The sequence below is a fragment of the Plectropomus leopardus genome, chromosome 11 (genome assembly GCF_008729295.1).
Source record: "Plectropomus leopardus isolate mb chromosome 11, YSFRI_Pleo_2.0, whole genome shotgun sequence".
NCBI lineage: Eukaryota > Metazoa > Chordata > Actinopteri > Perciformes > Serranidae > Plectropomus > Plectropomus leopardus.
Window position 1 is genome coordinate 30,511,463 of NC_056473.1, and position 144,179 is coordinate 30,655,641.

Below are 144,179 nucleotides of genomic sequence, written 5' to 3' on the forward strand. Positions count from 1 at the left end.
CATCTTAATCAGAGTGCGACAAAGTGGTGATCAATCACGAGGATGACGATGTAGCAGCGAGTTGCAGAGCCGGAGAGGCCCTGACCTCAGCTGCACTGCAGATAGAGCAGAGAGGCTGGCTGGCCAGTCCCGGCCCCTCAGAGACTCTCTTTCTTCACTTTTATTCTTTTCTCTCTCCCTCCGTTCCTCCTTCCTGCCTGCATTGTGTCCTCCTCTCCTCCTCTATCTCTCTACATCTCCCTCTTTCCATTCTGATTACTCTCTGCAGCTTCATCCCTCTGCCCCCTCCTCCCTCCTTCCCTTTCTCCCTATATTTCTGTCTGGTACCCACCATCTGTCATCCGTTGTCTTCCTCTGTCACCAACACCCCCCTCTCCCACTCATTTTCACTCTCGCAATCCAATTCAAGGAGCTTTATTGGCATCATAAGATGAATTTTACTGTCTCTCTGACTCCGTTTCTGGTACATTTGTCTTCCTCTCACTAATTCCCCACTTTTAATGCCACTCCACAAAACTCTGCTGCGTCCTGTAAAGGCTGCACAAGTCATGGTCAACGTACAGTGAGTCCAGTACTCGGTATCACATCAATATTGAAGTCAAGGCCAAATATTCTTTATTACGTTGCTCATGAACAAGCAGGGTGAAACTGAAAGGCTGTTTTACAGGCATGGGGGATACATGAGTGTAAAGCCAGCCTAGTAAAGCGACTAAAAAGTAGTCCTATAGTTTGAGACTGCCTTTAAAGTGACTTTTATGCGCATAGTGACACCATGTGGAGATGCTCTGCAACAGATTCATCAGTATTTGTTGCCTATATTGCAGGAATGCAACTGAGTTGTTGTTCTTTTTTTTGTTTTTGTTTGCTCTTACACCTTTAAATTTTTAAAGCAGTGGTTCCCAACTGGTCCAACACCTGGGTCCAGATTTCTCCTTACACATTAGTTCAAGGTCTGCAAATGGTCTTAAAAAACAATTAAATAAAGCATATTGCAAAAATAAGGTGCAACTGGATAAACCCAGGGGTGTTTCAAGCTTTCAAGGACCATAGGGGCTTAGCCTGGACCTCCGTAGGAATAAAAACGCCTTCAAAAAAAAAAAAAAAAAAAAAAAGCAAACATGTTTGGAAGGCATGTTTTCTTTTAAAAAAAATTGCAATTATTTTTTTCTTTTCAATTTTTTGCATTTTTCCCTTTAAAATTTGGCTTAATTTTCAAAACAACATTTAACTTTTTTTCATTAAAGTTGCTTTATTTTATTTTATTTTTTAAACATTTTGGTGATCTTTAAATTTTTTGGATGATTTTCTTTTCCTCTGAAATCTTTTGGCATTTTTTCCCTTGAAAATGTTTGGCTGTTTTTAAAGAAAACACACCTTCCAAACCACAGGCATGCCAAAAATAAAAACAGCCAAAATGACACCATTTATCACAGCCAGAAACTTATAAAAACAGAAATGATCATTGAATTTTCAATTTCTGACAGTCCTTCAACACGTCATGTGGGAGGAACATTTCATGCAAGTCACTCAGGGAGGCTCAAGGAAAAATATTTGTAGCTTTAAAAAAAAACAAAAACAAAAAACAACCAAACAAACCACCAGATGGGAGCCATAAAGGATCAGTGTGTAAGATTTATGAGGATATGTTGGCAGAAATGAAATCTATATATATATAATATATATATAATAAGTATGTTTTCTTCAGTATATAATCACCTGAAAATAACAATTGTTGTGTTTTTGTTACCTTTGACTGACTCATTTTTATCTACATATTGGAGATTGACATGTTGTGCGGCCATATTTCTACAGTAGCCCAGAACTGTCAAAGCAAATATTGGCTTGAAATACAGCCGTTTGCATTTTGGCGTTTTCACGTTGGCCACCGTAATACAAAGCCCAGCTGCAATGAGCAGCGCCGGAGTTGCACTGTTTGTGACATGAATGTGCTTTAGTCAGTGTTTCTAGCAGTTTACATCAGCGAATCTATTTTTTTTGAAGAGACTGCAAACTTTGTGGATAATTTGGCTTGAAAACCTTCTGAACATCTAGATCATAAGAGCAATCTGAGCAAAAGGGTGACTTCACATTAGCATGTGTTGAAGTAGCCTCCCACAACGAATGCCAAAGTGTGTCAGAAATACATGTATTTTTAAGCTGAAACTGGAATATTTGGTTTTTGATCAGCTTAAATCACTAGTTCTATTTGTTTTGGAAAGGAGGAGACCTCTCAGGATAATTCAGCTCATGATGAAAACCTCCTGAATCCGCAGAAGGTGAGGACACATTAACTTATGAGAGAAAAGGGGTGATCACGATGTGAGTGAGCAGCCCGTCCCCAACATGCCAAACTGCATCGGAGATTTACTGTTTTGAAAAGTAAAACTGCTTTATTTGGTGTTTATAGCAGTTTAAATCATCTGTTTTTTTTTGTTTTGGCCTCTCAAGACCTCTGTGGATAATTCGTCTGCCAATAAAAACCTCCTCAGTAGTGAAGACTGAAGGAATTCTCGCCGTAAGATGTTTAAGATAGTCGCAATCGCCACCAAAATCCCTCTAAATTTTAAACACTTTTAAATAACTTTAAAAAAGATCCAATTCTGAACCAAAGCAGATTGTAACCACTTAAAAGATGCTGAAAATGAAAACACAAGTTTATATTGTGTGATGCGTGTCTAAACGTTGGGTTGAGTCCTCTGTATATGATGCTTTTAGACCTTTTATATAGTGTAGTGGCTTTACTCTGTATAGAAATTACAGAAACTGATCCATCTGCATGTCTGCTGTCAATTAACTGGCTTGACTGATCCCAAAAAAAGGGGCCCATGGACACCAGGGGACCTCGAGAGTGCCCCAGTAGGACCCCACCACATAAAGGAATCATAAAAAATAAACTATAATCTATAATTTTCATGTTATTATAGCTCCGTGCCATTCATATTTTGCTCAGATGTTTTCAGATAGAACTGTGCTTAACATCACGCAGTCTTTCAGATGTTGTAATTTGAGGCACTATCACATCAAATGAGGGCCAGAAAGCAGTCATGCTGCTCTCTAACCTGAAGTTAACAGTTAGCTGCCTAAGTGCCACCCAGACTTTCTCTAGTACTTTTCCGAGAGGCAGTCAGCACTTTGTCAGGGGGACTTCTCTCTGTATCCAGGAAGTGACGGGGAGGACTTGATGGGGTCGAAACAAGCCGAGGGAGGTCGTCCCGTCTCTACAAAAGAAGTTTTGGGTGGAAGAAGAGCCCCATCATGCAAGCACGAGACAGACAGGAACACACAGGAAGTTAAAGGGTTGGGCCTTCAAATTAAGAGCACACAAGGTGGAAAAGTAGGAAAACAAATCTGTGAACCATATGAGATATCAGCTGGCAAATGCCTCCATTTATTTCTTATATTATTTTTATTGTCTTTCATTTATTCTTATATTTTCTTAACACTTTATTCATTGAGTACTTTAACTGCCTTTATCACTTTTGCTCCTTTTATTTACTCTATTCTTGTTGACCTTTTGTATACGCATTTTGTTCTTGACCTTTTGTTTGACTGTTCTTGACCTTTCTCTGTTTGGTATGTTTGGTATGATGTTTATTTGATTATTCCCTGTGTTCCTTCCTATGTTTTGTCTGTCAAAGCCCTTTGTAAACAATTGTTTTTAAATATGCTATATAAATATTATTATTATTATTATTATTATTATTATTATTACATTCAACATTTGGAAAAGTCATATAGGTGAATATTCTGATGATAATTACTTTTTACCAACTCCTGTGTTCAATTTGAGTCTTGTGTTGTGTTTGAGTCCAAGTCCAACTCTGAGTCACTAATGAAGAGTCCAAGTCAAATCCGTGTCAACATTACCCGAGTCTGAGTCCTGAGTCATGCATCTTCAAAGACCTGATATAATGTACATCTCAGAGGGAGACTGATTAAAATTGCACTCTTTATAATCATCTTCAATTATATGAACATCATAACATTAAAATAATTAAAACCATAATGCCCTGTTAGGGACCTCAGGGTCTATTTTTGGATAACTGATTGTGGTAAAGATGTGTATTATTTTTTCAGGTGTTATTTTGTTTGACTGTTTGTTTGTTTGTTTGTTTGTTTGAAGCAATCTTTCTTACCGCTGTATAGATATAACAATTTTTGTAGTGTGTTTTAAAAAATCACTTCATTTATTGATGTGAGTGATTATTCATGATAATAAAAAAAATAAATAAATCATTTTACTTTTTATTTAAAAAAAAGTCTGTTTTGGAATGGACGGAAAACAACAAACAATAAGTAAGTAATAAGCAAGTACGCTAGTTATATATTTTGTAATTATATGATTAAATATTTTTTAATGATATTTACAGAGCAATAACATATAAAACATGATAAAATATATAGATCAACAATAAGATACATGAGATAAGATATCAAAAGTAAAAATAATTACCAAATGATTTAAAAAATCAAAATCAAAATCAAAATCACTATTTAAAATAAAATTGCAGACAAGAGGTGCACAGATAAAAAGACGATTTAAAATCAAGTTTAAACGAAATTTGTAGTCATTAGTCATCAGATACTTTCAGACAGAACTAATATTCTCAAAAGTCACTTAAACTTCTACAAAAGTCATTTTCTGGTGAGACATCTCTATTTTTACTCAAATGTGGCTTTGAGATACTACATCCACCACCGGTAATCACATTTAACGCTGCAAAGATTTCTCATCTAGCGTTTTATTTTGAAAACGCTCACCGGAACACCTGTGTTGCGTTATGTCTGTTGTCGCTCCTCGCGAGCTGTGGGAAGGTGGTCCTGGGCGAAAAACACCGTCCAGAAAAGCAACCGACGGGGCAAGTTTATGTGTTTTTGTACAGTCCCTTCATCTCCAAAACAAACCCGTAAACTGCTTAGTTGACCCAAAAATGTCGCTAACAGATGAAGTGACGTTTTTGACTTGTTGGTCCTCCGGAGGAAAGTTGGGAAAGTACGAGGTGAAAATGGAGAGCCCAGCTGAGTGAGAGTGGGGTGAGGAGGCTGGATTTGGCAAAGTTGGGAGTCCTGCCCTGCTGCTAGCAGGCTAGTTAGCATGCTCAGACTCTGCGCTATCTCGGATAAGTAAGTCACCTTTTACATTTGTAATGTTGAAGTTATTTGTGAACGTTTTTACAGACTGTCTTAGTGCTCACTATTGTTGCTTAAAATAACGGTGAAATTAGTTTTGGGCTAAAGAAAAAACACTGACATGAGTGGGGCCTTGTCATTTTTTATTTTAACTTAACTTTAATGCAGTTGTCCATTAAATTTCTACTGTAAATGCAGCTTTGACTTATGGTTTCAAGTACTTTGAACTTTCAGTTTTGTCTTCTTATAGCTGTAAAAGTAAAGTAAGTTGATAAATATTTTGTACTGACAACTTTAAACAAGCATAATTCCAACATTTGATGCTCGGGATATAAGTGACCATCTGTGTTAGTGAAGCTATTTCTTACAATGGCAAAGCCCTGTTTTCTTTCTTGGCCATGATTAAACATGTCTGGATAGCTGTAATCATATCTTGGCTGCAACTTTCACAATATGGCCCCATCACGCAACTTCTTATACAGAAATGGTGTGTGACTTTTGTGCTAAAATTATCAGTGTGTTTATGTGCTTGGCCCTAATTGAAATCTGCTCCTGTCTACTCATGCCCATGTGTGAACCTAACCACAACACTCAAGATTTCATTTTGTGTTTCTGCATTTCAGAGCTTCCCTGCGCTGCTCTCCAGCCTGCGATTCTCCAGGGGAGCTGCTTTATCTGTGGCAAGACCGCTGCTGACATTGCAGCTTCCCCCCATGGATGGGAGCATAGTTGATGATCTTATTTTCTGTGGAAGTTGTGACTGAATCTTTCTGCATTTCTCCTAAAGGCAGCAGCACTTAAACTCCTTTTTTTTTCAAGAACTTCTCCCCCCGCTTCCCTTTGCCCCGATCGATCATTTTGGCCCACAAGTATCCATAGAGCTGCACTCAGTTTTCTCTCAAACATTCAACGTATTACCACATCTGAGATGGGGCCCTGGTAGGTTCTTAAAGGGGCTTGAGGTACCCCCTGCCTGCCGACTGTGCAGCCTGTGTGTGCAAGTGTGAGACCCACTGGCACAGGCCTATAAAAGAATACTTTCACAAAAAGACAACCAGTGATACAGCAATTGCTGATGGAGCCGAGATGCACAACGTGTTTGCCCAGAATATATTCATGAACTCTCTGACTTTTTAAACTGGACTTAAGTGGATGTATCGGGTGTATTCATGAACTGTGACTGCTGATGCCAGCTCATTGGGACCGGAGTGGGTGTAATCGGCTTTATTCATGAACCCTTTGTCTGAGTCTGGGTACGGCCTGGATGTTGGATGCCCTGCGTGTGTTGAATCGGCTGTTGCGGTGATGAGGCAGGGCTCCTGGTGGCCTGTGTGGCTGGCTGGGCAGGGGCCCAAGGTGATGTGATGGGGTGCAGGAACAGTAAGGTCCTCCCTGAGCCTCCAGGGGATGTTCAGTTGGACCTGGTCAAAAAGGTCAGTAGGACAACGCTGTTAATTTTGCTATTAGTAAAAGCAGCAGTGCTACGATTACTGCTAAGTACACCATTACCAGTGTTAGTATTGTTAACACTAACTTTAAGGGATAGTCCAGGTTTTATTAGGTTTCGGATTCTAAGTTTCAGACTTTATGAGATATTTATCTATAGTCAGTGCGTTGAATACAGTAGATGGCGGTCAATGCACTCTCTGTTTTCAGAGACAGACAGGGCTACCACCCCAGAAACTCCGTTATGCATTGCTGTGGACGAGGGTAGACAGCAAAATATGTTTTAGCCACTTGAAATGCTTACCAAAAGAAATCATATCAGTCAGTGGACTTTGGATATTGAATATGTTTATTGCTTTACCTTGCTGTCAGTTGTGTATTCCCACCAAGGAAAAAAATATATTTCCCTTGATGCCCAGGTATCTACTGTATGTAATACACTGACTATAGAGATGTATGTATGTAAAAAAAACTATCCTTTCTTATAGAGCTGTGATTATTTTTTTATAATTGATCATTCTATAGATCATTTTTTACTGACAGATGAATCGTAGTGTCTAAATGTCAGAAAAAAATGTCAGTGATAAACAGTAAAACAAGGTACAGCAGTTATATGTTTGAGAAGCTGGAACTTGAAAGTGATTGGCTTCTTTGTTTAGTAAATGACTTAAACAAATTATTGAAAATCAAAACTTTTGATGACTAATTTTCTATAGATCACTGAAGCCCCTATGTGTAAAATTTAGAGTGATTATAACACCTATCAAAGTATTATTATTTTTTATTGTCAGTGTCTCCATGCCTGATACATGACCCAAATGCCAATAAAATTTTAGATTGATAAATTCTAGGGATACACGGTATTGGATTTTTTGCCGATATCTGATTTGCTGATATATAACGCCTCATTTGGCCAATAACTGATATCGATATATCCACTTTTTTCCCCACCTAATTTTAGCGGTCATTATCAATATCAACCTCAAAAATTCAGTTTTGGTCAGGCTATCCTAACGATACATCAGCTATACAAATCTATATGCCAGTGGCTTTAGATAGGACAGTTAATTTAATCTTTCTGCCTTTCTCTGCAGAAAATCAATCAACGTTTGTTCTTCTTCTCTGGTTTGCATCTGTGAAGAACTGTGTTTCCGTATTTTTCAGGTTGATCCTCCCCCACCTCCTCAGACTGATATCTATAAGCACTTCATACGAGGGGATGGCACCAGGAGCAAGATGGGTGGGGCCGGTGGAGGTGGAGGTGACAAGGCTGGCTCCACCTCCCCTAATCCGGCCCTGGCCCATGCTGCCACTCCCACTGCCTCCGCCCCGCCCCCTAAGGACCCATCCGATCTGTCGGACCCTCAGCGGAAGAAGGTGGCAAAATATCGAGCAAAGTTTGACCCCCGGGTCACGGCCAAGTACGACATCAAAGCTCTGATAGGTCGTGGGAGTTTTAGCAGGGTTGTTCGCGTGGAACACAAGAGCACGCGACAGCCGTACGCCATCAAGATGATCGAGACCCGCTACCGGGAGGGCAGGGAGGTGTGCGAGTCAGAGCTGTGTGTTCTGCGACGAGTCCGTCACACCAATATAATCCAGCTGATGGAGGTCTTTGAGACTGCAGAACGCGTCTACATGGTGATGGAGCTGGCCACTGGAGGAGAGCTCTTTGACCGCATCATTGCTCGTGGCTCCTTCACAGAGCGGGACGCCACGCGGGTGCTGCAGATGGTGCTTGATGGCGTTAAGTATCTCCACACTCTGGGGATCACTCACAGAGACCTGAAGCCGGAGAACTTGCTGTACTACCACCCCGGAGCCGACTCCAAGATCATCATCACTGACTTTGGCTTGGCCAGTAGCAGGAAGAAAGGAGACGAGTGTCTGATGAAGACGACCTGCGGCACGCCAGAGTACATCGCCCCTGAGATCCTGGTGAGGAAGCCCTATACAAACGCTGTAGATATGTGGGCACTGGGGGTGATATCGTACATCCTGCTGAGCGGAACCATGCCCTTCGAGGACGACAACCGCATGAGGCTCTACCGGCAGATCCTCAAGGGGAAGTACAGCTTCTCTGGAGAGGTGAGGACTCACATCTGTCACACACTTTCTCCCTCAGACACACACACACACACACACACACTCTCCATCAGACTTAACCCATATTTGGAATACTTGACTTCAGACTTCAGACTTCTTAGAAGTTCAGCTTTTCTCATAAGGTGACATCACTTAACACACACACATTTTCACACACACAACTTCACACTTTACACACCTTTACTTCACATTTACATGATGGTAGGAAAAGTTGAATTATTGTATTAGTTGGACTAAAACTGGACTTTGAAAGTACATGTAAACATGTTAATTTTGACTAAAATTATGCTAAGTTAATTTTTCTAGAAGTCAGATTAACACACCTAGATAATGTGATTTGGAATTGAGCTAATCTGTAATGTATACGTCTCAGTCAAACCTAAACTGGCCTTGGCGTTTGGTGCATGGTTCATAGTCTTTGTGCTTATACCCCGAAATGAAACAGTATAAATTCGTAGAAGAAAGCCTGGAAAAACAAAAGAAAAAGAAGATGGGAAGGTACCAAGTTAAAAGTGTAGGGTATGTATGAAATGTACAGCCCGAAAAGTTATCCATGTTTTCACTGTTCAACACACAACCCGTATAGCACTAATCAATCAAACAAACTGTAACACAAAGTGCTTCTTACAGTAAAACCAGAACTCCCCACCTCAGATGTGGTAAATAGAAATATAGAAATAAACGAATAAGGAAACAAATAAATAAAGATATAAAGTAATAATAGTAATAATTAAAGATAAATAAGTGAAATAAATAAGAGGTAAATGACAATAAGTAAAATAATAAATATTTTCAAAGTGATAAAAGGATAAAGGAAGTAGCAAAAAACAGACGTAAATGTATAAATAGTAGATAAAGTTCAATTCAAAGTCAGACTAAAAAGGAAGGTCTTGCTGACTTGTTTGATATGTGACGCAATAGGTCAACATGAAAAGGGTCCAGTCACAACGAGCTGAAAGGGGGCATATTGCACCTATAGTGGTGGAGTTGGACATATTTGAGTCAATAAATCGATTCTCTCGATGCTTGTACACTTGGACAATGACAGTAAATGGCCTAATCGAGCTTTAACTGCAGGGCGACTCAACTGTGCGTGTAAACGTACGGACTAATCATCTCACAGCTCACGTCTCTCTCATGTACCCGTTACCTTTTACCTAGCCTTACTCCCTCTCATGTCCTCTCTAAGTCAATATGCCCTCCCTCGAAGTGTGTATGTGTGCACAATAATTTATGCTCTATCTGTGTATCTAGTTGGAAGAATGCTGAGTCGTCCGTTTCTTTGTTTCATAGCGTGGGATGTTTATGTTGCCAGTGAGCTTTACAAAAGGGGCCCTTGGTTAATGTTTGCCCCACATACAGCCACTCCAGCGCAAATAATAGCTGAGTAGTTTTGTAATATTTAGTGAGGAGGAGAGGTTGAATCATCTCAGTTTTCTTGGAACTTGTCCAAATCTGAACTTCTCAAGTGTCTGACAGGTAAGGTAAGGTCAGGTTTGACACTTTTAATAATTGAAATCACAGAAGAAGGGAGTCTGTATTTTAGCTGAGGTTTGCAGATAGTAAAGCAGAGCCTCTGGGTGAGAAGTAAAAGACCCCTCCAGTGGAATCAATCATTATGCATTCTTAGGATGATATCGAGGTTATTGACTTGATATTGTGGTCTTAGTTGTCACAGAAAAGACTCTTAAGTTTTAAAAGAGGAAGATTTCTCATGAGAGCAATGACAGAGCAGTCTTTATTCTCTTTTAACATGAGTACAAACTAAAAATTGTTATTTCTGTAAAGATTATTCCTGGCATTTCTGTTTGAAAAATGACAGGGGGGAGAAGGCAGAAGGATGGCTTGATGTGAGATTTGGGAGCTGATGTTCAGCTCGCAACTTTGCAGCTTACAAGGACACACAAATCCAGATTCAAGTAATAAGCCGAGCTATTGTGCCATGAAATGCCACTTAAACCTGCAATAACTGATTTTTTTGGACACTGGGGGGCAGCAGACACAAACCGTCACTGACATATTAAAACTTTTCATTTTATTTGTCAAATTGGTTGACTATTTACACATACAGATGATTTGAAGCAACATCAGCATTTGTATGGAGTCGTCTGGCCACTGACCTCTGAGGGACCGAAATATTTGGCTTTTCAAATATTTGTTAATAAGGCAGGTATTCAACTGAGGGATTTGGAATATTCTTCTTTTTTTCCAGAGGATGAATGTCATTTCAATTTCAATGTTTGTGAGAAAAAATTAATAAATACAATTTAAATGATAGATTTTTTTTGAGTTAGTGTGCTCTGCTTCTTTTTCACAGGGCTTTCTCGGGTAATAATGAGTAGTTTATAGTTTTATAATAATGTCACAAAAAGTGCATAGAAATGTCACATAATATTTTCTTTAAAAATCAGCAGTAAAATACATACAAAATAAAGCCACTTAAATCTGTATGCCCTTTCTTAAAGTGAAAATAAAAAACATTCAATCCCAAGTGCTTGAAAAATCATCTGACATCCGTCCCCCTTTTTGCACTACCCCCCTACAGTCCCTAAGTTATATGAAGATATAATTATATTGAAATAGTCCTAAACAGATTTTCCTTTTTTTAAAAATGATATTTAAAAAAAAACAACAAATATCATCTAGTAATGGCAAAGACCAGAGTGAACAGAGAATTTATGCTCTTTAAAATTTGCCTCAAAGTCCTGGAAAATTATTAATAAAAACGTGTATAAACCTTTACTGCGACGCTTTACAGTGGCTCTGAACACAACTCGGACATTCATAACTGAAGACTATCACTATATACAACATTATGGCACAATGCATGGCAGCAGAGGGGCCTGTGACCTGTTGCTAAAGAAAATCGTGTCCTAAGGGTAAATGGGAGGTGGAGCTGCGGTAGGACAGACTTGAATGCACTTTCCTCGGGGGACTTTATAGCTGCAATAAATAATGTTCACATTTACAGCTGCAGTCCAGGAACTATCACAGCCAGGACATTGTTGTAGGTGGAGTACAAATGTATGTCTGAGGGCTTATATATGTGTCATGTATCTTTAACCAGCACTGGTAATTTACCTGCTGTGTGTAGAAGGGGGTTAGTTGTCTACGGGGAGACTGAAAACACAGCTGGTTGCCAAGCAGGACATCATGTACAAACCGTGTGTGTGCGTGTAGAAAGGCATGCAGCGTTGATATTCCCATTCCTGTCTAAGCAGGGGGTAGAGTTTGACTCACTACCAGTCACTCTTACTAAGTTGATCCCGGAAAAGAGAACGGTTTGCTTTAAAGGACATTTTACATAACATTAGATCTTTTGGAAACATGAACTCTTGAAGCAAAACATATACTATTCAAATCGCCACCCCACACCCATTATTGAGTCTGAATATATCAAAAGACCAAGAAGACTCGTTATCACATTGAGTCGAATAATCTAAACGTCTAACTTGGTCAAATGACTGAGCTTTTTCTGGAGAGTACAGTTCTCACTAAACACTCTCCTCTCATATCACTATGCTGTCCTCTTGTGTCCAGTGAACAAAACTGCACTGATTCCAAACAAACTAACATCTGAATATTTGTGTGTCACTGTGAAGAATGACGGATGTTCAGGGTTTGACACTAGACGACTGTTTTAACTGTCATCCACTGAAGGTAAAAAGTTTCTCTGCACTTAACTTGAATCAGAGTTAAATCAGAGATGTGTACTTGCAAACGTGTTTTTGTGACAGTAGTCTGGAAGCCAGTCATGTTCCTCTGTGCAACTTACTAAGAAACATTAAACCTCCAGTACACTTACACTGAGAATGGATTTTTCATCGAAATAGAAAACTAGAAAATAAGCTTCTGAAATGAGCAATATCTGCATTTTTTTTTGTATAAATGAAAACCACAGCCAATACTTTATTTTTTAAATGACTTGGAGGGCATCTTTAAAGATATACTATAAAGGATTTCCCTAAACATATAGACCTGCACAGAAGTGATCCCGCTCAATAATCACTTATGACTCTCAAGAAATGTGCGGCTGTGTGTTTTTGTGCAGAATCTGCCCTCTGCCTTTACGTTTATGAGCGTTTACCACCACATAACAAGAATAAGCTCTGTGGTAAACAAAGGTCTATGATACTTACATTTTTTGTTCATTAAGATAATCTTCTCAAATGAACACCACTTTCAGGATTTTTGAAGCCTAAATGCAATCGCCAGAAGTAAAAAGCTGATGTTAGGTTATAAATGAAGTACACTACAGTCACCTCTACAAGGCTGTAAAACCTGTAGTGTCATTTAGCCACTTGCGAGCAACCACGCATTTAAAGACACATAAAAGCTTAAAAGTTTGCAAATGGGGTATTAATTGTCATATTTTACCCATTGACCTTGAGACGAGGGAACCAGAGGTATTGAAATGCTAATTCATTTCTGGGTTTTCTCTAGAATATGACACGACTGCTGATGTTGTCACTGTTCCCACATCCGGTCAAGGAAAACCTGCTATTTTTTGGTTCCAGTTTGGATTTAACTTTTAGGTTCCAAACCAATTTATTTTTGTTTGAAATGCTGCAAACAGTTTAAAATTGGGTACAGGAATCAGAAAGGAACCTGTGGTGGAAAAAGGATATGAGAGGACCACTGGTTTAGACTGTTTAGAGTACTGGGGTACCAGTGTTCACTGTACCCAGTTTGTGGATTACCATGTTGTCTCACATCTGTCTGTCCTCTGCAGCCGTGGCCCAGCGTGTCCAACCTGGCCAAAGACTTTGTGGAGCGGATTCTTACGGTGGACCCCAGCGAGCGGCTCACAGCTGGCCAGGCCCTCAAGCACCCCTGGATCGTCAGCATGGCCGCCTCCTCCTCCATGAAGAACCTACAGCGCTGTATATCTCAGAACCTCCTGAAGCGGGCGTCCTCACGCTGCCACAGCACCAAGTCGGCGCAGTCCACTCGCTCCAGCCGCTCCACCAAATCCAACAAAGCACGGCGGGTGCGAGAGAAGGAGCTGCGGGAGCTGAACCGGCGCTATCAGCAGCAGTACAATGGATGAAACAGGGAGCATGACCGCGAGCGACTGTAACGGACCTTTTTCTTTTGGGGGAAACAGCACTACAATGAACTTTTACAATAACCAGCGCCATTCAAAGTTGCTGCCAGTGTTAGAGGCCAAAATGGCTTCAAAATCGATTTAAAAAAAAAAGGGCAATGACGTGACTAAACCCAGCAAAGGTAGAACTAAGGTTGAAATGTAAGTGCTGAGAATTCGTCTGGCGGCGTGCTCCTGATGAGCACAGAGAAGGACACACCAGTAAAGTTTTGAACTCCCAAGGGTTACATCATCTCTCCATCCATTCCTCCACCTTTTCTCCGGCGGGATGGTGCCTTCCACTCTTTGCTTTTGTTCTTTCAATCCCTGTGTCTCTACATATTTATTTATTATTGTTGACATGATTATTAGTCTCCATTCAAATGGTCACTGGATAATGACCTTCCACGAGGATCTGTTGAACAGAGTTCTGGGTACTGAAGTTTCTAGGAAGAAAGGGATACTTTTAGAAGAGGGGAGGGGAAAACAAATTCCCCTCACTCATTCCTGATTTAAAATTGCTGTGAATTTATTATTGTACTAATTGTACAGACCTTGTCTTAAGATGTGGGTGATGCGAGCACATTGCAACAAAACCACACCCTTGAAGGTCAAAATGAAGGCGTATTTTTTAGTAGTCACTTCTAAGCTTATCTAATCTTGCCATTATTGCTCTGTTTATATCATTGTTCTGAAGCTGTCAAAAGATTGTGAAGCTGTTTTGTGTTAAATCTTCAATGTATTGCATTAGATAATAGGCCACACAGCCCCGCTCCCAGTGATTTTTATACATCAGTACATTCAGTCATGAAGCACCTGCCTTCGTGTTGAAGAGCAGTATTCAAATTATTCACTGTTTTATTAAGAGGATGTGGCCGTATAGGGTGTTGTGTTTTACAGTTTGTCTGTTACAGTGAGAGTGGCTCATGAAGTTCAGGATCTATGTTGCAGGTTGCACCAGCTCCTTGTAAGTAATGCATACTAAGTGGCAATTAACACACATCTAGATTAAAGCATGTTGCACAAAGATTGAATAGCAAACAAATCTGCAACTAGTGAAAACATGCATAACAATGAAAATAAAGAAAAAAGGCCTTAATTTGTAATAAACATCTTAAATAAATCTTTAAAAGTCATAAAAATGCTTAGACAGGGTAAATAGGATTTTATCAATATTTTTTTCTGATGTTGCATTGTGAAATCTCAGAATAATTGGTAACAACTATTTTTTAAATAATTTACCAAATGCCTGTTGCAAATGTCACACAGATCAGAGTAAAAAATTGTCATGTTTCCTTTTTGTCAATTTTGCTTGTAAAATTGGTCTTAAATTTTATTCTAATTGGCATTTAAAAAAAAGTCTTATTTATTTAACCTTTATTTAACCAGGTTGGTCAGGTTTAACCAGGTTGGTTGAGATTAAGAATCTCTTTTTCAAGGGAGGGATTTTTGTCGAAATCAGTTAAATATTCAGCCCCGAAAAAATCTTCTGGATAACATTAAGCTTCTGGCAATCTTTTCTCCAACATTCAGTCATGTTTCCACTGTTTTCTTCCTGCAACAAGTCGCCTCTCATGAGACTTCCTTTAGCGTGACTTGGACACCAGACTTACTGGAACAAGAGAAAGGTACGGGAGAATGTTTAATTTCTCTGTCGGGCGCTCTCTGTTATGTTGTAAGACGTTCATAACACTCTGAGCCTGTTGAGCCTGTGTAACTTAGTAATGGATTTACAAACAGCTGGTGCAACCCAAACCTAGTTGCAGAGAACAGTCGCTCATAGACAGAAAAAAACACCGTCCTAAACTTGTTTACTACACTTGTGACCAAAATGAAGGAAACCACTGAAGATGATGAGGGGCGTGTAGAGGAGAATCAAAGGACCGTTATTATGTATGAGTAGAAAATATGTTTTACAGAACAAGCACATGCAATCTTATGTATATGTTTTGTTTACTCTGGAGAGGCTACCATTGTCTGAAAGTGCACTTAAATCAGAATAAATTACAAAAGCTTTACGAGAGACAAACTATTTTTAAAAATCCATAACACTAATAGAAAAGAAACAAAAGATTGCAGCTCTCATGTTCTGCACACTCTGTTGTCGGCATCCTTACATAACAAGGTTTTGTGAATCCTGTGTTAGTCAGAGTCTTTAATATCATAATAATCTGAAATGAGACTGAATTTTGGATTTTTTTGACACATTGTGGTATGAAAGGGTTAAATGATTTCAAATGATTTATCCTCAACTTTGGTAAAAATGGCGATATTTGATGATTAAATATTTTCCAAAAGTAGCACAACTTTTCTGATGAATAGGTGAGGATTGTTTGCCTTTTTTCCCCTCCTTTTTCTGGCAAAGCACTTATGTTAAAATTGAATTGCAATCTTCTCTTCATTGGACCTTTTTACTGCGTCTTTATGTCTTTTGTTCCTTCTGAACGCCCTCAGAGTAAATCAGTTGCTACAGTGTGGTCTTCTTTAAAGGAGTATTTTGCTGTGATCTACCCCAGACTTATAAATTGTGTTGCTGTTGTGAACTTTTTAACACATACTGGAAACCTAACCGAGCCATGTCAGCTGACCTCAGTTTTTTTCCTTTCTTTTTTTTGTTCTTTGCTTGTTCTAGGATGCTCTGTCGTATTTCCTTTGCCCTTGATGTAAATCAGATTTGAAATCTTATATTCTTTTGTCCCACTGCTGTTATCTGCCCTGATGTCTCACCTCTTGGTGGGACTAACTTGTTTATAAAAGACTGTAAATGAGGCTGATGTTGGGACTGGTTTTGGTACACTCAGATCTTCACTCTGGCTGCATTTTAAGAGATTTTTCACCTTAAATGTGTCCTTTTTTAATATCAAATTCACTTTCTGTATGCTTGAAAAGATGCATCTCAAAACAAAGATTTTGGGTGAGGTATCACTCAAAGGTCATACCTTCTGCACCATACAGTATCATGAGGTGTCCTAAATTCTGGTAGCTACTTCATCGACTACTCCTACAGCAGAGATACTCAGCTTACTTTGCCTGGGGGCCACTTTTGCACAGTGACAGCAGGCTAGGGGCCAGTCGCTGTAGTCAGCATATATGTTTCTAGGATTTTAGAAAGTTTCTCAGATTTTAGGATGTTTCTACGATTTTGTGATATTTCTAGTATTTTGGGACGTTTCTAGGATTTCAGGACATTCCTAGGATTTTAGGACATTTGTAGTATTTTTAAGATGTTTCTAGTATTTTTAGGATGTTTCTAGGATCTAAGGACATTTCTAGGATTTCAGGACATTTCTCGGATTTTAGGGTGTTTCTTGAAGTAATGGACATTCCTAGGTTCAGGACGTGTTTTGGATTTAGGGGCTTAACTGTCGTGGGGTGCGGAGGATCCTTCACTGGCGCTTTTTCTGATAAGCAAGCTAAGTTTTGATGCTGTTTTATGAACTCAGTGTGCATAAGGCGTCAAAGTACAAAAACAACTGCCAGTATTAATCACTTTATTTTTATTGTGAATTAGAAAATGGTTGGGGGCCACCTGGCATCCTCTTGGGGGGGCAGATTTGGCTCACGGGCTGTAGGTTGAGTATCGCTGTACTAGAGCATAGCATCTATGTGAAATAGACATTTTTAACCTGTTCCAAAATATCAGCTTTAATACTCACAGTCAGAGTAATAATTTGGATTCAAAGGGATTCCTGTGGTTGAATTAGTCAACAACATTGCTGAGTGCCTATTATGCACCACGATCAATAAATAACCAAATCAGTTCATTAGCAGAATGTCAGCACATTTGTAAAAGTGTTTCCTTTCATGTTTTTATATATCTGTGTGATTTTATATAAATGCTGTTGTCCTAAATGAAGTAGCCAACTCATCACTGTTATCTGAAAGCAGTTTTTTTGTTATTATGTGTCTAAATGAATGATAACACTTTGATTCTTCTATTATTAACTTTTTTATTTTTTTAAACGGTGAGTTGTATGTGCCAATAAAACACTCGAACCTGACTTGCTGGATTGCAAATGGCTTTTGACACGGTTACATGTGACGCTGACACTGCTGACTCTTGTTTGTGATTGGTCCAACAGGTCACAAGAGTTTATGTGTAAGTTAGTCAGAGCGCAAAACAAGAAATTGGTATTTCTTCAAATTTGACACAAACATCCTCTTAGACTGTGTGATGAACTGATTAAATACTTGTTGTCATGGGTCAGGGTCATGGTGACCCTGTACGTCTCGTTCTTGTGAGCACGATATTTTAAGAACAGCTCGAGGGAAATTTTTCAAATTTGGCACAAACGTTCACTTACACTCAAAGCTGAACCGATTAGGTTTTGGTGGTCAGAGGTCAAGATCATTGCGACCCTGTCCGTCACATTCTTGTGAATGCAATATCTCATGAAGGACTTGAGAGAGTTTCATCAAATTTGCACAGTCGTCCAACTGGACTTAGGAATCAACTGATTCAAATTTGGTGGTCGAAGATCAAATGTCAAGGTCACTGTGACCTCACAAGACATGCTTTTGGCCATAACCATGAAAAAACTTCACACAAATGTCTAATACAACATAATACTAAAGTAAAAAGATCAAAGATCAACTTCACTGTGACATCCTGATGCTCTGTGAAAACGCTTTCCGGCTTTTAATCAATAAATCAGGAACAAAAGAAGAAACATTTGGTCCGAGACTGAATTGGCGACACTGACCCTGTGTGCCCATCTTGAGACTGTGCTGATGACAGAGTTCTTCAGAAGATGTGTGTGTGTGTGTGTGTGTGTGTGTGTGTATGTTTTTCACAGAAAATAAACCACTGGAGTAAGGATGAACAATATTGAAATTTTTGCCAGCATCCGATATGATAATGTATAACAACTCGTTTGGCCGATAATGGATGCTAATATTGATATATATCCACTTTTTTCCCCACCTGTTTTTAGTGATCAAGTTTCTTCTGTAGTGGAATTGACATCATATTATGCATAGACTTACTGTGATGGCCCACCAGCAGATGGAGACATAAAATACAATGCTTTTCAATGTATGTATATTCATTAATTGTAATACTTTAACTTGGGGTTGATGTTTTGTGCGTGTTCAATTTGTCAATAAGAAATAAATAAATAAATAAATAAATAAATAAATAAATAGTTTATCTGATTCTGGATATTCCATTTTAAAGCCAATATCTGCCGGTACCGATGACATGCAGATATTATCATGCGTCCCTACACTGGAGACAGTACAATGGCCATTTACATGTCTAAATACTTCAAACTTTAAAGTTGAAGTTGGAGTACTACAAGCTGCAGAGCAGCTGTGCAATACTGCCATGGTTTAATAATAATAAAAAGACAGCAGCACTGAGTACATCAGTTTATTTGGTTTACATTTTACATTATAATAGGTAAATTAACTTAATTAATTTGTGTATGCCTACTATATGTCCATCTTATTTACAGCCCTGTTTCCTGGCTGTAAACAGCGCCTACTGCTGGAAAACCCGCAAAGTGACCGGGACGGCTGGACTCGAGAGGCAGCTCGAGGCCCGGTGGGTTGCCAGGTTTGATGTAAAGCGTCACACACTATAATCAAATACATCTGTAAAAAAGGATGGGAAAGCAATCACACTAACGTGAGTTACAGCTTAAGGTCATACGAAAACATTACATGAAAACAAACATCTTTTAATTTTGTACATTATCTGATATGAAGCGACGAGCTGGCTTTGCCCGGCGGTTTAGGAGGATGAGTTAACCAAACCTGGCATCCCTGCATAACCAGACGTCAGTGGTCTGCGGCTGTAGCGTTTGGTGAGTTTGCTGCTAGCTTTTGTTCGGTGGACAATAAACTACCTAACGAGTAGCTATCAGCTCAGTAATACACGGACAGTGATAAATACAGAAAGATAACTGTGCTGTGAGAGACGTTGTTCATCTCGGTGAGTAATATCAACACACAAACCACCAGCAGATATACTGTAAATTACTACTAAGCTAGCTAGCTAGCGCTGTACATGTGAGAGGCTGCTGGAGCTAAAAGACCTATTAGCATGTCTTTTTGTTTACAACGCCTATTTCAGATGACTAAGTGTGGCTTTTGCGACATTAACATGTGCTGTTGTGTTTTTTAAAATAACGTCCAGTACTTCCGATGTGATGTTTGTCCTCTTTTTAAGATATTTAGCCCTATCCTCCAGCATGTGTCTGCTGCTATTTGCTTTGTTTATGCACATAAAGTCGTCACTTATGTTTGGAGACATGGCTTTGGTCATTTTGGCTTAGTTAGCTAATTAGCTAACGTGTTTTAGAAATGTTGTGTCGCACAGCAAAGCAGCTATTTGTTACTGTATCTCATGGCCCTATCGACGCTGATTTTGTGCCAAACGTAAATCCTAGTTACGCTAACACTGGGTCTTTTATGCGCTTACTTAAGTAAACTAAAGGCGTTTAAACGTGTGTGTATTTTGTAGTGTGTCTAGTGTGCTTAGGGAGTTAACCACGAACACTACATAGAACAAAATAAAGTCTGTTTCATTAATAACACACTGGGAGTTAAATCTGTTGTATGTCCTGCAACCCAGGCACCCTTTATGTCAGTGATACTCACATCTGACCACCAATAGCTTTCTAATTCATGATAATAATAAAGTGATTCGCACTGGGATTATTTTGTATTTTTAAGTATACATTGTGTGACAGAGTGCATAAAACAGCATCAAAATAGAGCTTGTTGTTGTAGGACCTCGGACCTCGGACCGAGGTCCTACAACCCCCTAAAGTCCTAGAAATGTCCTAAAATCTTAGAAAGAAATCTTCGTAAAACTAAGAAACTTGCTACAATCATAGAAACATCTTAAAATTGTCCTAAAATCCCAGAAATGTCTTAAACTCCGAGAAACATCATAGCATCATGCTAAAATCCTGGAAATGTCCTGAAATCCAAGAAATATCCTAAAATCGTTGACAGTTTCTGAAATCCTTGAAATTTTCTAAATCCCTGGAAACATCCTAAAATCTTAGAAATGTCCCAAACCTTAGAGACATTCAAAAATCCTAGAAACATCCTTCAGTCCTAGAAATGTCTGAAAGTCCTTGAAATGTCTGAAAAATAGAAACGTGTTTGGGACTGCTGCGACGGGCCTCCTGTCATTTTGCAAAGGTGGCCCGCAGGCAAAGTAAGTTGACCATCCCCGTTTTATTAAATATACACTGTAGACTGATTCATACATGTTTTGATGATCAAAACAGCTGCTGTTCATTTCCAGTAGTCTGTCTTTCTAATATTTATTTTCCAGTTTTGGTATCATTGTGTTTGTAGGAGAGATGGTCCATGACAAAACTGGTGCAATTTACACCAAATTTCTGCCTAAAGTAAAAATGTACGACGGGACCGTTCTGCTATAATCTAAATAACCATTTCACTCCTTCAGATTGCTCACAGCGCTGTGGATCCCTCCTCTTCCCCCTGATTGTGGTTGGGGGGGCTTTCCTAGCTACTAATCTATATTTGCCTGGAGGTTTGATGCCATTTTTGTGGTTTAGTGTTATGTTGACTCAGGTAGCCCCAGCCTGTCTTTTATAGCCCTACCCTAACCAGTGGGGCTATTTTTAAAGCCCTAGGTCTAAACCAATAGTAGTTAGCTGTATTGTTGTCTCAGACAGGCGGGGATCCTGCCCCGAGCAGGAACTGGTGGTGATCGAGCCCCCTCCTCTCAGACCAGACCGTCCAGGGGCTTTAATTACATCCTCTAAACGTCTGTCACTTGTGTAGGCCCATATCTACAGAGTTTATCTACTGAATCATTGAGTTTGCGCTGGGATAGCCATGTGACTGAGGAGACACATAAAACAACAGTTAAGAGCAGGAATCGAACTAGTTTTGGTAATTTGTGTGGTCTTGTGTTTCCCTCACAACATTTGACTTGAGCTTGTGTAATACTGAGAAAGAAAAATTGTCAGAGATACGTCATTTAAAAAACCACATTTAGTGTGTTAAATTCAGACAAATTAAATAATTTCACCCCTCTGTGCTCAAGAACTTATTCATATTATGAGCAACTTGGTGCTAAAAGTTAGGAGACAACTGTCGAACATTGGCTGTGATTTTTCACATAAAAAGCAAAAAGGAAACATTTCACAGAATACCACAGATTTTCCTTCTGGATCATAGAAACGCATTTCAAGATTATTACATTATTGACTCATCAAGGTCAGTAAAAATTGTTGGTCATGTCCATATATTGTACAATATATATAATATTATAATATTGTAATATCATCCTTGTGTTTATATTTGTGTTTGATTACTTAAGAATATCACCAACATTTTAGCTAGCATGATGCCAAAAATTTTTTTTCTGAATAAAACATTCAGGATATTTTAATATTTCTTTCCACATTCCAATATCTGAATATTTTTAAGAATTAAAAGTTAATTGGTCCCTGAAAGAATGTATTGGCAAAGGGTTGGGAATCATTAGAGTTACGATACAATATTATTGCAATTTTAAATGTTTTGCAATATGTGTAGTATTGCGACAACATATATTGCAATGTGTTGTGATTTATTACCCTTTAACAACTTTAAATTAAGAAAAAAATCATCAGCATTTGTTTTTATATAATAAAATAAAGTTTTTAGTCTGTTCATTTCACTTCATTTTTATTGCAGTAAAATGTAACTATCAGACAGAAAAAGCAATTGAATTTAATATTCTCGTAGGCTACCAAATTTACCCTGGTTTAATAATTTGCATAATTAAATATTGCTATTTGGTATCTGTGTATTGAAACAATATTGCGAGACTATCAGTCTTTTCACCCACCTCTAATACTTGCATTATTATGCTAATATATTATCATATCAGTGGCATAAAATAGTCTTAAAATGACAATTATATCATTTATGGCCATAATTTCTGTGACAATACATTGTCCACAAAAAGTAGGTATTATAGTAGGCCCAATCGCAGTTGAGAACTAAAAAAAAATCTGCAGATTCTGTTTTGGTATGAGTATGAGTAATGTTTTGCTGGTGTTACTTAAGTCTCCATAGAGGACACGAAGACATCAACAGGAGAACCAGATGGCTTAGATTATAGGCATGTGATTCGATAGTTAAAAGCCAGTTTAGATATCACCACAAGTATAGGTATATATGGACCGACAATCTGGGCTTGTTTTCACTACTTTGCCATGTAAATCGAATTGTTTTTGCTCCTCTTTTTGTGGCAGTTGTACCATTCAGCATTCATACTGTTAGCACAAATATAATACTTGATGTGGTTGTTTTCACCCTTTGATGGGAGTGTTTGATTTGCAGTGACAGTGACAATAGATTCATGCCTGCTAGGATAAAATAGACAAAGTATTCACACGCACATTGCGCACTGCACATGTGCACACTCAGCTCTGGAACATGTTGCACACGTGCTCTGTGCAGCAGTAAAGCTAAACAGTCGGAGCAGCTGGTCCATGGAGCGCTAACAGTAATTATGAATGCTAATAGATGAAATAAGGATGGGTTTGGTGCTTAAATGTAAAGAAAATAAAAAATAAAAACTAGAAGTCCATCTTCTGTGTCCCTCTGGTGCAAGGAAGGAGGCTCTGCAGGAAGGGAGGTCGTCTTATGTAATCTGGGCTGGACAGTCAGTCAGCGCGGAGCTGGTTCTCATGAACTCTGGTGTTGAGCTTGGCAAATGGCTGTGTGTGTGTGTGTGTGTGTTGGAGAGTCATATATCACACAGCTTCAGGTCAGTTGAGGCTGCCTGGCTGAGTCGTTTTGTGCTGTGTATCTGTGGAAAGTTCTTTGTGGAGTTAAGGACGGCATTAATTGCAATGTGAAGATGTGTTTTTGATGAGTTTGTTTTAAAGCACCTCAAACAGGGTTCCCGTGGTTATAAAAAACCTGGAAAATCATGGGATTTCACAAACTGTTTTTTACAGGCCTGGAAAAGTCATGGAATTAGTTAAAAGCATTGAAAGTTTTGGAAAAGTCAGATTTTTTTGTGTTTAATGAAAGTGATTTTACAGTAACCATTTGTGGATAACTTTCCACATAATGTAATGGCAAATTTATTTTCTGTAAGTCAGTTGTTGTCACAACATAGCTCTAATATTTTTTGACTTAGAGGTGCATTAATCCATTAATCATTTAAGCATCGACATGGCGATGTGTAGCAGTCGCATCAAAGGATGTACAGTGTCATCAAGTAAGGCCAATTAAGTCACACTACTAATTTGCTGCTTGATACAAATGGAAACTCATGTAGTTTTCTCATTTTCCATGACTTTTACCGGCACAGTACATGTGATGTACTGTTGCAGCGCTGTTATGGAAAGCGAGACTCTGTGTGTGTGTGTGTGTGTGTGTGTGTGTGTGTGTGTGTGTGTGTGTGTGTGTGTGTGTGTGTGTGTGTGTGTGTGTATAGAAAAGTACCATAGGTGGGCTGGCAAGTGCCATAGACACAGTGAAGTGCATGCTCTTCTTAAATGGAAATTTTTATTATTTTTCCTTGAAAAGTTATGGAAAAGTTTTGAAATGCCATCCATGAAAATGTGTGGGATCCCTGCTTGTAGTTATCAGCTATGTGTTGAGTCTCTTCACTGGATCTGCTGCCTCTGTATAACTAGGCAGTGCCATCCTCGCAGGTGAGATAAAGTTTTATCTGAGAGTACGTGCTCTATCTAACAACAGGGTTGTGCCCAGAGGGCAGCACAAACTCTCCCCTGAGTGGCTAAATGTGGGAGGAGTGGTCAATACCACATTCAACATCTCTTTGCAGTGCACCCAACACCTCCCTTCCTTCCCCTGGCACAGCCGAGGAAATGCTTTTTTCTCTAAACACTGAGGATAGAAATGGGAAAACAGCCTGTGTAAGGGTTTTTGTTTTTAACCCTGGTGTTGAGAGGATAAAAAATAATCTAATTTGTTATCTCTGCAAATATGATGTTTTTGACTTGATTTGGCTTGTCAGCCAGCAACAGAATTCCAAAACATTTGGACAGATTTTCAACACATTTTGATGGACAGATAAGACCTGAGGCCAAGGAACGACTGAGAGGAGTTTGGTTGATAATAATTAAGCCTGACTGATATATCAGGGCTGGTATCATATCTGCATCGCATAAAAGCTGAAAGATAAGCAAAAAGAAATTGCAGAGCAGTGCAGCAATACATGTTTATAGGCTATATACTATATATAGCCTATAAACATGTATTGCTCAAGGTTGTTTGGTCTCTGTTTCTTTGTGTTGACCGGGCAGAAGCGGTCATAAGTGGAGCATTTTAACCAGGTTTTTAAGTTATATGATGTCTGGATCTTAAGTTATCAGCAAAACAAGCCGAGCAAATGCCAGCCAACTCTGATAAAGCCTCGGATAAACGCTGTGGATAATTCTTCCGTGTTAAAAACCTCCTGAACATTTGGATCTTAAGAAAAACAAACTGAGCAGATGTAAGGCGCTGAGTTAGTTCCCCCTTCACAACAAATTGATTGGCATTGGAGAAACATTGATTTTTAACATGAAACTGCTTTATAAAGTGTGTCTACCAGTTTCAATCACCTTGTTGTCTGTTTTGGAAAAGAAGGGACCTCTGCGGATAATTCAGCTCCCAGTAAAAACCTGAATAATGAACACCAAAGAAATCCTAACCAGGAAAAACTGACTGCAATGACCTCCTGTCTAGTAGTGTAAAATTGCATATTGTACATTTATATTATTTTTGTACATTTGTGTCTTTTACTTCTGTTTATTAGAATTATTTCAACTCTATTGTTAAAGATAATCATAGTGTTATATTTACAGTGACATATTTTCTAATAAAGGTTTATCATTCAAGTATTAAATATCCTGCCCCAGACATGTCTTCATAACTCAAATTTGAAGATCAATTGCGCAAAAAAAAAAAAAAATGTTATTTGAGGGTTTTATGTAAAAACAAACACGACATGACTTACGGTTATCTTATTTTCATTATTCTTAAGTATTGATTTTGGGGTTGTGGCCTCAAAACAGCAGTATTTTCTGGCTCCAATCTGAATCTTGGATTTCAGCCATCAGATGTAGATTGTTTTGCAGCCACAGCTGTGACAGTAATGGAGAATTGATTCCATATGCTGAGAGTATGTGTTTGCACGGTCACAAAATCAATTTGCAATTAATCTAAAGTGATAGGAATCCATGTTTGTCGGTGTAACAGCATTTCGTTCATTGCAGGTAGATGTTTTAAAAAAAATATATTGCACTTGCTCGACACTCGTACTTACATTTAAATGTCAACAAGCTCTGTCCTGACTTCTAAAGACTCATTTTGGCGTTTTTCTCATTCTCTTCTAGATAACAGGAAAGACTGCAGCTGAACTTTAAATTAATACCAGCATCTTCCTCCATCACTGCTCCCACCCTCCTCCCATCCATCCACTGCTCTTACTGGTTGACTCCTCCACTTCTCAACATGGCGACTATGTTCCTACTCTGGCTGTGCCACTGACCTCCACCCTGGACTACCACCATGGAGAGAAAACGCAGAAAGAAATTAATCTAGCTGCTCAGGCCATTTGCAGTATGGACTCATTTTTGGAGCTCTGGACCTGAAATGCTCTGCTCTGACCCCTAACGCCAAACCAGGTTTTAGCTGCTCATTTTTCATCTGAAACGGCACATCTGCTGCTGGAGTTTCAAAGAGCCTGGTCGCATCTATGGTTTGTGCTACTTCACCACTCAAAATGCTCCTGCTTCCTGTGTGGGCGTCCATGCTTTTGGGGCTGCTGATGGGCTTCCTGCCAGTGGTGGGGATGGAGCCAACGGGAGGGGCCAAATCTCAGTCCGACCATGCCCCAAACACAGAGCCCCTTCCTGCATCATCTGGCTCCAACTGCTCCCAGTTAACCCTCAAACTGGAATTTTCCTCCCAGGTGGTGGAGCATGGTAAGGAGAAATTGTTCAAAGGGGCGGATGTGCTTTTAAATGTGTCTTTATAAGCTGCATAAATGTTCCCACCAGATTTTCTCAATTATTTTTAAATTCTGAAAGTACCCAAAGTTACTGGAAAGCTTCAATATTGAGTATTTACATTTCAGTTACAATGCATAATTGAATTGGCCCTTCCTTAAAACAGGAAAGCCTTGTCCTCATTGTGATCCCAAGAATCAAGGAGATTCTAAAAACTTTAGAGTTTTTAAGCTTGTTTCATCTACTATATGGCAGTGTTGAAGGTTTTAATGTTTCTTCACTTTGTAACAGTCTAACTGAAAAATTTAGACCATGATGTGAAACGCTTCGACATTAAACCAAACACCACAGCGATCCCCTGTACTGAATTTTGCGAGGTGTCCCATTTGACTCTGCAGCATGCTAATGAGAGATCATGATAAAATGCAACAAAAGTCATCAGCAATGTAAAGTGATAATGTTGCAGGTTCGTAATGTGTCTTTATCCACTGAGTATTTTTCCATAGGCTTTTGAAAATGTCTCCTTGTGTGTTGCTAATGCTCTCTTCAGCAGGCAGCAGCATGGAGAGCTTGGACCTGTGGGTCCCATTGAATGTTATATATTAGCAAATCTTCCCTCTTGTCTGTTCTTTAAAATATTCTCCTCTCGCCTCTCTGTCTCCTCAGAATACATCGTAGCATTTACGGGGTATTTCTCTGCCAAAGCTCGCAGCCTGTACATCAGCAGCGCCCTGCGGAACGCTGGGGACGGAGCGCTGGAGTGGCACATCGTTCCCAGGGAAAACCCAGCCTCCGACTTCCCCAGCGACTTTGAGCTGGTCCACATCCGTCAAGCTTCGCCCAGCCGCCTGACAACCTTAGAGGACCACCCTTACATCAAGAGGGTGACGCCGCAGCGCAAAGTGTTCCGCATGCTCAAATACATTCCCTGTGAGTCTGACATATGACGTTATTGTGTAGGAAAAAGGATCAAAGTGTCTTTAAGGTTGGCACATCTTCCCAAGAAATAGAAAACTCTGGATGGGATACAGAAAGCTGTTTGTCTGCTACAGTTAACAGAATGTCTCTTTGTTTGTAGAGTCAGAGGATGCATTTCTCTCTCCACTGTGTTTGTGGTGCAGAAAAGGATTGTGTATCTTAGTGTGAAGGGCACGGCAACTAGGGGGTTGTTGATGCAGGATAGGGTGTGTGTGCATGGTGTTGGGGGATGGGGGGAACAGAGAACGTCTGTTTGCTCACCCTGGGAGGGAGTAGGTGAGTCAGTGTGGCGGGGCTTGCCTGGACAGGGGGCGGCACGCCCTGCGCCTGGCACTGGATGAAAGACTTCAGTGTGCCCCCAGCCGGCATATACACATGCACTATCAGTATGGAGGCCATGTGTTGCACATGAAACCTTTTATGCACTGGATGCTTGAAAAAGGAGCAACAGGTTAGGGTTAGTCTGTGTCTTTGATGGCTTTAAATGTTTATCTTAAAGTTGTTTTTAACGTTATGAAAGGGTATTTACTCGGCAAAGTTTGTGAGAGAGTAAAAATGTGTTTTCCCTGTTTTTTTATTTATCAGGGATAGTTGTTTTTAGATTATTTTGGGGCTCTTTTACCGTTATTAGATAGGATAGCTGGAGACAGGAAAGGGGGGTGCAGAGAGAAGGGACTACATTGCCACAAGGGCCTAAAGTTGGAGTTGAACATGGGCTGCTGTTAAGGACTCAGCCCTAAGTATATGGGGTGCATGTTTGAGCTTTAATCTGGCCCAAAAAAGGAGATCTGACCTTACGTGAACCTGCATTGTTTCTGTCCAAGCCCAACCTAAGCCTTGAATTTTTACTGTTAAAAAAAATGTTTTTTCTTTTTTTAAAAAATATTAAAACTTTTTATCAACTTTTACTCGATGGGTTAGGGGGTGGAGCGGGTGCCCCATGTACAAAGGCAGTGTCCTTGCCGCAGGAGCCGTTGGTTGCTGCATGTCATCTCCCCTTTCATAATACACTGTCCTTTCAAATAAGGGCAAAAAAGCCAAAGAATAATCTAAAAAAAACATCTTATTACAAGCTAAAGCACATGTTTCCTTGAACCACTTCTCCTTCACTCCTTTCATTTATTTTAATCTTGAGAATCTGTCAGCTCTGTTTCTCAGACATGAAAGTCTCAGCAGAGCGGGCTGTGCCCTTCAGTGCTTCTTCATCTTCGAGTGCACACGGTGGTCCATGGTAATGCGGCATGCAGATGATGATCACAGCTCTCCACTGCATGTTATGCACATCTCTCCCAGTGCTGGGGAAACAGAGACAAGCACTGTCAAACAGATTATCTTGCAGCCTCTCTTTCCCTTTCTTTCCACAGCTAGTACATTTAGTCAAGACATTACACAGACTGTAAGGTCTGCATTTAAAATGTACTGAAAAACAAAAAACAAAACAAAACAAAAAAAAACAGGGAAGTTGGCGTAAACCAGACCCAATTCAAGACTGAGGAAATTTTAAGAAATAACAGCCCTGCTCAGCCTGAGCACAGCAGGTCAATCACGTCGAGCGCACACTCTACACGCTGATCTACCGGGGCGCCCCATGGATAATCAGTTTTATAGTTTTTTTATATTAGCGATATTTGAAAATGTTCTGTTAATTCAGGAGATTATAAAAAAATGTACAACCTTGTCATACTTTGCCAAATATTCATTTAATCATTTGTCAGTCAGATAAATGGACAGTATGCTTTTTTAAAAAAAAAAACCAAAAACACATTAACACTTTCTCTGTACTTGATCATTCAGCCTCAAACTTCTGCATCGTCTGGACGTTATTGGTGAAGCTCAACTTTTAAATATAGTTCGTACGCATGGAAGTGTACAGAAGAAAACTTCAAAACCATTCCTCTGCAAACTCCACTTCTTTATGCATTTCATTGATCATTTCCACTTATTTATTGCTTTCATGGATTTTCTGTCATCTCAGTTTAAGTTTCAGACTTAACATCGGACAGAATGTTCTGTTGGGTGATATCACACACTCTGCGGTTCAGCTGTAAAAATTTTCAAACAAATATGTCTTTCACCGTAGCGATTCCTTTATATGCAAAGGCAATAAAAATGATATTTTAATAATGCCAGCGACTGACACACATGATAAGCCACATTTAGCCCCATTTCACAGCCATGAGCTATATTTCATTTTATAAGAGCTCAAACTAGAGCCCTCTGTAGAAACTAATCGAAATACTGCAGAGCAAGTCTTGCCATGTTTAGCTCAATAAGTCACCAAATGGTTTGTTTATTAACTGAAGTGTGAGAATTTATCCTGAATGCATGAGAGAACATCAGTGGATGTCAGAAATAAGCAACAGGTTTGCATTTTGTGCACTGAATTCTGAATTCATTTCATACCGGTTATAACTGAGTGGCATGTCTAAAGCTGTTGTGAGGAGACTTTTCAGTGTTGTCGTTAGTGGAGAGAATTTGGATTGAAAATCAAGATGGAAATGGGAAAAGAGTCATCCCCTGAGGCAATCATTGGTTGGAAAGTGGCTGTAGTGTCTAAAGCCCTTTCCCATTGCATAAAAAAACCCACTAACACCTGCCAACATCTAACTTTTGTATGTAATGGGAAAGGTTACAATCGGCATTCACACCTGCGCCAAATGACTCTGCTGCAGTCATGGTTATTTATTGGCTCCACTGATGGAAAAACAACAGCTGGGTGAATGATTAATTTTAGCCCTTAATTGGCAAGATGCAGTGATGTGCCACCACAAAATACCGTTTATCTCTGCCCAAGCAGCGTTCAAGCATTGTTCCAAATTCACCTAAATTTTGGTAGAAAAGGGATTATTATTGTCTTTACTCAGTCTCCTGGGAATGTGATAGGACTCAGTCCTGTTTATAGAAAATTTAGACCACGTTCACTGGATTTGTGCTCTATGAGTCACTTGAAGTCCATGAAGCTGCTACCTAGTGAGGTAATTAAATAGCAGGCAAGATAAGAGAGAAGACATCACCCTGGCTGCATTTCACTCCTACATTAAAGGCATAAAAAGCCCTGCAGGGCCCTGCTGCTGTTTGCTAATGACCTTGTGATCATTTGTTCTGTCCAAGTGATTGAAATTGTGATAAAATTGGCTGAAATGAGGTTGGTGTGATTAGCAGCTAAAAGATAGAAGGGGGAAGAGAAACAGAAGGAAGAGGAAGATGGTAAGAGGGAAAAAATGACTTGAAATGTGAGATCAGAACATGATAGGCATGATTAGGTTAACAGGAAGATTGTGTTTGCTGGAGGGGCTGTAATGGTAGACAGAAGAAACAGGGCATTTCATCATTAGCTGCAGCCCTCCAGGGAGAATAAGTTGTTCATTAAGTAACATTTTAAGTTAAAATATTTCTGTGTCTCAGTAAAGTTTCAAATCATAAAGTCTCAAAGTCAAACCAGTAGTCACACTGAATACGGTATTTAGAATACCTTTTAATTTTACCTTTGTTTTAACACAGTTTCTTGTGGTGTGTCTCCGTAGCACCCGAACCTGCTGCACCCTGCAACGCCACCCGTGGGACGCAAAAATGGCAGTCGTGGCAGTCATCCCGGCCTTTCAGACGAACCAGCTTGTCATTGGGCTCGGGATTCTGGCACGCCACTGGTCGCCACTCCAGCCGGCGTCTGCTGCGGGCCATCCCACGCCACGTTGCCCAGATCCTGCAGGCAGACGTACTCTGGCAGATGGGACACACTGGTTAGACCTCACACCTTTGACTTCTCTGTTAGTGGGCAGGGACAGAGGGGACTACAAACATCTGCCTCAAAATGTTCATATGATCAAATGAGAAATGAAGAAGTGCTTTTGATGACTAATGACAATGGGTGTGCCGGATTAACTAAAAGAAAGAGAACATCTATTTGTTTTTGCTCTTAAAAACTGTGTGCATTTCTGGCAAGTTGTAGCTGGAGGCATTGAGTTAATCCTTTTCTCCTGTGTGTGCAGGTTCTGGTGTGAAGGTGGCAGTGTTTGATACAGGCCTGAGCGAGAAGCACCCACATTTTAAGAACGTGAAAGAAAGGACCAACTGGACTAATGAAAAGACACTGGATGATGGTGAGGAGGGAAAACATAGTGAGGAAATTAGTTTGGTCCGTTTGCAGTTTATCTGGTCCGGTGTACGGACATAAACTGGTTTGATTTTATGCAAACTGTCCAAACTGGCGTTTGTCATTATGACGTGATCTGGAAAAAGTAAAATGTAGCCTAAATCATCCACCTATGGTAACAGCATCACGGTGCTCAACCTGCCGTGTGTTGCATTAGTAAAAGCAATATAGCAATGTTATTGACACTAGTGTCCGACAGGCTGTGCACGATTTACTGCTGAGCACTAGCAACATGAACGAGATCAAATTAGATAAGTAGATGGAGAGTGGTGTAAAATGTGTTTGTTTTATTAAAAAGTTCATGTGTTTTTTGGGATGACAAGACATAGCAGAGTTAGTCTCTCAAGTAAATTAAAGCTGTGCCAATATGGCAACACTTAAGATTTGAAGCTGACAAATGAGGTGTCCTAAATGGCCATGAGTGCCCCGTTTTAACCTGAACTTTTGTATAATGCCTATTTATTCCTGTTGCTCGCTTTGAAAGTTCTGCAGTAATCGAGGATCAGCAACTTCAAAAAGTTAAATTTAGGAATTTTTTAAACAATACCTCCTCATTACACTACAAAGTCCAAAATTAGGTGGCAGCTTGCTGTAGGGACATCGCCATGGACTTTAAAGTTTCTGGTAAATGACAATCATTAACAACAACAACCTACTTGCTGTTGGCTCTATTATATGTCATTTCCAGAGAATATCATAATATAAAATATGTGTTTTCTGTTTAAAAAGTACAAACATAGGAAGAGTAAAATTCACTATACTGGTCTGGCGTATTGTTTGGCTTAATATCAAACCCTTTTTTAAAATTTTATACCGGCCCAACCCTGGTAATGATGATGATTAAGACATCAATAGTAATACTGTTATTAATGATAGGTATGACTACTATTGCATTAACAGGATGTACTGTGTACATAGTGTATTTGAGGGTGGTGGAAGCCCAAAAATAGGCTGCAGTTGTACTGGGAGTGCTGGAATGAGACCTTAAGGGTGTGTGTGAGAGAGATAAAGAGTGTCGGATGATGATCAATTTCTTGTCCTATTTTTCAGGTCTGGGCCACGGTACATTTGTAGCAGGAGTGATAGCCAGTATGAGAGAGTGTCAGGGCTTTGCTCCAGACTCAGAGCTGCACATCTTCAGAGTATTCACCAACAACCAGGTACATACCTTTACATCACACTGTGCTTTAATCCAGTTGTTGTTGTTGTATTGGGTGAAAAAATATATATGAAAAATATATTAATGAAAGCTCAAAGAAATCTTTGTGCTAGAGAAGATGATTATTTGCGTTTTCATTACCTAAATAAATAGTTCAATATTTCTGGGTAACACATTCTGGTATATGCAACCTCTGTAAAACCACAAATAGTCATTTAAAATGTCACTAGGTTTTGCATTGATTAAAAAACCCCATTGTGTGACATGTTGATAAGTGAGTTTTAGTGGTGCTGGACTGGAGTTTTTATCTTTGGACAGAGCCAGGTTAGCTGTTTGCCCTGTTTTCGCTCTCTCTGCAAAGCTAAAAGCTGTGACTTCAATGGGCAGACATGAGAGTGGTCTCAGTCTTGTAATTTAAACTCACAGCAAGAAAACAAATAATGTATTTCCCAAAGTGTTGTTAAACAGTGTTTAGAATTTATTTTAAAATGCAGGATTTACTTTTCTATTCAAGCGCTGTGAATTCTAGTGTCGTTTTATGTCAAGTGTATGATTTATTTAATTTAGTGTTACATGCTCCAGTGCAGCTTTTTGCACAGTAGTTACACTGTCAGATCCAACAACAAAATAACCAAAAACTCTTATACTATAGTAAGCCTTCTCCACAAGTCAATAATTTATCAAATACCCCTTTTTTTTCAAAATTAGTGTGTGCACGCAGGTTTTTAAACACAAGCAGGCTGCTAGTAGACCAGTGCTGCGTGCATGGCTCTGCAGCAGATGACTATGCCTTAAGACGGATGGTATTTTGTGGTGTCCTGTCAGTGCATCTCACTGGTTAAGGGCCTAAAATTAGCAGGTTAACCCGGGAGTTGTGTTGTCATCACTGCTGATTAGACCCAGAGCTGTTGTGAATGACGATTGTAACCTTAACCATTGCATTAAAAAATATGATATTAGCAGTTTTTCTGTTCATTTTAAAAGGGGCGAAAGTCTGTCTTACTTCAGATCAAATTGTGCTTTTGATGCGCTGAGGTATGTGATGTATTTGTCTTCATTTCCCAGGTATCGTACACCTCGTGGTTTCTGGATGCTTTCAACTACGCCATCCTGAAGAAGATTGATGTTCTCAATCTCAGCATTGGAGGGCCTGACTTCATGGACCACCCATTTGTTGATAAGGTAAACATTTAGCCGGCTTTGACTGATTTTTAACCGGGTTGATAAGAACAGGAAGCCGATGTTTTTGATGTTTGTCTCAGCATAGAAGTCGTCAACAAACCACCCACCCTCCCTCTAAGTTACACCCATTTCACAATGTGGTAATGAGCTTGAAGTTAAACAGGTCAACTGTCGGTGCGAACAGGTCGAACCAGGCGAGAAGACAAGTGCATGGCAACGATTGAACTCCATGTTCACTGCTCACAGTGAGCAGAAAAACAACATTTAATCTGCTACATTAAATACTGAATATAGAAATATATCATTTTGTTGTTTCAAGTTGACAGGCCGCAAGGCATTTGACCTTTTACAGGGCTTTTTGTGAATTGCATACTAAAGAACAGGAACGTGGATCCGCATGTGTAAAGTGCAGAAGCAATCAGAGTTGTGACACAACTCATGCTCCTAAAAACAAATAACTGAAGTCCATCCATACTGTTTTCTCTGTGTGAGCTTATTGCTGTCCCAGTAAAGAAATTCAAAAGAAGTAATTAAATGTTACCCACTGGGAAAATGGTGTATTTTTTCCAACAAATTTTCTTCTTTGATTTACAGGTTTGGGAGCTCACTGCCAACAGAGTGATCATGGTCTCCGCTATTGGCAACGATGGACCTCTTTATGGGTACACTTTTCACTTTAACTTCCAAATAATGGCATTTGTACTTATGAAGAAAAACATTTCGGAAAATGCTTAATCCTAAAATATTATGATCTCTACTCCATCTCACCTTTTTTGAAAAGCAGAAAATGTGGTTCCTTTAAAGAAGTCCTTCTCTTCTTCTTGTCTTGAATATTTTTGCATTACTTATACTTTTTTAAATCCAGTTGTGGGCTATCCAATCATGAAACCCACTGGCTTTCATCTAACATCTATAAAGCCTCCGGGGGGAAAGAGCCAGTGTTTTGGGAGATCCTGGGAAGTCGGTGAACATCTAAGCCAAGACTCGTTCGTGGGCTGGTCACTGTTTACAGTTCAATTAGCAACTTAAGACAAGCCCAAACAACATTTCAGCAGATCTCTATAAACAGATATTTGAATATCTTTAAGTGCCGCATCATTATCGTGTTTTGTCGCCAAGTATCTTCACCATTAGTCCATATGGATATTTTCTTCATTTTTAAATGTTCTTACTGTAGAATTTCACCATTGTTGTTTTAATGAAATCCCTGTTTAGTTGCATTGAAACACTCACTTTCCCTCCACCACTTTGACCGCTTTAATTATCCAACTGTCCCCCTGGCCAACTGGATTTACGGCCCCGCTGCACATCTGCTGACTCCTTCTTGTCTGTCAAGGACCATTAAAAGTACAAAATAGGAAAGAAAGACTCTTTTTTGCACTCTTGTGTCAGAGTGATGAAATTTAACTGTGAACCTTTAATTCCTAAGAGATTCAAAAAATGTTATTATCTATCAAATAGTGACAGAAAATTGCCTTTGGTTTGGGGCACAAATAACATAAAAACAAGCATTCACACCCATGAGACTCAGAAAATCACACAAAAAAATCACACAACAGTTCCGTAGATCAATAAAGACATGTGTGCAAAGCTGCTTTTGAAAAAGTCATGACTACTATCGCGCCTTGTTTAAAAAGTATTCTGCAGTGGGGATCAAAGAGTTCTTGTAAATTTTCCTTTTGGCCAGGGGAATTAAAGGAAGTTTGTCTTTCTCTCTCAGCACCCTGAACAACCCAGCAGACCAGATGGACGTGATTGGGGTCGGAGGGATCGACTTTGAGGACAACATTGCCAGGTTTTCCTCCAGAGGCATGACTACCTGGGTGAGTTACCCCAGAAAGACACACACTCAGCCCCACACACACATATCTTTTATCAGTTTAAGGGCAGACATCTCCCGTAGAGACCTGCCCTTTGCTTTACAAACTAGTCAACCATAATGTAAGCTCCTGATCTCTCATCCATATCCCATCAGCCGTACACACACACACACACACACACACACACACACACACACCACTTTCTTTATCAGTCATAGCCCAGAGCAGACGTCTGCTTTGGGCTATGACTGATCTGATTAAGACTTTCTGTGATCCAGTCAGTCTCTCTGCCCACTCAACCACTGTCAGCCAGCCATGAAGAGGCCAAAAGGAGCAGACGGCACCCACTCACCCACTCAGCTCTCCAACCTGAATAAATAAAAAACATTTTAAAATGCAGCCTTTTTTTAAAAAGAGAGATTTCTCTGCTTACGGTCATTTTCTCCTACTTCCTACGCTTTTTTTCTCACCCTCTGTTTTAGTCGTTTTCACTGTCTGCTCAGTCCTCTCCGCCTCTCAGTGTGTTGGCGTTGAGTAGTAATGTACATGAGTTACATCACATATACAAACAACACCTGATGTCCATATTTTCAGCAATAGCTGAGCTTTGGGTGGCTTTAAATTGCCTCTGACTGGAGTGTGACTTCATGGTGTAGGCGTAATGACATGAACTAAGACATATGCTTAAGTATGTGAATTAGAGCTATTTTTAAATCTAGAATTATAGCTTAAGTTGTTGCTTTCCAGAGAACAACTGTGTGTGTGTGTGTGTGTGTGTGTGTGTGTGTGTGTTTGAAATGCACTGCAGCATTTCAGTGTAAAACAATGGCACAGTTCACTCCTCACACAGATAAACTGCAGTGCATGTTATGTCTGGCTTCCTTCTCTGCATTTCAATCTCTGTCTTTATCTCATGATCTGTATCTGTCCCCCATTTCTGTGCAGGAGCTGCCAGGTGGTTACGGCAGGGTGAAGCCTGACATCGTCACCTACGGTTCTGGCGTTCGGGGATCAGGGATGAAGGAGGGGTGTCGCTCTCTGTCTGGCACCAGTGTTGCATCTCCTGTGGTGGCTGGTGCCGTTACTCTCCTGGCCAGGTCAGTGACACAAACAGAACAGTGTTGTCATTAAGTGACTGGAGTTTCATCTTTTCTTGATTTACAGAAAGGAAAAAATCTTACATTATTAGAATTTTGTGAGACTGTTGTTCAATTGTAGGTTTATATATGTTTATTAGTGGGACTTTAAGTTGAGTGTTGCCATAAAGTCTCAGTCAGTAAATTTACATATTGTTAGAAAAAGTCAAATTAATTTGTTGATCTGACTAAAACCGGACTTAAATACATGTAGACCAACTAAAATCAGACTGAATCTTCTGAATATTTCTCGAAGTCAGACAAACAGCCAGATAACGTGACCGTAATTCATTTTCTTCTGTCATGTGCACACCTTAGTCAGACTTTCACTGGCATAGGCGTTCTGTGTTTGCTCCTCCTCACCGCACCGGCTTCCCTAGGTGGTTAGGGATAGGGAGTGTTTGTTATTTCTGAGGGAGGAGGGGGTCCTGCAGGATGGGTCAGTTATAAAAAAATGCGCACTTTATTTGAATATTTGTTCTTTTTTACCTTCCACAACAGCTGATGGAGGCAGTAGTAGAGCAGCAACTCTGCCGTCCTGTGGAGTAAAATGACTGTTTTTCTCAGTGGAGTCTGGTGTTTCTGATGTAACGGCTTTGAATCCCCATTATTCAGGGCTGTCTTATGGCAAGGTAAAGCAGTTAGAATATAGTAAATATAGAGTGTACTTAAACTGATATTGATTTTTTTAGGAGGCAGAAATCTAATCAGTGAAGACGTTTGAATATATGCCGTTTGAATATATGGACGTGATGCAGCATTTTTTTTACCCTGAAGTTATTGTGAATAAATAGTTGTGATTGTAATTCAGTCTATATCATAGACTGTACAAATAATATAGGTTTATTGCAACTAGCTGAAAGGGGCACATCACCACCATCAGAGTTGGACATACTTATGTCAGTAAATCGATTGTCCCCCGGTGCTGTATACTGGGACAAGGACACAAGTGTGATTAAAAGGCCTAATCGAGCTATAACCGTAGCTCAACTAAACTGTGCATGTACACGTATTAATTGTTAAATTGCAGCTGTTATTGGTGATTCCGTGTTATTATTTTCATGCCAAGACAGCATAGCTTCAGGCCTCTAACCACTAGTACGCTGTGTTGATTTATGCTACGGACTTCTGTGGCCCTTAAAGTTTTCCTCCAGCTCCATCATCACACTTTTTTTTCCAGTCCTTTGGTTTGTGACTATATATGACGTTCCCATCTGCCTCAGCTGTACTTCATGTTTTGTCAGCAGTGCTCTAAAGTAAAATGCTGAACATGTTAAACACAAGAGACCATCTTGCGATGTAATCACTCCAGCTGTGATTACAGCTAGTCCTGACATATATTGAATGTGGGCCAGGGGATTAAATGTGGTGGCTAATGGCCCCTTTCCTGCTTCAAATACAACATGTTAAATGTTGTATTTGTATTCTGGCAGTCTAGTCATGACAATATGTCTCTTGTAGCATGGAGAGCCACTGGAAACTGTGCTGAGTAGTTTTAGATGAAGTCTGGAGCTCTCTGATGCTCCTCTGTGATGGCTGAAGTGATGACACTCCATGTGAGAGTGCTGTTACAGCTGACCTGTAGAGGAGTTTGACATCAGAGGATACATGTAGGTTGATGTGGTGTAAGATGATGTAATCTGGATGAGCAGGCAGTGAAATGTGTCCCAGAGGAAGGAGGTGTGCTGCTGATTAATGCCGGGTATTATTGTCAGTCTGTCAATATCCCGCCTTTACATGGTGAAAGCCGTCTTGTTACACGGCTGTAAGCGAGCTGATTCTGTGAGCTCATGTTTCCGGGTTAAACATCATACCACCCTTGTTGACAACAGGCACCTCTTCCATCTCCCAGGGGAGTGACACACATGCATACACACAAATACCAGCCCATCCCTCTTCTTTCCTGCAGCACTGTTATGAATTAAAAGCTTTGGAATCTGACTCTCAGTTAAAAACTAACCCCGCCTGTCCTCCTCTGTCCTCCAGCACCGTCCTGAACAGGGAGTTGGTGAACCCAGCCTCCATGAAGCAGGCTCTGATCGCCTCGGCCCGCAGGCTGCCAGGGGTCAACATGTTCGAGCAAGGCCATGGGAAGCTAGATCTGATTAGAGCGTACCAGATCCTCAACAGCTACAGACCTCAGGCCAGGTACATGTCTCAGTGCACACTGATCCTTAATGAGCGCCTGCACATGTACAGACATGGAGCACAAGTTCGTGGATTCAGAAACCTGTGTAAAGACAGACACTGTGCTCTCTGCGACATGGATCACACATGTACATTAATGTCATCCTGCACAGTTTGGCTTCATAACGCTAAAGGAGATCATACGTCTCTGGGAGGAAAAGGATGGGCTCAAACTGTAAGAATCAGAGAGCTCCGCTGAAAATCAGTCTTTTGGGTTTCAGATACTTACTGCCTGTTTGCTCTGTAATGCGGCTCTGAAAGTTTGTAGTAGGGCTTGGCGATATGGCTTTAAAATAACTTTGTGATATTTTAATGCTGAATCACGATACATGATACATGTCACAGTATTTTTAAATATCCTTTAAAGTATTGTTAACTAAAATGTGTGTATTTGAGAGGCGCAGAGCCATACCACAGAGCAAGAGAACCAAAACACACATGGCCATTTATACTCGATGTTGGCGATATAGTCATTTTATATATCGCACATGCCATACCTTGAGTATATTCAATATATCGCCCACCCCTAGTTTGCAGCCAGCTCCGTCATGTTGGACAGCAGCTGTAGCAAGTTTCCAATCCCAAAAGTAACATTGGAATAATGGAAAAATACTCATCAAAGTGGATGCATTTTGGTAAAGTGGATTATCCCACAGATGCCTGAGGGGTTTGAAAGGTTTGTTTGGACCATACCTGTATATGTTGGACCTGTATATAAAGATGGACAACATGTCCCCACTAACCCCCACGACACAAAAGTAAGGCCAAATTATCCTGGATACAGTCACCGCTATCTTTCCCAGGTTGTGTGGTTGGATGTTGTGGTGGAGCTTCAGCCCATACACCCGTCTGGACCAAGCACACTTAAAGGCGCACTCAGCTGTCAATCATGATGTCAAACCATATTTTTATAGCATCAAATAACTAAATAAAAACAAACTTATCAGAAAAACAAACACCAGCATGTTAATAACTACATAAAATGACAGAAACCATTTTTAGGAAAAATTCATATCTCTTGTTCTTTGAGTTTAAAGTTTGGCTCATGTCCTTTTCACTTAAATAGAGTTGAGGTTTAGGAACTATTACCGCAGCCAGCCACCAGGGGGCGATTGATCACTTTATGGGAGCTGTTGTGCCATCCATCATTACATACAGTCTATTGACATTTTAAGATTCAGCGGAGTACTCCGCAAACATCTTTTACTGTAATTATAGATAGTAGAACCAACATATCTTACATCCATCACATCTTAAAAATGTAATTGTGACTGGTCTGTGTCTGTTTTCACATTTGTTATTGTGCACATCAGAAATCAAACATCGCTGACCAAAACAGCGCTGTATGATACTGAAAACATTATCTCCAACACTTGGCAACTAAAAAACTTGAATTATCTTGAATATTATTAAGATGTTTGAATTCATTAGCTTTAATCTAGACATACTGACAGGGATATAGTGACACATAATGGTGAAATCATGTTATACAAGTGATTTTAATGGTAGTTTTCCCTCACAGTTGTTTTAGCCCTGTCCTCTTGTGCTATGCTGTTTCTGCATGTTTGGTGGTTTGTCTCAGACAGAAAGCATGAACAGGTTTGTTTCAGCAGAATCAGAGTAATACAGCGTCCTTTTTCGCCTTGTCCGCTCCCAGTCTTTCTCCCAGCTACATCGACCTGACAGAGTGTCCGTACATGTGGCCTTACTGCTCTCAGCCCATCTACTATGGAGGGATGCCCACCATCGTCAATGTGACCATTCTCAACGGCATGGGCGTCACAGGCAGGATTTTGGACAAGGTGCACACACAAAACTACACAAAGAGAAATCTAAGTTTCGTTTTTGTTAAATGCTATTTTACAAATAACGCACAATTTTCTGAATATTATGTCCACAAGTTTTGTAAGAGGACAAGCGTTTTGCATCATAATGAAATCAGAGTTGTTGAAAAAAAAAAAAAAACATCCTCCCTATAAGCCGTCTAAAAGTTGCTCTCTCCTGCTCAGCCCATCTGGCAGCCCTACCTCCCTCAGAACGGTGACCACATCGACGTGGCGGTCTCTTACTCCCCCGTGTTGTGGCCGTGGGCCGGCTACCTGGCTGTGTCCATCTCCGTGGCCAAGAAGGCGGCATCGTGGGAGGGAATTGCTCAAGGTCATGTGATGGTCACGGTGGCGTCACCAGCAGAGAACGACGTGAGTCACTGCAGCAACACCTGAGCCCAAACCTCCCCAAACGTTTCTGCCACACATACTCGCACATCCTTATCAGATCATATACACCCATCACGTTTCAGATATCAGATAAGAGTGGCACAGACAAATATGAACTCTTTTTTTTTTTTTAGAAAATTGAATTGTTAATGTTCAGGCTGGTTTTGTTAAGTTTGTTTTTGGATTACCACCACTGAGTTACATAAATAGAACCTTTTAACCATATGTTTTCTATTTAGCTATTTATACTGTTCATATACATAGGGAAGCAGAGATTTTTAAAAATACTGGGACAATATTAATACCAATGTTAAAAATAACAGTTTGGCCAATAGTAGGTCAGGATGTTTTTTTGTTTCGTAACTAATTTGTTTTTGATTTTATTTTTTCCCCAAAATAAAAAAGTGTGCACTATGAACGTACCAGTTCTGTTTTAAAGTCATTCAGCCCTTCATTTCTTCATTTGAACGAGCAAAAGTGAAAAACCAGGACGTGTCCCCTGATGCGTTGATTGTGAGTTTACTGCGTCCTTTTGTCCTGAAGGCGCTACTGGGGAGATCTCAGTTCATCCCAAATACATTTTCTGTTCTACCTTAGACAAAGTTAGTCTTGATAGGCAGATGGCAGTCGACAAGGCGATTATCTGCCGATGCCGATGTCGGCTGATAAATTGGTGCATCCTTATCATGAATTAATTTTATACTTTTGTTTAACTAGTTACTAATAGCTACTAGTAGCATTTATTTATTAATTTTAGATAGATATTTTTTACTTGCTCTCAATTCCAACTTGCGGTTTTTAATCTTTTGTAGCTGATTTAGGTTGGTATCAATCTTGTGCAGTTGATTACTCCTCTTCAGTATGACCCATTCATCTTGTTAACTTTTCACCTTTAACCCCTTGCAGTCTGAGGTGGGCGGTGAGCTGACATCCACAGTCAAGCTTCCCATCAAGGTGAAGATCGTGCCAACTCCCCCACGTAGTAAGCGGGTACTGTGGGACCAATACCACAACCTGCGCTACCCGCCCGGCTACTTTCCCCGAGACAACCTGCGCATGAAAAACGACCCACTAGACTGGTGCGTGTGTGTATGTTTACTCGATGTCTGTAGCCTTTTTCACTGCACCCGTCTCGTCTTGCATTTTGTTACCGTAATCAGCTGAAATTTTTGTTGATTATTTTTTAAATTTTTTTATTTTTTTTTCCAGGAATGGGGACCACATCCACACAAACTTCAGGGACATGTACCAGCACCTGAGGAGTATGGGATACTTTGTCGAGGTTCTCGGAGCGCCAATCACCTGCTTCGATGCCAGCCAGTATGGTAAGAGCACAGAGACAAAAAAAACGCACAACAGCAGAATTAGAGGGTTTCCACTTTAAAATGCCGACCACAGCTGCGAGCTCTTAATGAAGCTTTTTTTCCTCAAAGTGCTGTTTGTTTATGGTTGAGCAAAAAAATAACAAGCTAATGGGTTGTTTGCCACTGTGTCTCCGCAGGCACATTGCTTATGGTGGACAGCGAGGAGGAGTATTTCCCTGAAGAGATCACCAAGCTGAGGAGAGACATCGACAACGGCCTGTCGCTCATTATCTTCAGCGACTGGTACAACACCTCGGTAATGAGGAAGGTCAAGTTCTACGACGAAAACACCAGGTAATCATCAATGATTTTAATTTTTACTGCTGATTAATGTCATCATAGCAACACTGGCTAATGTTAAAGGCCATTAAAACCTAATTTCTTCGGTCTTACTGTAAGACATGAGCTCCTACATGAACAAAGATACACAAATTAACAGAAAATAACATTTAAACAGTTCTTGTTGTTGTACTTGAGATGTTTCTGTATGTGTTTTTATCTTCTTTCCGGTTTTAATTGGGTGGTAAATGCAACGGTAAATCGATGATGCCATGTGGCTTTTTTACAAAGGCCACAGTTTATCAATATTTGGTCCAAAGTCAGTGTTGTTGGTGTTTGCTCGTGTTGCCGATGCTGCCATTGAATCTGATCAAACCACACCCAGAAACACAGAAAACAGCCCAATGTAAAATATTAAACAGAATATGCTGTTTATATATTACTGTGTATATTCTTTATTGCATGTCTTGGTCTTTTTTGTCTGGTTGAGTTTTGTTTTCTTTCTTTTGCTGATGTGTTTAAAGAAGTCTTTAAAACTATATGTCCTATTTCTTTGTTCTTTTTGCTTTGTTGTTTTTTTTTAGGAAGTCTTGTGTAACACCTTTGCCAAGGGACCGCAGATGAAAAAATGCCTCCTGGCTAATTCTGGCATTTTTCTACCTTGTGTATTCATTAATTTGCACTGTCCCTTTTTAAATACAATAAACATAAACCTGCATGATAGAAATCAAATTCAGAATGTTGTCATCTTCTGAATAACATGCGAATATTAGTGTGCAAGTAACCGTAGCCATTTAGACACTTCATGAAACTGTATTAGCTCCCTGTGGAGCCACAAAGTAGTTTACTCACTTACCAAGGCCGGTAAACAGACTTTGATGTGTAAAATCGTCAGTTTCCCTTTATTAGCTCTCCTAAATTGAGCTAATGTGCTTCACCATGTCAGTGATGTTGTGGCTCCCTTAGATTCGACTGAGATTTACCAAACAACCCACCAACTGTCATCAGATAATGATTCAAATCCTAATTGGTGCACAGACACCAACTGAGCCTCGTCTTCTTCAAACCAGTGAGAAGAGCTCGAATAAAAACACAAAATACAGACTGTGACAGAAAGCAACCCAAGCTGTTGTAGCTTTGGCAGAAAACAGTGTGTCCCTGCAGGACCTCACACTCATACCGATTATTTCTTAATCGACAAGCTGATTAAGAAAATAAGTTTCAGGGCCTTTAAAAAATGATTCCCTAAATGGCAGATGTAATACACTTTTGGCACTGACTCACACTTGACGATGCTAAATTGCAGCATCAGCAATTATAGACAAATTCAATAAGTATTACAGAGTGTTTTTTTGATTAATTGTGTTTCTGTAGAATGAGTTGTAGGAGCTTAAACTGTGTTGTTGTGCAGCAGCGCTTTAAGGTCCTCTCTGACTATAATTGCTCTTATTTGGGAGGCTCCCTGTGTCTCTTTCTTTCAAATGATCTGTGTGTCCTCATCCTCCTTTATGGGACAGTTCAGTGATTAAACTTCTGCTTTCACCAGTAGCTTTATCATGTTGTAATGATCGCAAGATAAACTGTGTTGTGTAGTTAACAGCCTGCTGTATCACAGTTTCTGTCCGACTCTGCAGTGCTGGACTCCATTTATGCCTCTTTGCTCTGTAATAGATGCAGTATATCACGACTTTTCACATTCAGAGCTCCTCATGCAGAGCTAAAAATTACTCATGACTCCTCGCTGCTCCATTCACATCCCGCCCAAGCTGTTGCACAATATCCACAGGAATAAAAGTCTTAAACACAGTTAAATATAGTCTTTATGGCCTCAAAATATTATGCTGAGTAATTCAATTTTAATTGGATGGCGATGGCTCATTTCAGATTTGTTCATTCACTGCAGCCTTTCTGGACAAATAAATCCTGAGACAGAAAACTGAATTAGGAGCTCAGCTTGTTCCCTTCATAAATGTACTGCTTTTGTAGTTTTTTCCCCTATTTTGATTTTTTAAAGTTGCCATTTTTATCCCTTAAAACCTGCTATTATTTCTGCAAAAATGACTTTTTCATGAGCTTTATTTTCCTTAAAGGGAAAGTTCACCCCAGAATAAAAAAATACACATTTTTCCTCTTACCTGTAGTGCTATTTATCAGTCTAGATTGTTTAGGTGTGAGTTGTCAAGTATTGGAGATATTTGAAAAACTCAGCAGCAATGTCTCTTTCCAGAAATCATGACTCGTGGCTTAAGATAATCCACAGATCTTGTTGTGAGCAGTTTAATGAAGCAACTATTTTCTTTCTGTCGGACTACACCCACAAAATTGATCACTGTGCCGAAGGAAGCGTGCATCTTCTCATGGACGAGAGAGAGGCTCGTGTTTGTGACAGCTTGAGATGTAAACAGTAATGGCATCCTCTCTAGCTGAGTTTCGATAGCTCAGTGGTGCTAGGTGAGCTCGTAGTAGGTGCACGCTTTCCTCTGAACAGTGATACGGTTGGCAGAATAGTTCAGTGCCATTGAGTTCCATTATACTGTAGAAAAGGCAGAAATCTTTTCAACACTCCAACACAGTAGATGTGCACTCTCTACTCTGTGATAACATTGACGTGTGTTGTTCAGTGGCAAGAAAATAGTTCCTACATGAAAGTGCTCACAGCAGGGTCTGTGGATTATCTTGAGTAACTGGGTCATATTTTCTGGAAAGAGACATTTCTGTTTTTGAAATGATTTTTTTTTTAACACCACAAGCCTGGTGTCATCTATTTTTTATTATATTGGAGAGAAGGCAGACATTTCTATAGCCGATATCTCTCTGAAACTCACACAAAACAATCCAGGCTGATAAATAGCACTACAGATTAGAGGAAAAGTATGTTTTTGAATTTGGGGTGAACTGTCCCTTTAATCAATCCTCTGTTTGTGGCAGATGTCAAATTGAAATGTAATGCTTAGTTCTGTTCTAATTTGCTAGAACGGATGATTTCGTGGTTGTCATTTTTCTGTCTGAATTGTTGTAAGGATGGTTTTCTTGATGTAACCTGCAGGCAGTGGTGGATGCCAGACACAGGGGGAGCTAACGTTCCAGCTCTGAACGACCTGATCTCAGTGTGGGGGATGGCGTTCAGTGACGGGCTGTATGAGGGAGACTTTACCTTGGCTGATCATGACAGTAAGACACACTCACACATCCTCTGCAGTTTCTGACAGCATTATTCTGGTCATCTTAGGTATTGGTTCACTCACACATTTCTGCAGAAAATAAAGATTTATTTTCTCTCTCGTTCTCAGTGTATTACGCCTCAGGCTGCAGCATCGCCCGCTTCCCAGAGGACGGAATAGTGATTGCCAAAAATCTAAAGGACCAAGGTACCAGCAACCCCTGTTAAAGTATTGAACCCAGCGTAGTGGAGCACAGTGCTGGCTGGCAGCCACGCAGGCTGACAGAGAACTTTAATCTGTGTGACTTTGGTTCAGATATAACACTACTGTGATTGTGTGTGTGTTCTTTTCACAGGTCTGGAAGTGTTAAAGCAGGAGACAGCTGTAGTAGAGGGAGTTCCCATCCTTGGGCTATACCAAACACCGTCTGACGGGGGAGGTCGCATCGCTCTGTACGGTGATTCTAACTGTATAGACGACAGCCACAGACAGAAAGGTAACCTCTTTGTAGAGTGTAATTATGTGTGTATTCTCTATCACATTTTACTTACGATAAACAGGGCACATTGAAGTAATATTTGTTGTGTCTGCTCCCTCAGACTGTTTCTGGCTGCTCGACGCTCTCCTTCAGTACACCTCCTACAGTATGACTCCCCCCAGCCTCAGCCACTCCCACAGCAGGGTAGCACCCCCCACAGGCACCGAGCGCCCACTGCCACAGAGACTGGAAGGTGAGGACAGAAATCACACAATATAATAAAAGTCATGTCTAGGTTTGTGCGAAATGATGAAATATATCATCTGATGATTAAAAAAAGAATTTCGTTTCATATTATTCTATATCACTTACGTAATCTGATCGTATCGGCGGTATTTCGGTATACCAGGGTATTAAGAAAACCCAGATATATGTTTTTCAATACAGTCACAAATACAGACACTCCTATTTCAATTAAACTCATTGTACGTAGTGCACAGCATGCACCACCAGAGCTCAATCCACAGTCTCTAGTGGAACAGACAGCAAAGCTGAAAGACACCATGACACCTAGTGGTAGAGGGAGAAGTTACAAGACTGTAAACAGCCGGGGGTCAGCAACAGCAGAGAGAAACTGGGAGGATTAATAGCGTGTTTTTTAGCGCTGCATACTTATACTGTCATGTAACAAATGCCCCTGTGAAATTTAAGGAAGGTGTGAAATATGACATACTGCCCAAGCTCACACCCAGCCTGTCCAGATCACTCACGATAGTGTGTTAGCAGATAGGGCGTGTGTTTTTGTATCTGCAGAGCTTCTGACTGCTATTTAGTCACATTTTGCAACCACTGAGCACTAGTGCAACATGCAAATATTATGAATATATGAAATTGAGAGTTGTTGGTTTGTTTCCAGCTCAGAGTGAATAAATCCTCACATTGAACGTTGCTGTGGTTATGGTTTAACTTTTTATCTGCTAACATTTTACTGTTGACCGGGTGCTTCAAGTTTACAGCAAAAATCAATACTTCAGCCAGATGCTTCCGAATAAAAGCACCAGTGGTTCTGCTTTGATTTATTTCACATTATTTATGTAACATTACTTTTTTTTTTATAACAGTGCTGCATTGAACTTTCTTGTAACTGAAGTTTATTTATTGGTTTAGTTTTTAGTTGTCTGCAGTAGTTTAGGGATATCAAAATATCTAGTGTCTTGTGATGTAGCCTAAAATATCACAATATTATTTAGATGATATTGCCCTCATCTGAAATATTGTATGTTTTTCTGTCCTTGTTTCTACCCTGCTATAACAGGATTGTTTTTGTCATATCTATTATCATTCAAATATATTCTTTCCATGCTTTCAGGCAACCACCTTTACCGCTACTCCAAAGTCCTAGAGGCTCACCTGGGAGACCCAAAGCCCCGCCCACTCCCAGCCTGCCCCCACCTGTCTTGGGCAAAGCCACAGCCACTCAATGAGACCGCACCCAGGTAAGTCTGATGAAACAACAACCTTTAACTTATATCTATATTCCTGATGCAAAATAAGAATTTGCACCTCTCCTCTTAGAAACCAGTCTTTATTTATGACCATTGCACAAAAAGATTTCTCGGAAATGTGTGTACGACACTTTTTAATCATAAACTAAAATTCCTTTTTGAAAAATTGCCGAATAAATGCGCTTAAAGTTAGAGGAACTCTGACCCAGGCGGAAACTGGCTTCGCACACAGTTCAGTGATGAATTAAAATTGATTGTGGAGATTAAATTTGAGAGGAATTGTTATACATGTAAAAAAATGTCTGTTCACACATTACTTCTAGATCCACTTCATAAACACTCAAATGCAGTGTTGATTGTGAGCCTTAACTTCCCCACCAGCACCTTTGAATTGTAAAAGATAAAAGTGAGCTCCAATCTGAAATCAAATTTCACTCAATATTTCATCAGCGCTTTCCTTTCCCAATATTCTTAACCACTTTAACTGATGAAATTATCGTTGTCGGTTGTAGAAATCCAAGATAACATCAAACAGTTTTATCGAACTGTCGAACAAAGCATCAACATGTTGGTGAGGATTTTCGGTTGTCCAGGTCATAGTAACTCTCAGTGGTCCATCGTCGGCGACTGGAGTTTCTTGAAGACGTTTCTTCTCTCATTGGAGCAGCTTCTTCGGTGAAAAACTGAATCAGAACTAACTTTTATAAAAGAGGAACCAGTTGTCAGTGAACATGGTTCAGTGTTTTGACGTCTCTTCCTCACATCTACAGTGACGACATTTGAACGTCTGTACGTGGTGTTTGTTTTGAACATGGCAGCTTTCTTTGCTAACTTCGCAGGTGCTATTTTTCTAAAACAAGTCTGAAAGAGATTATTTTGAGTTATGTTGTTTGTGCAGTCTGCCAGAGACAACATTTTAGCTCCTTTTCCTGCAGTCACTCCACACAGAGAAGAATGCATGTCTCCCAGTAGGTGGCCAACTCAGTTTCACTGAGACATTACTTTGAGTTAGTCTAGCTGTTCTAACATTTGTTTTTTGTGGCAGCAACAGCCTTTTTTCCAACCAGTCAACAGCGAATCAGTGTATAAACCCATAAAGTCACATTCTTTGATCAGGACCTTTTAATGTGAACAGACGTGAACATACTGCGACTCAAGGTGGCCGGTAGTGGTAAAGCTCATGCATTATTTTTGCCCAGCCTCACCTTTTCTGTCCCATCGGTAATTAAACTCATTAAACACACACTGGTCTCTCTGCCAGCCCGTTCTGTCGTCAAACCGGAGGTCACAGTCCCTTCTTGGCAGCAGTTTTCTTTTTTTTCTCCATCCTGTCAACACAGTGAATCAAAGAAAAAATGAATCAAACGCAGTAAAGCTTTGGTTTGGTGACAGACTCAACACCCACACACACACACACACACACACACACACACACACACACACACACACACGCCTGAATACACATTCGCCTCTGTCTCACCCTCTCTCTCTCTTCATGTTTCTGTCTCTCCGTGTCGCACTCTCAGTAACCTGTGGAAGCACCAGAAGCTTCTCTCAGTTGATCTGGACAAAGTGGCTCTACCCAACGTGAGGGCGTACCGTCCCCAGGTCAGACCTCTGTCTCCCGGAGAGAGTGGCGCCTGGGACATCCCCGGAGGTAACACACAGTTCAGAATCATTACTTTAAACCATCTGACTTTGAGTTTAAAGCTGTGTTTCCTTTTGCTTTACAGCTTTGTGCACAGTCCAAAACCTTTTATTTAACTTAAAAGGTCATTTTACCCCCATATCAATATTTTTCCTCTTCTCTGTAGCACTCTTTATCAGTCTAGATTGTTTTGGTGTCAGCTGTACAGTGTGGAGGTGTCTGCCTTCTCTCCAGTATAATGGAACTAGATGGCACTTGTCTTGTGGTGCTCAAAGTACCAACAATAAAATTTTAAAAACTCAACAACAATGTCTTTTTCCAGAAATCATGACCCATTACTCAAGATAGTCCACAGACCGTGTTTTGAACAATTTATCATGAGGAGCCATTGATGAAGAAACATTTTCTCCCTTTATTAAATTAAGTTTCAGGTCATGTCATCGTCACCTTTTACAGCCTAGTTTGTGGGACATTTCAAGTCAAGTTGCCTTTTTCCTCATGTTTTCAGAAGAAATCAAACCCATTTGCTCGGGTTTCAAGGGTTGAAAAGCTGGTGAAAGGCATCTAAACGCTGCACAAGAAAAACCGCTCTTAATCCAGGCTTCAAAGGGTTACATAAAAGGACTGACTGCAGTGTGTACAAATAAAGATGTTAAGGTAGTTACTGACCTGTGACTTCCCCCCCTCAGGGATAATGCCCGGTCGCTACAACCAAGAAGTGGGCCAGACCATCCCTGTGTTCGCCTTCCTGGGAGCGATGGTCGTCCTTTCCTTTTTCGTGGTCCAGCTCACAAAGGCCAAGAGCAAACCGAAGCGCAGGAAACCTCGCATCAAACGACCCACATACCTCCAGCAGCAGCAGCAGCAGCAGCAGACGACGACCGGGAAAAATCCCACAGTTTGACCGCAACTGTGAGCTGCTGCAGGAGATCCACCTCCAGAACTGAGACGCTGTTAAACGGACAACATGTATCGAGCAGCGACATCGGAGGTGTCAAACTACACAGAGTCTAATGAACCGCTTAAAGTCCAGCCTGCCAGACACCGACGACTCTGGGCATCTGATACAGTCTTTGTGCCTCTTGTCTGTTGAAGGCTGTCCGTGGGTGTTTGTGTGTGTTTGTGGACTAATGAACAGTGTTAGGCAGTGTCACACACGATGTAAAACACACACCTGGTCCTGAAAAATGCCTGTTTGAAACAGACATGTTGTCTACATTTCCCACTCTTCTCTTCGACCAAACTGTTTCTTTATGAATGAATTGTGTCTGACTTTTATATTTATTGAATTTGTTCGTACCCTAAAACACTCAGAAGTACAAGAGATTTCACACACACACACACACACACACACACACACACGATACATACTGTATGCACTTTAACAATAAAGCAGTTGGCATACACGCGGACAGAAGCACCCCAACACAATCATGCAGACATTTCAAACTCGAGGACCATTGGATGATTCCTGTGTCCCCATCCACTGTTTCCTACGTCCTGCCCATATCTGTAAAAAGTATCTGTCTTTTCATTGTTTTTATATTTTATATGATGAATGAACTCTGGCCAGGCATTCTGTTGATATCCTCCTTCATGTCGTGTTCAACAAAGTAGCATCGACAGACTTGTTCAAATATATCTCATCAATTAAAAAGCATAATCAAAGTGATGTGCTTGATTATTATCTTTGCTTTTGTAAATGCATTGGGTTTTTTTTTGGTGTTGCTTTTGAAGTCATGTCTAATTCATCTCTCTGTTAACCCTTTGAAACTTGAGTAAATTGGCTTAATTTCTTACAAAAGCATTGGAAGAATGCAATAGGAAACTTAAAAATAAATAAACTTCAAAATTAACAAGATTTTTTTTTTTTTTTTTTTAAAGGAGAAATTACCTGAAAATTAGCACAAAAAACACAAAAAAAAGAAAGTAAAAAAATAAGAAGAAAATTACATGAAAAATTAATATTTTTTTAAAAAAATATTGTTTTAAATCTTGTAATTTGTGGGACCCTTTTTGTCAAGTGGCTCATTGCCTTTTTTCCCATGTTGTCAAAGAAGAAATTAAACCACTTTGCCTCGTGTTCAAAAGTTAAAATACTTGTGAAAGGTACCTGAACACAAAAGAAAAATGATGTCTCTCCAGGTTTCAAAGGGTTTAAGTCAGGATGTCTGTCGTTCCAACGTATGTCTGTAAATGTTCCTTCTGGCTTAATTCAGACGTGACAGGACGATTACAGGACGAGTGAAGATACTTACACCACATTTGACAGTTAATGCATGAGGGTACATGCCACTGCTTTATACCAAAGGTAAGTTTAATAGTATTTTTTCAGTTTATTTTATAACATTTTATGTTGTGATAAATATATTACAATAGTAATGATAAGGTGAGTGAATGTGAATTTTATCTTTTTTTTTTTTTTTTAGACTTGTGCTTCTGCAGAAAGTGATGTGAAAATGTTTCTGGATCCAACTTAGTGCACGCCAGTAAGTATACCAGTGTGTGTGTTTCATTAAATGCTTTCAGGTATAATATGTACTTGGTCCTCTGGGGGCTGCTGTTTTTCTTTTGTTTATAAAAAGCTACACAAGCACACAACTGTACAACTCTATTTTTCTTCTGGCAACAATTATTTTCTTTTCTCTAGTTTTCCCTCTTGTGCATAGAGTGGAAATCCATGTGCTATTCCAATAATCACAGAGAGTTCAGTCAATACCTGTGAGCAGGAACACATCTCCCACCTCCAAAATCGACAGCACCAATATTACAAAGGGGAAGCACCTGGAGCTTTTTGTGTTTGTACAAAATGTGATCATCCCAGTAGAATCGTGTAATGGGTAGTGTTTTTTTCCCCAGTTTTGGGGGGAAGTTTTGCTTTTATTCAGAAGTAGAGAAGCAGGAGATGACTGGTAACAATCACAGAGAGCGATAGGAAGAGGTTGCTGTACACATGTACGTGTACTGAATTAGATGAAGTGAATATCCAGTTAAAATGGCTAATAATGAGGATTTGCTTGGTTGTTTTTTTTATGCATTTTCTTGTAATATGATGAAAAATTTGGCTACAGTCACCACAAGCACTGAACAGAAAAAATGAAGGTTATGGGTGGGTGATTCACACTGGGAATTGTTTTTGTACTCTTAGGTTACTCAAAGGTGCCACAAAATGGTGTCAAAATAGGGCTTGTTTATCAGAAAAGTGGATCCTCAGCATCCCCCGACAGAGGTCCTAACTAAGCCACATATGTCCTAAAATCGTAGAAACATCCCAAAGTCCTAGAAACGTCCCAAAGTCCTAGGAATGTCCTAAAATCCCCCAAACATCCTCAAATCCTAGAATCTGCGAAATTTAGATCCTAGAAATGTATGGCGCTGCTGCGACTGGCCCCTGGCCTCCCTGTCTTTTGCAAGTGGCTCCCAAGCAAAGCAAGTTGAGTATCCCTGCTCTAAGCTAACAAACAAAAAAAGCCCAAAACAATAAAACAATAAGGACGGCACAGTGGTGAAGTGGTTAGCACTGTTGCTTCACAGCAAGGCGACCCCCTTCTAAGGCCCCTCTGTGTGGAGTCTGCATGTTCTCCTTGTGTCAGAGTGGGTTTTTCTCTGGGTCTTCCTCCCACAGTCCAAAGACTTGCAGGTTAATTGGTGACTAAATCAGCTGTATGTGTGAATCTGAGTGTGAATGGTCGTCTGTCTCTCTGTGTCAGCCCTGTGATGGTCCGGCGAGCCCCACCTTTTGCCCAATGTCACCTGGGACAGGCTCCAGCGCCCCCGTGACCCTGTACCAGGATAAGCAGTGAAGGCTAAAGATAAGGTATGTGCACATCTTTCGTGCATCTCAGTCAGTTTTTGCCTTTTCATTTTTTGTTATTCTGATGCTCTCCACATACATTTCAGTCAAGCATGTATTTATTTATTTATTCATTCAACCTTTATTTAATCAGAAAAACCTCTTGAGATCCAAAATATCTTTTTTTAAAGAGTGTCTTGGCCAAGACTCACAGCAACAAAAGGTACACACAACATGGTACAAAAATATATAACTCCAAAACAACAATATAAAACACAAAAAGAACACAAAATATAGTTACCACAAGGAAGGACTAGAAAGTATAATTATATATACTATAAGTAAATCATAAAAACAAGACAATTAAAAGACCAGCTTTGATACACCCTGACATTGGCATGTAGAAGATGACAGAAAAGTCCTGCAACGGTGCTTTGAGACGGCGTAGAGGGACCAAAGAGTGCAGCTTTAAGAGCCGTACCGGTCACTGCTCCAGCATGTTCTGACTGTGATAATCACTCACAGATAAACACCTTAAGGTGGGGTTTGGGGGGCCGAGGCGGCTGCCTCTGTCGCCTATGGGAAGATCCGCCTCTGGTTAATCTTGTGACATGAGTTAATTCTTTACACTTCTGCAGTTTAAGTGAAATGTATTCATTCCCTGGAAAAGAAGCAATAATAGCATTTTTTTCTTCTACGCGGTAATTATAGATTGGATGGACTAATTCCATCTCACTCGTGGGTTTGGTTATGGGCCAAATTCAGTGATGCAGGTTGATTTCATCAGAGGTGATGTGCGTCGGTGTGCTCGGGGGTCTGAGCTTTGGCTCCTTATCCGAGCCTAATAGGCCAGATCAGCCTGTGAATCTGTCACCCGTCCTGTTGGATGACGGCCCCACTGGAGAACTAATCTCCCCCGGAGCCTTGGGAAACTGGGAAATGACCCCGGAGCCAGCTAGCTGTGCTAACAAGATTTGGGAAAGCTGGTGGTGAGTGGAGGTCACATGCCCTCTTTCCCTCGACGGTTCCCAGATGCCAGCACTTCCTGTCGGGCCAATCAGGTCGCCCGCTCACATCCTGGACAGGCAGTTGAAAGAGACAACGTGACGGCTCTCAGCTGAACCCTCAACCCCCCATCCTCCAATTCATCAGTTCCTCCCTCATCATCTGTCCCACCAGCCTGTGCCTCTCCCCGTCCGTTTTACCATTCAGGTCTGCGTGAACGTAAAAGGCGAACATGGTCACTCCTGCTTTTCCCTGCAGCCACACCTGTTCATGTGTCCTCCTCCATGTCTCCCATTTGTCCTCTCAGGGCAGAGACTTAAATAAAAATGTTGCTGGCTGGTTGGAGATTTTTTTTTTTTTTTTTTTTTTTAACAAAAAAGTTGGGACTGGAGTTCACATGACTTGGACTTGAGTCAGACTCGAGTCATGATGGCTTCTGGCTTGACATTTAGACTTTGACTTGAACACAGATGACTTGTGACTTCACTTGGACTTTAGCCTTTTAACTTGGAATCACTTGATATCCTGCCCAAGCCCAAAGATTAAAAATTATGATATAACAGAGCTGCACATCGGATAAACTGACACCATCGAAATCATCTGACAGGTCCGCCTGCGATCGCTTAAGAAGCGGCCGATGATGACGTATGAGCAGGAGAAGCAGAACACACTCTCAACACACACTCACTAGCGGGTCCGTTTGCGCAAAATTGTGGTATTTTAGAAATGCTGATTTAACACAAGTGCAAGATGACTGCCTTTCTGCTGAGTGATGTTTCCAACTTCTCTCTTTATAACGTTCCAAGAAGCATGTTCAAAACATTAGCAGGTTTATTTCTATTGCAGCCGCCGCGCTAGCTGTCACTATTTCCAATCGAAGGCGACGTAAGCGAGTGATAATGGAAAGGCGAGCTCCTTATACGTGGGAGCTGCCACGTATGAGGGATTTCTGGGAGGTGATAGTCAACGATTTCTCAGAGGAATTGTGAATTCAAAACATAGGGCATGCTGAATCGTGCACGAGGGCGCCCGCTCCAAGCACATAGCCATAGCATCATGTGAAAAAAGCGAAGAAAGTGTTACCATTGCAGTTTTGTGAAATGTGGCTTTTTCAAATCACCTAAAACACCGCCTCGTGAGCGTAAAAACGTTGCTAGAAATATTCACAAACTACTGCATATTGTATATGACTGTATTCCTTTATATTTTAACACACTTTACACTCTCAGCGCATTATACATACATACTACTTCTACTACTACAATACTTTATTTATAAAGCACCTTTCAAAGAAGGGATGCAACTCAGAGTGCTTCACAATAAAATGCAACACAGAAGGAAAAAAGATAAACAAGCAATTTTAAAACATTGGTTTAAAATAAAAGCATGAAAAAGTTTTTCAGCATCTTTAGAGGACAGGGACGCATTGCAATGTTTCTTATGTGAAAAATGCTATTTTTAAATACTTATATACCAGTGCTAATTGTTTTACTTTTACAGTATTTCTATATATTTAATTTTTTTACATACTCTGTGCTTATGTTCTGGTTGGTATAATTCTCCACCTCTAAAAAACAATGACAGATAATTAGAATATTTTTTGTACCACATGAAACAAATAACAAGGCACAACCAATCATAGAGCTTTCAAATGTTATTAAGTTTAATTGAAAGTTATAAATGCCAATTTTAAAGAGAGCAATGCTCAGAGGTTTGTGAGGAAAGAGAGCATGAGTGAGAAGCTCTGGAGGAGGATGGGGAGGAGGTGAAAGGTGAGAGGGGTGTCAGAGGGGTGAGGCGGGGGACACAAGAAGACGTCTGTGTGGGGCCAGAATGTGTCCCCCAGCTGGCCGGGCGATCACATGCAGTGAAGTTCAGACGTCACAGGAATGAGGGGGTTGATCGAGCCCCACGTGGACAAGATTGTTTTCGCAAAAGATAAAATCAGTCGCTGATGACTTTTTATGATGATGAAAGCAGTCTTATTGCACTTCAAGTATTTTTCATGAGGAAGGCCTTTTCACCTTCTTTGCTTAATTCAGACAGCCTTTATTAGACGTTAGAGGAAGGATGTGAGAGGGGCCTTTCCAGTAGTGTTTCTGTTATTCATCCTTAGAAAAATTTGCATCAATTTGCTGCTGTTAAAGATAAATTGAAGATGATGGAAATGGAACTGCTGCTTGCACAGCTTTATATGTTTTGACTCCCCTGTCCTGTCCTGTCCCCCTCACCCCCGTCCTCCTTCCAATTTAAAAGCTTTCATCATTTTTGTCTTTTGATGTCAACACAAAGAATGACTGTTTTTGCCCATGACTCATAGCTCTGCAGCCTGTATGACCCAAACATGAAGCCGTCACAATTACTGGAGAAGTGTCGAGTTGCGGTAACACAGGGACATCAACTTGCACATTTCATGCACAGAATTGATTTGATGGGCACAAAAGCCGAAAACATATTGAGTTCTGCCACAGAACTACACCAACGTCACTTTTTTTTCACTCGTGAAATTGAGTTCCTGACTTTTAATTTCATGGATGAAAATGAAAAAGCAACACAAATCAATTTCCTGCGGTACAGTCGCAGGGTAACAGATTGTACCCCGTAGGTTGAAGCGTCCTGCTCTGTAAAGGAAAGGAAGGAATCAGGTAGTAATATGATGATTTGCATGCATAACCCTTCTGTTTATAATTTACAGGAACAGTGAGGAACACTAATCTCACAAATTCTCAAAGCATATACATATATATATATATGTGTGTGTGTGTGTGTGTGTGTGTGTGTGTGTGTGTATATAGAAAGAGAGAGAGACCTGAGTACATATAAAGACATAAATCAAACCATTAAAATGTACAATATCAATTATTGTAAATTAAATGATTTGAAAAAAAATCCTAATTAATACTAAAGCAAAATATTACATTATTTATATATTATATTATTATTATATTACTCCTTTTACCCTTAATCGTTAAGAGGAGTGAAAATATGGGGCAGTTCTTTCACTGCTTAGGTGTTGCAGGCATAAGATCAATGGCACCGCCAAAAAATTTTGGGGGGATGTAAAGTCGTCTAGCTGCGGCATGATGACGCTGTGTCGTCTCAGCCAAATAACTTTAGCCAATATATTTTTTATTTATTTTTTAGCACTTTTATTAATGTCATTCTTGTTTTTCCCTTATCTTTTTTGTGTTGCTTATCCATCCATTCATCCATTGTCATACGCTTATCTGAGGCCGGGTCGTGGGGGCAGCAGGCTGAGCAAAGCACTCCAGATGTCCCTCTCCCCAGAAACGCTTTCCAGCTCCTCCTGAGGGACCCGAAGGTGTTCCCAGGCCAGACGAGATACGAAATCCCTCCAGTGTGTTCTGGGTCTGCCAAATTTCTTGTAACTTTTTACTATTTTTTTGCAATTTTTTCTGTCCAGTTTTTAAAAAGTGCTAATCGCCTTCTTCCCAATTTGCTCAGGTCTTAAAGGGTTAATAAGCTGTTAGCGTTTTGCTCCACTGTGCTGAAGTACTCAGTCATCTCCCCGAGTGCCACACTCAGGCAGGACGTCACACTTTACTGTTTATCCATGCAGCTCCCTCCATTCCTGTAACTTTCCCATTCCTATTCCCCACATTTTCTTCCCCCTCACTTCTTGACATCACCAGATTTGACAGTGAGCCAGGCAGCCTAACACTCACCTACACACTCCCCACACACACACACACACACACACACACACACACACACACACACACACACACTACCATGCACACACTGTGTCTCTTAGTTTCATGTGAATATATTGAGGATTTTAACATAACACACAGCCAAAAAACTATTTTCAAGATTTCTTGGCGCCAATATCTGGCTGATGATGAGAAATGTGTTGTTAGGCAAAACTTCATGTTATTGTTTTTGCAGTTTGGTTTCTTTGTAGACTTCTTGTCAACAGTGTGTGTGATGATTGTTGTTGTACAGGGCTCACAGTTACAAACACAAACCCTCAAAGGTGCTTTTGTTTATTTTTTAGATACCATTGTTTTGCATAAATTTGATATGTGCCGTTTATGAAATGGTTGGCCCTATATGTTTATGTCCTTTATTTAACCATGTAAAAGACTCGTTGAGATTTAAAATCTCTTTTTAAGAGTGGCCTGGCCAGGAGGGCAGCTTAAAACAAGGTTACAACAACAAATGCAGACAAGCAAATACAACTATCAAGCAAATACAACTATCAAACAAATACAATTATCACACAGTACAAAGAGCAAGCACAATCTGCAGTTAAAATGCGAAAAGTGCAATCATCAAATTTCAGTTATCACTGGAGTAGCAGTCACATTGACCAATAGTGCTATTTTCTTGACCTTATAAAGTGACTTAATTTCCCCGATAGTGATCAACTCAGACAGTTTTAGGCCCTATAACAACAGTATTTCATACAAAAAAGAAATGATGAAATTGATCAATATTTTGACTACCTTCATAGGTAGAAAAAGTGTATAATAAAACCCTTCAGGTGATAGAGAGGGCACCCACTTAATCTCATGTAAGGATTCCCCTTTTACTTAGATATATTTCAATCAATAGGAATCTAAGGAATCTATTTACTATCTACTGTATCTCTATTATCTCTCTCATATATATATATATTTGCTGAAACTTTTGCTGGAAATATCAGGCTATATCAGCATAAAAATTAAATTAAAGCATGCCATTATATAAATATCATACCACCATTTTTTGTAATGACAAGCAGCATTGCTTAAGTGATGGTAATGTTGTGTTATTTACATGAAGGGGGTCATTGAAGTGTTTCTCACAGTTTCCGAGCCTGACCTGAAGGCAGCAGCGGGCCCTCCCCTCCCTCCTCCCTGCAGCCGGCTCACCTTGCTCAGTGAGCGGCCCGGCCCACACGGCGCGGCTCGGTGTCTGGGGAGGGGTCGAGAGCTGACCGGCAGCTCGTGCGGGTGTATGTATGCAGCTTGTGAGCGCGCGCGTGCGTCAGTGAGTCCTGCCGCGAGGTCCACGCCGGTTGCAGCATGGAGGAGTTAGCCAGAGAGAGCATCAGCCTGCTGGCTTCAGCCTCAGCCAAGCCCCCGCTGGACGTGGCCTCCGGGCCGCGGCTCGGCTCCATGGGGGCCATTTTCATCATGCTGAAGTCGGCCCTGGGCGCCGGGCTCCTCAACTTCCCCTGGGCCTTCGAGAGAGCCGGAGGCATCCACAGCGCGGTCACCGTGGAGCTGGTGAGTAAATATAAAGATTTCTGCTCGTTGAATGTGAGGTTTCTCGCCGCTCCGGGAAGTCGATGCAGCCAAACTGCTTTTGATCAAACTTTTTATATTTATTTTTATTGCAAGTTTGTTGTTGGGCAGATGCATCTTATCTACAGAGTGCTGAGGTCCACTGAGATCAATTAAGGAGATTGTGATCTGTTCCACCTGACAGGAGAGCTCATGTTAGACTTGACCTCAGCCCCTTTTCAGATTCACTTTGTCCTTATCAGTCTGGCTTTTCTCCTGTTGCTCACCTCTTCACTGTCACTCTGCAGTATTGAAATGGTTGTGGGGATTTTCTTTTTTCCCTCATCCCCAAACATGTCTGGTTCTAGGCTGCTTTTAATAGGGGGGCCGGTAAGAGATGTTGGTGAACTGTTTTTATCCGAAGCTTTTTGATAAGCAAGCTCAATTTTTGTGCCTTTTTATGCACCATGGCAGTGATACCTTACTTTCAGTACCAATACACTGGAATTTATTTATTTAGTACTTTTAGTATACATGAGGTGTAAGAGTGCATAAAATGGCATTAAAATAGAGCGTGTTTATAAAAAAAAAGTGCAAAAAGTGCCAGTGGAGGAGCCTTCAACAGAGGTCCTGGCTAAGACCCTTATGTCCTAAAATCTGAGCAACATCGTAAAATCCTAGAAATGTCCTAAAGTCCTAGAAACATTTTAAAATCCTAGACTAATATCTTCGAAATGTCCTAAAATCCAAGAAATGTCCTAAAATCAGAGAAATGTTCTTAAATCAGAGAAATGTCCTAAAACCCTAGAAATGCCCTTAATCCTAAATATATCCCAAAATGCTAGAAATGTCCTAAAATTTGAGAAATGTTCAAAAATCCTGGAGACTTCCAAAAATGTCCTGAAAACCTAGAAATGTCCTGGAATCCTGGAAATGTCCTAAAATCCTACAAATGTCCTTAAATCCTAGAAACATGTATGGGCAATTTGAGTATGCCTTTGTTTGGCGTTAGTGGGGCAGGTGGAGCATTTGGGGTAACTGCCCCCTCATGTCTAGAAGCGTCCTCTACCCAAACCAAAACTGTGTGTAACCTTTTTCACTCAGCTGGTCATCACATTGACCCTGAAAATGTATCTCTGTTTTAGTCATGTCTTAAAAGTTCCCACACTTCCCTCAAATCCAAATCCAGTTTCGGGGGCTATTTTCCGTGTGGTTGATGGAAACTCAACACTAGTTTTGGAGTTTGCTCAGAGAGGAAAGGAAAAACTCAAATCAGATAAAGGATCAAGCAAACCAGGCATTCCTCTTTTACTTATTTTTGTGTAACTCTACAGATAAAACTACTGTCCAAGACTTTAATAGAAAACATAAATCATTCTTTTATTCTCCTGGTGTCGCTGCCTCGCTGTCACTGGCCGTCCTGCTTTCTAACTTCTACTTTGTCTTTTTGGATGAATCACCGAGATGGGCTCCATTAATCTGATCTTTGAAAAGTACTCACTTCAGTGAATCTGCTTCTTTTTGCCGTTCTTCCTTTTTGATTTGTCGTCCTGCAGACTTTGGACAAAATAAGGTCTAAGTGTGGCCTAAGTTTGTTTTTACGTACCTTTACCTTTTCAGTTTTTAATCCTGTGGAACCTAGGCTTTAAAAAAGGCAATGAGGAACTTAAGCAGAAATTTTCCCAGAATTTAACAAGAAATTAGTAAAAGAAAAAATACAAGAAATACACCTAAAAATTAGCAAAAACAATACAAAACAAAAAAGTGAAAAAACATCAAGAAAACAAGGAAATTACTTAAAAAAATCTTTAAAATATAGTATTTCTGTAAAATAATTTAAAATCCAATTGTGTTTTATCAGCATTTTGGAAATATAGCTTAAGTTTTGCACAAACCTGTAATGTAAACCCACCTTGTGTTGTCGCCAGCAGCGCATTAACTCCACTTCTTCTGTTTTTGCCTTTCACAATAAAACCCCTAGACTGACGCCACATTGCTGCTCACCAGGGGGAACATGTTTACACGCTGGGACTGTGGTGATGAGCTGGTTAATATATTTCAATGATTTTGCTTCAGATTTCGCTCTGGCCTCTTCTTTAAGGTTATTAGATGGTACTTGGTTTGTAGGACGCGAAGTTTCAAAAAATACATTAAAGAAAAATTCAGCAAAGTCTCTTTTCAGAAATCTGCGTACTCAAGATAATTCACAGACTTCGTTGTGAGCTGTTTTATGTAGGACCTATTTTCTTTCTACATGACTACAACTGCTAACCATGTCACTGTGCAGAAGGAAGCGTACATCTACTGCCAGCTCACCGGGCATCACTGAGCTATCGTAACAGCTCAGCCGAGGAGGACGCCGTTAATGTTTACATCTCACGCCGTCACAAGCAAATGCATCCTTCTGTGTGGTGATTCGGTTGTTGGGTGTAGTTCAGTAGGAAGAAAATAATTCCTGCATGAAACTTCTCACAACAAGGTCTGTGGATTATCTTTAGTGAGCGGGTCATGATTTCTGGAAAGAGACGTTGCTGTTAAGTTTTCCAGATGTATTTTTTTGGCACTTCAAGCACCACAAGCCGAGAGCCATTTAGAGAAGGCAGACATCTCAATGGCTGATATTGCCAACACTCGGTATCCCACACCAAAAAGATCTAGACTGATAAATAGCACTATAGATAAGAGGAAATATGTATTTTTTTGATATGGGGGTGAACTGTACCTTTAAGGTTGAAACACATTATGTATTTCATAAGATTATAAAAGATTTGGTTGTGTTTTCTGTCTTTTTATATTGAAAACTTTTTAGTTTGGGACTGTTGTATTTGGGCTTTGAAAACTTGTGACAGCAATTACATGTACTATTTGTATATATGCAATGATTAGTTGAAAAAATAATATTTAAATTAAGTAGCAATTTAAAAGAAATGAATCAGATATTAAAAAATTAAGGTCATATGATGTTGGCTCTTAGACCCTCCATTAATCCAGAACATCTTGAACTGGAACGATGCCCTGTACTATTCAATGCTTAAAGATTAGCACATTTAATATCTTTAATCATGGCAGCATTAAAAGTTGGTGCCGGTCAGTACATGTTTGGCTTGTAACGCATTGTTAAAGAGCTCTGGCATTGTTTTCCTCCTATAATCTCTGAAATAAATTCCTGTTCAGTGTATACTGTTTGGCGCTAAAGGTGGTCAAAGACCTGAGACTGAAGTTTTTTCTCTTTACTTGCCAGGTCTCCCTATGACACTGCAATCTAAATATCTGATCGGACACTTGACGGTAACTTTAGGGCTTAATTGGATCGGAGACTTTTCTAGTTTGTAACTAAACTTGCTCATTTCCACTCTTCCAAAGTCACTCCCACGTGTTTTCCCCGTGGATCTTCTATACAGCTTATTTGCATAATAGCTGTCATTTGCTTGTCCATGTCGTAATGACTAATTTCAGACTGCGACCTTATAGCTGTTCAGCAGGGATCTATAACCCTGACAGATGCTTCCTCTCTCCATTGTTTTTCCTTTCTCTCTGTTTGGGTTATGTGGCTGCTTTTCTTATTGTTATTGGTAAAACACTTTATCTTCCACACCTCTCATTAGAGTTCAGTAACTCTCTGCTTCTTAGCAGCATATTAACCCAGAGGACAGTGACATCCATCCTGATGCACAGCAGGGAGGGAGGGTTAACCTTTGGGCTGTGAAGGTAATTACTTAGCACTCCTCTTGTGTAGAAGTTTAGTGTAGTGATACTCAACTTGTGGCCCAGGGGCCAAATCTTGCCCCTGATAGGTTGCCAGATGGCCCCCACAAACATTATTGAATTTACAATTTGAATAAAGTGATTCACACTGGGAATTGTTTTTGTACTTCTAGTATACATACAGTGCCAGAGTACATAAAACAGCACCCCAATAGAGCTTTTTGGTCAAAAAAAGTGACAGTGGAGGATTCCCCACTCGAAAATGAAGTTATACATCTCAAGGGGTTATCCTTCCAATACATTTCCGAAATGTCCTAAAATCACAGAAATGTCCAAAAATTACAGAAACATCCTAAAATCGTAGAAATGTCCAAAAATCCTATAGGACTGTCCATAAATTCTTGAAATGCCCTAAAATCTGAGAAATATCCTTAAATCCTTGAAATGTCCTAAAAGTCCAAGAAAAATCTTGAAATCTGAGTGTCCTAAAATCCTAAAAAGTCCTTAAATCCTAGAAATGTCCAAAAATCTGAGGAATGTCCTAAATCACAGAAAAAACAGAGAAAATGCTCTCATATCCTATACCATCTGAAAACCTGAGAAACGTTCAAAAATCTTAGAAATGTCCCAAAATCTTTGGAAGATCCTAAAAAATTAGCTTTTTTTGCCTTTTATCTAATGGCTACAATAGTCTAAAGTTAAACGGATGATATGATTAACTTAGCTTTGTCAGTTTATCTGGGTCCCTTCCCCTTCGTCTGTCTCAGGCCTCCAACGTTCAGAGAAATCATTTGTGAAGACACAAAGGAACATTAAAAAGATAGATTCAGTATATTTGCATTTCCATTTCAAACCCAGCGGAAAGCTTTTCAAAAAGCTGCTCCTTTCTTATTAATTTTCCCTTAGTGTCATTTTTCACTATAATCAGGTTCATCCACAAAAGCACTTTTCATTAAATCCACTTGTCACACTGCTTTACAGCCTCTAAATGACACTCATCCACCTGTCACTCAGCAGTTGTATTAGTGGCATTTGTATTATTAATCAAAACCGCATGCCATACATTTAAATAAGTAATAACAAAGATGATATGAAGGTCAGACAGTGGAAAATTTATTTTTCCAGAACGAAAATGAAACTTTCTTTTCCGTACAAGCAAAAAAACAAATGACTGTTATCTTTGACTTTGTCAGCCTGTGCGTCACTGATGGCCTTCGCCCAGGGAGTGCAGATGAGCTTTTAGCTGTATCTGTCACGATAAGTTTATTGTGCATAGTCACTGTAAAATAAAGAATAAAAATCAAATTAATATTTTAAATCTATAATCTACAATATAGAAGGACGAGGCACTTTTCTTTAAAGATCCCCTTTCAGACAAAATGAATTTCTTTAACTTTGTAACGGCAACAAACAACTATTATAGTCAGTTAATCTGTCGACTATTTGCTTGATTACTTGATTAGATGTTTGGTCTATTAAATGTCAGAAAATAGTGAAAAAATGGTGATCAATGTTGAGCTTGAGATGACGTCTGTAATTGTCTTGTTTTTTTCTACAACCAAAAGAAATTCAGTGTAATGTGAAAGTATAAACTAAAGTATAAATATTCACATATATGATGCTGGAATCAAAGAATTTTGCCTTTTTTGCCTTAAAAATGACTCAAACAAATTAAACAATTATCAAATGAAATTAGCTGGGGATTAATTAAGTAGTTCACAACTTATTTATTAATTCTGACATCTGGATTGTTAACATGTCCATATGTTTTTTGTTTTTTTATGAATCTGATTAGAACAGGTTTAAAAGCCTAAACAGTTTAAACATGAGCCATATAAACACCTTAATCAGCTTAAACAAGTGCAAACGGATTAAAATTTAATCAGCTGCAGAGGGGTAATTTACAAACCTTTTCAAAAACCGATCAAAAGAAGATTAATATCGTTTTATTTGTATCTATCTTCAGTCTGATTGAAGATTTCATGATAACGAAAAAGGGTGCATGTAAACGTAGGTAATGACTGTCTCAAAAACCCTGATTCAGCCAGTCAGGATTTATGTCACGTCACATAAGGAAACAATCCTGTCAATTTGCGAAATGAGGGTTATCAGAGGAGAACCCAGGTGTAGCTACTGATCGGGAACAAGGTTTCTCTAACAATATCTGTACTTTGGCTGCTCGATATGAATATTTCACCTTTTTTTTTCCATATCACGTTTTAAAGTTTGAATGGGCTCAGTGGGTTGTAGTGTTTGCCAACACTAGATATAAAACAAGAGCCAGAGACTGTATCATATTAAGTTTAGTTGTAAATTCATCACTTTCGAGCAGAACGTCTCTCCTCTCTCTCCTCCGTGCTGCTGCCTGCATGACCGCAACTCCCTGTACCAGAGAGAAGTATGAAAGTAAAGAGCACTCACTCTGCAGCAAAATCCAGGGACCTAAACCTCACTGGAAGTACACTGCGCAGCACTGATCAGCAAAAAAAAAAAAACAGACTACTCGACCTGAAGTATTCTCCGTAGATTGAGGCCTTAGTTTCTAAAGTTGTAGAGAGCCAGAGACGACCGGGGTCGAAGGTGAGACGGTGCGGGGTCAATTTACATGTCCATAGATTCAACGAGGCAAAGGTGTAGAGTTTCTTCTAAGGCATTTTAAAGCATGAAGGGATGGTTTTAATTGGCAAAAAACTTCTCAATATGTAATTTTAATTAACAAAGATAATTTTTTAGGGCTTTAATTGCTGCCTGGAAAGCCACTACTGTATGTCTGGGATTCAACAATTCTTCTTTTTTGTATTGTGAATGTGATTTCTTGTTGATATCAAAACAGCTTTTTCTCCTTAAACCTTACCAACCTTGTTTTCTGTTCAAGGGTCACAATTCTCAAGTGCTGAATGTTGTCTAAGATAAAGCAAGATTGAGGGTAATTTTAGAAATTGTGTTACAATTACATAATTCGTCCACCAGAGAGCACTGATAAGATGATTTTTCAACTACACAATGTCCATTTCTGTATTGATCTGGGTCACAATTCATTATAAACAAACCAAAAAATTGGGTGGCACTTAAAAGTATTACGTTTTGATGCCAAGTTCTATCTGGTGGTATTACTTACTTCAGATAAATGGGCTGAAACACTGAGTGCACCAACGTTCACTTAAATCATCTCATTTTTTTACAACCTCACACTTCAACAATCTCTCAGACTAATTTCTAAGATGCTACAATCACATTAAAGTTCAGCATTCAGCGGCTTCAAGGTATTTGGTTCTCATGTCAGTGCCATCGCATTAGACGGCGTTACGTGACACCCTGACTTAAAATCATCTGTATCTCTTCGCTCCATCAGTCTTACTTCCGTTATGCCCGCAGGTCTCCCTCGTCTTCCTGATCAGCGGTCTGATCATCTTGGGCTACTCCTCGTCCATCAGCGGTCAGTGCACTTACCAGGCGGTGGTGAAGGAAGTGTGCGGGCCGGCCATCGGTCAGCTGTGTGAGGTCTGCTTCGTCTTCAACCTCTTCATGATCTCTGTGGCCTTTCTGGTCATAGTGGATGACCAGCTGGAGAAGTGTGAGTTTGAAAATCTGTAGAGTGAAGGCCGTACCACGAAATCCAATTTTTATTTTTTTTTGTCTTTTTTTTGTTAAACATTATCATTTATAGTTATTTTTTTTAAATAATACATTTAACTTCGAACAGACCTCCTTTTGTTTCCTCAAACCTTTGAGCATCTCTGCTGTGTGAGTGCCTGAAATATAGCCCGGACCATGGGGAAAAGGAAACATAATGTGGTCATAAAGAAATATTTCACCAGTTTTCAACCAGCTCTGTATCATAACAGTATGGGAAGTATGTTTAGATGAACTGTGGTAAAGTTTTCTCCACCTAATCAGTGCCTAGATATCCCTCCTGCCCCATGGCGAAACTCCGCCAAATTACGTAATTTACATTATTAGGCGAAGTTTCACTGGCTGTTAGCCTGTTGCTCAAAGTACAGGCTGCACTTCCGCATTTTCGTATTGCTCGCCAACCACCGCTGCCACGTCATTGAATCGTACACAGCTGATTAAGAGGCACACCTGCCCTTCTCTCTGTCTCTCAAACTCAGATTGAAATTTGATATAACGGTAAACTAGGCAGCGCTGATCGAATATAAATTAAGATTATGTCCCTGCCCCTGTAAAGATGTTTTCAGAAACATATTTTACGATACGATACGATACATGATCCCAGTTACACCTAACACAATATTGGGCATACAACGCTCATAACACATATCACTCACCCAGTAATAAAACGCTCCGTTTCACAGTAGTGGCAAGAGTTTTTGAACTGGAAGTGGGCGCCATCCTGCTGTCAGCGTAGCGAAAACAGAGGCTGAAAAAAACGGATATCAAACAGTAAAACTAAGCAGCGCTGATCAAATATAAACCAAGATTCTGTTACTGAGTTGCATATTTCTGTATTTTAGCTTACCATTTAGCTGTAATTCAAGATCCAGCTGGCCGCCATCATTTCACACGGACCGTTTCACATTACGTCAGGTGCATTGCACTCTGGTGTTGTAGTTTTTCTGGGATCATGTGGCACCAATTTCAAAAGTATTTGTGCCTTTTACTGCAGAGACGGCCTGGTTTTATGTGAGGCCTGTCTTTATATAGACACCATACTGGGGTATACAGTATATATCGCTATCAGAAGTCTTTAAGTGGAGTCTGTTTCCTCCTTGAACTTGACTTTGAATCTCTTGGTGTTTATTTTGTTAGTGAACCAGCTCACCTGTTTCTCTCTGAATTAAAAACTGATCGATAACGATCTCTCTCTCCTCTTATGTTAGAGAGGATGAATACTCTGCGACCTTGCCCGGCTCATGTCTCCTCTCAGCTTAAGGGCAGATTTATGTTTGCTGAGTGTAACTTTATAGTTCACATTGTGGTGAAATGGCCTCTAATATTTGGTCTAAAGCATGTTTCTTTTTTTCCTGTCCAATCACAGTTGTATTAGTCTTCATTTTCCTTATCTTTGGGACAGATACAGTTTATTTAATAATTTCTATGCTTCCTTCCTCCAGTAAATGAGTTACGTGCATGTCGTGTGTGTTCTTGTTCACCGTCAGTGTGCGGCTCCTTGTATGAGCTGGTAACTGGTTTGCCGGAGTCCGAGATGCCGTACCACTTCTACACAGACCAGCGCTTCGGCCTGGTGCTGCTCTGCGTCCTCCTCATCCTGCCGCTGTCCATCCCCAAAGAGATCAGCATCCTGAAGTACATCAGGTCAGATGACACACGTGGGAGTGCATGCATACGTAATGTGGCCAGTCACACACATCCAGTAATTTGTCTACTCCGGTTTAGAAATAAGACATACAAACAGTATGTTTATCAGTTTTATCGTTTTGTACTTGAAGTTTTTTTTCATAATAGAATTTTCCCAACTTTTAAATATAGTTTGGTTTGGTATAAATCTTGGTTTTTTTTGTGTTTTATTGGATTTTACAGAAATAGAGAGTTGACACTTCACTGCACAATTATGCCCACTTTCCTTCACCTGCTCAAGCCCACCCTCCACCGCATGGCACGAGTGATTAAAGAACATAATAATAATAATTTAACATTCATGTATAAGGGACAAAGTGAACACAATAAGAAAAAAATATAAATAATGATAAGAAAGAAAGAAAAAGAACTGTTTTCCAAGATTCATTCAGTCATCAGATTTAGTGTTAATGGTCACCGCAGGCTGATTCCTAATCATTGTGATGATCACATAGCCTTTTAAGTTACTCTAAGTTACTCTTCCTAAAAAATCGTCTTCACCATCAGTTTGATACGTTATGAGGAAGCGAGATTTCCACAAAATTTAAATGGAAATTTCAATCTAATGTCCACATATTTAATGTATGTTTACATTACTCTATTTTTAAAATCTGTCTGTATGAGCTTTTCTCCAATGTAATGCGTCAGAATGTCCAAATTACACACAAGATATCTCATGACCTAATAGACAGATGCTTGAAAGTTAGGTGTGATTTGATCACAGATTGACAGAGTAAACAAACGTAAACGGCATCAAAGATGCGTTTTGATCCATTCACTCAAACCTCCCTCCCCCACTTTTTTTTGTCGCTAATTTTCTGGTCACCTTTGACTATTTTACGGACATTTCTTTCCATGTTGCTGATTGCCTTTTTTCCAAGATTTTGAAAGAAATCAAACTAATGTCAGGGTTCAAAGGTGTATAAATGCTTGAGAAAGGCGTCTGAATGCAGCCAAAGAAAACTGCAGTTGACTCGGGTTTCAGAGGGTTGAAATGCGTTTTGTTCATGGTGAGGATGCGAGTCTTTGTGACTGTCACAGTCATGCACGTGAGTGATTGTGGATAGGTGCCGACCCCTGCAGTCAGTTTCCAGTAATCTACTCGTCCATTGCACTTTGACTCAAATGTCTCTGTGTTTGTGTGAACGCGGTGCTTTGTCTCTGTCCTCTCACAGTGTTCTCGGCACTCTGGCTGCAACCTACCTGACCGTTGCCATCATCGTCAAATACCACACCATGTCTTCTGTCATGGTTCACGTCACCCCTCTCTACACTAGTGGGTATGTATGTATGTGCGTGAGTGTGTGTGTGTGTGTGTGTGTGTGTGCAGGGGTGACATATGATGGCATCCAGGGCTCCAAGCAATGCAGTTGCTCCACTGGTCCCAACAGCTTGTAAAGTCAAAATTAGTCTTGAGAGTAAATGTGACGAGTTGAGATCAGGAGTGTGTCCACTGAGTTATCAGTGCTGACTACTTTTCAGTTTTGCATGTCTTTATGTTTTTCATTTTAAAAAGTGTTTTTTTTTTTCATGACATTTAGAGCTACACTCATGCGCTGTTTTACAGGGAGTTGGGTTAAAATATTGAAACCACTCTCAAATATGTCCGTTAAATATGACGCTATGGCCAGGTAGCAGGGGGAAATGGGTAGCTAAAATGCAAATTAACATTTTTACACTTTGGTGTTTTGCATGTATTAGATGATACATAGATCAATATATTGATACAATGATCATTGATTCAATATAATTGAGGTTTTCAATTGTTCCTGTGACAACAGGACGACGTTAGTCTGGAGTCTGGGCCTTCGCAAAGTTAAAGTGACACAATAAATATGGGCTGATACCCCAGAGTGTGTGGCACATAAATCCGTCCATTCCCAGTATTTACTGATATAATGTCATATTGATTGCAGGCCCCTGAATCGAATTGAATAAAATTTGTATTGTGGCAGACTTAGTGGTAACAGAAAATATCATATTGTAGTCCAAAGAATCGATATAATATCGTATTGTGATGAAACTAACGATTGACAACCCAACCCGCCTGTCACTGGTCTTCATGCAGAGCAAAGCTGCAAGTCTGTTGGCTGTAGCTCCATTTTTAGTAAACAGACATGAGAGGGATGCTGATCTTAGTTAATTCATGGCAAAAAAAGCACATTGTGGTATTCCCCAAAATGTCAAACTATTCTTTTAAATTGGTTTTGGTTTTTCATAATGACAACTCACTCCTGTGAATATATGCTTAGCAGTGTGTATTTACTGTTGTCTGCACAGCTGAAGCAAAGTGTTTAATGTGCCTGCAAACCTCAATTTCAATTCAGTTCAATTCAAACAACTTTATTAGTCCCACTAGGGGCAATTAGTAAAGAGCAGCATGTTAAAACTACAAAACAAAAACCCACATAGCAGCATTCACAATATACAACCAGGCGAGTGCACCAGGAGCCAAGATGGTTCACCCAACCACACCATATACAGCTGTATAACACTTACAGGGAATTTAGAAGTCTGACTGCTGAAGGGATAAAAGATTTTGCATGGCGTTTTTTTGCAAGCAGGTGATGCATAACGACGCTCTGATGGCAACAGAGAAAATTCACCTGCAAGGACATGCCCTGTGGAGGCAGGGTACTTAGTGCCTTCTGTAGGATTTGTTGGTTACAGTAGGCAGTAAAGTCTCTCTGTCTCACTCCAATGATTTTCGAACAGATTTTTATAATACTGTTCAGGCTGTTCCTGTCAGGCTCTAAAACCAGCGAATAAAAGAAAAACTTAAAAGACTCAAATAGTTTGGTAGAAATGAAGAAAGAATTGCTGGACCAAAATACTAAACAGTATTAATATATGTGTCTTTTTTTAGGAAAAGTTTTACATTCGAGGTCCTCTTTTCATTGCCATAAATGGACTTTATCACCATAACAAGTTCATATAATGAGGTTGCTTTCAGGAAATATGACTGGTATGCGTCTGATCCATAAATCAGTTTTGAATTCAGGCCACCAGGACAGACAAAGTCGATGAAACTGTCCTGCTCGCTCTTCTCCTTGAACTCCTGTGTCACTGCTAGGACGCTCTGTCTGGCTCACTGACTTGCCTCCGCTGCTCTTGTCAGCCGTGCGCCTCTGATTGACAGATGAACTCTATGGCGAAGCGTCTCTAAATGCCGCGGCATTATGAATGGTGCCCTAATAATAGCTTGTTTCTTCTTCTTCTCGTGGCATTTGTGAACTCCAGAGAAGTGACTCTGATGTCTCCTGTCTGTGTGCAGGATCAGCTCCTGGGCTTCCACCTTTAGCGTCATCCCGACCATCTGCTTCGGTTTCCAAGTGAGTGTGACAACTAAGAGATGTTTTCATGCAAGGCCCTCTGAGACGTGGTTAACACGTGTGTGAACATCACGCTGTGGTACGGCTGGAGGCCACCGAGTGTGCAGCTGTGTGTGGGAAGCTTTATGTATGCATGTTTCAGTTACAGCTGCAGAACTGCAAATACATGCATGTGACTACATTAAAAACTGATTACCCAGCAAGTAATGAAATCTCCAAAACCATCTGACCTTAAAGGGATAGTTCACCCAAATTACAGAAAACAGATTTTTCTTGATCATAAAATCTAACTTGGCAGAGGAAGTGCTACTACATCAGGGTCAACGTCACAGTGACACGATAACTTTTTTGGACCATTATTCAATATCACATCTCAGTAACAGACGGGAAGACATTTGGTTTGGTGACAATAATCTTGGGCGTCCACCTTTAAACTGAGCTGATGTATTGATCATCTGTGTTGCCGTGTTGAATATTGGCAGAAGCATCTACATTTTTAAAATATGTTGCTCCTTTGCAGCAGCATCTGTATTTTAAGCATCTCTGCTATCAAGGCTACATGTGAGCCTGGACCAACTTCGATGTAACGTTAGCGGTTGGCAGAGCTGCACAACCTAATTCTAGTTTTTAAATGTGATGTTTCAGAGCTGTAAACACCACAAACAAAATTCCATTGACTTCCATTATATTTTCTCAGAGGCAGGCTAGAGGTACGCGAGTGTTTCTGAATAGTTCTGTTGCAACTGTAGCAGACATTGAAGTGCTTTTCTCAATAATCTTTAGGACGTGGGCTTTCTCGTGAGAGTGTGTTAAAGTGTAGGAAAGGTCATCAGGCTGGCGCAGCCCGGGGCCGCTGTGCTCCGCAGGATCTCGGCAGAGTTAGCTTTTCATATTTAATAGCAGGGTAGAGCGCAGGAAAAAGATCATTGTGTCAATCCAAAGCACTGCAGACTGATGTGTAACTTCCCAAGTTGCCAAGGTAACCCCTGAGGGATGCTGGCAGGATCTAATAAAAGGAGGTATGAACGGACTGATGCACGTCCTTTCTCTCACACACACACATAGACGCCCTCCCTCAGGGTGACTGATTGCACTGCAAAGGGTTGAAAAGAGAGCTGATGAGATCCTGAGAGCAGTGGAGGAGGCGACGGCAGGAAAAGGGGAAGCGAGATTTAAAAGTGGACGACGGCAGCTGGGATCAAGTGGGGACAAGAGTCTGTATCCTGACCTCGGAGATGATTTAACTCACCCCAATGTGCCACTCGGAGCTCATGGCCTTCATTTAATTCCCCATCTCCTCTCAGTTCATCACAGCAGCAGAGAGATCAGAGATAGTAAGACCTTTGGATCCACACTCTGCACCATGAGCTCTAAACAGATGAGCAAAATACAAGGTTGGGCGTCAGAGAGACACACAATGTGTTTGACCAACAAACTAGTCTCTGTTTCATCTCTCAGCAGATCTGTGTTTAGTCGCGTTAGGAGTTTATTCTAACCAACCACAGCAGCAGTTGACCCCACCTATAACTGCGTTTAATCACCCTGTATGTGTTTTTAAGTGCCACGAGGCGTCCATCGCCATCTACAGCAGCATGGAGAACCAGCGGCTCTCCCACTGGGTCTTCATCTCTGTGGTCTCCATGATCTTCTGTCTCGTCATCTACTCCCTCACAGGTCAGACAAGCTTCTACTTCCCCTCTCTTCTACAACACTTTTACACGATTATATAATTCATCTGATTAGTTTTGGCGCATTTCCAGTGCAGCATGAGAAACAGAGGAAACCTCAGGAGCAGATCAGCTGTTGTGTGTGTGAGGTTTTGATACAGTGAAGTTTATCCCTGAGGTGTGATTGAACCACTTTTCACAGCTATGTGGGTCACATCAAGGGGAAGTGAAAAGCAGGTCGCAGCTTCTGGGTTGTAAAATGATGCTTCAAAGAAGTTATTTCTTCATAAAAGAAAAGGATTTTAGCCCCTCAGAGAAAGGCGGTTTAGGTTGGTGCACTGCTTTGGTGCATATTGAAATATCTCAAAATCTTTTGGATGGATTTAAGTGAATTTTTCCTATGACCTCTGGTGGAAATGTATAGTTATGTCATTATTAATTACATATTTTCACATATACCACACACACTCTCAGCTAAATTAATGACACGTTTTACATCACTGTCACAGGTTGTGTTACGCTGGCTTCATCAAGGACATCTAAAGTTCAGTTTATTGAACAAACATGTTTTCATGGTACCTCCATCAGATAATTTTAGGGATTTTTAGTTAAAAATCAGGAAGAGAGTCTGTTTTTATTGGTGTGTGGAAAAAGAGCCAGCCCCAAATGAGAATTTATATCAATATATATCAACGTGGCATGCTTCAGTGGCTTTGCAAACCAACTCAGGTCATTTATGAAAGATCTTCGTACTTCTTAAGGCTACGCTTCAGAGAAGTTTCATTTTGAGTTAAAAAAGTACAAATCAGGTCGATTTATCGATATTGATAATTATCAGGCTAAAAAGGTAACAGTGTTATTTCAAGTTTAAAAGCTATTTTTCCTCCTGAGTGAAAGAAAAACAGTTGTTTTTTGACAATGGAAACAGAATAAATAGACAAAACAAAAATCTCAACTGATTTTAATACAACAGATGAACTTTGATGACATCGTGAAGTAACGTGGGATCAATTATTGCGGATGAAAGTCTTTCTAAAGCGACTCAGCCAAAAAATAATGTTTATGGACAAAGAGATGTGTGATAGATTTACTCATGTTACCTTTAGTCGCTTTACGTCATATCATTCTTTTGACTGTTTCCTCAGACACATTACCATCAGCATTAGACGAGTCAGCTGTGCAGCGGCTGCAGCTAACATTATCTGGTGATAATAATAAGAGCCCAGCGCTCTTATTAAAAATAAGTTTTATTCCGAATTCAAGGTAACACGCAGTGAATAATTGATAGACAAATGGTCATTTTGTATTGAGTATTCTCTTTAAAGACTGTGCTTGAGAGATATCAGAAGGTTAGCCTTTTCATTGTGAGAATATTGGCATGCTGGTTTTACTATTTAGCTTCCTTTTCTTTCTTTCGCAGGGGTTTATGGGTACCTGACATTTGGAAAGGACGTGAAAGCCGACATTTTGATGTCGTACACCGGCGATGATATTCTGATGGTCATCGCCAGACTGCTGTTTGGAATCTCCATCATCACCATCTATCCCATCATCCTGCTGCTGGGCAGGTCAGGGACACGGCCACAGTGAATTTACTTCATCTCAGTTCAATCTTTTAAAAGGTCTCAATCTTTCTCACTCGAGTTAAATCATCCAAAGTCATCAGAAGTTTCAATATAGTTGTACACAGAACTTTGGGCGTCCTTAAATTCTGTGCCTGGGTTACCTGATGTTTGGCCCAGTGATGAATGAGGTTTTCAAGTAGACTAAAAATTGAAATAGCGCATGAAAGATTTTACCCTCTAGTGTACCAGTGAGCCAAAAGGCTAAAAAAACACTCTGTAAGTGAGGCCAGTAAAACTCTTCCAGCTTACTTATCCTGGATGACATTGACCTAATGCAAGTTTTAGGAAAAATTGCTCCAATGCATCACAATCAACTGGATGTCATGTTTTTGGTTTTATTTAATTTTTCCGTTGTTGAAACTAATACAGTAATGTCAGTGGCAGACAATTGTTTGGTATGACATTTTGTGATTGTAATGTCTAGTAATTCTTAAACTTTGTAATACCCTGAATGCATTTTTATATTTGATAAACAGAGATAATTATATTCAGTAAATGCTTTTTACACCTCTGCACCGGCAACAACCACGTGGTGATATATCTAATTTTTTTAAAACATTTTCCTAATTTTTTACTTTATAAAGGGCTTTGCACATCAAAATTGCATGTCACGTCATTGGCTTATTTACAGAGGATAATGTTTTGGCCACACTGTCTGATCAAAAACACACCTATGTCCTGCACATCAGATCAGTGATCCAGGACCCCCTGCTGAGCTGGCGGCGGAGACGGGACGGTGCCGTGACAGCGGAGTTCGAAAGCCGCAGCCGCTACGTGCTGACGGTCCTGTGGATAATGGTGACACTGCTCATTGCCACATGTGTACCCGACATCAGCAAGGTCATCAGTGTGATCGGAGGGATCAGCGCCTTTTTCATCTTCATCTTCCCAGGTAACACTCGCTGATTGCAGATTCATATTCTCCCAGAATGCGTTGCAACCCTTTAACGCTGCGATGTGTTTGAACAGGACTCTGTTTGGTGTTTGCCATGCAGTCTGAGCCTGTCTCATGTAAAACAAGGTGAGAACAAACTTCATTTAAATGATAATGTATTGTAAACATGCATTTGAGTGATAATCCAAAGAAATACTCAAGAGACGAGGAATGAATGTGGTGAAATAAGCTTGAGTGGGAACCCCTGAAGATGAATAGTTTAATCCTAACAAAAAACTTTTGACTGGCGCTAAACTTTTAGTACATTAGGGTTTTTTTGCAAATAGACATCAGTTTTAGGATGCTGATGTCTTCTTGTCAGTTTTTTTCCGTCCAGTTTCGTTAAAACTGGGCTATTTTTGTAGGCATCTCTATGGGACAGGCTTTTATTTCCTCACAAACTCAATCATACAACAAATACAATCAAATTATTTATTTAACCTTTTAAAACTGGGACAAATTGGCTTCATTTTATTTTTCAATAAACGGGAAGAAGTTAATGAGCAGCAACAGAAGAAATGACCCAGAGGTTAGCAAGAGATCTGTGAAAAGTCCCAAAAAATGACATGAATTCCAAAATTCCAAGCAAAGAAAAACAGTTTAAAAAAAAAAAAAAGGCAGATTAAAACAAAAAACAAGACAAGAACTGACCTAAACAAAAAACGCTTAAAAATGATAATAATTCTGTAAAATTATTTTAAATATAAAATTATGAATATAGTTCACTGGACATTTTTTCCCTAGATTTAAAAAAAATTAGCCTTTTTACATCTACTAATCCTTTTTTTGTGTCTCTCTTTGCTGTGCCAGTAATTCTGTCTTCTGTGGTGCTCATGGTTTCAGTAAAATTAACTAAATGATTGAATCGTAGAGAATCTTACTAAGCTAATCGTGTGTAGCCTATCCATACTGACAAAAGTTTAAACATATTTCATAGTGTATGTGCTAACTAACGTTATCTCCAGCAGGTCGCCAACAACCTGGTTTTAAACATCCAAAGAACTTCTATAAGAGCGTTTAATTGGGAGTAGGCTTTTATTTCAAGATTCATGATACTTTGACACATTCATATCCATATGTAGACATTTATACAGAAATATAGGCAGGACAGAAAAACAAACAAACAAAAAAAAACAGATGTTATATTTCTCTTTGTCACCTGTGCCCTCTCCTCTCCAGAATCATCCTCACAGTGTGGGGGATGGTGACCCTGATCTGTGGAGCTTTCATCTTCGGTCAGAGCACCACCATCGCTGTCATGCAGGTCATCGGAAAGATCTGACTGTTTCCTCGTCCCTCGCTCGTCCAGAGCTTTTCATGAACACTCTTTTCTTTCCTCTAAAGAGCCCATGGTGACTTATGGCCACCATGGGCTTCAAAAATGGACATGAACTCTGGACAATCGAGACGTCCCCCCCAAAACTTGCAACTTCTGGCCTTTTCCCCAGTGGACTAACCTCGGTAAGAATTCCTCTCACCTTCGGTGTCAAGGTATGCCATGGGTTAATTGTTCTTAGTTGAACCATGACGACGAGCTGTCTGCCAGTTGCCACGCTGAGATCACTTCAGGTTCTTCTACAGTTTGATGTGTTTTATTTGATCTACTGTTGTCACATTTATTAATGGATGTTTGTGCTTATCAGCATTAGACCTGCTTGTATTCAGAAAACATTCACACACAGTCTGCAAGATGAAGAGATTTAAACCGATAGCGTGCACGGTGTTATAGGAGGTGATTTTCTTGAACGCTATATTTGGCTTTAATGGTGTGTAGAATATTCGATTTTCAGTAGATATTTAAAAAAAAGCCAGAGCATTGTACCAATATGAAGCTAGAACTTGAAAGCTATTTTCGTGTGTGCATGGTGCAGCAAAGCAGGACGATGTCGATTGTTTGCACAGTCTGCATGTTACCACTAGATCATGTAATCAAGGCCTCGTTGTTGATATTTCCAAGACCAGTTGGTAGACTGAGCTCTCAAAGGTTGCTTGATGGTGCCACAACTGATGGGGAGGGAGGACATTTCGATGTTTCTGTATATTTCGGATTTGAGTGTGTAAATAAGTCATATCTTACATCTTTTTGTATGGAAAAAAAAGAGCTGCATTCTGGTATTTGATAAATACTTAAGGATGTGTAAAGCAGTCACGTTAACAGTGAATATTGAGTTAATGAAAAGGCAAGTGAATAAAATAATTTTTATATGAAACTGTTAAATTTGCATCCGTTTTCTGTTTTAGCATACAGTACAAAAAAAAAAACAGAATAAGGGATATATAGGGTTATAGATGTATGTTAAAGCCTGTCACTCCTGTAATAATAATTTTGTAATAATAATAAAAATAAGGCAAAGTACTGCAAAACCAAGGATTTTAAATACAGAACAAAAACACTGATGTACAAAATATGGTAAATACTTAACATGTACATTGTAGCTGTTTCAGAGTCAGAGAACTGTTATATTTTTGTGCAAAGATGTGCAAACGTGTTTAGCAAGGAATGTGCAAATGTAAAGCAAATATGCAATATACAAAGATAATAGTCCAAGGTGTGTGTCAGTGTAACGCATATAGATTGATAGTGTCTATGGGGGGGTCTATTTCAGCGAGGGCCTTGGCCTTGTTGATGAGGCCCACTGCAGTGAGGAAGAAACTGTTTTTATGCCGTGAAGTTTTGGTCTCGATGGACCGCAGCCTTTTTTCAGAGCGGAGTATAACAAAAGAGTTTCTCTCTTTGGTGGGAGGGCTCTGCCGTGATCTTTCCTGCCCGCCTCAGAGTCCTGGAGTTGTGGAGGTCCTGGGGGGATGTCAGATTGCAGCAATCACCTTCTCAGTGGAGGAGATGATACGCTGCAGTCTGCCTTTGTCTTTTGTGGTGGCAGCAGTGTAACAGATAGTGATGAAGGAGTTGAGGATGGACTCAGTAATGGCAGTGGAGAAATACCTCATCACTGTCTTTGGCAGGTTGAATTTTTCAAATGTCGCGGGGAGAACATCCTCTGCTGTGCTTTTTTTGATTATGGAACAGATGCTAAGCTCCCGATTCAGGTCCTGAGTGATGAAGGAGCCCAGGAAGATGAAAAAGTCCACAACATGAACAGGGAAATCTCACATGGGTGATGGAATGGGTTTGGTTTTTCAAAAAGATACATTTTCTAGGATGCTATACAATAATATTTTCATATGCTAAACTATCACATTTTATGGCATTTTTGATGAATGCTTTATGATTTCTTTTTATGGCATATTTTCTAAGATGCTACACCGTGGCATTTTCCATTTTAAAAAATCAGAAAAAAAAAATTTGACATGTCCAAAAGACAGCTAAAAAACACTAAGTATACCATGTAGAGGCATGTTATGTTATAGAATTTTGAAAAAATATCCAAAAAAAGCCCCAAAACGCATGAAATTGCTTGCTGAAAAACTGAAACAGCAGGGCAAAAATGTCAAAATTTGACATGTCCAAAAAACAGCTGAAAACCACTTAGTATAGCATGTAGAGACATATTATAGTATACAATGTTGAAAGAAAACACAAAAATGGCTTAAAAGCCGATTGAATAGCACGTTGAAAAAACGACCAAAAAAGCAAAGCTATAGTATGGCAAAAATGTCAAAATTTGACATGTCCAAAAAACAGCTGAAAATCACTCAGTAGAGCACGTAGAGCCATGTTATAGTGTACAGTGTAGAAAAAACATCTAAAAATGGCCGAAAAAATGATAAAATCACATGTTGAAAAAAATGGACCGAAGAAGCAAGGCTATAGTATGGCAAAAATGTCAAAATTTGACATGTCCAAAAAACAGCTAAAAACCATTTAGTATAGCACGTAGAGGCATGTTATAAGATATAGTGTAGAAAAAACATACAAAAAGGGCTTAAAAACCGATTAAATAGCACGTTGAAAAATGGACCAAAACAGCAAGGCTATAGTATGGCAAAAATGTCAAAATTTGACATGTCCAAAAAACAGCTGAAAATCACTTAGTAGAGCACGTAGAGCCATGTTATAGTGTACAGTGTAGAAAAAACATCTAAAAATGGCCGAAAAAATGATAAAATCACATGTTGAAAAAATGGACCGAAGAAGCAAGGCTATAGTATGGCAAAAATGTCAAAATTTGACATGTCCAAAAAACAGCTAAAAACCACTGAGTAGAGCTGAAAGAACCATGTTATAGTGTACAGTGTAGGAAAAAACATCCAAACATGTCCCAAAAATCGATAAAATTGCATGTTGAAAAATGGACCGAAGAAGCAAGGCTATAGTATGGCAAAAATGTCAAAATCTGACATGTCCAAAAAACAGCTAAAAAACACTTAGTATAGCACGTAGAAGCATGTTATAAGATATAGTGTTTGAAAAAACACACAAAAAGGGCTTAAAAACCGATTAAATAGCACGTTGAAAAAACGACCAAAACAGCAAGGCTATAGTATGGCAAAAATGTCAAAATTTGACATGTCCAAAAAAACTGCTAAAAACCACTTAGTATAGCACATAAGATGCATGTTATATGATACAGTGTTGTAAAAAAAACATCCAAAAACGGCTTAAAAAACTGATAAAATTGCATGTTGAAAAATGGACCGAAGAAGCAAGGCTATAGTATGGCAAAAATGTCAAAATTTGACATGTCCAAAAAACAGCTAAAAAACACTTAGTATAGCACGTAGTGGCGTGTTATAAGATATAGTGTTGAAAAACCATACAAAAACGGCTTAAAAACTGATTAAATACCACGTTGAAAAAACGACCAAAGAAGCAAGGCTATAGTATGGCAAAAATGTCAAAATTTGACATGTCCAAAAAACTGCTAAAAACCACTTAGTATAGCATGTAGAAGCATGTTATAAGATATAGTGTTGAAAAAACACACAAAAAGGGCTTAAAAACCGATTAAATAGCACGTTGAAAAAAACGACCAAAACAGCAAGGCTATAGTATGGCAAAAATGTCAAAATTTGACATGTCCAAAAAACAGCTAAAAACCACTGAGTAGAGCAGAAAGAACCATGTTATAGTGTACAGTGTAGGAAAAAACATCCAAAATGTCCGAAAAATCGATAAAATTGCATGTTGAAAAATTGACCGAAGAAGCAAGGCTATAGTATGGCAAAAATGTCAAAATTTGACATGTCCAAAAAACTGCTAAAAACCATTTAGTATAGCATGTAGAGGCATGTTATAAGATATATAGTGTTGAAAAAACATACAAAAACGGCTTAAAAACTGATTAAATAGCACGTTGAAAAAACGACCAAAAAAGCAAGGCTATAGTATGGCAAAAATGACAAAATTTGACATGTCCAAAAAACAGCTGAAAACCACTGAGTAGAGCACGTAGAGGCATGTTATAAGATATAGTGTTGAAAAAACGAACAAAAATGGCTTAAAAACGGATTAAATAGCACGTTGAAAAAAACGGCCAAAGAAGCAAGGCTATAGTATGGCAAAAATGTCAAAATTTGACATGTCCAAAAAAACTGCTAAAAACCATTTAGTATAGCACGTAGAGGCATGTTATAAGATATAGTGTTGAAAAACCATACAAAAACGGCTTAAAAACTGATTAAATAGCACGTTGAAAAAACAACCAAAAAAGCAAGGCTATAGTATGGCAAAAATGTCAAAATTTGACATGTCCAAAAAACAGCTAAAAACCATTTAGTATAGCACGTAGAGGCATGTTATAAGATATAGTGTAGAAAAAACATCCAAGAACGGCTTAAAAAGTGATTAAATAGCACGTTGAAAAAAACGACCAAAAAAGCAAGGCTATAGTATGGCAAAAATGTCAAAATTTGACATGTCCAAAAAACAGCTGAAAATCACTCAGTAGAGCACGTAGAGCCATGTTATAGTGTACAGTGTAGAAAAAACATCTAAAAATGGCCGAAAAAATGATAAAATCACATGTTGAAAAAAATGGACCGAAGAAGCAAGGCTATAGTATGGCAAAAATGTCAAAATTTGACATGTCCAAAAAACAGCTAAAAACCACTTAGTATAGCATGTAGAAGCATGTTATAAGATATAGTGTTGAAAAAACACACAAAAAAGGCTTAAAAACCGATTAAATAGCACGTTGAAAAATGGACCAAAACAGCAAGGCTATAGTATGGCAAAAATGTCAAAATTTGACATGTCCAAAAAACAGCTGAAAATCACTTAGTAGAGCACGTAGAGCATGTTATAGTGTACAGTGTAGAAAAAACATCTAAAAATGGCCGAAAAAATGATAAAATCACATGTTGAAAAAATGGACCGAAGAAGCAAGGCTATAGTATGGCAAAAATGTCAAAATTTGACATGTCCAAAAAACAGCTAAAAACCACTGAGTAGTAGCTGAAAGAACCATGTTATAGTGTACAGTGTAGTGTTGAAAAAACATCCAAAAATGTCCCAAAAATCGATAAAATTGCATGTTGAAAAATGGACCGAAGAAGCAAGGCTATAGTATGGCAAAAATGTCAAAATTCTGACATGTCCAAAAAACTGCTAAAAAACCACTTAGTATAGCACGTAGAAGCATGTTATAAGATATAGTGTTGAAAAAACACACAAAAAGGGCTTAAAAACCGATTAAATAGCACATGTTGAAAAATGGACCAAAACAGCAAGGCTATAGTATGGCAAAAATGTCAAAATTTGACATGTCCAAAAAACTGCTAAAAACCACTTAGTATAGCACATAGATGCATCTTATATGATATAGTGTTGAAAAACCATCCAAAAACGGCTTAAAAACTGATAAAATTGCATGTTGAAAAAAACGACCGAAGAAGCAAGGCTATAGTATGGCAAAAATGTCAAAATTTGACATGTCCAAAAAACTGCTAAAAACCATTTAGTATAGCATGTAGAGGCATGTTATAAGATATAGTGTTGAAAAAACATACAAAAACGGCTTAAAAACTGATTAAATAGCACGTTGAAAAAACGACCAAAAAAGCAAGGCTATAGTATGGCAAAAATGTCAAAATTTGACATGTCCAAAAAACAGCTGAAAAACCACTGAGTATAGCACGTAGAGGCATGTTATAAGATATAGTGTTGAAAAAAACGATACAAAAACGGCTTAAAAACGGATTAAATAGCACGTTGAAAAAAACGGCCAAAGAAGCAAGGCTATAGTATGGCAAAAAATGTCAAAATTTGACATGTCCAAAAAACTGCTAAAAACCACTTAGTATAGCACGTAGAGGCATGTTATAAGATATAGTGTTGAAAAAACCATACAAAAACGGCTTAAAAACTGATTAAATAGCACGTTGAAAAAACAACCAAAAAAGCAAGGCTATAGTATGGCAAAAATGTCAAAATTTGACATGTCCAAAAAACTGCTAAAAACCATTTAGTATAGCACGTAGAGGCATGTTATAAGATATAGTGTAGAAAAAACATCCAAGAACGGCTTAAAAAAGTGATTAAATAGCACGTTGAAAAAACGACCAAAAAAGCAAGGCTATAGTATGGCAAAAATGTCAAAATTTGACATGTCCAAAAAACAGCTAAAAACCACTTAGTATAGCACATAGATGCATCTTATATGATATAGTGTTGAAAAAACATACAAAAAAACGGCTTAAAAACTGATAAAAATAGCACGTTGAAAAAACGACCAAAAGCAAGGCTATAGTATGGCAAAAATGTCAAAATTTGACATGTCCAAAAAACTGCTAAAAACCACTTAGTATAGCACGTAGTGGCGTGTTATAAGATATAGTGTTGAAAAACCATACAAAAACGGCTTAAAAACTGATTAAAATACCACGTTGAAAAAACGACCAAAGAAGCAAGGCTATAGTATGGCAAAAATGTCAAAATTTGACATGTCCAAAAAACTGCTAAAAACCACTTAGTATAGCATGTAGAAGCATGTTATAAGATATATAGTGTTGAAAAAAACACACAAAAAGGGCTTAAAAACCGATTAAATAGCACGTTGAAAAAACGACCAAAACAGCAAGGCTATAGTATGGCAAAAATGTCAAAATTTGACATGTCCAAAAAACAGCTAAAAACCACTGAGTAGAGCAGAAAGAACCATGTTATAGTTTACAGTGTAGGAAAAAACATCCAAAAAACATGTCCCAAAAATCGATAAAATTGCATGTTGAAAAATGGACCAAAGAAGCAAGGCTATAGTATGGCAAAAATGTCAAAAATTTGACATGTCCAAAAAACAGCTAAAAACCACTTAGTATAGCACGTAGAAGCATGTTATAAAGATATAGTGTTGAAAAACCATACAAAAACGGCTTAAAAAAACTGATAAAATACCACGTTGAAAAAACGACCAAAGAAGCAAGGCTATAGTATGGCAAAAATGTCAAAATTTGACATGTCCAAAAAACTGCTAAAAACCACTTAGTATAGCACATAGATGCATCTTATATGATATAGTGTTGAAAAAACCATCCAAAAACGGCTTAAAAACTGATAAAATTGCATGTTGAAAAAAATGGACCAAAGAAGCAAGGCTATAGTATGGCAAAAATGTCAAAATCTGACATGTCCAAAAAACAGCTAAAAAACACTTAGTATAGCACGTAGAGGCATGTTATAAGATATAGTGTTGAAAAACCATCCAAAAACGGCCAAAAACTGATTAAAATACACGTTGAAAAAAACGACCAAAGAAGCAAGGCTATAGTATGGCAAAAATGTCAAAATTTGACATGTCCAAAAAACTGCTAAAAACCACTTAGTATAGCACGTAGATGCATCTTTATATGATATAGTGTTGAAAAAACATACAAAAACGGCTTAAAAACTGATTAAAATAGCATGTTGAAAAAAACGACCAAAAAGCAAGGCTATAGTATGGCAAAAATGTCAAAATTTGACATGTCCAAAAAACAGCTAAAAACCACTGAGTAGAGCAGAAAGAACCATGTTATAGTGTACACATGTAGGAAAAAACATCCAAAAATGTCCCAAAAATCGATAAAATTGCATGTTGAAAAATTGACCGAAGAAGCAAGGCTATAGTATGGCAAAAATGTCAAAATTTGACATGTCCAAAAAACAGCTAAAAAATTTAGTATAGCACGTAGAGGCATGTTATAAGATATAGTGTTGAAAAAACATACAAAAAACGACTTAAAAACTGATTAAAATAGCACGTTGAAAAAACGACCAAAGAAGCAAGGCTATAGTATGGCAAAAATGTCAAAATTTGACATGTCCAAAAAACTGCTAAAAACCATTTAGTATAGCACGTAGAGGCATGTTATAAGATATAGTGTAGAAAAAAAACATCCAAAAACGGCTTAAAAACTTGATTAAAATAGCACGTTGAAAAAAACGACCAAAAAAGCAAGGCTATAGTATGGCAAAAATGTCAAAATTTGACATGTCCAAAAAACAGCTAAAAAACCACTTAGTATAGCACGTAGAGGCGTGTTATAAGATATAGTGTTGAAAAAACCATACAAAAAACGGCTTAAAAACTGATTAAAATACCATGTTGAAAAAAACGACCAAAGAAGCAAGGCTATAGTATGGCAAAAATGTCAAAATTTGACATGTCCAAAAAACAGCTAAAAACCACTTAGTATAGCACATAGATGCATCTTATATGATATAGTGTTGAAAAACCATATCAAAAACGGCTTAAAAAGTGATTAAATAGCACGTTGAAAAAACGACCAAAAAAGCAAGGCTATAGTATGGCAAAAATGTCAAAATTTGACATGTCCAAAAAACAGCTAAAAACCACTGAGTAGAGCAGAAAGAACCATGTTATAGTTTACAGTGTTGAAAAAAAACATCCAAAAATGTCCCCAAAAATCGATAAAATTGCATGTTGAAAAAATGGACCAAAGAAGCAAGGCTATAGTATGGCAAAAATGTCAAAATTTGACATGTCCAAAAAACAGCTAAAAACCACTTAGTATAGCACGTAGAAGCATGTTATAAGATATAGTGTTGAAAAACCATACAAAAACGGCTTAAAAACTGATAAAATACCACGTTGAAAAAAAAATGACCAAAGAAGCAAGGCTATAGTATGGCAAAAATGTCAAAATTTGACATGTCCAAAAAACTGCTAAAAACCACTTAGTATAGCACATAGATGCATCTTATATGATAGTGTTTGAAAAACATCCAAAAATGGCTTAAAAACTGATAAAATAGCATGTTGAAAAAAATGACCAAAGAAGCAAGGCTATAGTATGGCAAAAATGTCAAAATTGACATGTCCAAAAAACAGCTAAAAACACTTAGTATAGCAGTAGAGGCGTGTTATAAGATATAGTGTTGAAAAAACCATCCAAACAAAAAGGCCTTAAAAACTGATTAAAAAATACATGTTGAAAAAAACGACCAAAGAAGCAAGGCTATAGTATGGCAAAAATGTCAAAATTTGACATGTCCAAAAAACAGCTAAAAACCACTTAGTATAGCACGTAGAAGCATGTTATAAGATATAGTGTTGAAAAAAACCATACAAAAACGGCTTAAAAAAACCCATAAAATACATGTTGAAAAAACGACCAAAGAAGCAAGGCTATAGTATGGCAAAAATGTCAAAATTTGACATGTCCAAAAAACTGCTAAAAACCACTTAGTATAGCACATAGATGCATCTTATATGATATAGTGTTGAAAAAACATCAAAAAATGGCTTAAAAACTGATAAAATTGCATGTTGAAAAAATGACCGAAGAAGCAAGGCTATAGTATGGCAAAAATGTCAAAATCTGACATGTCCAAAAAACAGCTAAAAAACACTTAGTATAGCACGTAGAGGCATGTTATAAGATATAGTGTTGAAAAACCATACAAAAACGGCTTAAAAACTGATTAAAATACCATGTTGAAAAAAAATGACCAAAGAAGCAAGGCTATAGTATGGCAAAAATGTCAAAATTTGACATGTCCAAAAAACTGCTAAAAACCACTTAGTATAGCACATAGATGCATCTTATATGATATAGTGTTGAAAAAAACCATACAAAAACGGCTTAAAAAGTGATTAAATAGCATGTTGAAAAAACGACCAAAAAGCAAGGCTATAGTATGGCAAAAATGTCAAAATTTGACATGTCCAAAAAACAGCTAAAAACCACTTAGTATAGCAGAAAGAACCATGTTATAGTGTACAGTGTAGGAAAAAACATCCAAAAATGTCCCAAAAAAATCGATAAAATTGCATGTTGAAAAATGACCAAAGAAGCAAGGCTATAGTATGGCAAAAATGTCAAAATTTGACATGTCCAAAAAACAGCTAAAAAAACATTTAGTATAGCACGTAGAGGCATGTTATAAGATATAGTGTTGAAAAAAAACATACAAAAACGACTTAAAAACTGATTAAAATAGCACGTTGAAAAAAATGACCAAAGAAGCAAGGCTATAGTATGGCAAAAATGTCAAAATTTGACATGTCCAAAAAACTGCTAAAAACCATTAGTATAACGTAGAGGCATGTTATAAGATATAGTGTAGAAAAAACATCCAAAAACGGCTTAAAAAACCATTAAATAGCATGTTGAAAAAACGACCAAAAAAGCAAGGCTATAGTATGGCAAAAATGTCAAAATTTGACATGTCCAAAAAAACAGCTAAAAACCACTTAGTATAGCACGTAGAGGCATGTTATAAGATATAGTGTTGAAAAACCATACAAAAAACGGCTTAAAAAAAACTGATTAAAATAGCATGTTGAAAAAAATGACCAAAGAAGCAAGGCTATAGTATGGCAAAAATGTCAAAATTTGACATGTCCAAAAAACTGCTAAAAACCACTTAGTATAGCACATAGATGCATGTTATATGATATAGTGTTGAAAAAAACATACATACAAAAACGGCTTAAAAACTGATTAAATAGCATGTTGAAAAAACGACCAAAAAAGCAAGGCTATAGTATGGCAAAAATGTCAAAATTTGACATGTCCAAAAAACAGCTAAAAACCACTGAGTAGAGCACAAAAAGGCATGTTATAGTTACAGTGTAGAAAAAACATCCAAAAACGGCCCCAAAAAATCGATAAAAATTGCATGTTGAAAAAATGGACCAAAGAAGCAAGGCTATAGTATGGCAAAAATGTCAAAATTTGACATGTCCAAAAAACAGCTAAAAACCACTTAGTATAGCACACGTAGAGGCATGTTATAGTATATAGTGTTGAAAAAAACAAAAAACGGCTTAAAAACTGATAAAATACATGTTGAAAAAAACGACCAAAGAAGCAAGGCTATAGTATGGCAAAAATGTCAAAATTTGACATGTCCAAAAAACTGCTAAAAACCACTTAGTATAGCACATAGAATAGCATGTTATATGATATAGTGTTGAAAAAACATCCAAAAACGGCCCAAAAAAACCCATAAAATAGCATGTTGAAAAAATGACCAAAAAGCAAGGCTATAGTATGGCAAAAATGTCAAAATTTGACATGTCCAAAAAACAGCTAAAAACACTTAGTATAGCACGTAGAGGCATGTTATAAGTGTATAGTAGTTGAAAAAACATCCAAAAACGGCTTAAAAACCATTAAAATACATGTTGAAAAAAATGACCAAAGAAGCAAGGCTATAGTATGGCAAAAATGTCAAAATTTGACATGTCCAAAAAACTGCTAAAAACCACTTAGTATAGCACGTAGAGCATGTTATAAGATATAGTGTTGAAAAAACATCCAAAAAACGGCTTAAAAACTGATTAAATAGCACATGTTGAAAAAAATGACCAAAAAAGCAAGGCTATAGTATGGCAAAAATGTCAAAATTTGACATGTCCAAAAAACACTGCTAAAAACCACTTAGTATAGCACATAGATGCATGTTATATGATATAGTGTTGAAAAAACATCCAAAAACGGCTTAAAAACTGATAAAATAAAATGTTGAAAAAATGACCAAAGAAGCAAGGCTATAGTATGGCAAAAATGTCAAAATTTGACATGTCCAAAAAACAGCTAAAAAACACTTAGTATAGCACGTAGAGGCATGTTATAAGATATAGTGTTGAAAAAACATACAAAAACGGCTTAAAAAACTGATTAAAATAGCATGTTGAAAAAACGACCAAAGAAGCAAGGCTATAGTATGGCAAAAATGTCAAAATTTGACATGTCCAAAAAACTGCTAAAAACCACTTAGTATAGCACGTAGAGGCATGTTATAAGTATAGTGTTGAAAAAAACCATCCAAAAACGGCTAAAAACCAAAATTAAAATAGCATGTTGAAAAAACGACCAAAAAAGCAAGGCTATAGTATGGCAAAAATGTCAAAATTTGACATGTCCAAAAAAACAGCTAAAAACCACTTAGTATAGCACGTAGAGGCATGTTATAGTGTACAGTGTAGAAAAAACATCCAAAAATGGCCAAAAAATGATTAAAATAGCATGTTGAAAAAATGACCAAAGAAGCAAGGCTATAGTATGGCAAAAATGTCAAAATTTGACATGTCCAAAAACTGCTAAAAACCACTTAGTATAGCACGTAGAGGCATGTTATAAGATATAGTGTTGAAAAAACATACAAAAACGACTTAAAAACTGATTAAATAGCATGTTGAAAAAATGACCAAAGAAGCAAGGCTATAGTATGGCAAAAATGTCAAAATTTGACATGTCCAAAAAACTGCTAAAAACCACTTAGTATAGCACGTAGAGGCATGTGTTATAGTATATAGTGTTGAAAAAACATCCAAAAACGGCTTAAAAATGATTAAATAGCATGTTGAAAAAACGACCAAAAAGCAAGGCTATAGTATGGCAAAAATGTCAAAATTTGACATGTCCAAAAAACAGCTAAAAACCACTTAGTATAGCACGTAGAGGCATGTTATAAGATACAGTGTTGAAAAAACATACAAAAAATGGCCAAAAACTGATTAAATAGCACGTGTTGAAAAAACGACCAAAAAAGCAAGGCTATAGTATGGCAAAAATGTCAAAATTTGACATGTCCAAAAAACAGCTAAAAACCACTTAGTATAGCACGTAGAGGCATGTTATAAGATATAGTGTTGAAAAAAAACATCCAAAAACGGCTTAAAAACTGATTAAATAGCACGTTGAAAAAAATGACCAAAAAAGCAAGGCTATAGTATGGCAAAAATGTCAAAATTTGACATGTCCAAAAAACAGCTAAAAAAACACTTAGTATAGCACGTAGAGGCATGTTATATAAGATATAGTGTTGAAAAAACATACAAAAACGGCTTAAAAACTGATTAAAATAGCATGTTGAAAAAACGACCAAAAAGCAAGGCTATAGTATGGCAAAAATGTCAAAATTTGACATGTCCAAAAAACTGCTAAAAACCACTTAGTATAGCACATAGATGCATGTTATATGATATAGTGTTGAAAAAACATCAAAAACGGCTTAAAAACTGATTAAATAGCATGTTGAAAAAAAAAATCGACCAAAAAGCAAGGCTATAGTATGGCAAAATGTCAAAATTTGACATGTCCAAAAAACAGCTAAAAACCACTGAGTAGAGCACGTAGAGGCATGTTATAGTGTATACAGTGTTGAAAAAACATCCAAAAACGGCCCAAAAAACCCATAAAATAGCATGTTGAAAAAAATGACCAAAAAGAAGCAAGGCTATAGTATGGCAAAAATGTCAAAATTTGACATGTCCAAAAAACTGCTAAAAACCATTTAGTATAGCACGTAGAGGCATGTTATAAGATATAGTGTTGAAAAAACATCCAAAAACGGCCAAAAACTGATTAAATAGCATGTTGAAAAAATGACCAAAGAAGCAAGGCTATAGTATGGCAAAAATGTCAAAATTTGACATGTCCAAAAAACAGCTAAAAACCATTTAGTATAGCACGTAGAGGCATGTTATAAGATATAGTGTTGAAAAAACATCCAAAAACGGCTTAAAAAGTGATTAAATAGCATGTTGAAAAAATGACCAAAAAAGCAAGGCTATAGTATGGCAAAAATGTCAAAATTTGACATGTCCAAAAAACAGCTAAAAACCACTTAGTATAGCACGTAGAGGCATGTTTATAAGTATATAGTGTTGAAAAAAAACATACAAAAACGGCTTAAAAACCCATTAAAATAGCATGTTGAAAAAATGACCAAAAAAGCAAGGCTATAGTATGGCAAAAAATGTCAAAATTTGACATGTCCAAAAAACAGCTAAAAACCACTTAGTATAGCACGTAGATGCATGTTATATGATATAGTGTTGAAAAAACATACAAAAACGGCTTAAAAACTGATTAAATAGCATGTTGAAAAAACGACCAAAAAAGCAAGGCTATAGTATGGCAAAAATGTCAAAATTTGACATGTCCAAAAAACAGCTAAAAACCACTTAGTATAGCACGTAGAGGCATGTTATAAGATATAGTGTTGAAAAAACAACAAAAACGGCTTAAAAACTGATTAAATAGCATGTTTGAAAAAAACGACCAAAGAAGCAAGGCTATAGTATGGCAAAAATGTCAAAATTTGACATGTCCAAAAAACAGCTAAAAACCACTGAGTAGTAGCAGAAAGAACCATGTTATAGTAGTGTACAGTGTAGTGTTGAAAAAAACATCCAAAAACAGTCCCAAAAATCCATAAAATTGCATGTTGAAAAAAATGACCGAAGAAGCAAGGCTATAGTATGGCAAAAATGTCAAAATTTGACATGTCCAAAAAACAGCTAAAAACCACTTAGTATAGCACGTAGAGGCATGTTATAAGATATAGTTGAAAAAAACATACAAAAAAACGGCTTAAAAAAACTGATAAAATAACATGTTGAAAAAAATGACCAAAAAGCAAGGCTATAGTATGGCAAAAATGTCAAAATTTGACATGTCCAAAAAACAGCTAAAAACCACTTAGTATAGCACGTAGAGCATGTTATATGATACAGTTTGAAAAAACATACAAAAACGGCTAAAAAACCCATTAAAAATAGCATGTTGAAAAAATGACCAAAAAGCAAGGCTATAGTATGGCAAAAATGTCAAAATTGACATGTCCAAAAAACTGCTAAAAACCACTTAGTATAGCACGTAGAGGCATGTTATAGTATAGTGTTGAAAAAACATCCAAAAACGGCTTAAAAACTGATAAAAAATTGCATGTTGAAAAAAAACGACCAAAAAGCAAGGCTATAGTATGGCAAAAATGTCAAAATTTGACATGTCCAAAAAACAGCTAAAAACCACTTAGTATAGCACGTAGAGGCATGTTATATTATATAGTGTTGAAAAAACATACAAAAACGGCTTAAAAAAACTGATTAAAATAGCATGTTGAAAAAAAACGACCAAAAAGCAAGGCTATAGTATGGCAAAAATGTCAAAATTTGACATGTCCAAAAAACTGCTAAAAACCACTTAGTATAGCACGTAGAGGCATGTTATAAGATATAGTGTTGAAAAAACATCCAAAAACGGCTTAAAAACTGATTAAATAGCATGTTGAAAAAAATGACCAAAAAAGCAAGGCTATAGTATGGCAAAAATGTCAAAATTTGACATGTCCAAAAAACAGCTAAAAACCACTTAGTATAGCACGTAGAGGCATGTTATAGTTTACAGTGTTGAAAAAACATCCAAAAATGGCCCAAAAAAACTGATAAAATAGCATGTTGAAAAAATGACCAAAAAAGCAAGGCTATAGTATGGCAAAAATGTCAAAATTTGACATGTCCAAAAAACAGCTAAAAACACTTAGTATAGCACGTAGAGGCATGTTATAAGATATAGTGTTGAAAAAACATCCAAAAACGGCTTAAAAAAACTGATAAAATACATGTTGAAAAAAAATGACCAAAGAAGCAAGGCTATAGTATGGCAAAAATGTCAAAATTTGACATGTCCAAAAAACTGCTAAAAACACTTAGTATAGCACGTAGAGCATGTTATAAGATATAGTGTTGAAAAAACATCCAAAAACGGCTTAAAAACTGATAAAATAGCATGTTGAAAAAAATGACCAAAAAGCAAGGCTATAGTATGGCAAAAATGTCAAAATTTGACATGTCCAAAAAACAGCTAAAAACACATTAGTATAGCACGTAGAGGCATGTTATAGATATACAGTGTTGAAAAAACATCCAAAAACGGCCCTAAAAACTGATTAAAATAGCACGTTGAAAAAAATGACCAAAAGAAGCAAGGCTATAGTATGGCAAAAATGTCAAAATTTGACATGTCCAAAAAACAGCTAAAAACCACTTAGTATAGCACGTAGAGCATGTTATATGATATAGTGTTGAAAAAACATCCAAAAAACGGCTTAAAAACCCATTAAATAGCATGTTGAAAAAAATGACGACCAAAAAAGCAAGGCTATAGTATGGCAAAAATGTCAAAATTTGACATGTCCAAAAAACAGCTAAAAACCACTTAGTATAGCACGTAGAGCATGTTATAAACATAGTAGTGTAAAAAAAACATCCAAAAACGGCCAAAACTGATAAAATAGCATGTTGAAAAAAATGACCAAAAAAGCAAGGCTATAGTATGGCAAAAATGTCAAAATTTGACATGTCCAAAAAACAGCTAAAAACCATTTAGTATAGCACGTAGAGGCATGTTATAGTATACAGTGTTGAAAAACATCAAAAAACGGCTTAAAAACTGATTAAAATAGCACATTGAAAAAAATGACCAAAAAGCAAGGCTATAGTATGGCAAAAATGTCAAAATTTGACATGTCCAAAAAACAGCTAAAAACACATTTAGTATAGCACGTAGAGGCATGTTATAAAGATATAGTGTTGAAAAAAACATCATCCAAAAATGCCAAAAAACCCATTAAAATAGCATGTTGAAAAAAATGACCAAAAAAGCAAGGCTATAGTATGGCAAAAATGTCAAAATTTGACATGTCCAAAAAACAGCTAAAAACCACTTAGTATAGCACGTAGAGGCATGTTATAAGATATAGTGTTGAAAAACATCCAAAAACGGCTTAAAAACTGATAAAAATTGCATGTTGAAAAAATGACCCGAAGAAGCAAGGCTATAGTATGGCAAAAATGTCAAAATTTGACATGTCCAAAAAACAGCTAAAAACCATTTAGTATAGCACGTAGAGGCATGTTATAAGATATAGTGTTGAAAAAATACCAAAAACGGCTTAAAAAACTGATTAAATAGCACATGTTGAAAAAAAACGACCAAAAAAGCAAGGCTATAGTATGGCAAAAAATGTCAAAATTTGACATGTCCAAAAAACTGCTAAAAAACACTTAGTATAGCACGTAGATGCATGTTATATGTATATAGTGTTGAAAAAAACATCAAAAAACGGCTTAAAAACCCATTAAATAGCATGTTGAAAAAAACGACCAAAAAAGCAAGGCTATAGTATGGCAAAAATGTCAAAATTTGACATGTCCAAAAAAAGCTAAAAACCACTGAGTATAGCACGTAAATAGGCATGTTATAGTGTACAGTGTAGGAAAAAACATCCAAAAACGGTCCCAAAACCCATAAAATAATGCATGTTGAAAAAAATGACCAAAAAGCAAGGCTATAGTATGGCAAAAATGTCAAAATTTGACATGTCCAAAAAACAGCTAAAAAACCATTAGTATAGCACGTAGAGGCATGTTATAAGATATAGTGTTGAAAAAACATACAAAAAAGGCTTAAAAAAAAAAACCCCATTAAATAGCATTTGAAAAAAATGACCAAAAAAGCAAGGCTATAGTATGGCAAAAATGTCAAAATTTGACATGTCCAAAAAACTGCTAAAAACACTTAGTATAGCACGTAGAGGCATGTTATTAAGATATAGTGTTGAAAAAACATCCAAAAACGGCCAAAAAACCATAAAATAGCATGTTGAAAAAAATGACCAAAGAAGCAAGGCTATAGTATGGCAAAAATGTCAAAATTTGACATGTCCAAAAAACAGCTAAAAACCATTTTAGTATAGCACGTAGAGGCATGTTATAAGATATAGTGTTGAAAAAAAACATCAAAAACGGCTTAAAAACTGATTAAATAGCACATTGAAAAAACGACCAAAAAAGCAAGGCTATAGTATGGCAAAAATGTCAAAATTTGACATGTCCAAAAAACAGCTAAAAACCACTTAGTATAGCACGTAGAGAGCATGTTATATGATATAGTGTTGAAAAAAACATCCAAAAACGGCTTAAAAACTGATAAAATAGCATGTTGAAAAAACGACCAAAAAAGCAAGGCTATAGTATGGCAAAAATGTCAAAATTTGACATGTCCAAAAAAACAGCTAAAAACCACTTAGTATAGCACGTAGAGGCATGTTATTATATAGTGTTGAAAAAAAACATCCAAAACGGCTTAAAAAATCATAAAATAGCATGTTGAAAAAAATGACCAAAAAAGCAAGGCTATAGTATGGCAAAATTTTCAAAATTTGACCACCAAGTAGAGCATATACAGGCATGTTATAGTAAACAGTGATGAGAAAATACAAAAACAGTCCAAAAACCAACAACATAAGATGAGGTAAAACTTTATTGAAAAACAGGGGAAATTCACTTGTACAAAAACTAAAACAAAATTAGAACATATACAAACATAAGAAAATACAAAACAAAAATGTTAAGTACAGGAGTATTTACAGTATATTCACTTTTCAGCAAGTTTCTACAGTGCGATACACATTGTGGAATAAAATTGCATAGAGATCCAAAAAACAACGCTGAAAAACATACAGTATTGCACAAGGCATGTTGAAAAATGAGTTTTACAGCAGACATAACAAGGCTATAATTGTGCTGTTAAAAAGTCTGAATGATGGGATAAAGGACCTGCAAAAACAACTCTTGCACTGTGGTGCAGCAGACATGCTGCTGGATGAAAAAACATGTTGGATAAAATAGCATTTGAAAAAAAGAAGTAAAAGAAGCAAGGCTATAGTATGGCAAAAATGTCAAAATTTGACATGTCCAAAAAACAGCTGAAAACCACTTAGTAGAGCACAAAGAACCATGTTATAGTGTACAGTGTAGAAAAAACATCTAAAAACGGCCGAAAAAATGATAAAATCACATGTTGAAAAAATGACCGAAGAAGCAAGGCTATAGTATGGCAAAAATGTCAAAATTTGACATGTCCAAAAAACAGCTAAAAACCACTTAGTAGAGCAGAAAGAGGCATGTTATAGTGTACAGTGTAGAAAAAACATCCAAAAAATGGCCCGAAAAAATCGATAAAATAGCATGTTGAAAAAAATGACCGAAAGAAGCAAGGCTATAGTATGGCAAAAATGTCAAAATTTGACATGTCCAAAAAACTGCTAAAAACCATTAGTATAGCACGTAGAGGCATGTTATAAGATATAGTGTTGAAAAAACATACAAAAACGGCTTAAAAAACTGATTAAAATAGCATGTTGAAAAAACGACCAAAAAAGCAAGGCTATAGTATGGCAAAAATGTCAAAATTTGACATGTCCAAAAAACAGCTAAAAACCACTTAGTAGCACGTAGAGGCATGTTATATAATATAGTGTTGAAAAAACATCCAAAAACGGCCAAAAAATAAAATAGCATGTTGAAAAAAATGACCAAAAAGCAAGGCTATAGTATGGCAAAAATGTCAAAATTTGACATGTCCCAAAAAACAGCTAAAAACCACTTAGTAGTAGCACAAGAGGCATGTTATATGTATACAGTGTTGAAAAAAACATCCAAAAACGGCCAAAAAACCCATAAAATAGCATGTTGAAAAAATGACCAAGAAGCAAGGCTATAGTATGGCAAAAATGTCAAAATTTGACATGTCCAAAAAACAGCTAAAAACCACTTAGTATAGCACGTAGAGGCATGTTATATGTATGCAGTGTTGAAAAAACACATCAAAAAGGGCTTAAAAAACCCATAAAATAGCATGTTGAAAAAAAATGACCAAAACAGCAAGGCTATAGTATGGCAAAAATGTCAAAATTTGACATGTCCAAAAAACAGCTAAAAACCACTTAGTGGAGCACATAGAACCATGTTATAGTACAGTGTTGAAAAAAAACATCTAAAAATGGCCCAAAAACCCATAAAATAACATGTTGAAAAAATGGACCGAAGAAGCAAGGCTATAGTATGGCAAAAATGTCAAATTTTGACATGTCCAAAAAACTGCTAAAAACCATTAGTAGAGCACGTAGAGGCATTTTATAAGATATAGTATTGAAAAAACAAAAAAAATGGCTTAAAAACCAATTTAAATAGCATGTTAAAAAAAACGACCAAAAAGCAAGGCTATAGTATGGCAAAAATGTCAAAATTTGACATGTCCAAAAAAACTGCTAAAAACTACTTAGTATAACACGTAGAGGCATGTTATAAGATATAGTGTTGAAAAAACATACAAAAACGGCTTAAAAAACCGATTAAATAGCATGTTGAAAAAAACGACCAAAAAGCAAGGCTATAGTATGGCAAAAATGTCAAAATTTGACATGTCCAAAAAACAGCTAAAAACACTTAGTGGAGCACGTAGAGCCATGTTATAGTGTACAGTGTTGAAAAAAATGTCAAAAATGGCAAAAAAAAGATAAAAATACATGTTGAAAAAATGGACCAAAGAAGCAAGGCTATAGTATGGCAAAAATGTCAAAATTTGACATGTCCAAAAAAACTGCTAAAAACCACTTAGTATAGCACGTAGAGGCATGTTATAAGTATACAGTGTTGAAAAAACATCCAAAAAATGGCTTAAAAACCCCAAAAATAGCATGTTGAAAAAATGGACCAAAAAAGCAAGGCTATAGTATGGCAAAAATGTCAAAATTTGACATGTCCAAAAAACAGCTAAAAACCATTTAGTATAGCACGTAGAGGCATGTTTTATAAGATATAGTATTGAAAAAAACAAACATCAAAAAACGGCTTAAAAACCCATTAAAATAGCATGTTGAAAAAACGACCAAAAAGCAAGGCTATAGTATGGCAAAAATGTCAAAATTTGACATGTCCAAAAAAACTGCTAAAAACTACTTAGTAGTATAGCACGTAGAGGCATGTTATAAGATATAGTGTTGAAAAAACATACAAAAACGGCTTAAAAACCGATTAAATAGCATGTTGAAAAAAACGACCAAAAAAGCAAGGCTATAGTATGGCAAAAATGTCAAAATTTGACATGTCCAAAAAACAGCTAAAAAACCACTTAGTGGAGCACGTAGAGCCATGTTATAGTGTACAGTGTTTAAAAAACATCTAAAAATGGCAAAAAAAGAGGATAAAATACATGTTGAAAAAAATGGACCGAAGAAGCAAGGCTATAGTATGGCAAAAATGTCAAAATTTGACATGTCCAAAAAACTGCTAAAAACCATTTAGTATAGCACGTAGAGAGGCATTTTATAAGATATAGTATTGAAAAAACAAACAAAAATGGCTTAAAAACCATAAAATAGCATGTTGAAAAAAACGACCAAAAAAGCAAGGCTATAGTATGGCAAAAATGTCAAAATTTGACATGTCCAAAAAACACTGCTAAAAACCATTTAGTATAGCACGTAGAGGCATGTTATAAGATATAGTGTTGAAAAAAACATCAAAAACGGGCTTAAAAAAACGATTAAATAGCATGTTGAAAAAAACGACCAAAAAAGCAAGGCTATAGTATGGCAAAAATGTCAAAATTTGACATGTCCAAAAAAAACTGCTAAAAACCACTTAGTATAGCACACGTAGAGGCATGTTATAAGATATAGTGTTGAAAAAACATACAAAAACGGCTTAAAAACCGATAAAATAACATGTTGAAAAAAACGACCAAAAAAGCAAGGCTATAGTATGGCAAAAATGTCAAAATTTGACATGTCCAAAAAACAGCTAAAAACCATTTAGTATAGCACGTAGAGGCATTTTATAAGATATAAGTATTGAAAAAACAAACAAAAATGGCTTAAAAAAACCGATTAAATAGCACGTTGAAAAAAACGACCAAAAAAGCAAGGCTATAGTATGGCAAAAATGTCAAAATTTGACATGTCCAAAAAAAACTGCTAAAAACCACTTAGTATAGCACGTAGAGGCATGTTATAAAATATAGCGTTGAAAAAACAAACAAAAATGGCTTAAAAAATGAAAATAGCATGTTGAAAAAACGACCAAAGAAGCAAGGCTATAGTATGGCAAAAATGTCAAAATTTGACATGTCCAAAAAACAGCTAAAAACTACTTAGTATAGCACATAGAAGCATGTTATAAGATATAGTGTTGAAAAAACATACAAAAACGGCTTAAAAACCGATTAAATAGCACGTTGAAAAAAACAACCAAAAAAGCAAGGCTATAGTATGGCAAAAATGTCAAAATTTGACATGTCCAAAAAACAGCTAAAAACCACTTAGTATAGCACAAGAGCATGTTATAGTGATACAGTGTTGAAAAAACATCTAAAAAAGGCCGAAAAAATCCGATAAAATAGCATGTTGAAAAAAAACGACCAAAAAGAAGCAAGGCTATAGTATGGCAAAAATGTCAAAATTTGACATGTCCAAAAAACAGCTAAAAACCACTTAGTATAGCATAGAGGCATGTTATAAGTATAGTGTTGAAAAAACATCTAAAAAAAGGGCTTAAAAACCCCCATTAAATAGCACATTGAAAAAAATGACCAAAAGAAGCAAGGCTATAGTATGGCAAAAATGTCAAAATTTGACATGTCCAAAAAACTGCTAAAAACCATTTAGTATAGCACGTAGAGGCATGTTTTAAGATATAGTGTTGAAAAAACACACAAAAAGGCTTAAAAAACCAATTTAATAGCATGTTGAAAAAAACGACCAAAAAGCAAGGCTATAGTATGGCAAAAATGTCAAAATTTGACATGTCCAAAAAACAGCTAAAAACACTTAGTATAGCACGTAGAGGCATGTTATAAGATATAGTGTTGAAAAAACATCCAAAAAACGGCTAAAAACCTGATTAAATAGCATGTTGAAAAAAACGACCAAAAAAGCAAGGCTATAGTATGGCAAAAATGTCAAAATTTGACATGTCCAAAAAACAGCTAAAAACCACTTAGTAGAGCACGTAGAGGCATGTTATAGTGTACAGTGTTTAAAAAAACATCTAAAAATGGCAAAAAAAAGGATAAAATCACATGTTGAAAAAATGGACCGAAGAAGCAAGGCTATAGTATGGCAAAAATGTCAAAATTTGACATGTCCAAAAAACTGCTAAAAACCATTTAGTATAGCACGTAGAGGAATTTTATAAGATATACAGTATTGAAAAAACAAACAAAAATGGCTTAAAAAACCAATTTAATAGCATGTTGAAAAAACGACCAAAAAAGCAAGGCTATAGTATGGCAAAAATGTCAAAATTTGACATGTCCAAAAAACAGCTAAAAACCATTTAGTATAGCACGTAGAGGAATTTTATAAGATATAGTATTGAAAAAACAAACAAAAATGGCTTAAAAAACGATTAAATAGCACGTTGAAAAAAACGACCAAAAAAGCAAGGCTATAGTATGGCAAAAATGTCAAAATTTGACATGTCCAAAAAAACTGCTAAAAAACTACTTAGTATAACACGTAGAGGCATGTTATAAGATATAGTGTTGAAAAAACATACAAAAACGGCTTAAAAACCGATTAAATAGCATGTTGAAAAAAAAAACCCAAAAAAGCAAGGCTATAGTATGGCAAAAATGTCAAAATTTGACATGTCCAAAAAACAGCTAAAAAACCACTTAGTATAGCACGTAGAGGCATGTTATAAGATATAGTGTTGAAAAAACATCCAAAAACGGCTTAAAAAAACCGATTAAATAGCATGTTGAAAAAAACGACCAAAAAAGCAAGGCTATAGTATGGCAAAAATGTCAAAATTTGACATGTCCAAAAAACAGCTAAAAACCACTTAGTAGAGCACGTAGAGGCATGTTATAAAATATAGTGTTGAAAAAACATCAAAAAACAAAAAACCTTAAAAAATTTCATAGCATGTTGAAAAAATGGACCAAAAAGCAAGGCTATAGTATGGCAAAAATGTCAAATTTTGACATGTCCAAAAAACTGTTAAAAACTACTTAGTATAGCAGCACAGAAGCATGTTATAAGTATAGTGTTGAAAAAAACATACAAAAACGGCTTAAAAACCGATTAAATAGCACATGTGAAAAAAATGACAAAAAAAAGCAAGGCTATAGTATGGCAAAAATGTCAAAATTTGACATGTCCAAAAAAAAAGCTAAAAACCACTTAGTATAGCACGTAGAGCATGTTATAGTGTACAGTGTTTAAAAAAACTAAAAAAATGGCAGAAAAAATGATAAAATAGCACGTTGAAAAAAATGGACCAAAGAAGCAAGGCTATAGTATGGCAAAAATGTCAAAATTTGACATGTCCAAAAAACAGCTAAAAACCACTTAGTATAGCACGTAGAGGCATGTTATATGATATAGTGTTGAAAAAACAAACAAAAATGGCTTAAAAACCAATTAAATAGCATGTTGAAAAAAACGACCAAAAAAGCAAGGCTATAGTATGGCAAAAATGTCAAAATTTGACATGTCCAAAAAAAACAGCTAAAAACCACTTAGTAGAGCACGTAGAGCATGTTATAGTGTACAGTGTTTAAAAAACATCATCTAAAAATGGCCAAAAAACCCGATAAAATTGCATGTTGAAAAAATGGACCGAAGAAGCAAGGCTATAGTATGGCAAAAATGTCAAAATTTGACATGTCCAAAAAACTGCTAAAAACATTTAGTATAGCATGTAGAGGCATGTTATAAGATACAGTGTTGAAAAAACTAACAAAAATGGCTTAAAAACTGATTAAATAGCACGTTGAAAAAAACGACCAAAAAGCAAGGCTATAGTATGGCAAAAATGTCAAAATTTGACATGTCCAAAAAACAGCTGAAAACCATTTAGTATAGCACGTAGAGGCATGTTATAAAATATAGTTTTGAAAAAACAAACAAAAATGGCTTAAAAAACCAATTTAATAGCATGTTGAAAAAACGACCAAAAAGCAAGGCTATAGTATGGCAAAAATGTCAAAATTTGACATGTCCAAAAAACAGCTAAAAACCACTTAGTAGAGCACGTAGAGCCATGTTATAGTGTACAGTGTTTAAAAAAAATCATCTAAAAAACAGGCCCAAAAACCAATTTAAAATAGCATGTTAAAAAAAACGACCAAAAAGCAAGGCTATAGTATGGCAAAAATGTCAAAATTTGACATGTCCAAAAAAACTGCTAAAAACTACTTAGTATAACACGTAGAGGCATGTTATAAGATATAGTGTTGAAAAAACACATACAAAAACGGCTTAAAAAACCGATTAAATAGCACGTTGAAAAAAACGACCAAAAAAGCAAGGCTATAGTATGGCAAAAATGTCAAAATTTGACATGTCCCAAAAACAGCTAAAAACCACTTAGTAGAGCACAAAGAACCATGTTATAGTGTACAGTGTAGAAAAAACATCTAAAAATGGCAGAAAAAAAACCCATAAAATCACATGTTGAAAAAATGGACCGAAGAAGCAAGGCTATAGTATGGCAAAAATGTCAAAATTTGACATGTCCAAAAAACAGCTAAAAACCACTTAGTATAGCACATAGATGCATGTTATAAGATATAGTGTGTTGAAAAAACACACAAAAAGGGCTTAAAATCCGATTAAATAGCACGTTGAAAAAAACGACCAAAACAGCAAGGCTATAGTATGGCAAAAATGTCAAAATTTGACATGTCCAAAAAACAGCTAAAAACCATTAGTATAGCACGTAGAGCATGTTTTAGTGTACAGTAGTGTTGAAAAAACATGTTATAGTGTACAAAAAAATCTTAAAAACCCAATTAAAATAGCACGTTTAAAAAAACGACCAAAAAGCAAGGCTATAGTATGGCAAAAATGTCAAAATTTGACATGTCCAAAAAAACAGCTAAAAACCACTTAGTATAGCACGTAGAGGCATGTTATAAGATATAGTGTTGAAAAAACATCAAAAACGGCTTAAAAAAACCGATTAAATAGCATGTTGAAAAAACGACCAAAAAAGCAAGGCTATAGTATGGCAAAAATGTCAAAATTTGACATGTCCAAAAAACAGCTAAAAACCACTTAGTATAGCACGTAGAGCCATGTTTATAGTGTACAGTGTTTAAAAAACATCTAAAAATGGCAAAAAAAGAGGATAAAATCACATGTTGAAAAAATGGACCGAAGAAGCAAGGCTATAGTATGGCAAAAATGTCAAAATTTGACATGTCCAAAAAACTGCTAAAAACCATTTAGTATAGCACGTAGAGGAATTTTATAAGATATAGTATTGAAAAAACAAACAAAAATGGCTTAAAAACCAATTTAATAGCATGTTGAAAAAACGACCAAAAAAGCAAGGCTATAGTATGGCAAAAATGTCAAAATTTGACATGTCCAAAAAACAGCTAAAAACCATTTAGTATAGCACGTAGAGGAATTTTATAAGATATAGTATTGAAAAAACAAACAAAAATGGCTTAAAAAACCGATTAAATAGCACGTTGAAAAAAACGACCAAAAAAGCAAGGCTATAGTATGGCAAAAATGTCAAAATTTGACATGTCCAAAAAAAACTGCTAAAAACTTTAGTATAACACGTAGAGGCATGTTATAAGATATGTTGAAAAAACATACAAAAATGGCTTAAAAACCGATTAAATAGCATGTTGAAAAAAACGACCAAAAAAGCAAGGCTATAGTATGGCAAAAATGTCAAAATTTGACATGTCCAAAAAACAGCTAAAAACCATTTAGTATAGCACGTAGAGGAATTTTATAAGATATAGTATTGAAAAAACAAACAAAAACGGCTTAAAAAAACGATTAAATAGCATGTTGAAAAAAACGACCAAAAAAGCAAGGCTATAGTATGGCAAAAATGTCAAAATTTGACATGTCCAAAAAACTGCTAAAAACCACTTAGTAGAGCACGTAGAGGCATGTTATAAAATATAGCGTTGAAAAAAAACAAACAAAAATGGCTTAAAAAATGATTTCATAGCATGTTGAAAAAACGACCAAAGAAGCAAGGCTATAGTATGGCAAAAATCAAATTTTGACATGTCCAAAAAACTGTTAAAAACTACTTAGTATAGCACATAGAAGCATGTTATAAGATATAGTGTTGAAAAAACATACAAAAACGGCTTAAAAAACCGATTAAATAGCACGTTGAAAAAAACAACCAAAAAAGCAAGGCTATAGTATGGCAAAAATGTCAAAATTTGACATGTCCCAAAAACAGCTAAAAACCACTTAGTAGAGCACAAAGAACCATGTTATAGTGTACAGTGTAGAAAAAAATCTAAAAATGGCCGAAAAAATGATAAAATCACATGTTGAAAAAATGGACCAAAGAAGCAAGGCTATAGTATGGCAAAAATGTCAAAATTTGACATGTCCAAAAAACAGCTAAAAACCACTTAGTATAGCACATAGATGCATGTTATAAGATATAGTGTTGAAAAAACACACAAAAAGGGCTTAAAATCCGATTAAATAGCACGTTGAAAAAAACGACCAAAACAGCAAGGCTATAGTATGGCAAAAATGTCAAAATTTGACATGTCCAAAAAACAGCTAAAAACCACTTAGTAGAGCACGTAGAGCCATGTTATAGTGTACAGTGTTTAAAAAACATCAAAAAATGGCCAAAAAACCCGATAAAATCACATGTTGAAAAAATGGACCGAAGAAGCAAGGCTATAGTATGGAAAAAATGTCAAAATTTGACATGTCCAAAAAACTGCTAAAAACCATTTAGTATAGCATGTAGAGGCATGTTATAAGATAAGTGTTGAAAAAACTAACAAAAATGGCTTAAAAACTGATTAAATAGCACGTTGAAAAAAACGGCCAAAAAGCAAGGCTGTAGTATGGCAAAAATGTCAAAATTTGACATGTCCAAAAAACAGCTGAAAACCATTTAGTATAGCACGTAGAGGAATTTTATAAGATATAGTTTTGAAAAAACAAACAAAAATGGCTTAAAAACCAATTTAATAGCATGTTGAAAAAAACGACCAAAAAAGCAAGGCTATAGTATGGCAAAAATGTCAAATTTTGACATGTCCAAAAAACAGCTAAAAACCGCTTAGTAGAGCACGTAGAGCCATGTTATAGTGTACAGTGTTTAAAAAATCATCTAAAAATGGCCCAAAAACTGATAAAATTGCATGTTGAAAAATGGGCCGAAGAAGCAAGGCTATAGTATGGCAAAAATGTCAAAATTTGACATGTCCAAAAAACTGCTAAAAACCATTTAGTATAGCATGTAGAGGCATGTTATAAGATACAGTGTTGAAAAAACTAACAAAAATGGCTTAAAAACTGATTAAATAGCACGTTGAAAAAAACAACCAAAAAAGCAAGGCTATAGTATGGCAAAAATGTCAAAATTTGACATGTCCAAAAAACAGCTGAAAACCACTTAGTAGAGCACGCAGAGGCATGTTATAGAATATAGTGTTGAAACAACATACAAAAACGTCTTAAACACCAATTAAATAGCATGTTGAAAAAACAACCAAGAAAGCAAGGCTATAGTATGGCAAAAATGTCAAAATTTGACATGTCCAAAAAACAGCTGAAAACCACTTAGTAGAGCATGCAAAGGCATGTTACAAGATTACAGTGTTGGAAAAACATACAAAAACATCTTAAATACCTATTAAATAGTACGTTGAAAAAACGACCAAAAAAGCAAGGCTATAGTATGGCAAAAAAATGTCAAAATTTGACATGTCAAAAAACATCTAAAAACCACTAAGTAGAGCATGTAGAGGCATGTAATAGCAAACAGTGTTGAAATAACATCCAAAAATGGCCCCAAAACCAATTAAATAGCATTTTGAAAAAAACGACCAAAAGAGCAAGGCTATAGTATGGCAAAAATGTCAAAATTTGACATGTCCAAAAAACAACTGAAGACCACTTAGAATAGCTTTTAGAGGCATGTTATAGTTTACAGTGTTGAAAAAACATCCAAAACGATCCAAAAACCGATAAAAATTGCATTTTGAAAAATTGACTGAAGAAGCAAGGCTATAGTATGGCAAAAATGTCACAATTTGACCTGTCTGAAAAATTTCTGAAAACCACTTAGTATAGCATGTAGAGGCATGTTATATTACACAGTGTTGAAAAAACATCCAAAATGGCTTAAAAACCAATTAAATAATGGCGAAAAATGTCAAAACATGACTTGTCCAAAACACAGTTGAAAACAACTTAAAATAGCATGCGAAGACAGGTCATAGCAGAGAAAGTTGCAAAAACGCCCCAAACAGTGTAATTTGGAATGTAGAAAAAACACATTGAAAATACCAAGGCTATAGTATGGCAAAAATGCCAATATATGACATGTCCAAACAGCTGAAAACCACTTAAAATTGCGCGCCTTGACATTTCATAACAAGAAAAGGCGCAAAAATGAGCAAAAAGATACCATAATATAGAATGTAGAAAAGTCCACCAAAAGGGCCATTAATATATTATGGCGAAAAATATCAAGATATGATGTGTCCAAAAAAACTACTGAAAACCAATTAAAAAAGCGTGCAGAGACGTCATAGCAGAGAAAGTTGCAAAAATAGCTAAAAAACCATCATATAGCAAGTAAAAAACCCCCACCAAAAACACAAATAGAATGTCTTTTGAAACTTGCCATGGTGTAGCACTTTGAAAAAAAGGCTCAAAACGTCACAATACAGCATGTTGAAAAACCTTCTGAATCCCCATAGTTTATAGAATGGCAAGAAACCTCAAATTTTGACATCCCAAAAATGGCTGAAGGCTGTATATTATAGCCTGTAGAGACACGCGATGTTGTAGCACATTGAAAAAAGGGCCCAAAACATCATAATATAGCATGTACAAAACACTGCCAAAAACCACATCATATAGCTTGTCAAAAAAAGGCCAAATTTTGACATGTCATAAAAATGGCTGTTATTGTCGAAAAAGCCAGATTACATTATGTAATAATGCAACTGAAACACATTCGAATTGTCTGAAGGTTTAGTTCAGTTGGGTAGAGGGCTTGCCTGCAGACTATGGGATCATTAGTTTGAACCGCACGCAGGACAGATGAATTCAGTTGTCCAAAACAAAGACGTATATTCAAGGTAAAAAACAGGTGAAGTGTCAGATGCATTGGTTCTGCCTGTTAGAACACATACTCATAAAGAAGAACGCAAATTTAAGTTCAACAGAACATCGAAAACATGTAAACCTGTCAGGAGGTTTGGCTCAGTGGGTACATCAGGTGAATAGTGTGCCTGAGTTTGCTGGTTCAAGTCCTCCCTGAAACAGGTTACTTCTGATTTATGTAGGCATAAAAATAAAAAATATCAGTTGCTATATCTGTCTGCTCTACTGATTTAAGTCATTGATGACATACCTTGCAAGGACCACTTAACACAGTTCAAAAACACACATTTGTCTCCTTGTCTCCTGAATCTTTATATACTGAATACTGAATTTTCCCTGCCAAGAACTTAGTTGATTATTGGCCTGACTCATACATCAGTCGACATTTCGACAGCCATGCCAATAGTGTCTAGAGGTTTAGCTCAGTGGTTAAATCAGGCGATTGGTGTGCATGAAGTTGTTGGTTCAAGTCTCGTCTGGGACACACAAATTTTAAAGACTGAGCTAAACCTAGAGCAGGAAAAGCTAAAGGGAATGCTGAATACATGAAGTTAAGAGACAGGAAGTTGGGGGAAAGACAAGAAGTTAGGTTAAGAAACAGGAAAGTCAGTCAAGTTACATGCAGGTAGGTTGTGAGACAGGAAGTTGAGGTGAGAAACAGGAAGTTGAGGTGAGAAACAGGAAGTTGAGGTGAGAAACAGGAAGGTTAGTCAAGTTACAAGAAGTTAAGTTGAAAGACAGGAAGTTGAGTTGACAGATGGGAAGCTGAGTGAAGGTAGGAGGTAGAGGATAAGAGTATAAATAAAATATTGGCTGGTAGAGCCGTCTGCTCTGCTGATATAAGGGTCATAATGGTGTTGAAACACAAAATTCACTGTCGGCAGTGACGTCTGTCGAAAAAAACTCGTCTGATATACGCGTCAGGCCAATATTCCTTGATTTCCACAGACGCATCTGCCTATACTGGTGTTACCTGTTTTGGGACAACTTCACCCAATTTATCAGCTAAAACGATATATCAATCAACTTTATGTGCCTCAATTTGTTCTGCAATATCACAGGCAGTGTCTAAACTATGAATCTACAGCCAAATGATATTTTATTGCATAAATAAAATGAAATATCGGCTAATATCTGTCTGCTCTGCTGATATAAGGGTCATATGGTGTTGAGACGCATAATTCAGTATCGGCAGTGACGTCTGTCGAAAACGCGACTGATATACAAGTCAGGCCGATATTTCTTGATTTCCACAGACGCATCTGCTGATATTGATTTTACCTGTTTCGGGATAACTTCACCTGATTTATCAGCCAAAACTATATATCACTCGACTTTATGTGCCTTAATTTGTTCTGCAATATCACATTCATTGTCTAAACTATGAATCTACGGCCAAATTGCATTTTATGGGTTAAGTAAAATAAAATATTGGCTGATATATCTATCCACTCTGCTGATATAAGGATAATATGGTGTTAAAACACAAAATTCACTTTCAGCAGTGATGTCTGTCGAAAACTCGACTGATATATGATAATCAACTAAGTTCTTAGCAGGTAAAATATGCTCTCATTCTTTTACCTTCATCTTCTGTCTTCACTCAACTTCCTGTCTGTCAACTCAACTTCCTGTTTCTGAACTTAACGTGATGTAACTTGACTAACCTTCCTGTCTCTCAACCCAACTTCCTATTTCTCACCTTAACTTCCTGTCTCACAACCCAACTGCATGTAACTTGACTGACTTTCCTGTCTCTTCACCTAACTTCTTGTCTTTCCCCCAACTTCCTGTCTCTTAACTGTCTTTCAACTCAACTTCATGGATTCAACGTTCCCTGTAGCTTTATGCTTGCTTTGGGTTTATCTCAGTCTTCAAAATTCACCTGTCCCAGATAAGTCTTGAACCAGCAACCTAGGAGACCCTAACCGTCTGCTCTACCCACTAAGCTAAATCTCCTGACAGTTCATGTGATATCGATGTTCCCTTTAGCTCAGTATTGGCAGTGATGCCTGTGGAAAACTCAGCTAATACATGAGTCAAGCCAATAATGAACTAAGTTCTTGGAAGGGACAACAGAGGAGACAGATCTATCAGCCGATATATAATTTTATTTATCCCATAAAAGTCAAATGTTACCTGTCCCAGATAAGACTTGAACCAGCAATCTCAGGTACACTAGTCACCTGAATTACCCACTGAGCCAAACCTCATGACACTTTAAATGTGTTCGACGTTCCCTTTAGCTCTGTGCTAAGTCATCAGCCTTCAAAACTCACCTGTCCCAGATAAGACTTGAACCAGCAACCTCAGGTACACTAATCACCTGAATTATCCACTGAGCTGAACCTGCTGCCAGGCTATATGGTTTCGACATTCCCTTCAGCTCAGTATTGGCAGTGACGTCTGTTAAAAACTCAAGTGATATATGAGTGAGGCTGATAATCAACTAAGTTCTTGGCAGGGAAAATTCGGTATATGAAAATTCAGGAGACAAGAGAGACAATTGTGTGTTTTTGGACTAAAAATGGCCGACTCCCTTTTGGGTTTCTGGGGTGGTTCCAAGAGGCTTTTTTGTACATCTGGACATGATAGACGTGTACCAGATTCCATACATGCAGGTGAAATGCAGTGAGAGGGCTGCCACCTTGAAGTATTTTAGGGGACGCTACTGAGGCATTTAACACACTGACAGAAAATTAGCATGTAGACCCGGGCAGGGCTTTGCCACCAGGCAAAGTTTGGAGAACATACGAGCATGTGCAGTAAAGTTATAAAAACTTCCCCCTATACAATAAAATATCGACATTCGATGCTAAGCCACAGACAAATGGCAAAAGTTTTGCGCAGACCTTTGATAATATTTAATCACCAAGTTAAGAATGGACACACCAAATTTGAAGTCATTCAAAATAACCCTGTAGGACAAGTTCGCAAAAATACGAGGCCTGAAATCACCAAAAATCAGTGCAAAACTAAAAATGGCTGACTTCCTGTTGGATTTGGGGGATGGGTCCAAGAGGCTTTTTAGTGTGTCAGGGCATTATTCATAAGTGTACCAAATTTTGTAATTGTAGGTGAAACTGGCCATTGGGGCTAAACATTAGGGGGCGCTGTGGAGCCATTTTGCCATGTTTCTGAAACCACCAAAATACAAAATTTTGCGCCAGGCTGGACATACTTGCTAATTTTTATGAGCATTTGAGCATGTTAGACCTCCAAAAATGTAATTCACTCGTCAGAAAAATAATAATAATTCTTGTATTCCAAGAGGGTCCTCTCACCGCTAGGTGCTCGGGCCCTAATAAAATACAAATATTTATATGTGTATAAACTGCTGCTGGTGCGGCTGCTAGTCCATTGACCCACTGTGCTGTCAGCTTGCAATTAGTAATGGTAACCTGTCGGCCTCCTTCTGTCCCTCTGAAAGTGAAAAAGATGACAGTAGTGAGTAAATCATAACAATCATTACATTATTAAGACTGAATAAGGATTTGACTGCTCTTGACTACCGTACGAGATTAAAGTCATAATTTAACAAGCAATAAATAGCACCCTGCTCCTTTACCATGGTAAGGTAAGTCTAAAATATGTCAGCATAACCATATATGTCATATCCGCATCACTCATATTTATACTGTGTAACTATACATTTTACACATAAATGTACTTAATCTCATACTCAGGAGATTCACACATTTCTTTTTATTTGATATAATTTGCATTTTAGCATTTAGCATTCAATCACTTTTTTTCTATTGCCTCTGACTCTTGAGCTGCTGAAATGTGTGAATCTCCTGAGTATGAGATTAATAAAGTCGAATCTAACCCTAGCTGTTAACATTAATCTTCAAAATTTTCAAATATTAGCATGTTTTACTTAAAAAAAAACATCATAATGTAACTACATATGATGTGCTCCATGTATATTGTTAATCAATGCCGTTATTGACTGCTACTTACCAAAAATCCGAGTTTTGTCTGTCCATATTATGTATTCAAATGGCCCGCCAAAGACTTCGGGGAACTATCTGAAGTTGATCTGAGTCACGTGACGCTCATTTTGAACTTCTGTTGTCAGTACTCTGTCTATTCTAGTGCACTACTGGTCTACATGCACTACATGTCACAGTATAGCATACCAAAAAACTTCCAGAACCGACAATATATTTCATGTCGAAAAAACGGCGGAAAATTACATAGTTAACGTGTCGAAAGATGTCAAAATTTGAAAGGTCCAAAAAAGCTAGAAAAACAACATAGTATGTGTCAACATACACGAGTATGAAGTTTTGGTCGGATTATGATGTCATAGTATAGTGTGATGTTTTAATAAAATATTTGACATTATACTATACTATGATATTTTGATCAAATTTTAGATGACATACTACAGTATGACATTTTGCTAGGATTTCTGACGACATACCATACTAACTACTAACTGACAAAATACTATACTGTGCTGCTTTAGTCAGGTATTTGACGAAAATTTGACCAAAACGTTATGATATAGTATGTCATCAAAAAACGACAGTGTATTATGTTGTCCAATATTTTTTGCAGTGATATAGTAAAGTATGTTGTCCGAAAATTCATACAAAAGATATAGTTTAGTATGCAATTGAAAAATTAAATTAAAAATCATAAAAACGACGCAGTATATCATTTAATCCAAAAAATTATAAAACTGACAGTCATTAGCAAGATTTAAAAACAAATCAAGGGAGTTCATTTATCAGTTTTATAGTTTTATTGAATTGCATCACTCTACATCATCTAGAATTTCAACAAGATATTCTTTTAAGACCAAATATAATACTTGCATCCCTGCATTAAGTCTCTACACTTAAGAAGAGAAAGCAGTTTTACTGAAACATACATTAAGAATTAATATTTCATTAAACATTGCCATAAAAGTGTTCATTCTTGTATGCCATTTTTCTAGTCATATATATATTTTATATAATAGATTTTAGTCTCTGTCTCCTTCATAGGAATACTAGAAAAGAAAGAAGAAGGTAAGAAATGCACAAAACCCATTGAAGAGTAGCATGGCCTAATACTACAGCAAAGAAGTTACTGGACATTCAGTTGACATGCACTCAGTTGAAGGATAGAAAAGAACACAGCCATAGAAGGGAAGAGTTATGGCCTCGATCAGTTTGGCAAATTCCTGATTGGCTTGGTATCATGAGGTAAACCTGGTGACACACTTTCTGTCCACCAGCTTCCCTACAGCTACAGAAAGCGACGCTGCTGCCTGCAGGAGGCTAATCTCCACATATTGTGTCCTCCGCTGTTTCATCTTTACATGTTGCCAGGAAACAATCAAGGCCTGTTTCACTACAATTCAGCGGCATAACTCTTTCATTGTATGACGAAGCACAGGTTGCACTGAGGAGTATTAGGATAGAAAAGAACAGGTTGCACAGTCTGAGGGAAATTCAGGAATGTATCAATAGGAAACAGTATTGGCATTTCTGACAATTCACTATCTACCTCATATACACAACCCAACTGAGCTGGGCACAATGTACAGGAAAGGAACCCTCGATTAGAGCATGTGGGCTGCATTTAGCTGGGCGCGCGAGTACTGTAAAACTATGGCTATCAGTATAGTAAGTCACTGACATGTTAACATCAATCCATGCAATATGGCTTTGTGTTTCTATTCAGAATACAGCAGCTCCTTCTTGAACGCAAACAAGATTTGGCACAGGAGTGCAAGTAGCTATACTTTTTTAAGAAGTGAAAGATTAAAGGTGCCCTTTGGAGCTTTCTTGCAGCAAGCCAAAGTTTTCTTTACAAGCAGTGTTTCTCACTATTGTTCTGTCATTGGACTCAAGTCACAAATTTGATGACTTTAGACTCGACATGACAAAATCAAAAAAGACTTTCAGTTTGACTTGGACTTTAACACTAATGAGTCTTGACTTTTCTCGGCTTGAGCCTTTTGTCTTAAAAAGACTTGATTCCTTCCCCCAAGGCCAACGATTAAAAAAGCATTTTATTCAAAAAGTGTGCAAAGAATTAGTTAATTTCCCTTAATTTCCTGAATCAACAAACATAAATGCTAATTATTCCCAGCAAGTTAGCACCAACCCAAAAGCATCCAATCAAGCTGCAGGAGAGAAACGTTACTTTTTTGAGCAGCAATTGGAATTTTTTTTTAAAAATTACTTTTGTGTTAAAATTGGCATTACATTTTATGAAGGGGGCAAAATACTTGTTTAGGACTCAAAACTCAAAGATTAGGACTTGGGAATTGACTTAGGACTTGAGAGCAAAGGCTTACTTGTGACTTGCAAGATAATAACTTGGTTCCACCCCTGCAATCTAGGATCGGACTACTTCTGATGGTTTAAGGTAATATTATATCTGTATTGAGGTTTTTAAAAAATTGGACAAATAAATGCTAAAAAAGATTAGTGTCGAAACTGTCTACAGAAGGGATGATAATTGCAAAGCCATTTTTTTTACATTTTAAATCTTGAATTGTGTATGTTTGCTCGTAGCCTTTTTGTCAATGCCTTCGTTGTGTATCCTGTCCTGAAGCTTGCACCATACAAACAAGTGGATCCATTCATATTAACATTGCTCCACAGCACCACCAGTGGTAAAAAACTCCACAGGGCACCTTTAACACAGACACTGAAAGATTAGCAGATACATTTCACAAATTAGGCAGCGACGCCTTTGCATGCCAGCGCTATAAGCCTACTGTAATACATACTTCTGTCACAGTATATGTAATAATATTCAACACTTCCACACAGTCCTGCCCTGCTCAATGCAGCCCAATGCAGTGCCAGATCAATATAAGTATGAGTGTAGCTGGATCCCGACTCACCGCTACCACAGTACTGTCATTCACATGTGAAAATAGAGAAAATAGACACAACAGTGAAGTGGATGGCAAAGTGGCACCTTTAAAAGTATAGAGCTATAAAGAAGGAATGATTCATCAACACATCTTTAACCAGATAAACTGTAATACGATATACTCTTTAAATACTGTCATCATACTCAATAACCTCTAATATACTGTATCTTTAAGTCACAATATTGTCTCATTTTTACATTGTGCTTTCTGAGTGAGACTGATTGTATTACAGTGTTGGACTTATAGTAGTGATAGTAAGGGGTGATGTTAGGTGAGGCGTCTGGGGGATTGAGTCTTGACCTGGATTAAGTCATCCCAGACTGGATGGATGATTTTGGGCGAGATTTTGACCCAAAGTTAAAGAACGATCACTACAGATGCAGAAGTGGGTCAAGAACACTGGACTGGCCAAACACCGAAATTATGAGAAAAATTAGACAAGACTTAACCTCCATCGAATCAGTTTGTTTACCTAATTATTGTTTTTCAGAGTGATGAATTGCACTGAAGGAATGAAGAGTTTCTAAATTAGCCGATCTGTGGTAACATGATCACTTATATATATATAGTTATTAACTGTAAAGGTTTCAATCTACTTAAACCACGTCAATAAAAAAGGGTACATACAGGAGTCAAAGATATGACCCTGCATCCTGTTGCACCAGCTGTGTGTATGTTCTTTCTTAAGTTTGGGTGCAAAGTCCACGCTAAACGCTACGCTGAAACTAGTTTGTTTATTACCAAAGCTGTGTGGATGTTTGGTTGCATCACTGAGACGTAAGGTTCATCAGCTGCATTGGCGTAAAGTCCACACAAACCAAAATATTGTCGCAGCAAACGGCGTTTTCACTGTTGCCATATTTACGTTTAAATCCGAAGGTTGGTTAATTTGGTTATAGCCTATCTGTCATGAGCCCTCCTCGTCATCACTGTATTGTAATTACCCATGTCCTCTCAGAAAATAAAGTAAGTTACTTGTGTTGTCAATCACTGTGCTGACTGTTGTTTTTAATGTAGTGTTATTTTACAACTATATAATATATTTATATATATATTTTTTTTGAGTCTCTGTTCTGCAAAACAGAATCAAGAGCGTATATCAGCATCATCATAAATATCATAAGGATGCAGTGTGTCATGTAGAATGTGCGACCACGATAAATGAGGAAGAAATTGGTCATCATCATCACCACCAAAAAACCCTCTTTCCTGATAATGTTGTTGGTTGAGTTAATAACAACTTTACATCCAGTCTGGGGAAGGTGTACATTTTTAAGTTATATCTCAGTCTTATGTCGGAACTACCTTGAAGGTGCAACCGCCAAAATTGAGTTATAGCATAAATCACCCCCTGTGTTATGCCTTAAGCTATGTTCTAACTTCCATGCAGCTGGTGCTACAGGCTGCTGATCTTTTGTTGTATGGTGGCATCTTTCGTGCCAAAGTTGACTTTTCGTTGGTTGCATGGAAATATCATGCTCATCAGAGCTTCCAGATGTTGTCTTATTGTTTGAGAGCCCAGACCCAGCTGATCAGACCCATCCGGCATTTGATTCTGATGGTTCATATTTTTCTGTAATATCCTCCAGGTGAGTCATAGGCATTGAGACCCTTGTTTCCTATTGTCTACATGATCATAGTGCGGTGGAGTGATAGATGCTGCAGTGGTTGATCTATCAGCTACAGATGCTAATGGATGTAATGGCCTATTGCAAAATCACGGTTATTTTTCAGTCATGTGTTATTGACTGAAAAAGGTCAATGAACATAAATCGAATGCGATGGAGAAATGTTTTTTGTAGAATTAATATGTCAGTGCAACAAAACATTTGTGTCGTTTGATCTAATGGCAAGAATTCAACAAGACCGCTAATGGGCATTTCCCTGCTTACCGGGAGATCACGTCACACCAAAAAACAAAGTCATCTTTTAAAATCCCTTAAAACCTCCTCTACCATGTGGTGATGTTTAAGGCTTTATATTCAATGTCATTGAGATGGGATTATCTGTCTGAAGTGTCTGATGGTAGGTATTTAGATTCAAACAAACTGTTACAAGAAGCTGCAGCGCCTACAAAGCTACTGCCACTTCCACTGAGGAGAAATCTGCACCATAGCACTAAAAGATGTCAATAAATACAAATCTAATCATAATAGAACAACATTTTCCATATGTACAATCTCTACTAGACTTACACAGCTAATATAAGCTACCCACCGCCAATTCAGACAAAGGATACACAAACAGAAGGCAGAAATTAAACAAACTTTAGCTGCATGGAGAACAGTGAGGTGCTGTCTTTATCTCTCTACTTAGTCTCTTCTGTCTCAAGGTAGCAGCAGACTCTTGTCTAAGTCACAAATTATCCTTTTACAGCAAAACAATCTAATCATCTGACCTCTTAAATGACCCTGATGTCATTGCTAAGAGACTCAACCCCAATGTGGTTCATGAAATAAAAGCTACATAAAGAAATCTAACTCACTAACTCTCTGGATGCTTCTCCACATTTGTTGCACAAAACCATATACAAACCCAAATATATTATAAGACTGACATCTTTTCATTATTCAGTATAATGAACTGGCCCTCTCGCATTGGCTGGACACCTTGTGATGTAATCATTGTGTTTGGCTTCACAGAGATTTGGGTTTAGCGTTCTGTTGCTCATTCTCTTGCTCTGTTTACACATGCTAAATAAGTTCCTACCACTTTAGACATTACTCCCACAGCAGCCATTTCACATAAATATACGAACCTGAAGAGTCTGAAATATGCAAGTAAGTCAACCTAAAGGTACAACTGTAACTCTGGTTCTCTTATAGCGTGAGTGTGTAGAGGAGTGTAACCTATAGTGAGGTATTGAGCCAATGCTGCTCTCGTTAATCTAAAGGAGAGTAGTGGTTATTATTACAGTAAAATACCTCAGTAAACTAGTCCACATATCAGAGCCAACTGGAGATGGACTTTGAGACGGTAAAATGGCAAAATGTAGGTCGTCTTCAGGCAAATATTACAGCTAGCTTTCAGAATCTAACAACAGTGCTGTCTTTAGGTCCCTCCGGGAAGCTTTCCAAATGACATTAATGGTATGTACGGATGCTGTATACCTTACAAAATTGTATTAATACATATTTTATCAACTCATTAAACTAGCAGATATGCAATTTTACTGCTTTTTTCTAGCTTTAGCTAACTCTTGTCCATGTTAGTGCAGAAAATCTTAGACTACATTTTGTACCAGGCTTGGGCAGTATCACCGTATTACAGTATACCAGGGTATTAAGAAATCTTGAAGGTATGTTTTTTAATACTGTAAGAAATACAGGCAGTCTTCTTTTCAGTAAACTTATTGAATGTAGTGCACAGCACGCACCGCCAGAGCTCAGTCTCAGGTCTCTATGGTGGAACAGGCGGCTGAGCTGAAAGACACCATAACACCTAGTGGTGGAGGGAGAAGTTACAGGACAGTAAACAGCCAGTTGCCAGCTTTGTTTCCTTCTTCTTACTTTTAACTTGGTGAATTAAGGATTTATTTTGATTTTGATGATTTTATTTTGTTTCTGTTGAGTTTGAATGAAGTCTGTTTCATGATGAGTTAACGAGGCAAGTAAGCCTCATCAGTCTTCAATGACTGAGAGAAAGTTGAATTCAGAAGGTGTCCAATTGTATTTCTCTGTTTAATGAACAGGTGTGAGAATATTGCTTTTCTACACATTTTTTTGGGTTTCTAGTGTGTACTTGTTAATATGAAAAGCTGAGCATAAGAATTGCACTTGCTGCTGGAGATGGATGGGTGGGGGGTGTTAGTGCCATACACTTATGTGGTCATACACCGTATACCCCAGAGAAATTTCAGGACGGTATAAAAAATTGGATATCGCTCAAGCCTTTTTTGTACTTGTACCCAGTCAGTACTTGCACTTCATGGTTTTCACCCTAATATGTATATATATGTTTTGTTTTTTTTTTATACAACCCCAACTCAGTTACTTAGAGACTCAGAAAAGCAAGTGTGACAGCTAGCCAGGGAGCTAGCTAACCTTCAAGCTGAAATTAAGCATTCAGTTTTCCTGAGATTGCGAGCTAATCTGGCAACTAAGTCTTACGCAACATGTCGATGCGAGTTCAGAATGGCTGATGTGAGAATAATGTCCAGAGCATTTCATCAGTTACAAAATTAACAAAAAATGTAATTATTAGAGTACTGTGTATGGGAGCAAATGTGGAATGAGCAGCTACTATGACTAATGGCTGACTAGATGAGCTACCTGTGGTCAACCCTAACAGGCAGTGGTGTGATGGAGGGTATTCACAGGTGTATGGGGTACAACCACCATCTTTTGTGGTAATTTACAGAATAGCCACCTATCAGCCAGAAAGCCACTGGAATATGTTGGGGAGTTCGCCCTATTCCTCTGTAACTTGCCCACCTACGTAGTACTTCAGCCACCTCATCAACTACCACTACACCACTGCTAACAGGAGTGAAAAAACCACATCCCAAAATGCACTACCCCAAAACAGTAACTGCTACATGAAAAACTCAACGCCAGGGTCCTTGCTACATGACAAACTCCACTTTACAGTGGCTCAAAGCTACTTGAAACGTGAACATGACATAATCCAATATCTTGAGCCAGCAAACTATGGTGAGATGCAAACGCATTAGTAATCTCACATCGTAAAACGCACTGTTTGTTCAATTTTCACTGCAGTTGACACCATTCATTTGCACTGTGTAAACATGTACTTACAAAAAGAGTTGAGGAATGTGAGGGTTGAAAGAGGAGGGGATTGGGGAGGAGGGAGAGAGCGGGTGAAACGCAGGGGTGGAAAGGAGGGGTTCGAAAGGAGGTGGGAAGTGTCCAGGAGTCGTGGCGTGTAGTTGAATATTTTCATGCTCAGTCCCTGTTCACACTGCACCAGGCGGCTGCAAACAGAGAGAGAGATGACAAGTTAGAAAAGGAGGTTAGAGAGAAAGACGGAGGTTTGTAAAGAAAATGAGGCCCGGGGGGGAGCACAGACAGAGAGTCGTGCGAGGAAATGAGAGGAAACAGATTGAATAGAGATGAGGAGAAATTTGGCGAAGAAGAAAGTAGTCAGAGAGTGAGCGGGGAGAGGGTGGGGTGAGGAGAGACGCATAAAAATAATGAGCAAGACAAGTAAAAAGTACAAATGGCAGTCTGCCAGGCATCACCTCGAGTCACTGACAGCCTCTGCCTCAGAGCATGGAGGCATGCCAGTGTCAGTGGTTTAAATGGTGCCAGGTTGCTTTAATTGTTCAGAAAGCCTCTGAGCTTCGACTAATTACACAGCCAGCCTTACTGACTAAACACTAATCAGTTTCTCAGGATTATGCAGAGACTGTATCATCATTCATTTCTGCTCTGTAATTATGTATTTTTATACCATTTCCTTATTTTCTGGTTATTACTGACTAACTTTTATTTTCCTTTTTTGTGTTCTATAAGAGCTAAAATAATTAATATTCTGTTTTTTTATATCTGGTTGCATTCAGGTCGTTGGGTGGGAACTTGATATTGGGCACAATTTCCGATTGCTACAGCACAGATGCTCCAAATGATGTCACCAGTGCAAGATTGACAGCACTTGTATCTGGAATATTTTAGCTTCTGTTTTGTACAAAAGGAGGACATGTCGTCCATCTTCGTACGGAGCAGACCCATTCTTACTTTTAGCCCTTAGGCGAATCAGTCTCCGAAAAACAGTGAATAACAACTAAAACTAATTTTCATAAACTGGCTTTTCTGTAACTTTTTTGATTTGTTGCTTTAGTTTCTGAGAAGCACTTTGTAATACTGTTTGAAAGGTTCTACATAAATGAAGTTACTATTAATATTATTATTGATCTAAACTTACAAACTAAATGCCCCTCTGTTTATTTCCTAACTCAGTTTTTCATCAGGCACATTTCAATGGAAAGTAAATCTCAATGTTTGAAGTCCTGCTCCTTTGAGCGATTACAAAAATAAAGTTCTGAGTATTGTTTGACTCTGTAGTATGTCATCACTGACCTGGCACGGCTACAGAGGACATGGCCTCCGGCTGGCACAGTGTATCCACCTTCACATGCTGAAAGGCTTTGTTGGGGGCCGACTGGAGGTGCCTGAAATCAGAAGGGAGCGTATGAGAGCGCGCGCGTACGCACGCACACACACACACACACACACACACACACACACACACACACACATAGCTACGCACATAATACGTATGTACACGAGCACTCGCATCTGTGCAGTCACTCAAGCACACATGGCCTCAAACCGCTTAGCACGGCCCTTAGCCTTTACTGTAAGGGTTGAAATATTAATGGCGGCGGGATGCTGCAAGCAGTGGAGCAGAAACTCAGATCAGCAGGCAGCTACATCAGCAGCCTCTCCTCACGCCCAGCACCGGCACCATCACTAAATCATGATGACCTGACGCAACTCAAGTGCTTCAGCAACTCTGGAGTGAGCGAATGTCTGAAGAACGCTAATTAAAAGTGGATGGAGGAATTTTTCCAACAAGCTCATGACAGTAATGGAGGAAAAGTGAGCGCTCTCTTATTTGGCAATCACCAATCAATGAAAACAATGGCAGCAAGAAACGGCAAGCTCAGCTCCAGAAAATCTTTCAGAGGAGTCAGAGTGCTGACTCACAGTTATTTTCAGAAATGAAATGAATGTCCACACTCAGTAATGACTTTTAATGCTTTTAAGGTGGATCAGCATTAGTTATGATACATTCTGCAGCAAAGGGCCTTTCCCAAAATTTACAGTTTGTGTCTGCCAGCTGATTTGACTCTTTTTTAGTATCACAGCAAGACCGTGACCAACTAGTAATTTCAGTATATTTCAACCTGGACCCTATTTTCCCACATTTTTGTGTCTAAGAGACTACTATAACAATCTTTGAAACTTGTCTGGTATTGAGAGAGCACGCTGCAGCTGGCAGCTGCGAAACAGGCTGCAATGTAACCACTCGGGCATTTGTGTATCGTCAATTTACAGCCACTGAAAGTGCTTGTTTTTGTCACTTACAAGCTCAGATTGTTAAGTGTCTGACAAGTTTATGGAAAGGATCCCTACAAAAAAGACCTTTTTCTGTTTAAGATTAGGATCATTTTTGTTTAACAATAAACAGCCTGCAAAATTGCTTCCGCAAAACCCACCAATTAAAAAAAGACCAAACACTTATTTTATCACCGTAAAACACATTTCATTCAAAGTCAACAAAAAGGAAATAAAGATCACAAAGACATTTTGGTTCGTCTTTAAACAAAACCTACCTAGTTAGATGTGAAAATATGCCATCTTTATACACACTAAAAATCACTGTTTATTTAAATGAAGTCAGGCGGCTTTAGTGAAAGTGATTTCGGGGTTGGTTCTGGTTACAAATAGGATCTTACTCTAAAACGAAAAAGTCTATTTCTGTATGTTTTATAGCCCTCCAAGGTGAATTGTTATTTGTGATACTGGACTGTATAGATAACATTGAAATTGAATTGAAATTACTATTCGCACAGCCCTTTAGGCATGCTTTGTGATTGGCCTACATGAACTTTGACTTGACTAAGTAAGTAAGCACTTTGGGATGTCATTAGGTATCACATGTGCTATATAAATAAATTTGCTGTGTCTGTAGAGATCCTTTCCATAATGTTAGCTAATATAACAATGCTTAGAATAACAGCCTTTCATGGAGGTGAACTGCTGGTGCACAAATGCCCCAGGTGATTTCACTGAAGCATGTTTTGTGACTTCTGTCTGAAGCCCTCTTACTCAATACTGGACCAATAGAAAACCCAAGTAATGAGTCCTAAAACCCAGACATTTGTCAGCATTTCAGCACCTCTGGATCCCTCATCTTAAAGTCTATGGGTTTTTTGTTAGATGCCTTAAACAAGGTCTGTGGTTACTGCAAACTGAGGACACTTTCATGTTTTGTTCTTCGACATCAAATATTTAGTAAATACCCCACTCTGTACTTTGAAGGTTATTTGTGCATCAAAAAAGGCAGACGCTAATGAGTGGCTAAAGAAGAATACGGTCATCACAGCCAGTCGCACCAAACACGGCTTTACAGCGTCGAAGTGGCGGCAATGCAAATTTAGCGTAGTTTGCTTATAGCCTAATATTAGCTTTTTACTTCTGGCTTTAAATCCTGACAGTGATGTTCATTTGTGGAGATTATCGTCAGAAATGGCTGTTTCCATTAGCCATTTAGATACAAAAACATGGGAAAACAGCATCCGGCTTGAAAAATACCAAAGTTACCCTTTAACTGCTTTTTTAAAAGCTTGTTCATGTCAAATACAGAAAATCAAACAGATATTAGCCCGGGGCTTAGGCTTAAGATTGAAATGTAATTATTATAAAGCCACATGTGGCTGAAAACCCACCTCTTCCACTCCTCCTCTCCATCCCAGAACTCGTAGACGACGAAGGATAAACCGTCCGGCAGACGCACCGCAGTCACACTGGAGCAGAGACAGAGGAGAATGGTAATGAGTGGATAACACAGGAGGGAAGGTGGTGTGGAAAGTGATGGGTGAGGAAGTGAGAGTTATGACAGAATGGTAAGTGGATCAAGGGGAGAGGAAGAGGTGTGACAAAGGAGATGCACGTATACAACAGATTGACCGCATAAGTGATGGAAGAAGAACAAAAAAACAGATTAGACATAGCAGAGGAGAAATGTGGAACCATGAGTTAAAGAGTTGACAGATGGAGGATGGAGAGGACATGAGGTAGATAAAAAGAGAAGGAAATATACATTATGTCATCTGCACATTAAAAACACATTTTTGAAATGAAAAAAAGGAACATTTACACAATAGTTTCAGGGGAAAAAATGGAATTGTTGCACCATCCTGCACAATATCGACATAGCACTTAACACCATGATGACGGCTTAAAGGCTGCATCCATCTATCACAATGAAACTAATACAGTGGAACAATTAATGACCAGGTCAGTGCAAATGGAGGAAGTCGGATGTTCCTGGCCAATTTTATAAGACAATTTAAAGGTTTTATTTTTCTGTAATGAATAAGGGCTCCATGTTACCTCAGAAGCATTTATGTGTCAAAATATGGGTTCAACAAGGGGGTGAAAATGATTTCACAGGGGGGTCATTGTCCTTTTTTCCTTGATAAATATACTCTGTTTTCACAACAACTGGAACCACTGTCATGTTACAACAACCTTCACTCACTGAGAAAGTGTGTTGTCTTGCTGAAAATGTCCATTTGATAAAAAAAAATAATGACCTGAAAAAGGATTTCAGCTTTCCAGCAACAATATTCTAGCTTTGAGTGGCAGAAAAATGGCACTTAAAGGAACTCCTTTTAATATTCAGAGCATTAACATATAAGCAAAAAAATATTTTCTTTTGTGATATAATCCAAGCATTCCTTGATACAAGCATGAACTACTTTAGGCTCTATGAATCACTGTACATCCTGAGATACTAAGAGTGTTTATATGGCAAAACCCAGCGGCCTTTAATTTAGCAAACAGCAGCACCAACACAGTGTGATCCCATTTTCATCTTACTCGAGTCCATTACTTGCACTTGGCCCTGTTTGTTAATTGTCCGGTGCTAAATGCATTGCGACGAGAGGAGTGGAGCAGCTGAGGTGGTGGTTATGCAGATCAGGCGGAGCACTGCAATTTTGGTTCTTGTTTCGGCATGAAATTACACTCACATTTACGCCCGCTCGGGGTACCTCTTATCACAAACACTATTTTCGTTCCAATTTTCAAAGCAATTTTCACGGTGCAGGCACAGAGCTCTCTAAAAACACACAAAATCACCTCTATTGAAAGCTGAGTTTTGCCTCTTTTCGCATTGTTATATATTCTTTATCTAGTACAAGTTTAAATGCCCAGAAACATGGCCCGCAGTGTTTCTCCACAGCAGAGAGGTAAACAGTTACACAGTGATAGCAGGTGCATTATAACAGGCATCCTGAGCTCCATTAAACAACAAAAAATATAATCAAAGTCATGTTTTCTGTCACGTCAACAAGATTATGAAGTCCAGTCCAGACTGTTCTTTACACCATTTGAAGGAGTAACACTACTGCAGTGTATTGTATTATTGTACGTAAATGTGCACACACGATTAACTGAATGCAACATTTTTAATGACCTCATAAGATTTTATGCAACAGACAGTAATAATGGGAAAATAAAATATTTGAAAAATTTTGAAAAATCTTAAATATTTTCACATCATTAAATTTTGGACCAGCCTGCCTGGGGATCTGAGAGGAGCAGGAAATATTGATAATTTTAAACATAACTTTTATGGTTTATACTTATTCTATTTATCAAAATCAATTTTTTAAAGGTCAGTTTTCATTTATTTCCCATGTTGTTGTTGTTTTTGTGTCTTCAATCAAACTGTAAAGCACTTCAAATTGCGTTTCATTTGTTTAAAAGTTGCTAGAAACATTTAATTTATTGACTGATTGATTTATTGAATAATTAGTCAAAGGAACTTCATGCACTGTGAATCTGAAGTGCTGTGTATTAATCTGTGCTTTGTAATAACAGCCTGGACTCTCTTACCGGACCATTTAACTATCAGATGCTTTTAGATGGGATGAAAAGAGCTCATGTAATTGATCTCACTCGTGACCAATTAAAAAAAGATGTTTTCAGATCTGTAAAGCAACTTTGAAAAGGAAACTATACCATAATGTCCCACATATACAAATACTATAGAGCACCAGCGTTTCCAATATAATGAAACTTATGACCACATGAACAAAAGTGTTCCTTACAAGTTATTAGTTTACATTGTTTTTTATTTCATAATGCCATTTTCCCTGTGACATTTTTATTTCATGTCACTTTTGAGTCCATAGCCATTTTTTTGACAGTGGAGGGTGTCTCCCTTTCAGTGTTTAATCTTTACACTGTATGTAAATATGGATGACATGACAGCTTCCCAAAAGTGAAGCCAAGTCTAAATGGTGCTGTATGTTGAAATTATTTATCCTATTACGAAATAAATTTTAATTTAACAATGAAATAACATTACATTATAAAGAGTTTTAATGTTTTCTTTAATTATTTAATGATATATCCCTTGATATATGTTTGCACCGTTTATTCTTATAATTATTTGTCATATTTTCATGTTTTTAACAAAATATTTAACACTAAAGGGCTCCAAATATACAACTTATCATAATTAATGAAATGTGAAATGCTCTGCTGATGGGAAATTTAAAGGTGCTACCTAGTATTCAGTGACTCTGGACAGACAGCTATGACTATTAGTATGTACAATACCAATACATTGGCATTTCTTGTATTTTTAAAAAGGTAGTTCTTCCCTGAACCTGAGGGGGGCACTGGGGGGACGGGCTGCTGCTGCTCTCTGGCTCCTGTACAAATGGCTTAAATAGAATTAACTTGAGTTGTGTGAGCTCTGCCGGAGGATATGATAAAGTGTGTCTGCATGTAATCACACATTCGCCCGTAAAGATAATGAGCAGGGAAGGCAGAGACTAAATAAACTGTATATATATTACAGTTAGTTAGTGCAAGATTAAATGAGGAGAGAGGAAAGGAAAGATACGCCATGATAAAAAAAGACAGAAAGAACGAGGCAGCACACATGAGAGAAACGTCTGTTGGAGGGTAATGAACAGGCTTCCTCTATCAAGGAAGCTTCCTCTCGCTCATACATTATTTACTCCAGCTACCTACAAGAACTGTGCTGCAACCACATTCACTGATAAAGTAAGAGAGGAAGAGTTTACTGATCTCAGCTGAATCACAGAGGACAGTTTGTCTCCCTGGAGCAGCGTGTCAAGTAGACTGAGTGCGATTTACTGTAGTAACGCTTCTTATCTGTTAGAAATCGGACCTTGAAAACCCTTGAAAGTTTGTGAATTACAAAATATGGTGTTTGAAAGTGGATGGATGATAAAGTAAAATGACCAAATTCACCAAGCAGCAGCAAGTGTAGTTTGGTAAAACAGTTACATTTTCCTGTGGTGGGAGGCATATTCATGTGTTGCAGGAGGGAAGAAATTATTTGTAACATAGATCAACATGCCACAGGAGTGACGATACTCTGTTTATTGACTGATTGCAGTATTCTGTGGCTGCAGTTTGCCGCCAAAAGTTAACCTATCCCCAACTTTTACTTTGGCCGCACTTCCCTCAGAGTCAAACGGCTGCAGCTCGTTGAGCTCCGAGCAGCCACCGCAGCTTTCCTTTGAAATGCGTGGCCCAGTTTTCATTTGAATGCAACATTTTTATATTAAAGGATTTTATGATTTATTCATCTAAAAACTAATTTGTCATGTTTCAACTTCATGTTCACCATAAAAGTAAAAAAAGGTTATAGCCACATTAGCAGCTAACATGCTATGATATCACAGACATGCAGCACAGACCTACACTTCTACAAAAGGCAATGCTGGACCAGCTTTCATGATGGAAGTTTTTGTGCTTGCAAAATACTGTTGGAATCTGCAACAATGAGTCGCTTGCTGAACTTTCACAGAAGCAAAAAAAGAGTTTCATAACAGAGTTTCCAAGGTTGAAACGTACAATATCAAGTTTCATGCCACGGCTCACAGCGGGGCTTCGATTGTATGTGACTAACTTTTTCATAACAGTGTAAGCCTGCGGCACTACAGCACTTCCCAACCAAAAAGATAAACAACTTGCTCTGACTCTGAAACCTTTGCCCTGTTCTACTTTCCATCAGGATGACTTTGGACATTATTTGCTCCCTCAGCGCAGGCACCATTTCATTACTATGCTGCCACGACTCTGTTGGGAGGTCACAAAATGTGGTGAACTAAATTGGAATGAGGTGGGTGTAGTCTGAAAACGTTAGCAGCATTAAATCTTGCTCTCGGTCCTCGCCCAGTCACCCCCCTTGAGTCAGTATTTAAAGAGGCACCTTTGGCAGCAATTACAGATCTCCGCCGCATGTTGCTCTCACCGCCGTGCGTCATGGTGTGAATGGAGTGTTTCTGCAATGTGGTGTTTGGATTACACCAAACTGTTCGGAGTGATTGCCAAAAAGCTCAGTTTTGGTCTCACCGGACGCCCCAGCCCAGATATCATCTTGAAGATCTTAAAGTCACAGCTGGTAAAGCACCCAGCCAGCAGCTCTACCATATGCAGGTCTCATCCATGAAATGCTAATAAATCTGTGAGCAGAGATGCACATAAAACAATTTGGTGCTTAAAACCTACACTGGATTCATGAACACCGTGGGCAACTCAGATTTGATCATAGCCACATATTCATGAATGCCGCTCAATAGTGAATTGACGGCGCACTGCCGCTAGTCAGCATTTAGCATACATCCGCGCCCATGAACAGCCAGGGACCACCATATATGGAGGTGATAATTACTATTGATAGGTTCATCCTGTCCACCAGGCTGTAATTTTTCAGAATTCCCTCGGGCTTGAATCGGGTTCAGGTTCTCACCAGTTTAACATTTATTTCAGTTCTTTTCTTTTATGAAACTGGCTTGAATTGTCTCATGCTTAAATGACACTTTTGAAGAGTTTTAATGAACTCAATCAAGAGGGAAAGAGAGAGAGAGAGAGGACGGAGAGAGAGGAAAGAAAAAGAAATACAAAGTAAGTGAAGAACCAGGGGAGCGAAACAGAGAGCACACTCGAGTGAGAGAGACGTCAAATGAGAGAAAAAGAAAGGAGGGCTGCAAGGTGACTTGGTTGACAATGTTGTGCTAAACATGCAACGTAACAATCTGCGTGCTACGTTGCCGTGGATCGCCGAGCGTACAAGACGCACCAAAGAGCGCAGCCTGCTTTGCTGAACCTGTCATGCACGAGATGACAGACTAACAGAAGAAACAGAAGGCAGAGAAGTAGTAAGAGGAAACACGCCAGCCCTTCACTTGTAATACATTTTTTAACAAATAAAAAAAGATTTATTTTATAATATATAAAATGTAATTTAATATGGGCCTATTTTTGTCATTTTTAACCTGCGTGTTTCATAGGCATCTACGTATTGTGAACAAAACAGAGCCCAGTACAAATTGTAATTTCTAATAACGACAAACAATTTTTATTCATTTACACAAGCACCACGAGCAGCCAGAAGCAGGTGTGGATTTTGTTAGTACCTACGGACCGGAGCTATTAACATATTGATGTATGCCAAATTACACACAAATTCATTCTGCTCACCTTTAATGAATGAGACCCAATGTTTCCTTTCTCTCCTGCTGAACCCTCCACGGTGCACAAAAGCCTCATAGTGGCCTTCTTAATTTGTGCATTTCCCTCACAGGAGGGAACCACAACGGTTTCAAATATATATATTTTGAATTTTTATAACTGACTGTATTGTACTCTGAGGGATATTCACAGTTTTTATTGTGTCAATCAGATCATATGTACTTAGTTTAATAAATGTCTCAGATGTCTTTGTTCTTTGTGCTGTTAAACTGACAGTGCAGCAGATACATGTGTATTTTAGGCTAAGATACTGTCTTATCTTAATAAAACACAAATCCCTCTATTCAAATAATTATATAACTACTAAAAACAGTTGGCTTTTCCACTGATGAGTCACCAGTGTTGGCTTAGAAGTGTCACAGTCAGGGAATGAACACTTGGTGAATCATTTATATCTTGTTTTTCCACTTAATTCAGATCTATTTGAAGAGATTTGTTTTCATTTGACATTAAAGAGTATTTTACTGTGAAACAGTGTAAGAAAATCCCAATTACACGAATCAATGTTTTGAAACACTGAAATATGAATAAGTTGAGTGTGGCAGCTTGGATGCTTTTTATGGACACTGTAATTAGATTTGTACCTAGTGTTTGACTTGTCTGCCACATAGCACTGGCAGTTTAGATAGTTTTATTTACATTTAAAGCTGCTATAATTAACATTTTCATGTTAACAATGGATCACAAAAACTTGTGGTGATGAACCCACAGATAATCCCCCAAATCTACAGTCCTTCCAAATTCAATTGAGCATTTTAGCAAATTTAAGCTAATAGTTTTTGGTTTTCCTTCCCTTAACTTGACTTTTTTGTTCAATCTCACCACCCCCTGTGTCATTTACAGACTCAAAAGGCTGTTTTTAGCGACAGAGCGAAACTGAGCTAAAAGGAGAGTAAATATGGGACTCAGCATTCAGAGGGTGCCCAGAGACACAACTTCAAATGGATGATAATGTTGTTCTGTGGCTGCTGGATGTGTAAATACCATATTTACTAACATGTTAGCCATATCAGCTTAAAGGTGATGTCAATGTTATGCTTAAAGGATGTTCTGCTGTCCCTAAGTGGTAAAAAAAACTCACTTAACACTGGATCACTGGAAGCCATAATAAGCTTTTTATGTCTTAAACTACTTCACAGGTATTGAATATTATGTGAATGTACTATGCCTACTGTGCTAAATGGAGTTATCAAGCATTTTCCATCTTTGCAGACCTTTTATCCAAAGTACAGACTGCGGTAACAAGTGGGAGGAAATGTAATACAAATAGAAGAAATGCAATGGAGCCAGATCCTTCAAGTCTTGCCAAGGGCATATGCAGAATGACTCTGGACTATGCATGCAGCATATTGAGTCTGGGATTTGGAGAAATCTCTCCAGATATAAGACTGTTTCACAGCACCCTAAGGCTCCGAGTGGGAGGCACAGGGGGTTCAAAACAGGCACAGTAGGTGAATATAAGACTATATTACAGGTACAATATTATACACATTGGGTATGCCACATGATATTAGTATCTGTCTAATCTAAACCACCTGGGAGTTGCACAGGTTTTTTTTTTCAGATTTTGGAAAGGTAATGATGAAATACAGTACCTGTTCAACTTCACTGAAAAAGTTTTTCATGTGTGTGCGTGCATGCACACCAAAGAATACTGACACAATCAATGACCAAAGAAGGATATATTTGAGGTAATCCTTAATAAAGTGAGAACAGTGAGGTCCTGACACTGAAAATGGAGCTTATTAAATATTAAAGATGATTAGGGTTATGGTGCTGCACTCTGCAGCAGCAGCGCAGTTGTGAAAATGTGGAGCAGTAGTTAGACTTACTGAAAGCAGTCTCTCTGAGTGGAGACATTCTTCAGGTACTGCTTCAGAGCCTCACAAAACTCGCCAAGCTTTTTCTGGGAAACCACCATCTCCTGACGAATCAGCAACAAGGACTGTAGAGAGAGAGAGAGACAGGAGGTCAATTTTGTGCTGACAAATTTATATTAGTGCAAGCCATCGCATTTGTTACAAGCAGAAAGATACAAAGACAAAAATATGTATAAGGTCCTGTACAAAACATTCAGTACATTTACATGCACAGTTAAGTTGAGCTATATATACAGCTATAGTTATAGTTATAGCTCGATTAGGCCATTTCATTGGACTATGGTCTTTGTCCCAGTGTACAAGCAGCAGTGGAGAATCGAATTTGTTGACGGAAGTAAGTCTGACTACACCTCGGTAGTTGGCAATATGCCCCCTTTCAGCTATTTGCTATTGGACCTTGTTCCAGACCTGTTACATCACATACCAAACAAACTGGCAAGCAGCAAATGGGTTGCATGTTGAATGGTGACAACATGGATTACTTTTTGCCGTTTTACATTCAGTACATTTCCTGCTTTACTTGGTGCCTTTGTCATGTTTTTCTTTCTTCCCTTCCTCTGCTTCTTCTTTTGTTTTTCCCAGCTTTCTTCTACAAATTTTTGCTTTTTCGACTTCCGCGTCAAAGCCTGGCATGGGAACTATTAAGCATGCACAGAACATCTAGGCCAGTTCAGGTCTGACTGAGGCGTATAAATGAAAGAGTAAATCAATCCTCCCTCAGTTGCATTATTTAGTTGTGAACTTTGAGAAATTCGACTAAATATGAATTCAGTCAAACATGTTTACGAGTATTTTAAAAGTCTAGATTTAGTCAGACTAACTTAATATGACTTTTTTTAAGCTTTACATGACTTGAAATTTCTCATTTTATGTGCTGAGATTCAAATCAGCATCGATCTCTGAACAGCTCTCTGACTATGATTTTGTTTTGTATTACCTTTTTTAATCCATTAATCTGCATTTATTTGCAAATACTTGTTTCTCTAGATTAGCCAAAATGTTCAGAGACTTTATTGTGATCAATGCATTCCCACTCTCCACATCGAGTGTTAACCTAAAACATAATTTGTCATTACTACTCAGACTACAAGTACATCACAAATGAAAACAAGAATGCTTCCGATACCAAAATCTTGTACTGTTGTCTATAGTTTCTCTATACATATGCCGATATGTGTTTATAGAGATTACCTCAGCATTGACTTTTTCAATTATTAACCTAGACAATAATCAACGATCATATGTATTACTTCATCAAAGGCTACAATGACTTTGAACAGTTTATTGTTTTTGTTGTGAGGATGGCAAAGTTAGTTTGTTTGTCCAAAACTTTGGTCCAGACTAAAATATCTCAACAGCTGTTGGATGGATTACCATAAAATTCGGTACGGACACCATCATTGTGTTAATATTTGAAGATTGAAATCTCAACAAATATTGGATGGATTCACACATGATTTGACCCACTGATGTTCCCCTCATGGTGAACATTAACACCTTTTCGTCTATAATGCTATAATAATAATAACTCTTTGTAATAATTACAATACAAAAAGTTTAGAAAATACCCGTAAAAGTAATGACATTCCCATCAACTAACTTTGTTTATAGTGATATTTAGCTAATGTTAACATGCCAAATTAAGACTGTAATAATTATGAGCATCTGCAATAACAGGCGGCTTTGTGATGCAAACGCAAATCCTTTATTTATCTGTTCACAAGTGTTCTGCATCCTCTACAGCTACAGGCAATTTCTCTGGTGCTGAAGTGCAATGGGAGTGCATAAGACAGTGTCCCTTCACAGTCCTAGTTTCCTACCGATAAAAGCAAACTGTTCATAATCTCACAGAGTATAATAATGTTTTGATGGACGCTTGGGGACCCAGTGGTCTAAAGAGCAAAAGATGTAGCCGTAACAACCTTTGTGTGTTTGCGTGGGTGAGAGAAAAATTGAACAGATTTTTCTGTTGTCATATTCTTGTGTTTGATCTCAACTTTCTGTATGGTACAATAACTCTCGTCCCAGTGGGCCAGTAAGTAACAAAGCTTTAGTGTGTGGAAAGTGTGTGTATCTGCATAAGTGTGTGTGTGTGTGTGTGTGTGTGTGTGTGTGTGTGGAAGTGGTCCTGTACAATAAGAGCCTGGAGGATCATTTGCAATTATTTGTATAAATCTCACTTATAACAAGGAGAACCAAAGAAGTGCTGCTGCACTGGTTTTGATCAGATGAGATTAGCTGCTATCTTCATCTTTTCATGTGCCACCATAGTGTAGCTCACTACAGTACAATTAAAAATTCATCCACTATGACCTAGATAACTCCAGCAGTGTTTCACTGAGACTTCACAATAGACATCACACACACACACACACACACACACACACACACACACACACACTCACATACACACTCAAATATCACGTGCACACACATACGCACGTGCTGTCTAAAATAAAGTCTATCCTTAGATAATCTCATTCTGTTTGATATGAATTTATGATGTCCGGTGCTTTCCTGCAGTTGACTTTTAACTGCTGAAATTGAGCTAAAACAGTAAAAGCATTATCACACTTTATCAAAAGCCTGGAGCATATCTTTTAGCATTTGGTTGTTTGATTTTAAAGTAATAATTTGGGATTTTTGAAGGGGAGCTGCATGAGATATTTATGTATATTAAAGAGGCCTTCCTAAAAAAACAATATGCTGCAAGTCTTGAATGGGTTGTAAAATATAAAAGATTTAATAAGAAGATGAATCTTAATGTACTGATTGGCGATTATATTTTTTGGGGGGGGCAGTGGTGATACAGTTTGAAATATAGGTTTTCATTCTTATAAGTATCCAGTTGCAGAGGCTATCAAGACAGTTTTTTTAAAAAAAAAAAATCAGTTTTAAAGATTGAATGAGACACACAACTGGGTGTCATCTACATAACGATGGTATGTGAAACTTCGTTAAAGTGACTTATATCATGTCTCAGGGGTATCGGACGCAAATGGAATAAAATGGGGCCGAGAACAGAGACTTGTAAGACTCCACATTACATAAAAGCTGGGGAAGAATTTCAGTTATCAGCTGGGACATTAAGAACTGTTTTTAAAATCCACACAAGTAGATATGAAACTGAAACACAAATCACTAATAACTGTATACTTCAGTCACAGTCTTCCTTAAAAGTTTGCTGGCTATTTAGAAACTTATTTCTCCATTTGCCCTAATCAGTCTGACTGACTTTTGACAGACTTCTCACTGCATTTTTTTTTTCACCTACTTGCTTTCTGCCTTGCACTAATCCTTTTCCAGCTTTTCTATTCTTGCTCCCACTCTTCTCCTCCTCCCCGCACTTTTCTCTCTTTCCTCATTCTGGGTCTCCTTTAGAATACAGATGTGCTTAAATCCTATTTATCTGCATGGAAATCACTGCTGCTCTCTCTCTCTCTGGCTACCCTGCTGGTAAACCCCTGTTGGCTACTGTTTTCCACAACTGTCTGGTTCTGTTTTTATCTTTCACTCATTGTCCCTGACACATATTGGCCTAATAATCCTTAAGATACTGGCAGTGACTTCCGAAACAGGAAGTGTTGCTGCTCATACCAAGACAGATATTACATATGAGATAATGCAGCTGTTGTGGAACTTGAAATTGCGTGCTGTAAAACAGCGTAATTAGAAAGCTCTCTATATTTAGCAGATTATAGCTACAGCTCTTGCAGCTTGGGCAACATGCAGGGTCTAAGGATTCAAAACATCTGCATCCACTCGTGTGTGAATGTGCCTCTGTCAATTTGATTGTCTGTTTTATTGGCATGTAATAACTATTTATCACTTGACATCAGCGTTTATCTGCTGCCATTAACTTAAATTGGTGTCATGAGGCAACAGTGTTAGTGACACATTAAGCTGCAAGAATTAACACCTGTTTGCTCGTTCATAAAGATACATGTCGCATGTTTGTGATGTGATTTATGAGGCAATGATTACATGGGTGTGTTTGAAGCATCCATAAAAGTGATAGATTCCAACGGGCTTTTGACTACTGCACAGACTACCAACACACACATACACACACAACACACATAGACATCCTACCAACTAAATTAGAAACACTACATTGCCCAGCAGCCTCTGTTAATCTAATAACTACCACTCCATTAACCATCCTGCCTCCCTGATCGAATCAGTACGATAACATCTGCTCCCTTCTGACACTGTGGCCACGCAGAACTGATAAATCAGGAGCCTCTAACTCTCCGGCTCTCTTTGCACCACACTGCTAACCTCTGTCTTAACAGCCAGCATCAAAGGTACATCCATGAAGATAACAGGCTCTTCTCTTGAAGCCCGGTTCTTTTATTCCCAAGAAACTGACAGTCGCAGTCCAGTAAAACCACATATATCATTAACATCTTGGTCTTGATAGCCGAACAATACAACTGAGCGGCTGAAAAAGGAACAGACTAATCGCATCAGTGAAAGAAAAAAAGCCAAAGAGAATAACTTGAGTGATCAGATTACAAAAGTAGTGCTGATCTAATAGCACAACAAAAAAAAGAGTACACAAACTAGATTAGATAGTGGGAAGGTTGCCATGCATGTAAAGCAACATTGTAACATTTTGGGAAATACACTTATTATAATACTCATATAAAGATGTATGCATTTATTATCAGCCCTTTGAAACCTGCACAAATTAGTGTAGTTTTTCTCCAAAACATGGGAAGAGGGTGACTAGCAACCATGCAAGAAATGGCCCAAAAATAAGCAAGAAATAAGTAACTATATTTGTTTTAAATACCTGAAAAAGGGGAAAAAAGTGTCAATATGAGGTTGCCAAGAAACAAGCAGAAACTCTAGGAATTCACTACTCCAGCACATAGTTCAAATAAAAGCACAACTTTGTGCTTTGTCGAGTTAAACATCTGTTGTCTAAACTAAACTCAGCTAAAATGTCGAGCTTGTCTGCTAGGTACACTTTGACAGAAATATTGGTAGTAACAACACATAATTATTATTAATTGATTTTGGTTAGTTTTGGGTACTGATGTTTTATATTAGAGGAAAAGTGTGTTCAGGGCTGTAATCTGGATTTTAGAAATACCTAGATCATTGGTCTGTATTACCCCTGAACAACTCCAACCAGCCTGATACATTTTTAGCTAGCCACAAAAGAAAAGAAGGCTTTTTCTTTCTTTCTTTATTTTTTAAAATTTTGAACATTTTTAATTAATTTGACTGCTCCCTACATTGTCTAAATGCTGTTTGAAAACCTCCACAATGCCATACTAAATCTCCTTGACTCTAAAAAATATGCTGGAATCAGCCTTCAGTGTCTAATTTGTGTGTGACTGTGGACAATAAACTCCCCAATTTAAAGAGAAATAGTGAGGACATGTCTTCTGTGGCTTCAATTAGAGTTCCAGTGTTGTTTGAAATATTGTGGCAGTATCAAGAAACAATATCTACATCAGGCATCTCATTAATGCCTAAATTGCTTAAAATCCTTTCAGCAAATGGTTTTAATTTGCTGAATTGAACTGAGCCATCACTTCAATGCCTGACATGAATTATTATCATTCATTGTGCCACTTTAGCAAGGTTTTTGCTAATTTTACAAAGTAAAACTTCAGATGCATTTTCCAATTGCTTTCTGAACATATTATCCATTTGAATATGTGGAAGTCATATTGAGGTATCTCAGAAATAGGAATTCATTAGATGCACTTAAAAAGCCTGATACTGCAAGAAGAAGAAAGGTGAGAGGAATGACAGGTATAATAAACCTATTATGGACTATTTTCTTTTAAACTGTCCATTACTGCTTGTACTACCTCTGCTGGCATTGTGCAATGAGAGAACAATTGCTTAGACGGGGAGAGGGATGTGATTCCTTTTAAAAGGTATTGTGTAATATGTAATTATCTTCTAGTAAATACCCAGCAATAGTCGTTACTGTCATCTAAAGAAGTATTAAAATAATGTGTTACTTCCAAAGCCGATGGCAAACCATAAATTAACGACAAAGGGGAGATTTAATGGATGCAGAGGTTAAGTGTGAGTGTTAGGGTCAATGAGGTAGTGCAGCCATACTTCATTGGTGCTGTCATCCCTACCATCAGTGCAAATGCTTCTTTATACATGAACTGATTCATTTTCCTCCAGGCAATGATATAACTTAGATGTTCAGAAGTCCCACAATGTTGTGCATTTGATCAGAAAAATCAGACTATAATGAAATAGATTAATATAAATGCCAATATGACAGATTTCTAAAAAAAAAAAAAAAAAATACACAAAACCTATTTGCAATAATCTATTACAAAATCAATGAAGTGGTGGTGAAAAACCTTTGTCAGTATCATGGTATTACCAGGCTATTTAGAAACCTCAACAGTATGATTTTCAATATAGGAGCTCCTCTTTCTATTAAATTCATTGTATGTAGTGCACAGCATGCACCACCAGAGCTAAATCTGCGATCTCTACTAGTGGAAGAGGCAACTGATTTAGTGAATTAATTAATTATTTTGACCAATCCCGAGCTTGTGATTGTTGGAATAGTGGACATACTAACTAGATTACTAGCAAGAGTAACCAAGGCAGTAGATTTTGCCTTGTTTCTATCGAGTTTGAAGTGTTTTATGATGAGTTAAGACAATTAAGTCTACCGTGACCGAGACAAGATTGAATTCAAAAGATGTGTAGTTGTTTTCTCTGTTTAAAAAGGAAAGTAAATGAGAATATTACTTCTTTTAACATTTAATGTGCTCCTTGTGTATTCATAAGTCTGAAAAGCTGAAAGTAATCGCACACTCGTCATTGGGGGGCGGGGTTAGCACCATACACCTATACTGTCGTATGCCGTGAAATTTTAGAAAGGTGTTAATGTATGAAGTAGTATATGCCGCCCAAGCCTCGGTGAATACTTTTAATTATGTTGCTGTTGGAATTTTAATAATACCAAATCTGACAGTTCAGGTTCAAATCTTTGTTCTGGTACTTGAAGTCTGATTGAAGTTCAAGTCTCATTTCAGGCCTATAGCTGTTTTTTTTCGAGAACAAATAAAATCATAACAATTTGCCCACGATGGACTAAAACTAACAACGTATAAACCCTTTCCCTTAGACGACCCGCCAAATTTAGTGAAATTATAAATTGAATAGACAAAGAGTTTCAGTGGTAGGTAGATGTTTAAGATGCAGTGAAATAAATTAAAGTTCGATGATATTAAGCAGTGTGTATGTTGTTATTTTCCCCAGAGACCCACCAGTTTTGAAATATGCACAGACTGCTGTTGGAGGTCTGAGGCTCATTTTATTACATGAACTGCCTCGAGCTTTCAATATAAATGATATAATGGTGCTTTGCCAGCATCTGTTCAGTATGTGCCTGAATGTATGTTGTGTCAGCAAGGACATATATAATGGTGCTCTTTCTTGCACCTATAAAACCGGAAAGTTTTGCATGCAGTGTGTGTGTGTTTTTATGGACACTATTGACTCTACAAGGTCTGTTTGGACAAACAACTGACTATAACCATGTCGTAAAGATTCATGGAGCCTTGTTCATAGTCTTGTATAAATAATATTGATTTCTGTCTTTATCCCCAGCATTCTTCAATACAATCTTTAAAAGTAGTTCCTCTGCTGCTGCTGCTGCTGCGTCCTGTCAACATTTTCACATCATGATTTTGACCTCACAAGACATGCCTTTGAAGAGTATACTGTAGTCATTAACATAATAACACACTTTTCCATGATGTACTACTGAAATTCTACATTTAAAATATATCACTACACATACCTAAGATGTCAAAACTTCAATTTAGAGCTGGGAAATATATCAATATATCTACATCATGATATAAGACTAGATTAGAGTTGCATTGGTATGAGATTTTACAGCTACATCATGAAGGTGTTTGTTAATCTCAGCTCAGCATTCAACACAATCTCTCTCATGAAGCTGATGGGAAAACTTTACACTCTGAGCTTCAATACAACACTGGATACTGGACTTCCTCACATGCAGACCCCAGAGATTTCGAATTGGCAGTCACACCTCCTCTACATTAGTGCTCAACACCGGAGCCCCCCAGGGCTGTATGCTAAGCCCCCTTCTGTTCCACTGCACTCACAGACATCAAGAGAACTCTACTGTGAAGTACGCGGACGACACCACCATCATCAATCGTATTACAAACAATGATGAGAGTTCATACCGGGAGGAAATCAACAGTCTTGCAGAGTGGTGCACAGAGAACAACCTACTGCTCAGCGTCAGTAAAACCAAGGAGCTGATTGTTGATTTTACAAAGAGGGAGGCAAAGACACACACCCCTGTCTACATCAGTGGAGCTGAGGTGGAGCAGGTGAAGAGCTATAGGTTCCTTGGAATTACTATCACTGAGAATCTATATTGGTCAGAAAAGGCTCTACTTCCTCGGCTCGACAGCGGGTGATTAAAACTGCCCAGAATATCACTGGAGCCGATCCAGGGTCAAGGCCCCTTTTCAGCTCCCTGGGGGGGGTATCTGGGTGGCTGTTATTTATTGGGGTCTATCCTTCTGCATCTATTTAACTGACATGTGCACCACTATTAAAGTCCACCACGTGTACAATGTTTATAGCATCATCTAAATAACTTTCGGCTAGCACTGTGAAGGTTTCAGAGCCAGTCAAAAATGAATGCAGTGTATGTGTCTCATGCAGTAATTTTTGATACGACCTCTAGGAGGCACCACAGTCAGAAAATTCACACACTCAGTGGGACAATTCACTAAAACCTTGATGTACTAATGAGAACATACATAGGCAAATTTAAGTGAGCTGAAAGTATGTCAAATGTAAATCATTAAAAAAATTCTGTCATGCTCTGTCTTTCTAATCCCCCTAGTGAGGCTTTCATTGACAACGTAATAAAACATGCAGAGATCATCTCCATCTATCGGGGACACGTACTGTACTATAAGTGTTAAACGCATGTGTGTTTGGCATGCCGTTGTGGTGGATTTTATCCCCGTGGGCATAAAAATGGAAATAGCAGGAAGATGTGTGAGTATGTGTTGTAGAAAAGGGGAGGTATCAGTTTTGTGTTACCATGGGAACTGGGAAATACCACATTCAGGTCTTCCCCCCACACCTTCTCTCATTTTTGACCCCTCATCTCCCCACACACTTCCCCATTCTGTCATCTCCTAAGGCTTTCCTTAACCACTTCTCTTCATTGCCCTAGTTTTTGTTTTTGACATCTCAACGCTCTGCAGCCTTCTCGTATCTTTTTTCTCTTACGATGTCCCACTGTCCCTATATTTAGTCTCTTATTTCCTCCCCTATACATCTCTTCTTTTCTACATTCTTCTTCCTTCATCATCTCTCTTCTCTATCCTCCCTCCTCCTCCCTCTTTCCCTCTCTCCTGCTCTCCCTCCCTCTTGCTCGGGGCTCGAGGAATCCCTCACTTATTCAAAAAAAAAAAAAAAAAGAACCCCTTCGTTAATTCAGGGAGAATTTGCATATTTCTCCTTGGGCTGCAATAATAGATGGATGACTACAGTATGGCTTACAGTGCCCCAACCTGCTGACTGCAGCAGTTGGAGAAGAAGAATAAATACCTTACAATAAGCAGCAGCAGCGCAACAGTGGTTGTCATCATTTTTGGCCTGCAGCACCTTGTCGTTCTTTGTTTTTAGGCTATTTGACTTAACTTAAAAAACTAGTGCACTAGTAGTAGGTCGGCTCAAAAGTGGATGTGTAACAAAAAAGTATTTATCTGGCAGTCCAAATATAAAAAAACATTTTGGTATAAATAGATGTGTGCAGTTGCTCAGGTAACTTAGAGAGTCGAACTTGTGGGTGTGAATGGAGGGCCGTCAAAGGAAAAAGAAAACATAGTCCTGCCAACACTGTTTGACTGACAATCAATGTCTGCGAAACGCTGTGCAGAAACAGCAATCATCTTTTAATATCTAGAAACCAAAAACAAAAGCAGCAACAAAACAAATTAAATGTAAGCTGAGCCTCCAATTATAGCGTTGGTTAATGGATCCAGATTGTGGTTGTAGTGTGCAGCTCCCAGATGTTATCATGTGTATTGGGACTACTACTGCAAAAATAAATGGGCCAACTTCACTGGTGAATGAATGGCTGCACTGAACACTTTGGGGTTTCATAAAGTAGTAATGTGTGGTGGTATTGCAGGCTCGCTCATTCATATTTTGCCTGATAAAACAACAACAAATCTCCTTAGACATGTTGCTATTTATAGGGCGCTACAGATATGAATTCTTTACCTGCAATAAACAGTTACATACAACATTAACCTTATAAAAAGCTTTCAGAAAAATTTAAAGCAATCCTTTCTCTAAAACCCCAAACATATACCCTGCATTAGAATTGGGCAGCCCCTCCAGTTCATGTATGAGCAGTCTGTTCTTAGGCAAGCTCAGAGGATAATGACCGACCCATCATATATCCAACACACAGAATACGAGCACTTGTAGCAGACAATACAGAGTTCCCCACTGCAAACATGATGATTTAGCACAGGGTGTGTACAATATGTGTATGCAATATTTTGTATGTGAAATGTGGACTATGTGCAGTTTATTAGTGTGATTTGGTATAGCTACGACTGTTTTGTTCACTGGTTTGTTATGAATGTGAAGGCATTTATGTGCGTTTTCGGGGAGTCCAAGACAAATTTCCCTAAGGGGAGAATAAAATAAATCACATCATAGTATCATGGTAGTACAGTGTACCACAGTATTTAGAAATCCAAAAGGTATGTCTTCAATACCGTTATAAATAAAGGTGCTCCTCTTTCTGTTAAACTCACTGTAAGAAGTGCACAGCACGCACCACCAGAGCTCGGTCTCTACTGGTGGAAAAGCCAGCTAAGCTGAAAGACGCTGCGATACAAAGTGGTGGAGGGAGAAGTTACAGGACGGTAAACGGCCTGTGGCCAGCAACAGCAGAGAGAGACCATGGGGAATAACTGCATGTTTGTTTTACACCTAACTTGGTAAATTAAGGATTTATTTCGACCAAACTGAGCTAGTGATTGTTGGAGCAGTGGACTTACTACTGAGTTTTATTTTGTTTCTGTTGAGATTTAATGTGGTGTGTTTTTAATGAGGCAATTAAGCCTCATTAGTCTTCAGTGACTGAGAGAAAGTCCAATTTCAAAAGGTGTACAGTTGTATTTCTCAGTTTAATAAGTAAAGGAGGGGGGAGGATATTACTTTTTTTTTTTTTTTTTTAGCCATTTAGTGGGTTTCAATTATATTATAAATATTCCACTGACATTGTCAAATAACATAATAAGGAAGGTATGAAAGTATGAAATATTACACATTACAAATCCACCCTGCATATTCACATGCTCATCTGTGCTAATTAACTTTAATTTGATGTTACACAACAGTTTGTTATTATTTGCTTTGATCCCCTGAGGTGCGATCAGGTCACAAACCTCATAAAGAAGAATCGAAATGGCAGCTGCCACTGACGTCCCATAATGCAACACCAGCTGAAATATTTCCAAGGGCAAATTCTTTTTTATTGCTGCCACCTTCACTCAATCTTTTTATCTGTCTCTGCCTGACTAACATATTCTCTGTAATGCTGCATGTCTCTCTTTATCCCCATGACACTCTCTCTCTCTCTCTCTCTCACACACACACACACACACACACACACACACACAGATATCTTGTATAGAAGCTCCCTGTTGAGCTCCACTGATGCAACCAGCCTGTATAGCTATTCACCAGAGGTATCACTGTTCTGTAATGCTCTCTTCTGTCTCCTGGTTTCTACATGACTCATTCTGTATTCTTTCAGACTATATTACTTTGATACTTTGTACGCAAAACAAAATTAGGTATTTTATATACTGCAATGACCTCCAAGTATAACTATTTTATTTAAATGACTGAATGCATTTAATAAACCTCAATTTACTCTTTGTTATGCCGATGAATTTTGTTCTCCTCTGCTTACAAATTCCTCCAAACATAAATATATTCATTCTCTTTCTTTCCCATCTGTCCTCCAAATTATTCCCTGAATCAATGTTGACATCTCCTGCTGAGGGATGTAGTTTTTGGTGTGGGACTTCTCTCTATGCATCTCAGTTCACAACAAGCATGTTTACAGAAATACACTTGAGCTCTGAGGACTTTACTCCTTCAGTTCAGGTTTGTTTGGGCAGGTGAGAACAACATGATTTGAATTTCAGAAAGGAAGTTAATACCTGCACTAGCTGTTTGTCCTTACCCGAGAGAGCTGCGGTGCAGTTTGGTCAGATTGAGAAATTCAGAAAATCTTTAAATGACCCCAAAACATGAAGTTTTAAACAGTCAAATGACCTGAAGATGAAACACAGTTTGGACTAATGCACAAATTAGACAATAGAATAAAGTGCACCCTTGGTCTAATTAATACCCTCAGAAATGTTGCTGCAAAAGCCTTTTTTTCAAGTGTGACCAGTAATGTATGGGGCCGTAAACCCCATGTCCTTAAAATTACGTTGTATGTATATATCTTCACTGTTTTCACAATAACATTGCTTTGAGATTTTGTTCCAAGACTATGTGGTAAGTGAAGACCCTAAAAAGCCATACTTGAGCCATATCTTTCCAGAAAATGACTTTGGTAGAAATAAAACGCACCTATTGAATGTAGCTTAAGTAAAAATCTGTAAAGTATCTGATATTTACTGTACTGAAGAATCAAAATGAATTTAATGATATTAAATGTAATTAAGTATTAAAATCTAAAGTAAATGCTGTTACTAAAACTCTTACTGGCCTCTGACATCTTGTAATTATCAATAAAAAATAAAGTGATTCACACAGGGATTATTTTGTACTTTTAGTTGCCAGAGTGCAAAGAACAGCATCAAAATAGAGCTTGTTTATCAAACAAAAGTGCCACTAGAGGATCCCTCACATTCCCTGACAGAGGTCTGTGCTTAGCCCCTAACGTCCTTATATCTTAAAATCGTCCAAAAATAATAGAAATGTCCTAAAATGCCAGAAATGTCCTAAAATCCTAGAAACTCCCTTAGTCCTAGAAATGTCCTAAAATCATAGAAATGTCTTAAAATCCAAGAAACATGTACAGGGCTGCTGCGACTGACCCTTGGCCTCCTGTCATTTAGCAAAAGTTGCCCCCAAGCAAGTTGAGTGTCCCTGGGATGGGGGTCAGAATGACAACATTGCCGTGGAGTTGTCACTCACAGTTCAAAAGTGCTGCTGCTGGCTAAACGCTGCGTTTAAACTTCATAATTTTGTTCATGCCAAAAAGACTTTCCAAACATTGCTTCTACGACACAGTCAAACTACTATCACTTTAAACACTATACAGAATATTACAGGAAACCATCAGGAAACATCATCGTCATCACTGCTTGCAGCAATTTCATTTCTTTC

The 144,179-nt window shown here is 38.0% G+C and overlaps 4 protein-coding genes across 4 annotated transcripts in view; 3 read left to right on the forward strand and 1 right to left on the reverse strand.

Annotated features, from left to right (window-relative positions):
* Nucleotides 1-4,810: 4,810 nt before the first annotated feature.
* On the forward strand, nucleotides 4,811-14,875 carry pskh1 (protein serine kinase H1). Its single transcript, XM_042496490.1, has 4 exons — nucleotides 4,811-5,124; nucleotides 5,754-6,563; nucleotides 7,741-8,664; nucleotides 13,415-14,875. The coding sequence occupies exons 2-4, from the start codon at nucleotides 6,495-6,497 to the stop codon at nucleotides 13,730-13,732; spliced, it is 1,311 nt and encodes a 436-aa protein (XP_042352424.1). The 5' UTR covers nucleotides 4,811-5,124; nucleotides 5,754-6,494; the 3' UTR covers nucleotides 13,733-14,875.
* Nucleotides 14,876-19,556: 4,681 nt separating this feature from the next.
* mbtps1 (membrane-bound transcription factor peptidase, site 1) lies at nucleotides 19,557-51,652 on the forward strand. The gene is made up of 23 exons (XM_042496306.1): nucleotides 19,557-19,703; nucleotides 26,104-26,694; nucleotides 27,385-27,648; nucleotides 31,221-31,436; nucleotides 31,686-31,796; nucleotides 32,900-33,009; nucleotides 34,074-34,190; nucleotides 34,785-34,852; nucleotides 35,911-36,013; nucleotides 36,956-37,107; nucleotides 39,133-39,294; nucleotides 40,991-41,135; nucleotides 41,343-41,531; nucleotides 42,456-42,628; nucleotides 42,759-42,874; nucleotides 43,051-43,207; nucleotides 46,239-46,363; nucleotides 46,483-46,560; nucleotides 46,709-46,849; nucleotides 46,953-47,084; nucleotides 48,201-48,327; nucleotides 49,863-49,993; nucleotides 50,674-51,652. The coding sequence occupies exons 2-23, from the start codon at nucleotides 26,466-26,468 to the stop codon at nucleotides 50,886-50,888; spliced, it is 3,261 nt and encodes a 1,086-aa protein (XP_042352240.1). The 5' UTR covers nucleotides 19,557-19,703; nucleotides 26,104-26,465; the 3' UTR covers nucleotides 50,889-51,652.
* An 8,074-nt stretch (nucleotides 51,653-59,726) lies between these two features.
* Nucleotides 59,727-78,783, forward strand: slc38a8a (solute carrier family 38 member 8a). Its single transcript, XM_042496389.1, has 10 exons — nucleotides 59,727-60,016; nucleotides 67,094-67,292; nucleotides 68,839-68,995; nucleotides 70,213-70,317; nucleotides 72,312-72,369; nucleotides 73,929-74,043; nucleotides 75,457-75,604; nucleotides 76,351-76,553; nucleotides 76,631-76,682; nucleotides 77,775-78,783. Exons 1-10 carry the CDS (start codon nucleotides 59,813-59,815, stop codon nucleotides 77,875-77,877), a joined length of 1,344 nt encoding a protein of 447 aa, XP_042352323.1. The 5' UTR covers nucleotides 59,727-59,812; the 3' UTR covers nucleotides 77,878-78,783.
* A 38,007-nt stretch (nucleotides 78,784-116,790) lies between these two features.
* Nucleotides 116,791-144,179, reverse strand: part of necab2 (N-terminal EF-hand calcium binding protein 2) — a 141,264-nt gene continuing 113,875 nt past the window's right edge. The window contains exons 10-13 of the mRNA XM_042496124.1: nucleotides 130,698-130,810; nucleotides 123,009-123,086; nucleotides 120,634-120,725; nucleotides 116,791-119,528 (exon numbers count right to left, since the gene is read on the reverse strand). Of these exons, the coding sequence (XP_042352058.1) occupies nucleotides 119,500-119,528; nucleotides 120,634-120,725; nucleotides 123,009-123,086; nucleotides 130,698-130,810 (312 nt within the window). The 3' untranslated portion in view covers nucleotides 116,791-119,499. The remainder of the gene's footprint in view (nucleotides 119,529-120,633; nucleotides 120,726-123,008; nucleotides 123,087-130,697; nucleotides 130,811-144,179) is intronic.

Coding starts and splice junctions, on each gene's coding strand:
- pskh1 (XM_042496490.1), top strand. CDS start 6,495: ATGGGGTGCAGGAACAGTAAGGTCCTCCCTGAGCCTCCAGGGGATGTT. Junction 6,564..7,740: donor AGTTGGACCTGGTCAAAAAG/GTCAGTAGGACA, acceptor CGTATTTTTCAG/GTTGATCCTCCCCCACCTCC. Junction 8,665..13,414: donor AGTACAGCTTCTCTGGAGAG/GTGAGGACTCAC, acceptor TGTCCTCTGCAG/CCGTGGCCCAGCGTGTCCAA.
- mbtps1 (XM_042496306.1), top strand. CDS start 26,466: ATGGTTTGTGCTACTTCACCACTCAAAATGCTCCTGCTTCCTGTGTGG. Junction 26,695..27,384: donor CTCCCAGGTGGTGGAGCATG/GTAAGGAGAAAT, acceptor CTGTCTCCTCAG/AATACATCGTAGCATTTACG. Junction 31,437..31,685: donor CTGGCAGATGGGACACACTG/GTTAGACCTCAC, acceptor CTGTGTGTGCAG/GTTCTGGTGTGAAGGTGGCA.
- slc38a8a (XM_042496389.1), top strand. CDS start 59,813: ATGGAGGAGTTAGCCAGAGAGAGCATCAGCCTGCTGGCTTCAGCCTCA. Junction 60,017..67,093: donor GCGCGGTCACCGTGGAGCTG/GTGAGTAAATAT, acceptor TTATGCCCGCAG/GTCTCCCTCGTCTTCCTGAT. Junction 70,318..72,311: donor ACCCCTCTCTACACTAGTGG/GTATGTATGTAT, acceptor GTCTGTGTGCAG/GATCAGCTCCTGGGCTTCCA.